Genomic DNA, 144,179 nt, shown 5'->3' with positions numbered 1-144,179 from the left:
AACATCCTGACATTACAACTTGCACACTTTGGGAAACAGTAAAAGTTGTGATTAGAAGAAAAATAATTGCATAGGAAGGAAGATCTAGCAAAAGAACAAAAGCTGCAGGATGAGGTGAACAGATTGGACCTTCTGGCCTCTCAGACACCTGCTGATCAGATCATTAAAGAACTAATAAAAAATAAATACGAACTCAATAATATACTACAAAAGAAGACCGAACAGGCTGTGCTTAAACTTAGACAACCGCAATTTGAATTTGGAAATAAAACTGGAAAATCTTTAGCACATCAATTAAAACAAGAAACAGAGAAATCAATAATAACAGCAATCTCAGATCCCTCTGGTAGGATCATTCAGGACCCCCATGCTATCAATGATGTATTTAGGTCTTTTTACTCTAATCTCTATACTTCTGATAAGAAAGCCTCAACGAAAGACATTGAATCATTCCTGAGAAGTGCCTCCCTTCTCCACCTTCTGCCTCAGTCTCAACAAATAGACATATATCCAGACCCTTTCAGCTACAAAGAGAATGTCGACAAGGATGTGCTTTATCACCTTTATTGTTTTGTCTTTTTATTGAACCTTTGGCTGCCTCTATCAGACGATAAAATCTCAGGTGTACAGTCAAAGTCATACCTCCATAAAATCAGTCTATATGCAGATGATGTTTTACATTATATTACTAACCCTTCACTGTCTCTTCTGTCAGTTCATGATCTGATTACTTAAGTATAGCAGGGTGTCTGGCTATTCCATTCATTGGTCCAAATCTGAGTTTCTGCCTTGAAGTAAATTCAACTGGGATGACAAGGTCTATGATATATCATCTTAACATATCACACAGTCTACTAAATATCTTGGTATTCATATCTCTTCTAACAAACGATTTGTATAAACGTAACTACATATCTTTAATTCAAGAAATAGGAAAATCTAAAAAGGTGGAATGAACTACCATTAACTTTAATATGAATAGCAGCAGTGAAAATGAATATCTGTTTTCTATGACCCCACCATCAGGCTGGTTCTCCTCTCTTGACAATGTAGTTACTAAGTTCTATTGGAAGCACCAAAAGCCTTGAATTAAGTTAGCTACCCTCCAGAAACCTAAACATCTTAGAGGACTTGGAGCCCCAAATTGCTACTACTACTTTCTATCACATCAATTGCTTTACATTAGACATTGGACAAGTGGCTCAAACCAACCCTGGCAAGACACTGAGGAAAGTTTAATTCAAGAACTGGACATTAATAGTATTCCATTCATAGACAAAACTACAAAAAAAACTAAATTTTATAAATGCAGTAGAATAAGCACCACCCTGAATGCATGGTGGAATTCTTAACTACAGCCACTCTCCCTCCGGTCATGCTCCTCTATGGAATAATCCCATGTTTTTAATAAATAACAAACTTTTATATTCTCACCCTGGAAACAGAGAGGAATGACCGGCCTGGGACAGTTGTTCTCTGATAGCTTGCCTATGACCTTTGATGACATCAAAGAAAAATACAATATACCAGATAATTGTCACTTTCAGTATATACAACTCAAAGATGTTCTAAGGAAAACAGTTAATAGTGGAAATTTCTGCAGTCACACTCCCCCTCTCTACTTAAAACTACACTCCCTTAAACCTCAGAAAATGTTATCACAAATATATGAGCTTATAGCCTCAAAGGACAACACTATCTCACTCCCAACTGAAAAATGGACCCCAGATATAAGAGAAAAATGCAATGTCAACTGGCAAAATATATACAGTGACATCTTCTCTATGTCCAGCAATTCAAAACTCCAGCTAATTCAATATAAAACCCTTCACAGAACATATATTACAGCCTCAGTGATAAATGCCAGCATCGTCCAGCTTTAACAGACAAATACTATCATGCTTTCTGGAATTGTCATCCGATCCAGCAGTTTTGGTCAGAGGTCACGGACAGGCTATCCGAGATTTTGAGACTTGTCATCCCTTTATGTCCCATTGTAGCGCTACTTAATGACCTTTCTTCACTTTCATCACCCATTCACCTCAAATCCTTTATATTCATATCACTTACCATTGCCAAAAAAGTTATACTGCTGAACTGGAAGGACAGAACCAAAACTTCAGTAAAGCTTTGGCTTAACCTCCTCACGAATCACTGCAACTTGGAAAGACTTACAGCAAATTTCAAAAATAACACAAAATCAATCGAGGAAACCTGGTCACAATTTTTACAATATATTGAGAGTTGACTGCTCTCTCCAAACTCATCAGGAAAAAGGTTAAAACCCCTACATAGGATTTGATAACTACCCACGTTATGATTACATATAAAAAAATTTAAATAAGGGAAAGGGGCATTACTGCTTTGTTTATTGTTTTGTTAAGTGTTTGCATTTGTCTGTCCTGTATGTCCAGTTTGTCCATTGTTAAGTGTTATTGTTATATTGGGGTGGTGTGGCCAAGGAATGTTGGCCCGGGAATAAAAAAATAAATAAAAAATAAAAATAAAAAAAAACAGAGGGCTAAGAAAAACCATGGACGATAAGAACTTGAAAGGTGTGTAGTAAAAAAGAATGCTAACCAAATACAAACTAAAATTATTTTTAATAAAAACTCAACTCAAGAAATTACATTTGAGTACATACATGTGCATGTGGAAATAAAGTGCAATTTGCTATGTATTTTACATACACAGACATTTTATACAGTTTTTACCACTAAAATCTAATGATAATATGGAAGTTATTTTTATATACAGCACTGAACATTACCTGTCTTGACGCACGCACAACAAGCACAGTATTGTCAGGCGTCATTGTGAAACTAGGAGTAAAACAAGTTCATATTTAACCACATAAATCTCTTCAAACTCAACCTTTATACCTTTTAGTTCATTGACATGGCAGCAGATAAGATATTCCGTGCATTCAACAGGATGGCAGCTCTTCAGTTTCCCTCGTAATCCTTTAGCAATGATCAGAGGAATCACAGAGTTCATCTGATCCAGATTAGCATGCTTTACAGAAAATGGTCTTGTGTTGAATCTGGAACCTGTAAGAAAATCATTTCTTGTATCAACATCTCTTAAGCCTGTGGAAACCTGTTTCCCTTTAATAACAAGTTATTAAGTAAACCAAAAAATAAGTCATTATTTCTAGACAACAAGTCATAATTTTGAAATGCTAAGTCAGTATTTTACAAAAAAACTTTGGTCAGTTCAGGAGTTTGTCTAAAGAGCGTATGAAATTCTGCATATTTGTAATTTGCTTTACTATCTTGAGTTGCATTTAGTCCGAGATCATAGTAAGATGCAGTTGTATCTGAAAACTGAGGCCGTCAGTATCTGGGGCTCTAAATTATAGAATATACACCCAATAACCTGAAAGTGACTCTCTTAGCATGTTTAAAATATTTAAACACACCTATGTAATTCAAATAGCATCAGTGCATTTGTTTATTTTCAGTTCAGTTATATTGTTTTTTATTTCTCTTTTCTCCTTTTTCTTTCTTTTTATTTTGGTAATCTGTTTGTTTGCCAAGATATTTAGCATTTTTACAAAATGTAACTTTCACTTGTCATTTTTTTAATTTGCTTTGCATTTTGGTCTGTCCTCTGTTAAAAAAAAAACATTTGTAAAATGTGTCACGATTGGCCCCTCCCAGTCCAGTCCATGTGCTTTTGTTTGGGTCTAGTCCACATGCTCTTTGTTTTGGTTTCCCAGTCCGGCCCCTTGTTTTGTGACTCTGCCCCGATTGTCGCCACCTGTTTTCCGCCTGTCCCTCATTATCCCTGTGTTTTATAAGCCCCGTGTTTGCCCTTTGTTTTCGATGGACTTTGTATTGTTTGATTGTGTTTGTGTTTATCATGTCTAACTATCAATCTGTTTGTGTTGGCTATTTGAACCTGGACCGTCTTGACTATGACCCTGGATTTGCCCACAATAAAAGTCGCTTATCTCAGCACATGCATCCGCCTCCTCGCTCCCTGGCAAAATGCTATATACAAAATGTTAAAGTAAATCAAATAAGGTGCTATCCAAATAAAAATATCAGCAGAATAAACTAAAGTTGTTGTTGTTGTTGTTGTTGTTGTTGTTGTTATAATACTATATATACTATATATATAGTATGCATAGAAACAGATGAGCTACAGTCTGTAATTGTAGAACTACCAAGTGCCTATGTGGTAAGTGGAGCTGATAAAATGGACGTGTGAGTTTAGATACAAACAAGGAGGTGGACCTAGAAATAGTGTAGAGTCTTAAATATTTACTCTTGACATTGATTATAAATGTATTCATAAATTTTCTTTGTTTACATTTTTTTTATTGTAAAACAGATTTTTTTATTTTCTGATTTTCTGGATTTTATAATGTGGGTGTGTGTTTACTCACCTGTATGCTGTGTGAGATTAGGGCTGGGTTGACTGTCAGGCCGCTCTTTCTCAGTGTTTCATAGCCTCCTCTCTCGACAACCAGCAGCCTCAGAGGAGTGCCTCCTTTCTTAATCACCCTCAGCACCTCTTCAAAGTGCTCCTCCTCAACATTCTGCCCGTTCACCTCCATGACCACGTCCCCCTGCCGCAAGCCTGCTCTCTCTCCAGCACGCCCAGCTGCCACCTACCGGACACAAGCAGGAGGTCTCAATCTCTTCCAGCACGTGGACAGCAGCAGTAATTGACTTTACAAATCAAACGGAATTGGGAATTATGTCATTTATAGGTTACGCAGTACAGTACACTGCTTATAAAGTGCTAAAGAAGAAACACACACCTGGCTGATGTAGGTCTTGTTCTGGACACAAGCCAAGTTGAAGCCAAATCCCGTGCCCTCCTTGTGAAGGACACACAGCCGAGGACACTGCAGATTAATGTGCATGTCTTTGCGTGGCAGAGTGAGCTCGGGAAATCGCTCCGTTTTGGAAATGGTTGGTTCATAAAACAACAGCGGTGAGAAACCAAGCTGTGGAGGACACAAATAGGGCGATACGGTAATTCAAGCATATTACAATGCAGCCGCATCTCACCTACAAAATTTTAGAACAGATATTCTTTATACTGTAGGTTAGCTTCACTGGGTAGGCTGTACAGATGTTGCTTCAGCAGCAACCAGGTAAAGGAACTGAATATTAATGACACTGAAGCACAATTTCTAGCATAGCAGTTGGAAGTACAGTGCCTTATATGTATAGGCATACAGAATGTTTGCCCCCAAGCACTGACACTGTATAGAAAAAAGTGTGTGAGAGCACACCTGTGTGTAGTAGTCTCTGCCTTGGATGGAGATGGTGGTCAGTGTGACCTGCTGACCGCTTTGCCGTATTCTGCTGACGATGTCTTCATGCGCCGTGTTCTCCACCTGCTCTCCGTTGACTGCCAACAGCAGATCCCCATCCTCCATTCCTGCCAGCTCAGCTGGGCTGTGGGGGTCCACCTCCCGCAGCAGGTGAGCTACAAAACATAATACAATTCATCACAACCTCGAGTACGTCACAAAAGCGGGGAGAGAATCCACACTGGCCAATACAGTGAATCTTCAGTACTGTCATCACGTGATTACCGAAACATGTTTGAGCATTGATTAACATCATACTGACTCAAATTACTGGAAAGCCCCACCTTATTAGCATCAATATACTCCAGCAGGTGTGTAAAAAAAGCAACAGTCCATCCGTGGATGCATCTCAAGGTGGCATTTCAACAGATTCAGTTTTGCAATGTTAGAATCACTCATGAATACATAGATACAAGTTCAGACAATAGCAATAACATGGCATCAGTCTCATTCTGTGTCTACTATTTGCTCCATGTCTCATCATTTAGGCCTTGAAACAGCCCTGTTTTAATAGGCAAATGTCTGTCACTATATTATAGTCAACCATGACAATCATCTGTCAAGAGGAATCATAAGTTTCCTTCTGTACTGTGCCATGTTTCTGAGCGAAACAAAGGTGCTATGGTGTCCGTAGTGGTTGCTAGGCAGTTGCTATGGTGTCTGTAGTGGTTGCTAAGCAAGTGCTAGGCGGGTGCTATGGTGTCTGTTGTGGTTTCCATATGGTTGCTAAGGTGTCCTTAGTGGTTGCTAAGTGGTTGCTTTTATGTCCATAGTGATTACTAAGCGGTTGCTATGGTGTGGGGGTGGTGGGAGTCAGAGGTGAAACATTGGTTAATATTATTTTTTTCCACACCTGCTGTTGCATGGTAACAATCAAAATTCAGAAAACATCAATAGACGTTACATTACAAAAATCACAGTACACCATGCTGATGACACTACAGTCATGGGGATCATCTTCAATAACGAGACAGCTGAATTGTGGTGCAAGAACAGCGATCTCTCTCTGAATGTGCCCAAGATGAAAGAGCTGTTTGTGCACAGCTTCATGTTCCTTGGACTGCACAATACTAACAATATCTCCTGATCCCTGAACACCTCCTCCTTAGTGACAAAAGCACAACAGCACCTCTGCATCCTAAGGAGACTGAAGAGGACTGGCCTGCACACATCCATCCCTGACTGAAGCATCGCTGAGAGCATCCTGACCTCCAGCATTACTGTCTCAGACAGGAAAGCACGGTAGTGGGTAGTCAAGACTGCCACTTGCCTGCCGCTAAGGACATCTACACCAAACAGTGTAAAAGAACAGAGTGCAGCATTAAGAAGGATCCCTCTCGTCCATCACACAGACTGCTTACACCACTCCCATCTGGAGTCCTCCAGACTCATGAACAGTTTCTTCCCGCAGGCAGACGAATTGATGTACCTCATGGATCTTTAAACATTCTCATTGAGCTGCTACCTGAGCCGTACTAGTCGCTGTCATCTGTTGCACTTTACCTCCTGCAGTAATCCACTTTAACCTCACTTCCTTCATGTGACCAGGCAATTTTATCTATACACTGTCATCTTTATGGTTATATTACTACAGGCTATTGCTGATTATCAGAGCACTGATAAAAACACGCACGACTATAGTTGCTGCTGTGGACCAACAGCTGGGCTTTGGTTGTGTAGTTTCTCTGTTACACAGAAGAGTTTATTGCATTGTGTTTGTATAGTTTGTCTGATGTGAATAAACAGCAGTACAACTGAATTGCACTTAACCAGAAACATGAGCAAACAACATAGAAAAGGTCGAGTTGATGATATCAAGTTGACTTTAAAAATAAGAGTTTTTAATCACTCTTGGCCTGGATGTAGGGTCCAAGAAAACAAACCTTAATTGGTATAGATCCATTGTATAAAGGTTCTTTAAACTTTAGAACTTTTTAAAGATTCTTTGTTGCTCAAGCTCTGAAAGTCCATAGATCTGCATATATTTTTTTGCTTTTTTCTATCGTGATTTAATATAATTATGTGTGTTTTCAAGATCTTACGTTATTAAAGTCATTATCATTATGTAACATATGTGATTTTCCCGAGATAATGGAAACATCTTCATGAGAAAACAAAGTTTGCCAAGTTTGCAAAATTTGTTTGAGATCTTGGGACATCTGTCAGTAAAAGCAATACAATGGCATGCATTTTCTATGTGAGATACATTTCAAATACATTCTTTCATTCCAAAATGTATTGTTAACTCTTCTTCTTCTTCTTTCGGCTGCTCCCATTAGGGGTCGCCACAGCAGATCATCTGCCTCCATCTTGCCCTATCCATTGCCTCCTCTACTTTCACACCAACCATCTCCATGTCCACCTTCACTACATCCATAAACCTTCTCTGAGGTCTACCTCTTCTCCTTCTATCCGGCAGCTCCATCTCCAACATTGTTTGCCCAATATATCCACTATTCCTCCTCAACACATGTCCAAACCATCTCAACCTGGCCTCAATGGCTTTATCTCCAAACTGCTCCACCTTCACTGTCCCGCTGATATGCTCATTTCTAATCTTGCCCAGCCTTGTCACTCCCAATGAAAATCTCAGCATCTTCATCTCCTCCACCTCCACTTCAGCCTGGTCCTTCAAGTGTTCTTTATTAAAGAAAATATAACTAAAGAACCACAAATACTTAAAGAACACTTTTGTGTAATCAAAGAGTTCTTTTGACAGTGTTCTTCAGAATGTGTTGTAGATGAAATGTGTTTTCAAAAGGGTTTTATATAGTGCCAAAAAAAAGTTACCATGTCAAGCTAGTAACAATAGAACAGTTTTAAATAAGGTTCTATAGAGAACCATCTACAGCACATTCTCTATCAATCTGAAGTATCCTTTCATGATGCAAAGAATCCTTTAATCATACAGATATTTTTGGTTGTGTTTATGGTTCTTCATAGAATATTTTCTCTTACTAAAGAACCCCTGAAGAACCACCATATATATAAAATAAGAAAAAGTTCTTTATGGAACTAAAATTGGTTCTTCTATGGCATTGCTTCAAAGAAGCCTTACTGCCACCATAGTACACTTACGTGAGCTACAGCCGTCTCACCTATTTGTCCTGAAGACAGCTTCTCCTGTCTTAACAGAAAGCCGTAGCCCTGAGGTGTCTGAACGAGATTCAGGGTTTTTGGTCTGTGAGGGAGATTGTGAACACTGGCAAACGCAGGGAGAATGGGGAGCCTTCTGCGAACGTAGCTCTCTTCACTTCTGCTGTCTATGACCATGATGGTCATGAATTCACTACTCCTCTTAACCTGAGAGCAAAAAACACAAGTTAGACATAAAAAGAATCATCAGGAGAGGTTTTACGCACTGACAGTGCCAACCAACCATTTTAGCCAGCGCCGAATGTGTGAGAGTGGAGACCATGACCCCATTGACCCAGAGCAGACGATCTCCCGGCTGAACGCCTGCTTTCTCTGACGGACCTTCACTCACAGGATTCAGATAATACTTCCCTCTCTCCCCTGCACGCAGATATGAAGCAAAAAGAATCTAAATACTCAATGTCTGCATACATACACATACCGTCAATGTATCTCCATTTTTATTACATTATTTGAACACAGCAGTTGTCCTTTTAAATTATGTGAAAATGTCTCGATGAATGGAGCAATAGGAAAGCTCCAGAATCACGTGGAATAAAATCTCTTGACATAAACTTACATTAAAAGTTGAAGGTGCAGTGTATAAAATTTTGTGACATCCAGTGGTGAGGTTGCAGATTGCAACCAACTCAATCCCTGTCACCCCTCCCTTTAAAGGTGTGCAGTAGAACTTACAGTGGTCGTCAGGTTTAGTTCCATTTACTCAGTACCTTTTTGTATGTTTAGATGGATTTGTGCTTCTCAGAGGCTTTTTAAATGACATTTTTTACCTCTGCTCAAGAATAACTGAGTAAAATGACTTTTGCTCTTAATGTGTGTACCATGAAAAGATGTTACCTTCAACAGGGATGATGCTGACTCCCAGACCACAGCCTGGCTCTCTGATGATGTGGCACAAACGTGGGCGAGCACAGCCTTCTCCTCTGTAGGCTCTGGCCAGAGCCATGAGGTCCATTCCCTCCGACACAGCCAGCTCATAGTCCTCAGCCCTCAACACCAGCAGACACAGCTGCAGCCCCGAGGCCTGCACCTTCAGCACCACCTGCCAAACAGACCACAGCTCAGAGACAGGCTCCAACACCACCAGCAAACAACATAGGCAGAGAGGATCCCAAGCCAAGATAGTTGCTGGAAGGAGTTTATGCACGCATCTTCACAAAACCTCCAAATCTCCAAAATGGTGACTTTATAAGAGAAGAACTTCATGCTGGTAATAATCTGGATGACCCAGAGAAAACAACATCCACTATTGCAATAAAAAATCTGAAAGGTGGACTCCACAATACATGTTTTCACTAGTAGTGAAAGTATCAATCAATTTTAGATGAGCTCAGGCCCAGAGAAATCGTGGCGTTTCCGATTTCGTGGATGTCATGACGGATAGTGTTTATTGTCTGTATTTCTGAACCCATGTGGTGATATCCATCATAGCAGCATGCTGATTTTTAATACAGTGCTGTCTGAGAGACTGAAGGTCACAGTCATTCAGTTGTGGTATTTGGAATTGCCCTTCACAACATTCCTACTCTTAAACTGCACCTCTTTCAACTTTCTTGGAATAGAGGTTTGTATGTGTATTGTACTGTTTATGTCTCTTTATAGGAGCGGCACTGTCTGTGTCCAAATCATATCTTCCTTGTGGACAATAAGGTTTATCCACTTGAAATCTAATCTAATCTTGAAAATTGTTTGTGAGCACAACCTGAAAAGGTTCTTCATGTGGTAACAAGCAATTAAACTGTAGCAGATTTTTAGTTTTAGTTTTAATTTATAACGACAGCAATTGTGTACATCATTTCAAACCTCAAAACAATTTTGCCAAAACACTTTCACTTTATACAGTGTAGAATTTCATGCAAATGGTTCACAATTAAAAGGCACAGATTCTGTGTTTTATCCATTCACAGCAGTGAACATGCACCATTTACCTCAGAGATTACTGTGTTACTTTAACATCAGTGACTTTGCTGTGAAGGATGTGGTGATGAGGGAATGTAGGCCACCTTGAGATCATTGAGAGCATACAGGTAACAGTCCTTGTCCTTCGTGGTTCTATTAGGAAGTAGGTCTGTACCTTTTCATACTCTTGATTGTCCACAAAGTTCTCATTGACCTCCAGAACGCGGTCTCCATCCCTCAGGCCACTGCGCTCCGCTGCACTCCAGGGGGCCACCTGCTGCACCACATGGCCCCTGCAGCCTGTCTCCTTCCTCAGATAGAAACCAAAGCCTTCACCCTCCTCTCGCTTCAGCAGACACAACCGCGGACACAGAGCGGGCTCTAAGAACAATTCAGCCAGTGCTCATCCAAATGAGTCTTCAATAAATTTTGTAGAAAAATTTATTTTTTCTGCTTCTGTCATTTATATCAGTAAAGCTATATGTCCAAAAGTGTATAGACACCTGCTTATACAATGTTTCTTCTGAAATCAATGGTATTAATAGGGAGTCAGTTCCTCTTTGCTGCATTAACAGTCTCCTCTTTCAGGAAGGCTTTACATTAGGTATTGTAACATTGCTGTGAGTATTTGATTGCATTCAGATACAAGAGCATTAGTGGGGTCAGGTACGGATGCTGGATGATTAATTCTGGATCACAAACACCACTCCAACTCATCCCAAAGGTACTCAGTGGTTCTTCATCACTCCACAGAATGCAATTCTGCTGCTTCACAGCCCAGTGATAGGGGCATCATACCCCTGTTGGGTTGGGTTGCTCAGGTGTGGCTGCTCCGGAGCATCCCTTTACATTGCCAATGCTTTTCTATGGAGATTATACAAGCTTTGCAGGCACAATAGAATGCCTGTGTCAGCAATGACTGCACCTGAACTCACTGCTTGGGTGTCTGGACACTTTTGAACATATACAGTACTTTCCTAAAGTCAGAGACCACCTTTCATTTATTTAATTTCTTTTAAAAACTTTTTTTACATATTCAGTGCCAGGAAAAAAAGTAGAAAACATGTATTTAGCCGAAAATGACACAAACGCCCCAGGAACTAAATAAACATTGTTTCCGCATTTAGTGTGTCCACTCTTTGCCTTACTGCTTCCATACTTTTCAGAAGACTTGCTTCCAGTTTTTCAAAGGAGACTGCAGGGATATTTTCCCACACCTTCAAAGTTCAGTCTTAGAAGTTGGTTGGATGTTCTGCTTCTAATGATTAAAATAATCCCAAACACATTCAGTGATGGAAGGATGGACAGAAACTTGTGGATTTTTTCAGACCTGAAGCAAGAACGGAGCTCAGTTTTCTCCTCTCTCTCATAAGATGAAAGCTTTAAGTGCTATTTATCTGAAGGTGACAGTTTAGGTGGCCCATTTTCTCCACATCTTTCAATCAGTTTTTGAACTACAGTTTTGGAAACTCGTTTTTTTCCACTTATTTTCTTTCTACCTTCCCTCTTCCTTATGAAAGTGGATTATCCTGCATCTTATGTCCGCAGGAATATTGCAAAATAAATAACCTTTCATTTTGAACGGAAATGACATAAACAAAGGGTGGTCTCTGACTTTTGCACTGTACAACAGTGTATTTTTTGCTTTTAGAGTCATGAAGATACCTGTGTCATCTGAGATAACCAAGGTTGGATTGTCAATCCCTTCTTTTGGGTTGAAAGTGAACCTTCTAAGAACATCAAAATGGACATATTTGGTCATGAAGTCAAAATGAAACGGGAATTTTGTGAAACGTGACAAAAGGAAATGTGACAGTTTATTTACCATGTATTAACAATACCAATAATTCTGCAGAGAATGATTATTAATAGTCTTATCCACAGAAAGCCAGTGTGGCTGCAGATTTTCATTACAACCAAGTAAGAGCACACACCATGAAACGAACTAGCTGTCTGAAACCAACTGCAGCTAAACTGACCATCTGTGGATAAGAATAGTGGACCCTTGCTCTACAGCATACACACGGTTTATTTACCTGCTTGTGAATTGATATTAAACTGCTCAAGGACACTTACTGTGGCAAATCTGTTGCATCACCTGGCCCTAAAAAACATAAAAACATCATCATACTGCTAAAACACTGCATACACACCTTCATCAACGCTGTAACTTTCCTCTTTAACATTCAATGCTGCCCACTGAGGTGTGGCTTTGGTTTAACTTTAACTCAAAAGCACTTTCTTTCAAATATTTTGGACACACTAGAGTGATCAGAAATGAATGGGAAACTTATTCTAGCTTATGTACGTATCACCATAACAGCAATCTGTTTATAATATACTGACATTCTTGACAAGGACGAAGTACGGAAGACAATTCAGCATTTAAGTAAAGTATATTACATCAGATATTATCAGTTCTTGCTATTTTAAAGTATGCCTTGTGTGTATGTCTGGGCAGGGTTTGGTTTGCTGAGGCCTTCAGTATACCTGTCAAAGCGGGCATTAATCAGTCTAAGCTAATAGCTGACAACTACAATTATTATCACAGGTCGTCCTCTGAACATGTGATGACTTTTCTTTGCTGTAGTTGATAGACGCTGGCCCGTCAGACATCTGAGACTAGGTACATCTCTACAGTCTACAACGGAAACAAATGACCATCTAAATACACTGTTTTGTTCTTTGAGACTTTTAACAGTGAGTTGTTTTTGAAGGTTAACCACACTCTCAAAAAAGGGTTCTCCTGCTGTTACGAGGTTGTCACAATAGAAGGACCTCCTTGAAAAAGGTTCTGTATAGATCCATCTATAGCACACCCTCTATCAATCTGAAGAAACATTCCATGATGCAAAGACCCCTCTAATCATGCAAAGGATTCTTTGAGTGTTCATGGTTCTACACAGAACTGTTTTCTTTACTAAAGAACCCTGGAAGAGCCATCATTTTTAAGCGTGCATGCTTCATTTCCATCATGTATTCACTCACTTTTAAGAAAATTATGTAATAACAGCAAACAGCAGCTAATTAGATCAACACAGCCCTATAATAAACATATACTGAAGCGTTCATATAAATCTTGATCATACATTCATTACATAGTACACAGTATTGCTAGATTGCTTTATAACTATTTTTAACTGAAAAATGAGTGAAATAGGAAAGAACCATCAAGGTTACCTGTGGTGTATCTCATGGTGCTGCTTGCCCGTGTCCTGGCTGGATGAGAGGTCCAAGGTGCAGATCAAAACACAAGGTCTGTTCAGTCAACAGAACTCCTTCTTTCTCCTCCACACGAACGCACTGGAGTTTAATGTGTAAGCTGAGGTTTATGAGGCAATATCCCAGACAACAGCCCCAGGTGCTTTTATTACATAATACCATCTGAGGATCTGAAGAACCAAAGTGAACACCTTGATGACAAAACTACTGGATTGAATCGAAATAAAAAGATAAAAATCTCAGGCTTCAAATCAAATAAAGAGTCAGACAGAGAGGAATTCACATTATATTTTATTTCATTTTTCTGGATTTACTTGCACATCCACATAATTGAAATAGAGCCATTTTTAGCAAACTGGGATCAAAGGCACAAAATCTGGATTTGACACAATTCAAGAACTTTTATAAAACATCTTGCAGGTTAGCACTGAAGGGACGGCTTTTAAAGCTCATTAAATAAGCCAATTTAGAACGGTTACACTGCATCCAGTGAAGACAAAGGAAACACTTGTATGGGTCAGTAGACGCCTATGGCTTATAAGAAAGCTTATGTTGAGTATTGCTTAATACCACTTGGCAATAGTTTTAACAACTTAATTCTTTATGTGCTATGGTGACAAATGTAACGTTCTGCGAAAGAACACACTAATGTACAAAGGTCAGGGACCCCCCTTCATTTATTCAGTTTCCAGTCAAAACAGCCATTATGTACAAGTTATTCATTTTTCAGGAGATAATTATGAGATTAGATATGAGATAATCCACTTGTGTAAGGAAGTGGAAAGTGAAAGGAAAATTAGTGAGATAAAAAAACAACTAAAAAAATCATTAAAAGATACAAGGAAAATGGCAGACCACCAAAACGGTCACCATTAGATAAACAGGACTTTCCTCTTTGAGAGAGAGGAGAAAATCAAGCTCCAATCTTACTTCAGATCTGAAAGATCCACAGGTGTTGCTGTCCATCCTTCCACTGTGAGACGATAATGGACTGACCACCATCAAACCTCAACACCACTGAATGTGTTTGGGATTACTTCAATCGTGAGAAGCAGAAAATGCAATCAACTTCTAAGACTGAACTTTGGAAGTGAGGAAAAAAATCCCTGCATATTTCTTTGAAAAACTGGAAGCAAGCCTCCTGAAAAGAATGGAAGCTGTAATGGCAAAAAGGTGGACAGACTAAATCCTGAATAATATATATTATATTCCATTATTGAGACTTCTGTGTAATTTCCTGTTAAATATATGTTTTCTGGCTTCCAAGTGGCGCAACCGCCTAAGCGTTGGCCCTGTCATCAGGAGATTGTGAGTTCGATCCCTGGTGATGCTACAGCCATACGTAGCCAGGAGTCCAAGAGAGCACAATTGGCCTTGCTCTCTCTGGGTAATTAGGATGTCCCCCCCCATCCCCCCATCACTCAACGCGATACCAGTCAACGCAGGCGTCTGTTAACTGATGTAACAGATCTGGAGTTTGGCGTTTTCCTCTGAGCATGTTCGGCTGTCCTGTGACGCCGCGCGAGCGGCAGTTTGAAAAGAAGCGGTGGCTGGTTTCACAGGTCTCGGAGTAAGCCTGTGCTAGCCTTCACCCTCATAGCATTGGTAGTGTTGTGTGATTGGGGGAGCCCTAAGTAGCGGGTGGATTTGTAAACGACTAAATTGGGGAGAAAATCGGGTAAAAAAAAAAAAAAAAAAAAGGTTTTCTGCCATTTCCTGATGCTGAAAAATACTTATGACTGGAAATAAAATAAACTAAGTTTAGTCTCTAACTTCTGCACAGTACTGACTGTACATTTACAAGCATGTCAAGTTTTCTTCCGTCTTATTGCATATGAATGTATAGTGATGGAGATGCATTACATTACATTACATTAACAGCATTTGGCTGACGCTCTTATCCAGAGCGACTTTTTAATCATTTTACACAATTGGCCTAACTGCATGTCTTTTGGACTGGAGGAAACCGGAGAACCCGGAGGAAACCCACACAGACACGGGGAGAACATGCAAACTCCACACAGAGAGGACCCCAGTCGCCCGGCCGGGGAATCGAACCCAGGCCCTCCTTGCTGTGAGGCGACAGCGCTACCCACCGCGCCACCGTGCCGCATGCTAATGCATGCTAATGTTAATAAACAAAAGTTATTAATGCAAAGGAAGACCACTCTTATACAGTATTTGCAAACAGTATGTCAATTATTCCCTTAAAAGCACCTCTGTACAGTAAAGCAGTCCCTTGTCACTTGGAAGCAGGTTTGGTGCCTGTGGCACTGCCTTTGTCCAGCATGCGCAGGGTCTGCCTCACTACACTCTCCACTCTGCGGAAGTGCAGCTTCTTCCAAAAGCTCAGGTGCTGCTTGCGGCCCCACTCCAGATCCTTCAGAAAGACCAGCAGCTGTTCCCGTACACGTTCCCTCTCCCAGGAGAGCGAGTTCTTTGTGATCACACTCAGGATGGGATGCCAGTCCTCTGAGATATCAGAGCCCTCGGTCACTGAAGCCAGCACCTTCACCCGTCTCCCACCTTTCTCCTGAGGAACCCCACGGACATGCAGTGACTGCTTCCCCACATCAGTCAGCTGGTTTAGATACAGACTGGAAAATTGGCAAAAGGAAAAGAACTCATCAATAATACATGACTATGCCATTAGAAGGGCCCATTACAAAGAAAGAAAAATAAAAGAAAAAAATGTAATAAAAATTTTTCTATTTAAAAAGAACTTTAAAAACAACAAAAAACTACATCTTATTCTTTTTCTGAATTGAACTATCAACGTGTTTTAGTGGCTTTTCAGTTGATTTCAGTAAAGTTCGCAAAATTATGACATTGTTTAGGGATGAATTTTTTTGTTTTACCCTGTTAGGACTAGTCCTCAATAGTATTACAGTCATGTACAGAGATTAGACTGGTGATGTGACAGCATGGCACTCAAAATGTTTTGAGGATCACTGGAGAATCCAGTTGTGACTAAATGTATACAATCCTCGCCCTTAAAACATGTGTAAACTAATGACAGTTAAACTAATGAAACATTCAAACTGTGGAATAAAAATGACAGTACAGTCATACTCACTGAACCGTGTGAATACTGGGGTGCTCTCGGCAGGCGTCGACCAGTGCAATTGCTGCATTATCGCCAATGTTGTTGTAAGCCACGTTCAGCTCCTGTAGTCCAGTATGCTGGCCCAGCCTTGCAGCTAACTCGAGGGCAGCTCTATCCCCAAGGCCAGAGTGCATCAAAGATAGCTTCTGCAAAGACTGGTTACCAGGCAGAGCATCCAGCAGATGGGTAGCTCCTCTGTCCAACAAGGAGTTATCACACAACCTGTAGCCAGAGTATTTGGATTAAAGACTAAATACAAATAACAACAGAACCTGTAATATTTGATTTTACATTCTTTATGAGCAGCAGGCTTTTTTTTTCCTACAGTGTGCACTGGATTGCTTTTTCAATGGAGCTTTCCATTCACTGCACTAGAGCCGGCAAACCCAGAAAACCATTCACCTACATTTTAACAAAGTTTAATGCTTATAATTTACCTCTTAAACCAGGACATGGCAAAACAAACAAATTGCAGATAAAATCCACCTTACTGTAATGTTTTAACTGTACAGTTGGATTCAAGTAGCAGATCTCGCAGCAATATGCAGGATTCGGGATCCAGGCTGTTAAACTGCAGGCTGAAGACAGTACAAAGAGATACATTCACAGCTATCAAAAACATCCACACGCATGCCATTAGTTTCTCCACTTCCTCTGAGAAAGAATTAAAAACCTATGAGGTTAATCTGCTTATGCAGTATGCACTGATTAGATTCTGCTTCCTAAGGCCCCAACCAAGCCCATTTATTAAAACAATAAAAAATAACTTATTAGTTGTAGTAACTCTGCAGGGTTTAAACAAGATGCAGTACATTCTCATACAATGTACAGCTAAGAACTTACCTTTAGTAGTCTCAGAGAACACACTGTTTACATTTCTAGTGATTGATAAACTTCTAAAGGCCTCAATTTGTCCAACTACAAACAACTGTTAGGCTAAACCATGCATAAATTAATACAAAGCATTTTCACACAGAGCTTTATGCAAATTCACAAAACCATTTGGGCTATTCATAAAATGAGCTGGGTTACAATAGAAATGCAAAGTGTAAATGTAAAGGACTACCAAGTATGTCCCATTTCTCATCCAATCAACTCAAAAAACAGCAAACATTTTCTGAATAAACCCAAATGTTCCAAGCTTATAAAAACAGTTTGCTCTGCTTAACAAACAGAAATTCATTCTCACTTGAGGCAATGTGTGTTATGGAAGGTGGGCCACAGCATGTGCAGCAATTCCGGAGTGATATGGCAAGAGGAGAGGTTGAGCTCATCCAGCAGGAAGCTGGAAGGTGTGCAGTCCAGCAACGAACTCAGCACAAAGCACTTGAGAGGGGTCATACGCACAGTGGACAAGTTGATGACTTTGACAGACTGCAGCACTTCAGCTGTGAGCCGAGGGTTCTGGAACTCGTAAAGCAGAACCAGCAGATCCATCAGTTCTGCAGGAGGCAGCTGCTTGTGGCTCTCCCTGACCAGCTGCTTCTTCAGCGATCGGGTGATCTGGACCACAGTGGTGCTCTTGATGTCACAGCCAAGTTGGTCCAGCAGCCTTCTGTTGCCATAATGAAGGAGCCCTCCCATGAAGATTGGGTACAACTCAAAGGACCTTGTGTCAGCTTCTTGCTCAGGCTGCGGGCCTTGTACTCCCAGCAGATTTTGCTCCACCTGATCTAGAACGTCTTCGTTGAAACTGTCTTCTGAGCGGAACATTTCCGCAGCCATGGTGCTGGCGATGCGACCCTTGCTAAGGTTACTGACCCGCTCAGAAAGTTTCGGAAACAATTTCAATAAGTTGAAAATAGCAAAGATCCTCAAAGGTATGAGCTTAGATAGAATGCTCATAATGCTTGTGATGTCCTCGCTAGCTTGTCCAACGACCTCTGACACCTGCTTAGTCACCTTCTCCAGAGCATTCTTGTTCTCACCAAGAACGACATACAGGGCAGCCAGATACTCCTGCATGGCAGGTATAGCAAAGACATAACGTTTCTCACCTGACTCTGTAACCTTTCGACTATGCTCAACACAAGGCACAAGGAAGAAATCCAACACGTCTGTGCGGAATACTGCCAGCTGCTGAAGCTCTTCATCGGTTTTGGTCTTTCCGCCTATCCACTGTTCTAGGTCCTTCTCAGTAAAGTATGTACGCTTATTGGTCACTCCGTCAAAAGCCAGTTTTCCAACGGTGCGGACCACGTAAAGCATTAATGAGGTCTGATACTCCTGCGAAGACATGTCTCCTGAGGCCAGCACCTCTCCTCCAAAGTTGAGCCTCAGGAAGCTTGTGTAGATACCAGTAAGAGTGCGAATAGGTGCCTTGGCATCAGTAAAGTGCAGGAAGTGAAGGGTCGCACAGGTGAGCCAGCAGTATGAGGGTAAAAAGCAGGCAGCTGCTAACTGACTCTCCCGCTGCAAATTGAGGTACAGCATCTCTATTAAAGATTCTGCATCCTTGCCTGGCTTCTCTCCACTCTGTAGTAACAGTCTGCTTGTGAAGTAAGCTCTCTGACGGTCAGGATCGTTGAAACCACAGATTTGAGCATATCGGCTCACATACTTCTTAGGGATACGATCTACAGCAGACAGCCTGGTGGTCACCAAAATGCTAGCCTGAAAAATATTTAATCTGAGTTAAAACCATTGATTGCTTGCACTGATACTGAATTACATTCAATGAGATCTGCTGTGATGACCAATTACACACCATGTGAAAAATTTGAATAACCTCACACACTTTGGTGAACTTAGACACACAAACTTGTGTCTTCAACCAGTAGCGCTACTGCTATGGGCTGTGGTGACTTACGAAGAAGTAGCCCTCTTTTATAGCAGCACTGAATATGGAGGAAGCGCTAATTTAACCAGTGTCTAAGCACAAAACTTTTAAAAATTTCTTCCCCACTCACTATATAGATAAACACATGAAAGAGAGACTGCATGATGCAAGTCTGGAGACTGCGTTATCTTTACTTTTGTGATTTTACTGTTAGTGGCAGGACTAGACACTGGATCACTGGCCCCCAAAGCTAAAGCTGGAATTCAGATCATTTTTCAATTACACAGGGCTAATGTAATTGATTTCCCAATTTTGTCCATTATAAAATCTGCTAATAATATTAGAAGAGACAACAGGAGTACAAGTTTATAAGCACTGCATTAGTAAATAACAGAACGTAATCAAAGTTGACTAAAATTTCTTTTGAATCACTCAGTTTTCCCACTGTTGCGATGGATATGATGTTTTTCCAGTTCCTGCAGCCATCCCTAATGCTGTCAAAGCTAAAGTGCTTCGACAGTCAAGATGGAGCTTTGTAGTCAAGATGGAAAGCTAACATTATGCTGTTTATTAGAGTAAAGACGCACAGCACTTAGACCAGCGAAGGTTAGCAAGGTTACCAAGACTGAACCTGAACTGGTGCTCCAAGTTCAGTGGGCAATTCTTCCCCAGTAGGCAAGTATACATACCAATTCTAACATGGTCATCCATGATTCCTGCTCACACGTTCACATCCCTTCCCAAAAACCAAACAAATCATTTTAGAACGGCACCAGTTATCTGCACACTTTGCTACAGATCAGTGTGCAGCCCTATACTCTCTTGAGTATATAATACTATAATTATGTTCACATTTGTCTTTTAACTGTTTACGGGTTGCAAGTTAGCCAGCTTGCTAACTTAACCGACCAGCATTGGTCTCAGATACTTCGCAAGATCACACAAACTTTAAACGTCTAAAGTGACTGCTTTGTGGGAAGTATGCATATGTACAAGGAAAATGACTTCAATATCAGAACCTTACACTCACCTCTGGTAGAAGGTACTTCCTCAGCAGGTTCACAACAACAGCTCCTGATGAAAGAGCTTCATTAGGATCACTACACAGTTCACTGGAGCCAATCCTAAAGTCTAACTTCATCTTCTCCATGCCGTTGAAGATGAACAAGACCTCCCTAGCCTGATCACTGTCTCCACTGAGAAATGGTGTCTTGCGAAGGTGCATGTACTTTCTACCCACAAGGTCTCTGAGTGAGGTAGGCTTGGACAAATGACAGAGATCTTCACAAGAGAAGGGCACCATCAACTTGAACTGGGACAGTGTTGACCCAGCACACCAGTCCAAAACAAGCTTGCGGACAACTGTACTCTTCCCGGTACCAACGGCCCCATAGAGCAGCACATTGAGTCCTCGACCCTGATTTCCATTCTGACTTGAGTCAAAGATTTGTTCAATTGCAAGAGAATTGCTCTTTGATATATTTTCCTTAAAGGGACTAATTGAAAGGCCTCTTCCCTCCTCTGGGTTCTTCTCCAGAATGAGTGGGTCTACATGCATGGTCTCAGGAGAAAAGTAACCCCCAAATTGCTTCTCTTCCTGGGGCAAGTGACTGAACCACAACATTAACCTGTGCTTGTGGATCTCTATGGGATCTGTGGGTCAAACATAAGGACATCATTGAAACAAGACAATGTGTAACGTCACTGAACACACATATCAAGCTTTCATTAATTAAAAGTGGTGGAGAAGTCATTCTCAAATTAAAATAAGATTAAGTCCTGGACTACACAACATTCCGAATGGACATCCTCCCTTAAAAGCAAAATTAATTCCAAATCTATCTAGACTTATAGACCCTTTTCACACCTGTGCATTTAGTGCATTGGATATGTTTACATTCTCATTAAGGATTTCACTCATGTTTTTCACAATAGATGTTCATTTGATGGAACAGATTTCATTTTCAGAGATCAGCAAGCTTGACAAAGTCTACAATAAAAGTAGGTACTGACACTACAGTTTCTACGGTTGATAATTGAGCGGAACTGATTTAAAAAAGCCAAAAATAGAAAATTTGACAATATGAATGTATATAATATGAACAAATGGTGACCACCAAGCAGGTGGCTCTTAAAGGAAAATTTGTAGCTCTTGAAAAGCTCGCTCCTCTCCGATGAATGAAAACGTCTCCACCAAATAAACATCTTTCATAGAAAAAGTAGATAAAATCCTTGTTCAGGAATTTGACCCAAAGTGTCAGTTTTCCAGACATGGATTAAGCCTAATCTTGGGTTAAAATTCAGTGTCAATGAAGAATTACCACTGGAAATTAGAGTGTAGGTTTAATTTGGGTCTGGGAAATTGACCCTATTATATATCAGACATTTCAGCTTGTTACAGTTAATACTGTAGTATTAGCTCACCTTTGTTAGATGTACCAGAACAAAACAACCTCATATTGAAACAAGCGGATGATGAACTCTGTGCACTTCCATGATTGCTTATCCACCTGCTGAGGACAACAGATTTATTAAACAGAAATCAAACACTATAAAGATATGAACAACGCACTGTGCAAATATGAAAACATGGGATCGTTTTAAATCTTGTTATCTTACTCAGGAAATAAGAAGGGTCCTGTCTTTCTGACACCACTGAAGTCACCCGGTGGAAGGCTGAAATGAACCTCTGATAAAAAGATGACGATGATTAGAATTCAAATCAGTAAAATAGAGCTTGCATGCAAATCAGCAGTGAACTCATTTGAGTAAGTAAAGATAAATGTACTTTTCTGCGCAACGGCTGGGCGAAGTTTGTGGTACACATCTTTTTGTGCTCCACAGGATCTCCTCCTTATCACTCCTGTTCCAGTCTTCCTTCCAAATCGCCACATTGTGTTGCTCTTCAAGACTCCACCTCAAAAAATAACAACACTTTTTAACGTAAGATAACAACAGTCTTTAAAATGCACTGGACTCTGCAGTTTTCAACCCACAAATTCAGCACAAAAAATAAAGATTTCTCTACATTTAAGAATCCACTGCACCTCACAATGAACTGCACTGTTTGCAAAATACATGCCAGATTGAATTAACAGTAAAGAAACAAGCAAAACCATAAACTGTTATTTGTTTCGTACACACATTGGACACTTTATCAAGTACAACGGCAATTCCAATGAAGTTGGGATGTTGTGTAAAACATAAATAATATAACAAATATTCATCCATCCATCCATCCATCCATCCATCCATCCATCCATCCATCCATCCATCCATCCATTTTCTAAGCCGCTTCTCCATCAGGGTCGCGGGGGGGTGCTGGAGCCTATCCCAGCAGTCTTCGGGCGAAAGGCTGCATATATTCACTCATTTTTAATTTGATGCCTGCAACACGCTCCAAAGAAGTTGGGACAGGGGCAACAAAAGACTAGGAAAGTTGAGGAATGCTCGAAAAACACCTGTTTGGAACATTCCACAGGTGAACAGGTTAATTGGAAACAGGTGTCATGATTGAGTGTAAAGGGAGCATCCCTGAAATGCATTATTAAATGTGGACTTTTTGTGCATGCAGTTACCAAGCGTAGCCCACGTGTAACAGCCACCCTACTATTAATAAAGAGAGACCACCAGAGAACCAAAAGATTGTATTTGGATAGTAGGTCATTCTCAGGACTGCACTGACAGTGACAAGTGTATCATGCGTAGCTGTGTTGTTGAAACACTGTGTACACATACTGTCAACTATTAGACACACTTAACCTTGTTGGTTCACATTTTAAAGGTGACTAAGCAGGTGTACAGGTAGAGACGATAGTTCACCTTATTCTATGTGTAATTTGTGACAGTCTTCTCACCCTTCATTGATGGTTTGTTTCTGGACGCAGGACCACACATGGGTATTTTTCTGGTGGTTGATTATTCTCAACCTGTACCAGCACAACATCTACTACCATGCCACCACCATGGCAAGAACAGTCCATTATCCCAGTAACATCTGCTCAGTAGTGGTCCTGTAGTAGTTTTGTTACTGAGGTTTGAGGGTATTTGAAACAGATGGGCTACAATCAGTAACTAAACCTCCAAGGGTGCACCTTTCTGCTGGAAAAAAAGACCATTAGAGACACAACCAATCAGGAAGACTCAGTACACCTGCAGTAACTCCTGCAAACCACCAGAAGCCAACAGAAACTTTTAATGACACCTGTGTTTCTAATGAAGTGAGTCCCAGCTCGGAGGCGGGTGTAGCCCTACCCAGCAAACTGGCAGAGGGATTTTAGGTTGCTCCTGTTCATTTTAACGATGTGCGAGTGCAGTGTGACCCATGAGTAGTTTTAAAACGTTATCGGGGCAACCAGAGAGAGCTACCCCGGTACCCTTACATTTAAGAGAAGGTTCATACAGTAAACGGAACCAGCGCAGCTGCCAGCGTTTGTTTACCGTTCACAGAGGACCCGAGCTTCAGCTACTGGAACAGATAATTCTGCTCATTTCAGACACAGACCTCACATATCTGAATAGAAAGTACCTAACCGTGAATGTTAACGCTAGTGTACTACCCCAAAACAGCAACTACAACCACTGAGGACGGAGTAAGTCAATGGAGCTACGTTAGCTTGGGTTGCTAAGCTACGCTTAGCATAAGCAGTCACTACCTTACTGTACTATAATGCCGTTGCTAACGACCAAGCCTGCTAATGCCAATAATAAGCGATAATGGTTTTTATGTCAGTAAACTCCGAGTCTCTGTCGCCAAGCAGGAGGAGGCGACCTGTGTTTAACTTTAAGCCCACCGATTTAGGCTGAGGGCTCTTGACAGACCATGGATCAGAGCAGCAGCGACCTTGTACTGCGAAAGCTTTAGACGGGTAATAGCTAAAGGAGAGAGATAACGTTAGCCTGCCAACGCTTGAGCGGTTTTCCACTGTAACTTACCTCCAGAGTCATGGTGTAAATAAATAACCAACTGTCTGCCACCCTGAAGTGCGGTTAGAACTGCACGGTCACCAACTCAGACTGACTTCCTGTTCATACAGAGAGAAACCCTCTCTCTACTTACTGCTTCATGCCTTCACTTGTTCTGGCTCCTTCATTAACTGCTCAAAGTCAGACATGTAGTTACAAGACACTTCCCAAGAACAGCCCCATTTATGTCCCATTGTCTTTTTAAAAGCAGTCAGAGGTGGACGAGGTACACAAATCATGTACTTGAGTTAAAGTAGAGACACCCAAGGTCAAATATTACTCCAGTAAAAGTACAAGTTCCTCCCTTTAGACCTCCACTTGAGTAAAAGTACTAAAGTATTTACCTTCGAATGTACTTAAGTATAAAGTAAAAGTACTAAAAGAGTAATTCTGGCTCTGATGTCCTGTTATCATTTTTATAACCAGACTGGCTTCATGAACTCATTTCAGGTGAAAGTCCTCCAGCGTCTCTCTTGGTAAACCAGTCTTTTAATAGAACGTCATTAATTAGTGACGCTGACGTCTATTAAAATGATCAGAAGCACAAAACACTGAAGGTAAACAGGTTCCATCAGGGAGAACCGAGTGGCTCTGAAATCACTTTTACACACAAGCAAAGTTTCAGTTTCAGATTTATTTACTACTTAGTTCCAAGTTTATGTTTAATAAAAACTGGCTTTAAACTCAGGATCACAGATGAGCTCTTTTACTGTGTTGATCTGTAGGCCTCTGTTCATAAACATAAACTAACCCAAACTAATTTACTATAAAATGAAAGTGTTTGTATGAATTCAGAAAAAAAGAAACGCGCCAATCTCGACTGCATATGTGGACATATTTCTATATTGTGCTCTATTTACACAGTTTTTTACGCTGCTGCGCTGATGTTGAACCGTGTGCTTGCACTGGGTTGGTATGACCAACAGGTCAGAACAAGCTCAGAACAAAGTGACCACTGGGCCCTGATTGGTGCTCTTGCTTTGCGCTTCTTTTGTTTTGACATGTTACGTTTTTATACTCACAGAAACCAAAAGGAACGACAGATTTCTCAAAATGTAGCAGAGGAAAAAGTCAGATATTAGACTCTGAAATGTAGTGGAGTGAAAGGAAAAAGTCGCCCAAATTGGAAAAACTTAAGTAAAGTACAGATACACAAAAAACTACTTAAGTACAGAAATGAATTACATTTACTTAGTTACTGTCCACCACTGAAAGCAATAAAGTAATATTTCATATTTCTGTGAAAAACAAATTGATCTGTATACCTTAAATAGTCAAAACTATAAATGATCACAAAACAATATACAATGTCTGCATCCACCTGTTTGTGGTGATTTTGGGCTGACATTTCATTTCTCTGTGAGACATTTAAATATTTATTACACTGTTATTTGGTTCATGTCCAAGCAATTCAATGCTATTTTTTTCCTGTTAATTTATTTAATTTAACAATAATAATAATAAAAAAAACACATTTGTGCAACCCTGTTCCCCAAACTTGCTCCTCCTGTAAAAAAAAAAAATGAAACATTCCTTTTATTATGATATTAACAGGAATTTCCATGTGGTCTAGTTTTCTGCAGAATCACCTGGAGGCAGGGCAGCTTTGAGCACCCTCTTTCTGTTTTCTCAGTTTACACACAAAAAGAGATATGGCTGCATGGGTGAAGCTTGACCATTCAACCCAGATTCCAAAATTATTGTTGGAAAAAAGGATATATATTTTCTCAGTGCATTTAAACTATAAAGTTATTAGTAGTTGGTGTGCATCCTGTCAAGCTAACCGCTCCTCAGTGCTGATTATTTTAGACTAAATTGGCTTCTGTTAGAAAATGAATGAAGATTTTTTTGTAAAATCACATATATCATGAAAGTGTACACAAAATCATACATATTGTTTGGCGTGAAATGCTCCATTCTGGAGGAACTTGCCAAGTTGCTAGTGAGCATTGTTTACAGTGGTAGTGATAGGAACCAGACATCTCAAGAGATGAATGCCTCCAAAAGCTTCCTCACACAAACCTAGTCCATAAAATGAATAGGGATATGCTGCCTGATGCCTGAGATATTGTTTTAAAGTTAGTATTGAGAAACATTGTAGCCTAAAACCTTTTTTTTAAATCCATTCACGGTAGGGAAGCAAAATAGTTCCCAAAGAAAGCTTGTTTTATTCAGATTTGCCATTATATATATATATATTATCAAGCATTGCACATTAACACTAAGAAGACACATGTAAGCTCACTCCTCGTTTTGGGTAGTGAATAAAATGTCTGTATTTGTGTTACAAGCATCATGATTCCTGGTTCCTATCACCACAAGTTTCTCTATACACCATTTCACATCAATCCGCTGTTCCTTCAGAAATGCCATATTTTCATACTAGGCCATATAGCCTCCGTGGCACAAGCTGAGAGGTTACTTTACAACCCAAAAAAATCAAGAGACTAATGACTAGGGAGCTGATGAATCTCATAATTTTATTGTTTATCACAAGAGATATAACTGCACGTTTAAACACGTTTTGGAAACAAAAAGGTGATTCAGCAGAGGTCAAACTGAACAGCCATATGAATACGAACCTTGTACAAAAACATGTTGAATAAAACATTTTGTAAATCATACTTTGGTTTCAAAGAGGCACAGAGTTATAAAAACATGCACCTTCAAGTCAAACCTATATCTAAGTGATAACTTAAAGAAGCTAAGATTAAGAAGGACAAGAGACTGGAAAAATGTCTACAGGAACATGATATGTCATGGAAACACCGGCACTGTGTGGGTCATCCACAGTCTTCTATTTTTAACCCTCCTTTAGTTACACTGTAACAGCAGTCTTTGCAGGAGTATATGTAGGCCACTGTAAACGCCCTTTTGTGTGACGTTCTCATTGACTTCATTCCTCAGGAATCGTCCCTCCAAGGTTTTCAAGCTTTTGATTGTTGCCATGAACTTTGTACACAAAGACAAGGTGTATAAAGAGAGCAATACAGTCACTGTACTATGATGAAATGAGAACTACTGAGGTGCAACATACCGCAATATAACATATACCATAATGATCGTGAATTTCCTGAGCAGGCACTCTCTGAACTGATCTTATACTACAGTTTGGAGATACGTCACAGGACATGGAAACCATTCAGGGTCTTGGCACGGAAGAGAGGAATGACCTTAAATAAATACTATCGCTCAATCTTGACTTTGTACCGCAGAACCAGGTATGTAGCCAGCCTGAACACGAGGAAGAAAATGGCCAGAATGATGAAGTCCATGTAGAGCTTGGCGTCCTCTACATCCAGCAACTGCAGAACTTCCTCAGGCTTCTGGAACTTGCAGACCTTTCCTGGACATTCTAATTCTGTACGGTTCATCCCGTAAATGGACAGAATGACACCCTCAAAGCCATATCTGTCAAAGAAACAATCAGCCTCCCATGTGAAAAGGTCTTTGCTTATAGCATTGCTAGATTGTGAAAGCAATAGGACATACCTAACGTAGGAGACATAAGAACTCCATTGCAGGTACTTCGGAATGGTGTCAAAGTTGACAAAGAAGCCGGAGAAGAGGAGGACTGGGATGGCTGTGACGGGACCAACAAATGTGGCCACCTGCAAGGAAGGAGAACAGATTACAAATTGCTATGCTCAAATGTATCAGATTCTGCCATAGTTAGGGTTGGGCACAATACCTAAAAACGTACTAATGACTGAGTACTTAATACACTGTCCTGAATGTATTCACTAACATATTCCATTACAGTACAACTTACTCATCACTGGCCTAAAAAATCAAGTTATTGGCCCTTAGGCACAGATATCTGGTGGGCCCCTCTATGGCTACCTTGTTCAGCAAACAAAGCCTATACAGCACCATGATGGCACCATACTAAACGCAGTGGTGAGCACACCACAGCTATAATTTTCTTTCCAATCGAGAAAATGCAAAAGCAACATTAGACATTAACACGAGCGTGGGTTAATCCATCCATCCATCCATCCATCCATCCATCCATCCATCCATCCATCCATCCATCCATCCATTTTCTAAGCCGCTTCTCCGTCAGGGTCGCGGGGGGGTGCTGGAGCCTATCCCAGCCTGGGTTAATATGAACCCAAAAACCAATGCAAACATTCACGACTATGAAGACAAGTAAAAGTCTGACAGTCGAAATGTGCGCAAGGATGAAAAAAATGCAGCAAATTTAAACCCAACTAAAGCACACTGCCATGGCGGACCTGAAAGTTTAACTGAAGTGCTGGTGGATAGTGGAACGGTTGCTAAGCAGGGATTGGAGGAGGAAATGAAGCAGACTTTTAGAAAAGCCATGGAGAGTGTCAGAATTATCATCGTCTGTAATGCAGTGACAAACTAGTTAATTGTTTAGTTATGTTGCCGGTAAAATTCCTACCTCAACGTTTTCTCAAAATTGCTTGTGGAGGCCCCCTAGTGGCGTGGACCCTTGGGCACACACCCATAAAAATCAATGGACGATCCAGGCCTGCTTATCACATTGATTTATCAGTTGACTCAGGCTTTAGCACAAAGTTTAGTGTTTGTAAAGAACCAGTAACTGAGGTCCTCTTTAAAGTTTGTCTGACAAGCATGTTTGCCAAATGCCATGCATTGTTTTACAATTTTTATAAATAAGCATTGAAATAATTGAATAAGAGTGTGTGCTTCTTTATTATTTACTGAGTAAGTATCTCACTAATTAACTCTGTATACACATTCCCAATACTTGTATTCTGTTACTTACCAACCTTGTTTATAGTTCTATGTCCAGTAGATAGAAGGTTTCAAAAGGGTTTATTAGCTATAGATAAAATGCTGTCATAAAGTTGGTGATTCATTTACATCAAACTTGTATTTGTGTACAAATGTATATATATACAATTATATATATATATATATATACATATATACATATACACACACATTGATTATGGCAGTGTATATATGTAAATTTGGGTTATATATACAACCCCCTAAAATCCTTGATGTGTTTTTAATTTTATATATGTTTCACTACAGGATTGCAATCTTTTCTAATTGGTCCTGGTCTATAATCTCTAGATATGATAGTTTTGTGGCTGATACCAATAGCCAATGTCAGTTGATATAATTTATAATTGTATTTTATATTTCTAATTTATATTCCAACAGTTTAAGATAAACAGTGCTTTACTAATTGATATAATCAACTAGCGAGTTCTAAAATAAACAGCCAAAACTCTCATCACTATCTCACCATAGGGACAAAACCTCATGTCTCCATAATGGTAACTTAACATGAAAAGGCACAAACCTTCTTAACATCTTAACACAATATGAAGTGGAACCAGCATTTTTTAATTCTCTGTATTTCAAAAATGGAGGTATGAGGTTTTGTCCTGACAATGACAATAAGCATTGGAGCAGTGGGGCAGAGCTACTCACAATTCTATGTGGTTTTGCTTTCTACTAATTAAGTCTTTTGCTTTAGTTGTTTCATTATTCCTTTTGTAATAACATGGTATTCTGATGCTAGAGGGTACGTCGGAATGCATTTTGCATGTTTGCCTAATGGGTTGGCCAGCGGCTCAACAATCCAAGTTTTCACGTTTATTTACATCAAGGGGATGCTGAAACAAAAAAGTTGGATATTATCAGCTACATTTTTGCTTACATTGATAAAACTTAATATCCTTAATATCTTAATGTCCTTCATATCTGCTGATATTATCAGCCAACCATTCTACCAGGCTCTAGTCTAGACTACCTTCAGAAAGTACCTGAAGAGAGGTAGAAGCAGCACCAACGAGGAGTCCCAGAGACTGCGCTACCAGGGCAGTGCAGATGGACAAGGCCAGAAAGAGTAAGTAGCGACTCGCCTCTGGAGGCTGCTCAGTCATCCAGTACACAATGCTACAGTACATAAGAGGACAGATGACCTGGGAAAGAGATTACAAAATCCATGAGAAAAAAATAAGCAGCCACATACTATCAAAGTTGAGAACTTTTTTTTTATTTTCAAGATCACAAGAGCCTCAAACTCCTTTTGTCTTCCATTTTAACAAGCCTCTAGAGCAATTAGGCTGTGCTGAAATGCCAGTGCCACCTTTCTGTTCAAAAAGGTTCCCAGCGTCGGCTCGTATCTAACACATGGGCGAATCACGGAGGCTCAGACAGCCACTCACCTGGAACGGAATGTCGGCCATTGTCTTGGCCAGATAGTAGGCCTTCAGACTGTACCAGTAGTTCAAATGTTCCCTCAGAAAGACAGCCATCTCCAGAGGAACTGAAAGCAAGCAAAGAAACGCTCTGACTTCCTGTACTTCCCCACTAAGGTGGCAACTAGTTCCATTTACCCACTTACATGTAGTAACATGTACCTTTTAAATGACAACACTCAAGTGTATTTGAAATTTATTAAAAAAAAAAAAATTCTGTTGCTGATGGCTCTCAGTAAGTGTGTTTACATGCTCTTAATAATCCGATAACTGCAGAAAATCAAATTTTGTCAGTTATCTGATCAGTGCATTTACATGCATTTGAGTAATCAGATAATGGGAAACTCTGGGTCTACACGAGTCGGGTAGTAATCACATTTCTGCTTTGAAACCGGCCAATAAACTCACAGAAAAAGACATGATGTAAGTGTAAAACTCTGTTTTCTTTTTAAACATTGCACTAATTTAGTTGAAAATATGAACATACATCATCCAGAGGATGAAGAATATTTAAATAATTAATTTTGTCAAGAATGTAGTTGGTTTCAGCATAGCTCCAAAAGTTTTTTGCTGCCATCTCGTGGCAACATTACTTGCGTATTTCCAGTACCGTGGTCTGTTTTCGCACATGCACAGACTGAGAAATCCGAAAGAAATCAGATTTAAAATACACATGCACTAAGAAATCTTATTACTGAGCTAAAATCTGGCTCCACTGGATTTCTTAAATTGGAGTACACTGTTTAGATGATCATGTAAATAATCAGATAACTGCAGAAATCTGATTATGATCGGATTATTGAGAGCATCACACTCATTGTGAAGCCTTAGCATTTTATTTTACCTGTTACATTCTTCAAGGGTTCTTTAGTAAAGAAAATGGGTCTATATAGAACTACAAACAATCAAACAGCCCTTTGAGGAACGAAGGACGAAAGAGATCAAAAAGGTCTTCAAATCAAAATTCAAAACTGAGAATTGTCTAGGCTATGTTCTTTTCTATGGTTCTTTATGGGTGTGAAAGTTGGACAATAAACAAGTGAGACAGGAAACATATAGATGTCTTTGAACTTTGTTGTTGGTGAAGTCTTCTGAGGGTACCTTAGACACTCTCCACCCTCACTCAAAGCCCCCATAACTGAACTGAAGTGTGCTTATTTTAGACATATCATGAATAGAATAGATTCACTGGAAAAGACCATTATGCTTGGAAAATGTAAAAAATCAAAGATGACAAGCAGCTGCAAGATGGACAGATACTATCAGAGGAATCATAAGCCAGACATTAAGAAGCCCAAAGACCCAAACAAAAGACAGGATTCTTGGATTCTGGAGAAATACTATCCATATGGTCACCAGGAGTTAGAATGGACTTGTCAGCACTTAAAAATAATGATCACATTTACTTTTACTAATTATTTATTATCATTTTAGATTATGCTTTAACTAATTATGTTATTGAAGCAGTTACGTTTTAACCGCCTGTGTCATTGGAGGAATCATGTTTAGGCTACTCTACCACCTCTGAATACACGTCAACAAAAGAACTAATCTAAATGAATAATGATCATTGCTATGTTGCTCTTTCCTTGTTCCCTACTCACATGTGAGCACTGTAGGCATGAGGGCTCCGAACATGAGGAAGAGCATGGAGAAGAATAGGAATCCGGTGTTGTTGAACACTTTGCTGGCGTCGTTGCCAATGTTGAGGTAAAGCAGGCCTATCAACACTCCAATGCTGATATGGGACATTAGCCGCAAGTGTGTCAAAACCTAAAAAACATAAAAATACAGTGCAATAGCATCACAAAGATCATATTGGTTATAGTTATAACAGAGTAAATGACATTGGATTGCTATAGTGTCAGACATGCAGTTCTGTGCAAAAGTTCAGGCACCCCTGCTTAAATGACAAGTTAACTCATCCTCTACAGCGAAAAATACTTCTGCACATTTTAATGCACAATTACTGTTTATTAGGAACACGTTCTTTGTTTCTATACTCATTGTCCATTTTATCAGCTCCACTTATCACAGAGGAGCTCTTTGTTGTTCATTTACAGACTGTAGTCCGTCTGTTTCTCTGCATACTTTCACTCTGTTCTTCAGTGGTCAGGATGCCCACAGAGCAGGCATTACTTGGGTGGTGCATCTTTCTCAGCTCTGCAGTGAAACTGACGTGTTGGTGGTGTGTTAGTGTGTGTTATGCTGGCACGAGTGGATCAGTCACAACAGTGCTGCTGGAGTTTTTAAACACCTCAGTGTCACTGCTGAACTGAGAATAGTCCACCAACCACAACTATTCAGTCAACAGCGTCCTGTGGTGACTGATGAGGGACTAAAAGAGGAACAGAAACTGTGCAGCAGCAAATGAGCTACTGTCTCTGACTTTACATCTACAAGGTGGACCAAGAAGTTAGGTGTCTCCACTAGAGTGGACAGTGGGTAGACACAGTGTTTAAAAACTCCAGCAGCACTGCTGTGTCTGATCCCCTCATACCAGTGCAACACACACTAACACACTACCACTGTGTCCTATATGGTGAGTGAAACTGATACAATGGATGATGAATACTGTCCTTTACAAGTAAGTGTTCCTAATAAAGTGCTCAGTGAGTGTATATAAATATATGTACACACATACACACGCATATCGCTGCTGTTGGAAGAAAATCTTGTATCTCCATTTTTCACTTTTTGACACAGTTTAAAATTACTTGTTGCCCTTTACATTGTGTGTAAATTTCATGAAGAATGGACCAAAAGAAATGGTCTAAAATTACTTGGAAATACCTGTGGTACCACTGACTTACGCTGACAAAGTATATGTTTGAAGTATTACTCTTTTCAGATTCTTTTATTCCATGCTTATGTCATGAATTCCTGTAGGTATCCTTCTAATAATGTGCTACCAAAATTGTCATGTATATACCTGGTCTCTGCATATTGTTATGAATGTTCTTTTGAAGAGGATGTAGAACTGAGTCAAACTGCTTGTTGCAAATGTATGGCTCTCAACAATTGCAGAGTCCTGCAAAATAATAAAGAATGGAACATAACATCACATTAGCTCGTCATTCAGAAATAAAATGAAATCACACATCATTACGAAACATTAAGAAAGATGCAATATATTTTGCAAACTATTTAGACTTGACTTGTATAGTGGGTTTGAATATTCTAGACTGATACAATATTCACGAAACAATAGACATACATCAGATTTCACTGACGTAAACAATTTTTCTCCTCTTGAAAAACGTACTGATTTTACATAATAGATTTGATTGCAGTAACATTAGCTCTGCAAATCCCTGTCTATTCATCATCCAGCTTTGATCCATCATCCAGTCTAAAACATCTTTACATAAAGTTTGTTTCTTCATATTAACATTGTATTCAAATGGCATCATTAACTATCATTACCTCAAATTCAGTGTCGTGCATTCCTGTTTCTTTCCTTAATGCATTTACACTTGACTGATATAATATGCTTAAACTATTAATGCTGACCAAATTTCGCCTTTAAAGAGCTTCTCGCCACAGTCGCCCCTCTGTATATGAGTCATATTATGTTTTTCTCACTTGGGGACAATTTGCAGGACAGGGGCTTGAGGTGTCCTTTTTGCCGCAGCAATTCTTCTTCTCCTCTAGAACGCACATTCCACCTTGGACAGCTTCAAATAGAACTGGGTTTAAGTCCCCATACTCTCCTGACGCCACCTCGATGACTGGACGTGAGAAAAAGAGTGCGCAAAAGGCACTGGACTGAAATCATGTGAAATCTTAACATATTTTTCTACTGGTTGAAGCACTGTAAAATGTACAATTGCATGATGTAAAGCAACCTTAACCAAAGAAATAAGCAATGATAGGCCATGTGTTACAATAATTTGCCTATAAATAAGGTGTGTTGTTAGGCATAATGCAGTAATATAGTGCGTACATCCCACAACATTATGAAATACATCAATGTACAATAAAAGAGCTTAATATGATTAAAGGGCTCAAATCATGGAAAACTGATTTTGCCTCACTTTTCTTTAGATAAAAGAGTTATATATAAACATTAATACAGTTACAAATTGTACTATTCACTCCCCAGTCCATACAGTACATATATGAAATTTAAGCTGCAAAAACAGCCTTTTCTGAATTCAGTTTTAGTGATATCAAAAAACAATGCATTCACATATATATACATTCAGTCCTTAGTGATTTAGCCCTGCCCTGTCATGGTTATAAGGTCAGCCAACCACAACAGAGGTCATTTACATATATCTGTTTTAAAGGCATTTCAACAAAAACAGCCTGTTTAATTCTAGGAGATCAAGAAGGGTTGGGAAATGTAATGTCATGTAAACCAATATATTTTGTTAACAGTAAGCTTTAATTGCTGAGCAAAGATTACTTCAGAGTTTACAAAAGCTTTTAAGAGCAGTAGTTTTTAATAACTTGGCGTATTAATGCATTCATTTACTTGATGTCTGTGTTCTATGTGTATATATCATGTGTTTTACAGTGGTTTCAAACATAGCTCGTCAATCTGGAACTGTCTGTTTTAGAAAAGTATTCAGTATTCAAAGAAGACTCACTGAAGTCTGCAGGGTTGTGGTATGTAGGGCAGTGCAGTCCTAGGTTTCTCAAATAAGGGATGAGGTATGGCACAGTGCCTTTGTATATGCACTGTCCCTGGCTCAAAATGTACAGCTGAAGAGGTCAAGAGAACAGCAGTCAGATGGTGGTCAATCAAGAGTGCACACAATCCTTCTTTGTGAAAATGAAACAGATGCAGCACCTTATCAAACATCTCAAACAGTTTGGCACTGGGCTGGTGAATGGTGCAGATGATGGTGCGTCCGCCCTGGGCCAGAGACTTCATTAATGAGACGACTTGAAAACTTGAGGCACTGTCCAGACCACTGTCACCACGGAGGAGAGGAAAGAGCCAAGAAAGTGGCAGATACAGAATAAACAGAAAGCAAAACTTAATCTGAAACATTTAAACATCATCTAATGTACCCTAAAGGCCACAGCCCAAGATCTCACTAGTGTTTTAGGTAGTACTTGCTATAAGTATGAATGATGTTAGTGGTCATACAGCTATGTTTATGGAGAAGAGTCTGTGCCACATCTTAACAGAAACATAGATGCGACATCATCGCATTCAATACACAAATGACATTACTTTTCATCAGTGATGTGTGAAAAAGGACTAATCCAAAAAGCATAACTTCAAACTTTGTTTCATTCTGATGATACTTTTTTCCTCGGGGCTGAAGTTGCGTGGCTGTGATGGGTCTCGGCAGCAGAGAGCTGTGACTAGACGGTAATTAGATTTCAATGAGACACAATTCCCGCACACCTCTAATGGAGCAGGTTGGAGCAGGTTCACTTGCAAAACTGATACTTTTTCCAAAAAACTAGCAAAGGACAGAGAAAGGGAAATGATGTGTACATGATGATGTGCATTACAGATTAAAATAGTCACACACTATTACGATATTGACGTATATATATATAAAAATCTGGTTAGAACATTAATAACATTTAAGCTGTTTCAACTTCCTTTGCTTCTGGCTGCCACTTTAAGGAGCCTTGGACAGAAAGCAAGGGCTACGAGTCACCATAATTATTACATAATCATCTAATCGCAATTCTTTTAGATAACTGCAATTATTTTCCTTGTTGAGAGTGCAGCGCTGTTTATTTGTCAGCTAGATAGCTAATTTTTATCATGTATGCTGGAAGAATGAGTGCTTTTCTTCTAATATACATGATGAAAACCTGGAGTTAAGCAAGGCTTAGGCCTATATTTTAATAGCTGCAATCACTAATCGCAATTATTTATATGGTAATTAACCACCAGCTAAAATTTTTAAAACATAATTGTGACAGTCTTACTGTGAGGCTGTGAAAAAATGCGATGGTGTGATGCTTTCTCTTCTTAAAAAGTCCTATTTGGATTCACATTTATTTATAACCCAAAAATGTTCAGTAAGTTGATCAAGCACTACCAGAACTACATAATGGAAGTTTTATTTCAGTTTGGCAGGTTTATCGCATGCCACTACTGAAAAATAATAGCTACAGTGTGTCCTATTCACTATATAATGCAATAAGGTTCCATCACTGTGTAGTGGTGTCCAAAAACACAGTGCAGAAGATCCAGTGCACTCAAACAATCCAACAATGCACAGCAACAAGTAGCGTAAACCGATGTACTCTAGGGGATAGGGGATACTCATAATGCACTATGCTGTTTGTTTTGAAGATCCACACACCACTTCTCGGAGCAGGATTACTGAGCACAGCTACAATGGCAGCATTTCCACAAACCTGCTACAGATGTTTCCACAAACCTGCTACAGATGTTTCATTGTGTTCAGTCAAACTCAGTGGTTATAGTGGACCAGTGCCGCGACTTTGATAGGTTTATATGACTGAATCTGCTGTAATGAGCAAACTCATATGACACTCGTACTACCATCACCAATTCATAGTGCTCTATATAGTGATCCAGATTTTCCAATGTAGGATATAGTAATTCCAGGACATTTCGGAGTCTGCAAATATAATTTGTTTCAGGGGTGCTTCGGCCAGAGTCCTCTCCATTCTTGCCATTCTTAAAATATTCCTTTTACATCAATTCCAAGCCATGTTGGGGAAGTATGTTGAAAACAGCATGTTTACCTGGTAGGCTCATCAAAGAACATGACTGGAGGGTTGTTCACCAGCTCGAGGGCAATGGCCAGCCTCTTACACTGTCCTCCAGAGAGCGAGATAGTGCGAGTGTGGGCGCACGCATGGAGCCCCAGGGCTGTAAGAATTTCTTTCACCTTTCACACACAGAGCAGCAAGTAAGACAGCGAGAGTGAGGAAGACAAAAAGAGCAAAGCATAAATGTTTGGCAAGCTAAAGCTATACTAAGTGTTACCCACCAGTTCTTTTTTCACCTCGATACTTTCATTGAGCTTCAGGTTGGCAGACACCTAAAACAGCAGGAAGTCAGTACAGAAAGGTGCAGCTACGTTACATTGTCTTTAATTAGCTCAGTGCTCAGCCTTGGAGCCTAATCACACCCGAGGCTTAACTAAACCTGTGACCTCCTATGCTTGTACAATATGTGTACTAGCATAGAGTGAGCAGTAGAGGGCATCTTAAACTACTTCACATGTTCACAGCATCTCACCATCATGGCCTCCTGAGCTGTGAGGTGGGGCAGCAGCTTGTCTTCTTGCATGATATAACATGACATTTTGCGGAAGGTGCGGAGATCTCTGGGCCTGCCATTGACCAGGATCTGCCCTGTCATTCCTGTTTCCCTATGAAAGATTTGGCATAAACCATGAAAATGTTAGTTTTCACTTTTAACATATGTATAGAGGAGCTGCTACTTTCTTAGGTACACCTTATTTGCATCTTCACTCATTAGCCTTTTAATCAGAAGCTCCTGTCATGCTGGTGCACTTCGTAGTTTTACAATTACAAACTGTTGCCCATCTGTTGCTATACAGTGTATCAGCCACCCTCTACTATGGCCAGTATTAAATTTTGTGCCAGTACTATTATCAGTTACCAAAACCTGATAATATCAGCTTAAATAATTGAATAATTATATTTTAGATTTTAATTTTAATCTTAAACAGTGCTTTAATGACTGATATGATGTGTCAATTCTGTCACGCTTTTTAAATATGGTAGCACTGGGGATGAAGCTACTAGGGATGAGTCAGAATGTTTGAATATGCAAAGTCATGAAAGTTAAAAAATCAACCAATATTTTTTTTTTTTATATGCAAATGAGCTTTTCTCTAACATACACTTATATAAGAACCATGAGAACTCTGAACTCTATACTGCACCAGTGTAGAGGCTGCATCTTACATTCTGGTCAGAGTTTCTTATCTGTTTGCTCCAAAGAAGGAAGCACAGTGTAGCCAGCTAAAGGCTACTGCACACCAGCCATGCCTCACCAGCAGAGGGTCTCCGGCGCTGGGTAGCATAAATTACACATTGGAGCTATGCACATAGGAAGTGTCACAGAAAAGCAAGTTCCTTTTACACCTCATTTAGGAATCTTTTTAGGTTTAATATCAGCTAACTAATTCTTCACAGAGTCAATGAGTTTGAGCTATAAGGAGCTATAATTTTAGCTAAGGCAAAAACAGATGTTTAGCATTTATTTGTTTATCGTTAAGATTTTAGATTCACACTTTTCAAGCCGCTGGGTTTAATATAGTAAAGTAATAGTAAGTGGCATCGATGACTCCTGACACTTCTGGTGCAGTAGCCTGTAGCCAAGAGCCTACATTTTTATCTGAATTTGGGTATTATTTGAATATTTTTTTAATAATATCTTAAAAATTTGCATATACAGATTTGACTGAACTGTGAATTCATTCTGAACTGTGAATCGGTTAATTTAACTTTTTATCCTTTTCTTTAAATCACACATCAATGCTTTAACTATGGGGAGAACCAAAAGCATCAAGTTCCTTGGTGTGTTGAGCACTATTGACCTCACCTGGACCCTCAACACCACCTGCCTAACCAAGAAGGCCCAGCAGCAACTTTGCTTCCTTAAGGTTGAAGAGATTCCATCCTCACTTTATTTTACAGGAAGACAACAGAGGGCATCCTGACCAGCTGTCTCACTGTCTGATATGGGAACCGCTTTGTGTTGGACTGCAGGACCCTTCAGTTGAGTGTGACGACAGAAGATCATCAGGGTGTCTTTTCCCACCATAGACTCCTGCATCCACAAGGCGGCCAGCGTTGTAGGCGACCCCTCCAAGCAATGTGTTAAGATTACTAAACACATTGATGCTCTCCAGAATATACCTGGACTAATCTAGAGCCTCTGCAACATTCACCTTACACTGATCATACACTTCTTTACCGTCATTGCACACCTGCATTATTTGAATGCTGCTATGATACCTCAATTTTTAATTTTTCTGCCAATCCATGCATATATATATGCATATATATATATGCATATATATATATATATATATATATATATATATATATATATGCATATATATATATATATATATGCATATATATATATATATATATATATATACATGACTCTGTCATGTATCTGTACTCTGTGTAGTCCTGACCACTTGACTTGACCTGATTTGATAATACCTGGACAGCATGGTGGTCCGATGGTGATCCTTTCCTTTTTGTGGATTGTGTAGATGGCAGCCAGTCAACTGTTTATCTACAAAGACTCCTACAAAATATATGGTGAAACTTAAATAGCCAATGAGTGTAGATGCAGGGCAGGTGTACCTGACTAGGAACTCAGTTTAGATACACTTTTATACAAAGGCTCATATTCTTTCCTTCACCTGTAACCAGCCAGGATGTTCATCAGTGTGGACTTGCCAGCTCCTGAGGGTCCCATGATCCCAATAAGCTCCCGGCTGCAGAACTTCCCAGAAAGACACTTGAGTAGGGCCTTATAGCCTGCAAGCATACAGAGAACAGGCCCAGTGTCACACTGTTCTCATTTGGCATAAATGGAACACGTCTAGCTAATCCCTTCAAATACAAAGAAAAGAGGTATGGTTTAATCCGTGAACCCCATGACTGTGCTACATATTTTCTGTAAAGCTGAGAATGTGTGTGTGAGTGTGTGTGTGTGTGCATGTGCATGTGAGAGAGAGAAAGAGCTCAAAATGATGAGAGAAAAATTATGGTCATACAAAACCTTTAACTACAGTGCACCTAACATGAGTTGGCTGCTGCACAGAGCTGACTGATATGTAAAACTAAGAATTTTTGTCTGAGCCTGGTGGGACTCATGTTTCTCATGTTCTGTTGGGTTTAGGGTCTTACAGATTTCACCCTGCATTTCCCCTGCTTTAGTTTCACTCTATACTTTATTTTAAACTAATAACAAGCTATGCCAAGACGTTGTTTTAGCATAAAGTATTCTTTACATTCTTTTTGTGGTTCGTTGACGTTTTAGGTTGACGTTAAAGGTTGTAAGGGAATTATAATACCCACGATTACATAATCAGTCTCAACATAAAGCCTATCCCAGTGTCGGCAGAATCTGACCCTCTTTCAAAGCACTAGGCCTCTAATTAGCCGCCTGTTAGGCTTCCAGTGCCTTGTTCTCACAGCTGAGTTTCTGTAAAGCCTTCATGAGCGAGTTCATGGGGTGTGACTCCTGTACTCTGCACTTTTGATTACTTTTATTCCCACACATCAGCACGGCTTCTAGGTGAAGACTCAAGCCTCATGTTTATCCATCTCAGGTGGTCTTATCCCTTCATGTTATGGTCAGAACCTGCCACAAGATTAACTTGAGATGTGTGGGTTCATCCAGGTTGTCCTTTCTTTTCCTCACCTCATTACTCACACATCATAGTTGGAAGAACAGACACAGTCACGACTGTATCTTAAAGGGAAGAGTGGCGTCCTGCTAATGGGGTCAAACTGCAAGAGGGACCACTGTATCTCTGAATGAATCACTATTTGTGATGTAAGCAGCAAAGCCAGCAGGGGAAAAATCATTTTCCCCTAGTGAGACTGGAAAAAGCACTGACCTCAGCAGACACATAATGCATTCCAAATACAATATTGTACAATACAATACAATACTATACATTACAAAATATTAAATGGCCCATATTCTATATTTTCTGACATCTGTGTGGTTTTAAATACAAAAACAGTCCATTTAAATGTAATGTAAATGTAATGTAACCCATTTTCCAACTGCTCTTTATTCCTTTATGATTAATTGTATTTGTTACTGTGTCTTCAAGACCTCATTCGTAAAGCAGTCTGGTTTGAAAGATTCCTTATGAGCTCAACATGAGTGGACGGAGCCAGACTGCTATAGTCTGAATGGGTGGATGTATGTGAATGATTTTGTTTTCATGACATCACAGATATTATACATTTAAAATGTGCAGTTTTTGCAGCTTAGTTTCTGTATATGGACTGTATTAATGGGGCAGTGAACATTATTACAAAAAATGGTTTACATGATATGGGCCCTTGATCATACTCAGTTTCAGTATTTCTTTTTGGTGTGTGCATCATCTGTTTATGACCTTTGTGTGGGTTTTATGTATGAAAGGAACTCATAATTTATAATATATGCCCTTTTTTCCAATCTCTCTTCATTAGACTTAAAAAGCTGTTGTTTTTTTAACTCTTTAAGACTACTATATGAAAACAACCTTTGTTCTGATGGGCTGCCCTAAAATGTGCTTTGTTAAAAAAGCTTTCTAGGCTGAAACACTCCTTATAGCTTCAGTGTTAGTAGGTGGGGCTAAACTGCTGCAGGCTGAATCAATGGACAGAGGTAAATGCATTGACATCATAGAAACAATGAATTCCAAACAGCTATTTTTGAAGCTTAGTTTACATATATGGACTGTGTAGTGAGAAGTATATTAAGTTAAGTGATACTTTTTTAATCCCACAACCAGGGAAATGCCACCTCCGCATTTAACCCATCCGTGAAGTGAAACATCACATACACACTAGTGAATACACACACACTAGGGGGCAGTGAGCACACTTGCCCAGAGCGGTGGGCAGCCCTATCCATGGTGCCTGGGGAGCAATTGGGGGTTAGGTGTCTTGTTCAAGGACACCTCAGTCATGGACTGTCGGTGCTGGGGATCGAACCGGCAACCTTCCGGTCACAGGGCCAGTTCCCTAACCTCCAGCCCACGACTGCCCCCCAAAATTATGAAAGTGTAGCAAAGTTTACATACATCTTAAAACCATTTAATTTTTCCAACCATTTAATTTTAACAAGAAACTTTGGCCTGTATTATTTCGAGGAACAACTTCAGGAACACTCTCCAAAACTTTAGCTGTTTCAAAACTTGCTGAGTTGCATTAATCCCTTCCATTGAATTAGAAACATCTGATGTTGTTGTTCAGGGTGCTCACAACATACCTCACAACAGTAAATTAGTGCTTTACTAAAAGGCTCAATTGCATGATGCAGTCTTTTCTGAGTATGAGCATGGCAAAAGCCAATATTGCAATAATAATTAACAAGCATTACATTGTGCAGTTCTATCTTGCAGTCACACCATCTAGTTTCTCAGTATGAAAGAGAAATGTGCTCTTAACATTGGCAAGTCCATCAAATGACTATTATAACTGCATTTGCACTCATGTAATTGTATGCAATCTCCTTCCAGAGCTATAAACTCTATTCATTATTCAACCATTAAGCCAGCGTGTGCTGCCGTCAGTCCTCATGACTTCAGAGAGCATGACTCATCTCTGAGTAAAACAACAGAGGAGATGAGGTTGAAACATCAGCAGGGCTGACAAGACCTGCAGGGAGACAAAGACAGCTCGTAGTATTTAATCTGGAACTAGGCAGATGACACGTCAGTCCTAATGTAATTCTTTCACAGTGTCTATTTATCTATAAAACACTTACACCTTAACAAGCTTTTCTTTCCAACCTGGTCTCACCATACCAACAGCATCAGCATGAACTGCTTTTGTTAGTAATTGACATTGAGAACCTGCTCTTGAAGCTTTCAGGCACATCACTACACACAGCGGTGATGTTCAAAATAACCCAAATGCAGCAGAGATTCCAGTACAAAAGAATAGTATAGACTTACTAGGTGATGTGAGGCAAACTACACTGTTAGAAATAAAGGTTCTGTGCAGGTACATTTTTGTTCATCAGGCACAAACAATGTGAATGTTCGCTCAAAGGTACAACAGTGGTTTTAAGGTCCAATTGGGCACCTTAAAGAACTTTTTTTTCCAGGTGAAAAGTACATATTTGTACCTGTTCTGTAAAACAGAACAATAAAATAAAATGCCTGGAGATGAGCCGGGGTGTGTGGAGTCAATACAACTTAGAAAATATTATTTGGTACAATTGTGTTCCCTAAAGGTACTGAGATGTACCTTTGAGGGAACCACTCCACTGACAAAGGGGCTCTGCCCCAGTGACAGTTTCATACCTTTTTTTCTGAAGGTGTATGGACGTATATTAACTTATATCTTGAGCAGTTTCAATACTTTGCTCTGATGGGGTATTTACATTTCTTACATGTAATATACACAAGGTTTGGTTTAAGATTTCTCCTCAACATCCCCAGACATCACATAGATTAGTTCAATTTCATCACCGGCTCTTGATTTGATGATATATTGATAAGCCACACCAAGTACTGTATGTACATATATGGATAACATCCGTCAAAGCTTCATCTACAGAGGTGACTGTTTATTCTATATGGGACAGCCCAGAGGTGTTCTATAATTCAGAGTATGTCTCTGGAGATACTCTAGAGAGTATCTAATTGGTGCGCTTGTGTGACAGATGTTAGTAGAGTGTTTTTTTATTTGCTGAAGAAGACTTTCTGACCTTGTTTCTTCCAGCAGGGTCCCTCGCTGATAGTGTAGGACAGGTCAGAAAATTCCAGGTCCACTGCAGAGCGTTTGGGGAGGTGAGAGAAGCGCTGCGCTTCAGTGATGTGGTTCTCCACCTTCTTCAGATGGGTCAGTAGTGGAGCCTCCTGTGGCTGTGACTGTGTGCCTCCATTACACAGACTGTCTTCCATGGCAATATTAACAGAGCCCATGTCACACAACTTCTCTGCCATAACAACAACCTGAACAACAGAGAAAGGCTTACAGCCCAAGGGTTACCACACTAGGGACTGTGACCACACGTGCGGTCACATGATTTACAAATGGACTCATGGAACAAACCATTTTCACGTTTATATACATTTCCTTTGGTCCATCTGTTTTCTGAATCCAGCAAAAACTGGAGAAAGGTTTTAAAGTGAGTTTTTGTCTCTTAACTTGACTTATTCAATTCAGTCTGTTGGTCACATGGGATGACCATATGTAAGCCACAGGTCAAGCCGATTTTGGAATGTGCTGTTATGATCATCTCATCTGCTTGAGCAAGGTACTACCTCTACCATCTTTAAATGATCTACAGGGAAACTGACATTAGCACCATTCTAAACATTTCAACATTCAAATTCGCTTTTGCTCTCATATAATAAATCTCTGAATAAATCCCACAGAAAGCGTATCTGATGTAATATCAAAGCCATGTCAATGCAAATTGGTTCTACAGTTCACTGTTCACGCAAAAGGGGATGCAGCTTCAGATTGATCTTATTTAGATTTTGCTGCTTTCTAAAAGGCCTGGGATCTGGTTTCCTCAGAGAGCCAGCATTGTGCTGATGCATTAAAATGACTCGCTTGCAGCAAATCCCCGGAGCCCGACTGAAAGAAGCAGCAGTATCAGAATCACGGAGGAAATGTGAGCCGCCTGTTCGGAGCCAGACCCCATTGATTCAGCTCCACAGGATACACCAGCTAGGAGGGGATCTCTCAAAACAAATGAGAACCATTTAGCCTTAAGCCTTACTTGTGAAATCCAGGCGTATACTTAGCAAAGCTGCCTAGAACTGCTTAATATATGCACAGCATTTAAAAGAGATGGTATAGTAAACTAATAGTGCTGGACACAATTGAAAGACCAGGTTGGAGAACAGAAATCAGTCAATAAGTCTTGAGGGGAAAACAGCATCACTGTAAATAATTAAACGGTGCTCCTGTTTGTCGTATTGCATCGTCACATATCTGCCTTCACTGCATGTCAATGAGGTATAGCACATAACCAGTGCTTTGGCTTTTGGTTACTCTGAGTATGTAGGCTAATCCATGCGCATTATAGTTTCACTTGCACTGTAATGCCAGTCACATAAAATGAAGCAAAAGGCGATTAAGCCTAAATTTGCTTTCTACTGTAAATGTTTCTTTGTATTTCATGTTAAATCTTTGTAGCTATTGGTAAGGTTTATGGCAGATGCTGTAGGCCTGAGAAATTATTTAAATTAAATTAAATCATTAAGGAGTAAACAAAGTCATTCAGATTGGTTTAAGGTGAATCGTTCCATTCTACAGAAACTTACCCAGTCCGCAGTGTTCAGCCATGGCGTTAGGAACCAAACCTCTGCAGTGTCTTAAGGCACCTCTCAGAAAGTCATCACAAGAAACTGTGATGAACATGCTCTGTAATCCATCTGAAACATTGCTTTACAGCAGTTCTGTGATAAGACCTTTGGCTTAAAGCATTTTAATGCAGGGTGGAGGGGTGCATTCAGGGTGTTGCAAGGCGAAATAGTCCCAGAAGAAAACTTACTTTTTTAGATTTACCAATAATTTTCCATTACCAACACCACTTCTGAAAACTCAGAAGACATGTAAATCCACTGCTTGTTTTGGATAGTGAATGAAATGGCTAGGTTTGCTTTGTAGACATCGAGAGTGTTGGTTATTATCTCCAGCTCTACAGAAAAATCTGGGTGGGTAAGTTTCTCTACAGTGAGCCATTTCACATCAAACCACTCGAAATGACTTTACATCCAAATGATTGAATTGAAAGAAATGTTTAAAATTGGTGGGAATCACAATTACATTGTAATATAGAGTCCAGCCTTTGTTAAGGTTGACAGCCTTAATATAACAATTAACATAATATAACAATTACCTACCCAAAGTTTTACAGGCTTTACATAAACTCATACCCAAAATCTTAGAAATTAAAGGTATTAAACTGGACTGTCTGTGTATAGGTGCTGTCACTGTGCGGCGCTTTCAAAGATGTGTCTTCAGTACCTTTAATTAGGGAACATTATGTGCATCATTTAAAAACTGAAGTTATTAAAAGGTATAAATATTCAAAGTGAACACAGTGCACCTTTAAACTTATTTAAGGCACACGATTGAGCCTTAATGACCATGTTGTACCTTCATATTTACATCAGGGGACAAAAATTTACCTGTACAGTTCACTGTTTTTCTGACAGTGTATCATGAGCCATTCTATACGGGCTTGAGTCACTCATTTAGCTAAAACTGGAAGATAAATCAGTTCAGTTCAATTCAGGGTCCTTCACTGTCAGGACAAACAGCGGCACATTTGAACTACCAAAGCTCCAGTTACCAGCTTTGGGTATATTTAAAAAAATATGAAATGAAGCATTTTAGCAGGAAGGGGAAAAATAAGATGGTCTAATTTAAACAAATAGGGTTTGGTACTCTTGTCCAGTAGTGTACTGTTAAAAAGATAGTCATTCAAACGTTCTTTGGTAAAAAAAAAAAAAGAAGAAAAAAAGGTTCTATGTAGAACCACAAACACTCAATAGTTGTAGATGGTTCTATACAAAACTTTTATGACAATGGCTCTACATAGAGCCAAAGAAGGTTCTTCTGTTGTTACAAGCTTAACATCGTACACAATAGCAGAACACTTTTTGGCGCTATATAGAACCATTTTCAAACAGGCTCCTTATAGAACCATCTACAACACATTCTCCATAACTCTAACCCATTTAAGCATGAAATGGTTCTACATAGAACTCTGTGAACTAAATAGAACCATTCTAAACCATACTAAAGAGCCCTTAAAGAACCATCTTTGTCAAGAGTGATAGTTATGCTGCCTTTTACCTCAGACTGAAGCAAAAGCAGAAGCAAACCAACGAGTTTGAGATCCAGGCCAGCCGGCAGAGCTGAAAGCCTCTTGACCTCAGCTGTGGTTTAAAGAGTTCAGTTTACCTCAGAGTGGCTCTCAGTGTCCTCACGCTGATGAGGCTGAGGTGAATCCAGGGGCCGGTGTGGAGCAGCTTCACAGATCAGAGCATCTGAGCCATTCTTGTTCTTTCAACGCGAACTCTCACTCACTCACTGGAGACAGAGAGGAGGAGACCACCGGAGACCCGTTTTGAGGTGTGACGAGAGTGAGAGAGAGTGAGAGAGAGAGAGAGAGAGAGAGAGAGAGAGAGAAAGAGAGAGAGAGAGAGTGAGAGAGCAGTAACGCTTTTTAGCTTCGTCAAAGCAAAACTCCATTCAAAACAATGTTTTAAAGCCTTCATTCATCGCATCCGCTGCGTATTTGTAATGCAGCATCTTCTTGATAGGAGGAACCCCGCTGCATAAGGATCTTTAGAAACCATTAAACCCTAATGGTATTGCTTTCTAATGGCTCAATGATTTCCAATAGAGACCACCAATTTCCTGTAGAATACTTTGTGATATCAACCCATTTAAAAAGCCAAAACACACTGCAAAACTATTAGGAACTAACAGAAACACTTAAAGGGTAACTCCTTCGATTTTTCAAAAATTCTGCATAATTAAATGGTTAAGATGTAAACAAAGTCATTCAGAGTAGTTTGGCGCAAAATACTTAATTCTAGAAAAACTTAATAACTCAGAACTGTTCATAGCACTTGTGATAGGAACCAGACGTCTGAAGAGTTTAAGGCTCTTAATGTTAAATGGTTATGAATACTCAGCCGTTTTACTCAGAGGTTTTGGCCTAAAACGTATTTTAATCAACTTATTCTAATCAGTTCATGGTGCAGGGATACATCAAGGTTGTTCTGAGGCAAAATAGTCCCCATAGAAAACTCTTACCACGATTTCACCATCATCAACATTACATATAAAAGACTTGTGTACGTTGGTGGTTTTGGATATTACATAAAAGGGCTACATTTGCATTGTGGACATCAGGACCCCTGGTTCCCATCACCCCTACTGTAAATTCATCAATGTCAGTAGCTACGTTTCTCTACAAATGAACCATTTCACATCAAACCACTTTGAATCACATTGTTTACATTTCAAACACTGGATTATGCAGACATTTAGAAAAGCTGGCAGATTTCCCCTTTAATGGTTTCTATGGGTTTCTTCAGCAGGGAAAGCTTTCACAGCCAGGTTACTTTCAGTCTGATGAGTTTTTGGCATAACTGCTTTACATGCAGTATTGCCAAAGCATTTGTAAGATGGCAGATTACCCTGCTGAAAAACAAAAAACAGTACAGACAAGATCTAAGCTGGTTCATGCTTGTCTAGTGCTGGTCTGGCATTGGTTTAGCCGGTCACCATGCATAGTCATGCTGGTTACCAGCATCCAAATCACAGAATAGCATCATAGCATCATTACAGTCCAAAAAAAATGTATCTTCTTCTTCAAAACATGTATCTTCTTGATGATTGGACCAATAGAAATGCTCCAAATTTGTAATTTTAATTTGACCTCTTTTGTAAACTTGCCATTTTGTTTTCCTTTGGACAGCGACAATATGCTGGTTTTGCTGGTGACCAGCTATGCTGGTCAGTGCCAGTTGTTTTAGCAGGGAATGCAAGAGCAGGTCAGCTAACAGTAATATTAAAACGTAACAAGAGAATCTTGCAGCATTGGCACTTGTCAATTGTCACCAGCACCATATTGCTGATATACCAGCAGTGACAGTGATGCTTGTACAGCCACCGTTTGTACAGCATGAGTTAAAGCATCTTGACGTTACATATATAGCCATGGAGTGCTGTGTGGTTCATGGTTGTGGTAAGAGCAGTTACAAAAGACAAGCTTTTATTGTATCCTGACTGTCTCACATGATGAGGGAAAAGAGGCTGAAGAGCTGAGCCAGCGAAGGAGAAAACTTCAAATGATTACAATAAACAAGAAAAGCTTGCAACCATCTCCCCGTATCATTTACATTCACAGTACTTGGCAGACGCTCTTATCCAGAGCGACTTACAATTTGATTACTGTTACACAGGTAGGCAAAGGCGGTGTTAGGAGTCTTGCCCAAGGACCCTTATTGGTATAGTGTAGGGTGTTTGCCCAGGTGGGGATTGAACCCCAGTCTATAGTATAGAAGGCAGAGATGTTACCCACTACACTAACCAACCACCATCAGAGTTTGTGCTCATCATTTTGCCACAGGTAGACAGTCACATGAAGGATCAATTTGAGTGTTGAGAATTATTCACAATTAAAAAGTGACAGTGACTGACTGATGCATTCTATCTATGTCAAAATATTGAATTCTTTGCCTTTGACTCATCAACAAACCAAATAATTATATGATTCTAGCGATTAGCAGCGCTGTAACTGTACACCAGTACACTGGAACTGTGAATTGATTGGTGTTCAGGGCTCTCATTACAGATGTCATCTAAAATAGTAAATAAGTTTACTATATACTCACTCAATGTTCACTTTCTTATAGACACCTACCCTGTAGCCTGAACAGTGGACACTGTATGAGCTCCACCTGTTTTATAGATCCACTTTATAGGTGTACAATTACTCTTCTCTTGTTCCCCATTCATGGTAGATCAGATTCCAAAATTCTGTGGGCAGAAACTAACAACTGATGAAGTGAGTTCACAGGACTCCCTGGTCTGAAGTACAGGATGGCTACCACCAATTGCGCATACCACTGTAATTGTACACCAGCAAACTGGAACTGTGAGTTAAAGCACTTGTAGAGCGCAGGGCCTCAATACAGAGCCCGTATTGCATGTACATAGCAGTGATTGGTTGTTAAACACATTGTTAAAGAGGACATTACAGGCAAAAAAGGAAGAACACAGTAAATACTGGACAGGCTATGGGTGGGTACAATATTACTTCAGCAAGACCAGATTGAATAATATTTTAGATTTATTACGTTACAATCTAATGAATATCCTCATTTCATTAAGCAAATTCTGTCATGTTAATCACCAATGTGTGGGTGTGTAAGTGAGTGTGGTGTGTCAGTAACAAGCCACTGCTCTCAGACTACTACACAGTGTGGAACAGAATTCCTGAGGTGGTGACCTGACAGGAAGCAGTGGGCCAGCTGCTGGAGCACACTGGAACAAGTCTAAGCTTGAAGTCGTGAGAAGATGACAGGATGTGTTTTGTGTTCTGTTTAGATGCTGTGGTTTGTGCCTCTGCTGCTGAATGTGAGGAATGTGAGAACAAACCTGACTCAAAAGCATCGAGATACGGAAGACAAACAGCACAGCTTCATTTAATTGAAATCAGCATAAAGAAGAGATGTTTAATATTATATCCTTATCAACTTTTTATTTTTTATTTTTGTCAATGTACACTAATTTCAGATTTGAAATCTGCAACACATTCTGAAAACAGTTGGAAGGGGCGATGAAATACAAGGAAGTGAATGGAATGATCAAAAACACATATTTTGGAACTTTTAAGAAGTAAATGGTAAGAGGTGATGCTATCATGACAGAAGCATTCACGAATGGCTCAGTCGCCACGCCATTAAAAACCATGTGAGCAAATGGTCCAACAATTTAAGAACAATTCTCCAATATCCTCCGACTGTTGCATGCAGTTTTTACAAAGATTTTGACATTCCCCTGTGTTTTCTTATTTTGGATTTGTTCTTAGGTTAGAACAGAATCCACACACACTCAAGAGCACAAAGGTGCCAATTCTGAGGTTTGAGAACACGTCATGAATCTGACATCGAATTTTCTTAGGACCTTTCTCAAGAACACTTGTAAGGAAAAACAGAATATTGTTTACATGTTTTTTTTTCTCTCTCCTCTTTAGCACAAGCTTCCGCTCTCCTGTCTATCATTGACTGCAGGTGTTGCTGCTGAGGGAGGTGTAATGGCACGTGCTGATTGACTGTACTGAGATCGGGGCAAGAGCTTATAAGCCTGGTGGCCGCATTCCTAATGGCTCTTCCTCCTTCCCTTGACGTTGTTGCCAAACCAGCAATTTCTAACACAGAGCAGTTGGACCTACTCTCTGTGTAGTTGCTAGTCTGTGTTGTGCTAAACTGTCCACTGTGGTGGTATGTGAAGCCTTTTCTTAAAAGACATCTACACTGGAAGCCATAGGGGGTGTAGCTTAGTTTTCTTTGGGGTTTGTCTTTGTTTTTTGTTGTTTTTTGAAGGAGTTAGGTTATGTTTTGTATTTTTGTTTCTTTTGTTTTGTTCAGGTAAGTTAGCTGATTTGGGGAACTGTACGTTTCTTTGTTCTTTTGGCTGAGACCATTCCTGAAGCCCTCATATTCCATAATAAAACTAATGAGACTAGTAATACATGTTAGAGTGTGATTGGTCTGGCAGGTTGGTAATGGAAAGTTGGGGGAGACGCTTTTATGTTGCAGCCTACCCTAGACGGGTCATGACAGCTCTTGAGGAATGTCCTAAGAAAGAGTCTGTCAGATTCATGATGTGTTCTTAAACAGAATCGTTTGCACCTTTGTGCTGTTGAGTGTGAGGATTCTGTTCTTGCCTAATAATAAAACTCTGGTGAATGTAAGAATCTTCGTGAAAACTGTGTAAGTGGGTTTTAGGTAGAAATTTCTTTCTACCCAATGTTTCTCAACACACAGTTGCAAGGAATTTAGGAATTTCCCCATCTAGACTCCATAACGTTATGAAAAGATTCAGAGAATCTGCGGAGAATGGGCAAAGGCCGAAAACCAATATTGAATGTCTGTGACCTTCAATGCTTCAGATAGCACTGCATTAAAAACCAACATGCTTCTGTAATGAATGTAATCGCTTGGACTCAGTATTGTGGAAAACCCTTGTCAGTAAACACAGTTCATTGCTGCATCTACAAATGCAATTTAGGACTCAGCAAAAGAGAAACCATATTTCAACAACATCCAGAAATGGTGTCAAGTTCTATGTTTAAAAGCTTATCCGAGATGGACTGATACAAAGTAGAAGCTTGCTGTGATCTGATGAGTCCTCCTTCCAAACTGTTGGAAATAATGGAGGAAAAAGAGGAAAAGGATCATCCTGATTGTTGACGGCACAAAGTTCAAAAGCCAGCATCCAGGGGCTGTTAGTGGGTGATTTGCACATCTGTGAATGCACCATTAATGCTGAAGGGTACCTACACATTTTGGAGCAACATTCTGCCATCTAGACAATGTCTTTTTCAGGGATGTGCCTACAAGACAGTGTCAAGCCATATGCGTTACAACAATGTGGCTTCGTAGTTGGAAAGTGTGGGTGCTAGACTGGCCAGCCTGCAGTCCAGACCTGTCTCTAATTGAAAACATGTTGTACACTATTAAGCACATTATGCGACAACAGAGACCCCTGAGCTGCTTAAGTATTATATCAAACAAGAATGGGAGAAAATCCACTTTCACAGCAATCAGTGTCCTCAGCTCCCAAATGATTACTGAATGCTGTTTAATGAAAGGTGATGTAACACACTGGTAAACATGCCTCTGTCCCAACTTTGCTGGAAACAACTAATTTAAAGAAAAATAAGTAAATTAGTTGAGACATTAAAAATCTTGTCCTTGTACTGGTTTCAACTGAACACAGGTTTGTAGGTGTAGGAACAATTTTCAATGTAATGTAACTATTCTGCACTGTGATAAATAGACATAATAGTATATCATCCCCCTGAAATAGTAACTTTATACAAGAATACAACATTCTTAACCCCTTACAATCTCAGGCTTTTAACATACTGAGGCTTATGATTCAGTAGCTATATAGACAACAGTGCAAACTGGCTGACTTACTCTTAGGTTAAAGAAGTGTATAGAAAAACTTTGGACCTGCTGGCGAGCCCTGGCCATTTAAGGGGTTAACTTTAAAGGACCAGACCTTAATATGTTATTGTTTTTGGTATTGCAGTATTTTGTAGCTAACCATTATATCCATCTAGCCTCATCAGCTTGACAGAGTTCACAATTTGAAATCATTTCCCTGTTTTCTTTCATCCGTGTTTTTTCTCACTGCACTATGCATGTACATCACACAACCACTGGGAATACCTATGGTGTCAACCACAATGGACAAATAGAACCATATTTTTAAAAGGCAATAAAAAATGTAAAAACGGACTATTCAAGAACAGTAATATGATCATGTAATAATTATGTAATAGACCGGCATCTTATCTTGCAGGGCTACTTGCTGCAAACTCTACTTTAACTTTTCATACACTGTTAGAAATAAAGGTCCCGTGCAGGTACATGATTCGTCCATCAAGGTACAAACAGTGTAAACGTTCCCTCAAAGGTACAACAGTGGTTTTAAGGTCCAATTGTGTAGCTTAAATAAGTATTTCCCAGTGGAAAAGTTGACATTTCGATCTTTTTATAAACTTATTTTTAAAAATGGAACCATCTAATAAAAAGCCTGGCGATGAGACGGGGTGTGTAGAGTCAATACATCTTAGAAAATATCATTTCAGTGGGTTATGGTATGGTTATGTTCCACGACTAAAGGTACTGAGATGTACCCCTGAGGGCACCTCAGTGACAGGAAGGGTACTGCCCCAGTGACAGTATCGTACCTTTTTTTCTGAGAGTGTATCTTGTTACGTTATGTGCATCTTTTTTTTGGCATATCATCGCTGTTACTAGATGTTCTTTACTTTCAATGTAAGTTAATATAAACAGATTTTATTCCAAGCAATTATGGAGCATTTCTATTGGCCAAATTACCATGAAATGTTCACACAATGTAAAGAACAGCAGCTGTAAATGAAGAACACACTATGTGAAACAATGAACTCACAGAAAATTGCATGATTAAATGGTACTGTGTGTGCTGTTGATGGTTCTATACAGAAACTTTTTTGAAAAAGATTCTTTATAGCACCAACCATAACAATAGAATAACCCTTTTCGGTGCTATATGGAACCTAAAAAAAGTTCTATATAGAACCATCTACAGCATATTCTCCATCAACCTGAAGAATGATTTCATGCACTTATATGAGTGGATGAGACACAGCAGTGCTGCTGGAGTTTTTAACCACTGTGTCCACTCACTGTCCACTCTATTAGACACTCCTACCTTGCCAGTCCTTGTTGTAGATGTAAAGTCAGAGACGACAGCTCATCTGCTGCTGCAGTTTGTGTTGGTCGCATCCTCGTCACCAGTGCCCGCAGGACGCTGTTGGTGGGATATTTCTGGTTGGTGGACTATTCTCAGTCCAGCAGTGAGACTGAGGTGTTTAAAAACTCTGATCTGATCCACTCATACCAGCGCAACACACACTAACCACCACACCACACACACCACCACACCAGCATCACTGCAGGGCTGCGAATGATACCAATAATAGTACCTGCTCTGCAGTGGTCCAGTGGAGGTCCTGACCATTGAAGAACATGGGGTTACAAAGTATTTAGAGTTTTAGACAAACAGCCTCAGCCAGGCTTTGGTATGCTTATTACCTGGACAGCCTGCCTCTCTACAGCTATGGGTAGAACTGAAAGACTGAAGATGTGCAATAGCAGTGTTAAGTTAGAAATCCTTGTGCTCAGTAGACATTCAGTACCAAATACCAAACAGACTCATCGCCATCTTCACTGCTGGAAAGACAAGAGAAAACTGCACCAGCGTGCCCATTTAAAGGGAAGAGCGTGAGGGAAGCTGGCAGATTAAGCCCTTTGTTTTCACACACACGGTAACAGAATACACCTGAGAACTGCTAATCTGTGTGGGGTAAAAGGCGTCACTTCAGATCACATCCAGTAGAGGGCGATATCAAAGGACTTTCACAAGTACAACATACAATCAGGTATTACTACATATTTTCATTTGTACAGTAATACAGTTGGTTTTACACCAGATGAAAGCCTTAAAAAGTGATTTTCCATCTTTTGTGGCTGAAGTGGATCAAATTATCACACAAGATAATTTTGTCTGAATGGAAATATCCAGTGAAGTCCCATGAGGTATTTTTTATGTATTTGGCAAAGATGACGATGGAATTGTTGATAATGCTCTGGAGTTGGAGAGCCTGCTTTCTGATTTGATATGTAAATGATGTAAAAATACATTTACTACTACTTTTATTACCTTCGCTTTTCTGTACTTCTGTCCTGAACTGGACGCTTTGTATCATTGTATACTGCGCTTTTGAGCAGTCCAGCACTTTTTAATCATTTTTCCGTGCTCTCATTGTGCAAATGGAAGTCTGATACGGAAACCGGTTTTATTCAGCACACACAACCAACATGTTATTTTTCCACCTGTTGCACAAGGCCTCATCTCCAGTTCTTCAATTTGAGGTTTCTCCTCATTCAGCCTATCAGCTAATTATGAAAGTCTTCATAATGAAGTTCTGGCGAGTAGATTGATGGAAAATTGATGCGAAATAATCTGAAAATTTAGTGAGAATTGGAATCAAGTGAGCGACACACACAGGGATGGACAAACACATCAAAACACATGTCAATCCAGCACAGGTTCAGGCATTTCAACTCTACATAATGAAGCCCTTAGTCAGCTGAATAAGGTCTAGTCGTGGTGAACTAACTTGACGAAGAAGCTGCAGCTGAGAATCTGCTGCTAACACAAAAAGTCCACCAAGTACACTATCATCATTCCATCAGACATTAGAGGCATTGAAGTTTGTTTTTTTTTGTAAAGATGCCAGGTTTTAGATGTTCTGCACAGCTTTAAAAATGTTTTAAATACCATCATAATTAGAGACATGATGTGCTTTAAATACATTGGTCAGCTCACTACTTAGCTCAATCTTACAAAGAGAAATCAGAATTGGCCAAGGTCGGAATCAGCCGATTTTCGTTCCCAGCGTTCAGCAAATGCGCACTTGCTGTAGTAGAAACTCAAATGCTGATTTTTACATTGAAAAAGCTAATAATGTTTATACCTTGACTTTGACTAATAGAAAGTACTGGATGTGTTGTGCAGGAGCATTTGGGCTCATTTATTTACCCTAGTGGGAGCTCTGGGTTTGGGGAAAAAAAAAAAGAAGATCAATTTGGCTGCAAAGAATCCAGAATCAGTCATAAACATTCAACCTGTACATCCCTAGTTGGTACCGTTTTCCATGTGAAAACACTGATAACACTGATGTGTGGAGCCTCAGCCTACTAATAAGAACATACACCTACAGATTAAAGATCATTTATGTTCCAAAGGGCAGGAGTATCTATTTATTTCATATGTAAACTGTATTATACAATACAGAATGCTTGTGCACATTACCATAAAAAGCAGTTATTTTGTTATTAATGGAAGTAATGAACCCTCCAGTAGGAAGTATAGCCCATGCAAGAGTAAGTACTTCAGGTTAAAAATTAACAGTTTTCATGTTTTGTGCATCTGAGTGAACTGCAGTAACTTTATCAATACATAAAAGCAAAGGCATAATTAGAACAAGTAAAAAAAACATGTACAAAACAAATATATACAGAGTAATGCACCGTCCAGTAAGAAGAACCTCACTGGTATTACAGACAAATAAATCCTGCAATAAAACTGTCCATGATTGCCGTTTGTATCGACCAGTGGGACGTTCTGATTCAAGTCTTATGTCTAATAACACTTCTTATTTTCACTCCTCAATTTGTCTTGACACTAACATTCACAACGGACGTTCAATGACGGCTCACGGGCAGCATTTCACCAGCCCCTACATCCCTCTTCACTGGGGGTCAGCACTTGCTGCAGCCACAATACCATGTTGCCTGAGCTGGTTCCTCAAAATCTGATTCTTGGATTTCCAGTCTTCCACCTTTGGCAGAAAACAATAACTTAAAATCAGCTGGACTTTAACTTGCAAAAATCCACATTTGTTATCCTATATAACTCCAAAGTAACTGTCGCGTAACATGCAGACTATGTGTATGACAGAAGACTGTTATGCAAAGATCTTGCAAATTTACAAACAAAATTTGCAAACGTTCACATTCTTAATCCCAAAAACTTCATTAAAACCTCTCAGGTTTTATGTCATATTTATAAAATAAAATAAAAAAAACACAAGGAAATTTGAATCCATCCTGCATGAACGCCATATCATATTGCAACAAACTGAAATTGTGATATATTATTTAGACCAAACTATTCAGAATGCTGGACCGTGTGAATACCTTAATTCATTAAAACACTCATACTGGTCAATATACTAACATAATGCAATAAATAATTTTGTGATCAAGTAGAGGGTTCATCTGCATGCTAGAGATGGAATATCAGTATCAGCTGATATCAGCAGACAGGAGAGTTTTTGCCTTAGATTTTTAAAGGCTCGTCTTAAGCGATGAGCTTCAATTTAAAACACAGCATTTTAAAGATGAATAGTTTTTCTACCAAAAACAAAAATCCTTCCATATCAGTACAGAAAACAAAAAAATGATATTATGCCATCTTCATCACTTCAATATTACAAAGTCTAATATTGTGATAACATTGAAACAATAGATGATGCAGTAATAGGTTAAAAAAGGATTTTTTTTCCCCAAACAGCATTAAAAGAAACGAGCTTACTTCTTGCCGTAAAAGCTGGTTGTCCATCCTCAATCTTTCGAGTGTGCCGAGGTCCTCTGCCAATCGATTATTATTCTGTCGCAGCTCCTGAATGTAATCACAAGCCTTTGAGAGGATCCCGCCTTTACTCTGTGGAAAATTACAAAGCATTTGCAAGTTTTATGGCTAAATCCGAAAGGGCACCCTGTGTATCATAATCTGCATCAGTATATACTGAATACTGCATGCTACTTCTTTTCAGTGTGTACGTTTATATTCTTGTCAAGAGATGAACCTGTGCGACTTTTATAAGTACACCACATTCAGTGTCAGAAAGCAGGAGATAATTTTACTCATCTCCAAAGATAAAAATAAACTTTAGGAATTTGCTTTGGATTGGTCAGTGTGGCAAACTTGCATGGTTTTCAAACACACCTGTTTTCCTCTGTTAGGGAGAGATTTTGTTTTCATTACACTCATAGTTGAGGTAATATGAGCTAGTTTGACTAAGTAATTAGCAGCGTGACTCCACACAGGAGCCTGAGCAGCGGATGCTGAGCAGACTTTCTGGCTGAGAACAACTTTATTAAATTAATGTTTTAACCATGTTATCTATGTGGTAAGTAATACTGTACATATTCATTTTATTAAATAGATGTCAGCAAATACACTTCAAGATCAGCAGAGACAGGTGGACATATGAAATGCTAAATTCAGGACTATTAAAATATCCAAGCTGCATTTTTGGGATACAGTATATCACAGACATAACTCTGCTATCTGGATCTGTGGAGTGTGTCATTCAGGTATATTTGATGCATTGGGAAGATTCATATTGGTAACATACTGAAAACTACTTACTACTTTTTCAAACCCAGCCTATATCACATCGTATCACAACAAATACTAACCTGCCCTGTCTTGGTGGAGTCCAAAGTACAGTCAGGAATAGTCTTGGAAAGCTGAACGATCCAGTTATTGATCTTATCTCTGCGCCGTCGCTCAACTGTCAAACAAGAAACAAAAAATGTTATTATATTTTGCCTCCACAAGGACAATTTCTGCATCAAACGTGTAGACAAAGCTCACCTTCATTATGTTGGGCTCGTCGTTTCTCGTCTCGCGAAGTCCTTGGTGCTTCTGACTTACTGGGAAATGCACAAAAACAGACCCTCTCAAACAAAAACGTTAAGACACCACAATAATCTATCAGCTCACAGTTTGACTAACAGCAATACTGATTTTGATATGCAGATATTGCATCGCATTTATAAATTAGCAGAAACAAGTAAGCACATAAAAAAACTATCAAATCTAGAGAGCTGATTTCCAAGAATACGAAGCTATTAAGACTGTAACTATTTAATATTCTAAATGAGAAGGTAAGATTACGTGTTAAAAGTTTGTGTGCGAGGTGCAATAGACCTCTGGTTTGTTCCCGTCAGAACTTCCTGGGGGGACATCATCACGTATAATTGACCTACAAAACAGACAAAGAAAAACTACAAATGATTGTTCAGTTAGCTGCCATTACTTTCATGCAACTGATGCGCCATTATAGAAAGCAACTACTGCCAAGACAGCTTAATGTCTGCTGAAAATGAAGGATTTACTCATTACCTGTAGGTGCGCTCTGACTGAGGATAGTGTCAGGTGCCTGGACACTAGTGACCATAGCGCCTGTTCCGCCATCTGAAATAGTGGCTGGGTAATACGTGTAATGGGTTTCTGTGCCATCTCCCTCTAAGCCTTCTGACTGGGAGAATACAGCCTGTTTGGACCAACAACCGTATGAATTAGACTGAGCAACACTGACAGAAATAGGCTGTTATAAATACAGCAACTTTCTTCACAGAGCATTTACCTGTGTAACAGGCTGCGTTGTAGCAGGAAAACCTGCCACTACGCTGACAGCCGTGGTGCCATCCGTTTGAGCTTCCAGCTGTCCATCTGACACCTGAATTACCCGATATGTGACCTGGAAAAGGTGAGCATCAACCATCTCAATATGGCAACACCATCCTTCACGTCCTTATTTCTCAATAGACAAAAATGATTCACTCCAACTTCAGAACACATTTGGAGGATTATTAAAAGTACTTTGGGTTTCAAGTTTACAAGCCTATCTCCTGTATTCCTCTCCTACCTGTCCGGTGGGAGGGTACAGTTCCCCTACCTGCCCCCCAGCTCCTTCTGTCTTGAAGAGGTATTTAATCGGCTGATCAGAGGAGAAGGTGGCAGCTGACTGAATGGTTGCAATTGCTGATGGGTCCTCTGCAGTAGCAACTGCACCTGAAGGAATATGAGCAAAAAGGAGTGCCAAATCAAAATCAGAGACATTAGGTTTTCTATTATTCAAGATCACTAGGATTCACTTTATTCCTGCTATTATGTATTATTTTATGGTACCTTCTTCAATTACAGGAACATTGCAGTCAGGGTCTGAACTTTTCTGTTGCCTGAAAGTTAAATAATGTTGCAAAATTACGAAAAGCAGTTATAAAAAAATAGTTAAAGCATACTTTCACTTAATGCAAAAAGTAGGCATCCCAATATTCAGGGTAACGTTTTAGGATCTTACCCTTTCATATCTGCCGGCAGGGTCAAGCAGCACGTCAGTCACTCGTTCAGGTTATTCCAGCCCACTGCTTCAAAATAAAAAGACACAGTGCAATTCAGATGCTTCGTTTTAGGTAAGAGCACACGAACAAACGTAGAAACTCTGCAGTTTATATAGCTAACGCCAAGTCGTGTGGAGTAGTTTTATCAAGCTAACGGCTAACACAGAGCAACATTAGCGTTAGCTTGTTAATTAATAATAACACCCGGTTACTAATAGCTTAGATCCCTACTGCACCAAACAATTTCATATTTAAATGCTACTTTATATTTTGCATTTAGCTAACCCAACAAACCATGGTAAATATGATACGCGTACAAAAGCAAGAGTTTAGCCCAGTTAGCTAATGCTAGCTAGCTAACTATGTTGTTGACTTTCAACGCTAATATGAGCAGAACAAACAACAGCCTACATTGATACACTATTCATTCACCGTATTATAGCGATATTGGTGTGCAGTCTTAGAACAATATTTTTAAAACTTACCGCTCGCCGTTTAATATGCCTGTATTGTATTGTTTACATGCGCGGAATCTAATGCGAGGGTTACGGCTTCGTCTACGGTAGTTTGATTCAGTTCATCGAACCGATTCTTTCGCAACGGCCTGCTTAATGAATCGAATATCCGAATACCTGACGCGATGATTCACTGATTCACGCGTGAAGTGAGTCTGTTTCAATACTTTCTAGGAAAGGCTGCGCATGCGCACATGGGAAGTGTGACTTCTAGCGTTTTTATTGTTAGTTCAGCCTTACTTAGAGTGCATTATGTAGACTTACTGTAATGTTATATCTCTAATAAGATGATTTAGACCATTAGAACATCGTTTAGGTTTACTGCTGGTAGGATTTTCTGATGAGGTCACTCAGGCTATCAAAATATCCTGCCTAGTTTTGTGTACCGCACTGCTAATGAACATGTGCCATTGAGCGGCTGAAAAAACATAGACTCCATGAAGTGCTTTTGTTGATTGCTGGTGGTTTTGTAAAGTAGGCTGCTTTGTATTTTAGTGATGGGTAGATATCCTCATGGTTTAGCCGGTGACCTGTGTCTGCTTCCAGTTGCATCTGATGGTCTTCTAAAGGGATATTAAAGTGTCACACAGGAAACTAGTGGACTGGTTCAGAAACATGACACAGTGTCATTGATGAGATCCAGACAAGGATACTGGCTGTGTTCAAAATAGCATGCTGTTGCACTGCATTGTGCATCAGTGTGTGTACTGTATACCGCATGTGCTGCTACAGTACAGTCAACAGTATGTAACCCAAGCCATGTGCTTGGGTTATGGATGGGGGGGCGTCTAGCCTGCCAACATCAGGCACTGAGCCCATCAGACCATCTCAACACCCACCCCATCTTCTTCAGCCCCCAATCACTGCTTAGCAACCTGTGCCAGCCACTTTTAAGTTTGTTTACATCCTTGTTGAGAGATGGGCTATAAGTTTAAGTATATTGTGATTTCCAAAAACAGCTGTTTTCATCCAGAACACTTATAACTGGAGTAATATGAGCTAGTTTGACTGAATAATAATCAGTGTGACTTTGCACGAGAGCTTGATGGTTGAGTGGTTTGTTCTGCTGAGAGCAACTTAATTAAGTTAATGTTTTAATCATGTTATATTTGCAGTAAGTATTACTGTAAAGTACTGCCACTTTAATGTATAGAAAGGCTGAATCCAGGGCTATTAAAGATATCCAAGTGGTTACATCAGTGGTCATGTTCTGCTGAAATGACCATGTTGCATTTTTGGATGCAGTCCATCATGGAGATATTCCTGCTGGATTATTTTGCCAGAGCAGTATGATCTGGGTAATTTCGGCATACTAGAACATTCATGTTGGTCACATACTGCATACTTATTACTTTTGGGATCGATCAGTACACAAGCAGTATATAGTAGACTATTTCAAACACAGCCATTGTCCATTGTGTGCATCCTAATGATGTCCGTAGGTGTCTGTCTCAGTCAGGCTTAAAGCCCAAACGGTCACCTTTCACCCAGTCATACAACTATGTAAAACCCAGTTCCAACTCCTGTACCTCAGGCTGCCACCATGTCTGGTAGGATAGCCTGGAGATGGGTCCTAATCTTAGGTCATGGTGTCCTTCTCAAGGAATGTACATACTAAAAAATCTTTAATATTTTAAAACTATAACTTTCAAGTTGTTATCTTCAAACTCATTCACTTGCTGGTACTTCACTCTGCTAGCGGGCAAGTTAGTAAGATGAAAAGCTACACAGAAATAAATGTAATATTACATGCATTACAATGTCTGTATACCCAGTTAGCTCACCGAGGCTCACCTATCCGAGGGTGGTCTGACTGAAATCTGCTCCTCATTTGACTTTAGGTGATGATTTTGGATATGTTTTAGAGAAGAAAGGAACAGAGAATAGCATTTACATTTACATTTAGAGCATTTAGCAGATGCTCTTATCCAGAGCGACTTACAAGAAGTGCTTTGTCTATCTAGAGAACGTATCTTTGCTAGTTACCAATAGCTTAGAGAAAAGAGACCTGAGCTCAGATACTGCTAGAAACAAAATGTCACTGCAGACACTGAGAGAAAAAGGAAGAGTTGAACGCAGAACTCTGTGCCACTCAATGTGATTCCAAGGTTGGTGAGGATGTCCAGAAGGATCGTGTGTTTGACTGTGTCAAAAGCTGCTGAGAGATCAAGAAGGATCAGGACAGATGACAATTTGGCTGATCTTGCTGATTGGAGGTTCTCGGTCACTGCGATGAGAGCAGTTTCTGTAGAGTGTGCTGGTTTGAACCCAGACTGGTTGGGGTCCAGGAGCTGGTTCTGTGTGAGAAAAAGAGACAGTTGATTATAGATTGCTCATTCAAGATAATAAGTCAAGTTTAATAACTCATATACAATGCTATGTTTGACTATGACTATCATACAATAATCAATAACGTTCTAGGCTAAATATTACTTAATGTTATAATTTACAAAATATACACTACAGCTCAAACGTTTAGAACCACTTCTCATGATAATAGTTTTAATAACCCTAGCAAACTCTATAACTCCTCCCTCAGTGTGTGATTCACAAAGTGTGCTTCATCTGTGCAATACTCAATACCAAACTGTTCATATGTGTAATAATAATAATTGTGTTTGCAAAAACTCAGAGGGACAATAATTTAAATAATTTGAACTGTTTATACTAGATGTTTCATATTTATTATCACAGTCACTGTCACTTTACTATATTCATAAGAACTTAAATCTTGTGTACATATTGCAAATTTCTCTTTATCTTTGTTTTAAGTTATTAAAGTGTTTATTATTTTACATAAATGGTTGCAACTGTAACAACTGCAATTTCCCTCTGGGATCAATAAAGGATTCTGATTCAGATTCTTATACACAGTGTAGTTTCAAGTGTTGTAAACTAGACACCAAAACTTTGGTTAAAGTGACACTTTATGCACTGTTTGAAGTATTTTGGGAACAATATAAAGTTAGGACATGATAAAAAAAAATGGAGATAATAATTGGTAGGCTATGATTTTCAATTTATTGGAATTTGTTGTTTCAAGAATACAATGAAAACTGTCAGGTTAGTGAGATTTGGTTACTGATTTTTAAATATGAGCCTTTGTATGAATCCGTTTATTTTTAAATTCATTTTCAACGTTGTACAGATTTGTTAATCACCATTAAATCACCTACAGCTCCGTTTTTCCTTTAAAATGTCTTCATTTTTACAGGTTCCTACAAACTGTTCGAAACTTATAATGAATTAATTTCATAATTTTGAATACGTATCTTCAAAGAAATGGCTTTATACTGAAATAAGCGACCAAACTAATTACAATGAATGTTCAACTAATGAATGACGAGGACTCGTTGAAACTGAACACTGAAACGGTGAAGAGTTTCGGTTCAGCGAGTGATTCCCCAAGTTTAGTAGACCCTACGAAAACCTTTGATTCAGCTGAATCGGATGACCGATTCATGGAAAAGAACCGTTCAGAAAAGAACCGATTCATTCATGAATCAGTAGTATTGCGAAAATTCGTGCTGTCGCCAGTAGGAGGCGATAGAGGAGACCTACGTTTCCAGCTTCAGAGAAAATACCCGTTCCTGCAGTAAGAGGACTATTTTGGACAGAAAGCTGAATGACCGTTATGCATTGCTGCTACTGGGCTCTGATTGGAGAGCCAGCTGTTTGCATTCGCAGACGTCATGAACATACATGGGGTGCCCTAAACTCGAGTTCAAAAGCTATTAAAAACATAACGGCAGCGTTAAAATATTCGATGGTTATGTGTTCAGGAAATAAATGTATTCTTTTACATTAAAAATGTTTAAGCATTTATTAATTATTTTCCTTATATGCTCCTTCTTATCCCATTCATTTGGACTCTTTTGAGCATTGAGGGGTCCGAAGAACTAACGTTACAAAATATTCTTCTGCAATTAAGCATTTCCACCATAGAGGTCTCCAAATCCCCAAACTGCATGTAGTGCAGCTTTAAACTAGTGAAGTGGAGATTTCCAACAGTACGCTATATGTGGGCACTGTATATTGTACTGTCTACACCCCATCTACAGAGACATCTGTATTACCTGTCCATTCCAACAGTGTATACTATCTTGAGTACACTATCTTGCAGCCTGATAGATGAATCTGGGTTTGGTGGATACCAGAAAAATAATGCCTACAGGAATGCATAGAGCCAACAGTAAAGTTTGGTGGAGGAGGGATAATGGTCTGGGCCTATTTTTTAGGGTTAGGGCCCCGTAGTTCTAATGAAGGTTAATATTAATGCTACAGTACACAAAGACATTTTAGACAATTATATGCTTGGGGAAGACCCTTTCCTGTTTTACCATGAATGTGCCCCTGTGCACAAAGTGAGCTCCATTAAGACATGCTTTGACAAGTTTGGAGTGGAAGAACTCCAGTAGCCTGAGTCCTGACCTCAACCTCACTAAACAGCTTTGAGATGAGTTGCAAATGGTGAAAACTCTTTCCCCATTCCACAAAACATGCGTTTCTAATGAAAAGGTCCTACGTAAAACGTTAACTTATTCAGTGCAACACCAATGATACTTTTCCCATTGTTTAAAGGTTTTGGAACTTCTGACATCTTTAATAACGATAAGCTAAAAGAGTGAACTTTACTTTTATTAGGTCAAAGATCTCTTAGCAAGTCCATGCTTCTCTGTTGTAATAAATACCAAGTGACAAATTCACAAATACACTCACTCGTCTATCAAGTTTGAGAATGTCAGAGGATCAAATGAATGAATGAAGATGAAATGGCTACAAGAAATATGAACATGCTTGAAAAGTCAAATCTCCTAAAAAAGTGCAAGAATTAAGCAGTAAAGTGAGAAAAATGGTTCCACAGGGAAAAAAAAACATCAGAAGAATCTCAGTTGGAGAACATTTTGGGAATACAAAACAGGCATTACATCTTTGACAAGAACAGGTACTTGGATGGGTGCCAGAAAAAACTAAACCAAGCAAAGAAAACTCAACAGCAGTTTTAGAAAACAGGAGAAATGTAAAAAACGGTGAACTTCTGGTTAGAAGAGAATCTTTAGCGTAGTTGGTAGGGCCATCAGCCACAGAAGTCCTGATGCTTCATGGAGCAGCACTGCTGCTGAAGGACATGGTTTTGGTATCCCTATGAATAAAACGACAGACATTTTTTAGACATATTAATGATGAATGCAGCTATTGGTCCAGTAATTTCAGTAAACTAGTCCTGATGCTTTGGAATTTGATAAAAACTCCCCCCTCCCATATCAAAGGCCTAATTCCTTCTTGTTTCGGGTCTATATAAAGCAAAATGTTACTGTTTTATTGTTCTTTTGTAAGCAGACCACTGTGAGTGCTGTAAATCCATAAGATTTTGTTTGGTGGGATGTCAGTCATCCACATACCAAGGATATTTTTGAAGTTATAGACATCAAAAAGCTTAATTCAACATTTACCTCTTCCGTCCATGTACTCCAGAGTCACATTCTTCACCTCTCTTCTTCTTCGCCGAGTCAGTGTACATGTATAGTTGGTGGGCTTAACCAACGTGGTCCAGTTTATATTGACATACAGCTGGCACAGTCTGTTTTTATCTTCAAAGAAGGCGTCATTTCTGAAGACAAGCTGAGTTGAGCTGCCAAGCAAGTCTCCATCTTCATTCGTGAAGTCACACTGAAAAGGTGTGCTGTCGTCACATGGAGGATAGGAGCAATCAAACCTGAGTCTTCCATCTTTCATGGAGCAGGATGTGAGTATGCCAAAATCCCCCTGCTTCTTTCCAAAGTGCGTCGCTGGGAATAAAATGAACGTTTCTTGTAAAAAAGGCCACACGTTCACATTTGTTTTGCTTTCATAGAGAAATAACAATCTATACCCTTCTATCTTCTCATATTACATAACAACATTGAACTAATCTTGCTCTACATCAGAAACATGAGAAAGCATGAGTGCTACATGTTAATGCTGGGAGTTTTGACTATCGATCTTTTTGCAGAGATCAAGAGCTTCTCCCACTTTGCAGACCTGCCAAGCTTGGGAAAATATTTTGCATAGCACAACAGGGTAATGCTTAAAAAACAAACAAACAAACAAACAAACAAACAAACAAACAAACAAACAAACAAACAAACAAAAACACACACTTTACCCCCATACAACACCATTTCACCAACTTTGCTTATTCAACAGGGTCTGCTGCTCTCTCTCCCCCTGTCAGTGTCCTCATCTTACATCATGTATATTTTAACTGTGCTATTAATATTTATTTGATCTTTTTTGATTGTGTCTCGTGCTTTTAGGACTGCTGTCTTGATTTTTCATTTTCATGATTTAAAAAATACTGGTATATATTTACACACATAAATAAAGATTTTTGGGTCAAGGTAAGTTTATCTCTTAGAATGGCTCGCTTGACTGAGGTGTAATGTCTTAGACAGTCTTGGTGATGCATCCTGGCCACTGACATCATCACAGTTGCAAGCTTTTGAAAATGTAGTTGAAAGGTTCTGAATGCAAGTGAATATCTTGCAGTTAGTATGTAAATGGTGGTGAATTGAGGTCTTTATTAGGGATATTAGAAAATCAGGGCCTCTTTTTTCATATGGTAAAATCACTATAAGCAAGCCACCCTAAAAAAGCCAGCATGGTTGTTGTGAGACTGGAGCTGAGCATTCATGTCATTGTGTAGCAAGTTCAGTCATGAGATAGTCTTACCAAACAACAGAGACAGGAAAAGAATGGGGATGTGAATGCTCCCAGGGTTCTGGAGAAGCCCTGTGTGAGAGAACACAGCTTTCATGAATGGTGAAGGAGATCCAGGGATGCTCTGCATGTGGATCTCTTGTTTGTAATGACAAGGAACTTTGAATGATTGTGAAGAACATAAATTGTGAAAATAAAACTTAAGTCCCAGGGAACACTGTGTAGGACAAGGGTGTCCAAACTTATCCATAAAGGGCCGGTGTGCCTGCAGGTTTCCACTTCAAACAAGCTGGAGCACACCTGACTCCACTTGTTTAATCAGTTGGTCTTTGTCTTCATATGTTTCATCAGGTGACCTGCGTTGTTGGAGTGAAAACCTGCAGCTACACCAGCCTCTGTGGATCATTTTGAACACCCCTGGGGTAAAATATTAAAATATTTGTACTAAAATGATGTGTTGTATTAAATATCCAGCCAAGTTTGAATGAAAAAAGCTGGAAGTATAAACAACTACTGCTTATCAGCCCTATCTCGCAACTGTGTGGGTGCGGCTTAATATTCTAACAAGCATGTTATTGATAGTCCTAAAAACATTGTCCATATTTTAAATGGCAACATCCTAAAGTTAAGGTCCTTATCAACAGCAAACTGTGACTATTAGAAGTGGACCTTCAATTCAGGCCATAAATATCAAAACACTAAACATGTGATTGGGTGTTGGGGTGGGACACGACACACCTATTGATGCTAACTTCTGCAAGCATTCCTGGTGGATTGTAGTAGTTTGTTAGTGGTAACCTAATAGTGATTAATATTAACATTATTTGGCAGTTCCACATTAAACACAGACATTTAAAGTTCTAAAAGACACCCCATGTTTTATCTCAAGCTCATGAACTTTTTAGACTGTGTTTTATTTTGTAGGAGCTGTACAGTGAGTATTGTACTGCCACCGCTGTTTTCAATTTGTAATAACCATTTTATTAGGCTGCTGCTCGTAATCAGTCTGTGACACATCTGGGACTTCAAGAAAGCAAAGAGTAACATTTTTTTTCTCCAGAAAGTGGAACTGTGTACTGTTTAAATATAAGTGCTTCTACTGAATAAAAAGGAACTAAAGTTACAGGCATGTGTTTTTTTAAGTTCACAGAAATCATTATTTGAAGGCCTAGAAGGCCCTTAAGTTCATCCATGAGTTCTCATTCACTTTACTGCTGGGTGTGCATCTGGGGAATGCTGGCAAGGCCAGTTGAATAAATGAACGTATGAACAGATGAGCAAAGAAACAAAACAATGGGCACAGATAAATGAACAAATGAATGAGAAGCAGACCAACAGATGAGGTAGCTTGCTGTCTCTTATGTTTGCTGGATTAGCTTTTGCTTGGTCTTTAGCTTTCACTCAGTAAGTTTCTCTGACTCAAACACAGAGACTGAAGGAAGACGTGGTTTTATTAAAGCTGAGCAGACGGGCACAGACACATCAGCCTTCTGATATAGCACAGCATCCAAAAATTCAAAGCCATTGTTTTTGGTGGAGATCCAAACACTGGCTCTGACACAGTGCGCCAATGCATGCCGGCGCTCCATGGCTGCAACATGTCCGGTGTGCGTCGGCCTTTATTCACAGCACATGCTTTCTATATGTACATTGTGTGCCAACAAGAGCGAGATTAATGTGAAAAAAACATATTTTGGTTCCCTGGGGCTTTAAGATGTTGTTAATAAGGAAAAATTGTGTTGGCAAAATGAAATTAATAATACATATTTGAGAAAATTGAAGACTCCAGCATTCCATTTCATTGAGTTCATATTTGTACATTTAGAACTAACATAAAAGGCTTTACCTCTTTAGTATATCTCCTAATTGCAAATGCTTAAATTCAACATGAATCTGATATCAAAACTCATTTTCCTTCCCTACTGTGATTTTCTGAGTGAAACATATCAGGGAGGGTCTCGGAGCTAACAGTGTTTTCACTCAATAATAGCTGGGTTTGGTCTCGCTGTTGTGTATGTAAATGTAATCAAACTCAGAAGACATTTTAAATGTGGGCAAAAATCATTACATTACTAGAGAAGATTACAAGAAAACCATAATTTTGTGTTTTAAATGTTATATCATGAACCATGCTTAATATGACCAGGAACGTGGACTAACAAGGTAAAAATTTGTATTTTGATTTTAAATGAACCATTTGCTTCAGACTTGGCATAAGACTCTACATGGCTAGATAAACAGGGAGAAAACTGTTAGCTCTACTGAGAGATAGCCAAGTCCCCTTAAAAACAGGATGGGTGGAGTCATTACAACTTATAACAATAAAACTGCAAGAGATTATGGTACAATTATGTTCCCTAACCCAAGATACTGAGGACATACCCTTGAAAGTACCATCGCAGTGACTTTTTAAAATTTTTTATTTTTTAACTCTAGTACCTTTTTTTGATTGTAAAAAAAAGATTAGCTAAAAAAAGGATGTCCAACAGCTTTTAAAAAAGAATTCCAATGATTTTTCTGACTGTACACATAATTATTGCATATTGTTATGGTGTAGAACAAAATAAGAGTGGTCTAATTTGAAGAGAAACTATAAAAATCAGAATTGTTCACAATGGTGGTGATATGAACCAGAGTTTTGAATCATTTAATGACTCAAAAGCTAAAACAAATGCATAAAAAGATTAAAAATATCCTTCCTTACATCAGAGATGCCTTGGTTTACAGTAGTTTTTAGGTTTTGGCCCAAAAGTTATTTTTGGAGATTTTCCATTATTTTACATATCTCTCTGTGTGTGTGTGTGTGTGTGTGTGTGTGTATAAATACTCAAACGTATGTAGGGTGACTGATCATTTTGGATAGTAAATAAAAGGATATGTGTTGTAAAAATTGAGGTTCCCATTACCACCTCTGTAAAGAAGCCGGAATTAGTAAGTTTCTCTCGAATGGAGCATCAAACCACTCCAAATGACTGTTTATTTCTCAACTCATGAATTAAGCAGAGATTTTGCAAAATCAATGGCATTCCTCCTTAATCAGTGGGTCACGCCCAGCCTGTTCCCATTTATCACTCTCTATTCTCAGGAAGTCAGAAAATCTAATATTAAAAATGATTTCTTTTTACTAACACATTAAATGAAATAAGAATATAATTAAGCATATAGTATATTAAGCATGCAGGCTTCAGAAATGCAACATTAATATTTTAAGCAGCTTTAGCTTCCTGTGCTCAACAGGTTATTGACTAAGAAATAAAATGTAGGAAACTTACCTAGTACCATTGTTTTCTGTACTGGTACACAACGACTGGAATCGATGAGTCTGCTTTCAGGATGCTAAGAGCGGTAAGACAGGATGATTTCATAGAAACATCTTGTGGGCAGGGCACAGATGAGTTAAACGGATTAGGGTCCTGTGAGCTAAGGGGAAGGGGAGGGGAGGTAACAAATAATGGCATGGTGTGTGGCTGGACGGGTGGGGTGACTTAAAGGGCAATTACACATTTTGTGGATGCAAATGCATCAGGATGAACAAGCCAGAATATGGACAAACATTGTTTCTGAAATCTTTCATCCTGTTTCCAAGCTTGGGTTCATCGGGGGATGACCGTATGGGGCTGTGTGTAGTGTTGGTTGTGTTGTACCATATGATTAACACTGTGTGTGTGTGTGTGTGTGTGTGTGTGCGCGTTCTCAAACACCTGACAGGTACAATATACCAGTGTGTCTGCACAACAGTGTAGTGGCGTGACCTTTTAAAGGTCTTTTGCTGCTCAGGATGTTGACTACAACTTTGTTTTAAAGGCATTTAGTAGTTGTAACAATTGAATATATTAAAACACATTTTAAAATAATGTTCAACTTGATTAACATCTTCCTACCTTCTTTCATGTCAAGCTGTCATGGTGTTTATATTAAAGGCGAATTCCAGTAATTCAGAGTGTTTTGATGCGAATACCCTTCTAGAAAGCCTGGAACAGTGATAGGATGCCACCTTTTTTTCAGGATTTTTATTTATTTTTTCCCCCGTCCGACTATTCTACAATGAACTGTTAGAGGTTTTAAGTGTTTAAGACCTACAGCAACTCAATACTGAAGAGCTCCAAACCTCCTCTGGCATTAATATCAGCACAAGAACTGTGCACCTGGAGTTTCATAGCATGGGTTTCCATGGCCGAACAGCTGCATGCAAACCTTACATCACCAAGCAACAGATGAAGTGGTGTAAAGCACACCGCCACTGGAGTCTGGCAGTCTGATGGGTGAGTCTGGGTGTGGTGCATGCCAGGAGAACACTACCTGTCTGACTGTATTGTGGCAACTGTAAAGTTTGCTGGAGGAGGGATAGTGATATGAGGTTGTTTTTCAGGAGTTAGTTGCAACGAAGGGAAATCTTAATGCTTCAGCAGACCAAGACATTTTGAACAATTGTGTGTCAAACTTTGTGGGATCAGTTTGGGAAAGCTTTTTCTGTTCCAGCATTATTGCGTCCCAGTACACAAAGCAAGGTCCATAAAGGCATGGCTAGCTGAGTTTGGTATGGAAGAACTTCATTGGCCCGCACAGAACCCTGACCTCAACTCCATTGACCACCTTTGCGATTAACTAGAATAGAGATTGTGAGCGAGGCCCTCTCGTCTTCTACTTCTGTCTGTATCCTAGCAACATGTGTGTTAGAGATGCAGTGAGAAGGACACTGTTTATGTCTGCTTATTCTGGCTTTGTTGATATTTAATAATGATAAAGCTTGTTACGTTAGACCGGGACAGCGGACACGGCTTGTATCGACAACAATTTCTGAATCCATGTTACCATGAGCAAAGACTCAGGGTAACATGGATTCATGGAGCAAAGAGTCCTAATGGCTATGTTTACGCTAATCTGGTTAAATACATTTCAATTATAAATGAAGGCTGAAGTATTTATATGCACACTCGGCAATCTGATGGAAAATCTCTGTTTACATGCAAACTACATGTAATCCGATCCAAAATTACGCATATGCATAGAGTACCACCATGTTTTTAATTACTTAAATTTTAAAGCAAAATTTTAAGTATGAAAAAGACCAAGAACATGTACTTCACAAGTACTTATTAAAGAAAGGCAAGAGGAAAATTTCATGTTCTGAGATACAAAAGCTGGACGCCCATCCCACTGCCAACTTTTACAGATCAAAGCATAAAGTTAAGCTCCTCCTGCCATGTTAAATGTTATAAACTTTCGCTATGATGCCTGTCGGATACAGGCATTTACGCTCACTCACACTAAAGTTCCAGACAGTTTTTAAAAAGTATACACAATTAATAAACTGCATTACTTAATAATGCAGCCAAAATTTGAATAGGCCTTACTTCTCCTCTTATCCAATTATTGATCAAGTTTGACATTCATTTTATTCTTTCTTGTTGAGGAGGCCATTGCCCTGCGCATCTGCACATTTCCAATAAACATCAGCATAACGTTCTGCAAACTAAAAAAAAAAGTTGATACTCTTTTGATGAATTTATGTGAGTACTGCAGGCTATGAAAATAAGATGGACATGTAAATTAAATAATGTAATTATTTTATTGAAATTACTTTGTTTGAATTTGATGCCTGCAACACGTTCCAAAGAAGTTGGGACAGGGTCAACAAAAGACTGGGAAAGTTGAGGAATGCTCAAAAAACACCTGTTTGGAACATTCCACAGGTGAACAGGTTAATTGGAAACAGGTGAGTGTCATGATTGGGTATAAAGGGAGCATCCCTGAAAGACTCGTTCACAAGCAAAGACGGGGCGAGGGTCACCACTTTGAACAACTTCGTGAGCAAATAGTCCAACAGTTCAAGAACAACGTTTCTCAACATGTAATTGCAAGGAATTTAGGGATTTCATCATCTACAGTCCATAATATCATCAAAAGATTCAGAGAATCTGGAGAAATCTCTGCAAGTAAGCAGCAAGGCAGAAAACCAACATTGAATGCCCATGACCTTCGATCCCTCAGGCGGCTCTGCATTAAAACACGACATCATTCTGTGACGGATATTCCCACATGGGCTCAGGAACACTTCAGAAAACCACTGTCAGTGAACACAGTTCGTCGCTCCATCTACAAGTGCAAGTTAAAACTCTGCCATGCAAAGCGAAAGCCATATATCAACAACACCCAGAAACGCTGCCGGCTTCTCTGGGCCTGAGCTCATCTGAGATGGACTGACGCAAAGTGGAAAAGTGTCCTGTGGTCTGACGAGTCCACATTTCAAACTGTTTTTGGAAATCATGGACGTCGTGTCAAAGAGGAAAAGGACTGTCCGGATTGTTTTCAGCGCAAAGTTAAAAAGCTAGCATCTCTGATGGTGTGGGGGTGTGTTAGTGCCCATGGCAGGGGTAACTTGCACATCTGTGAAGGTTCCATTAATGCTGAAAGGTACATACAGGTTTTGGAGCAACATATGCTGCCATCCAAGCAACGTCTTTTTCAGGGACGTCCTGCTTATTTCAGCAAGACAACGCCAAGCCACATTCTGCACATGTTACAACAGCGTGGCTTCATAGTAAAAGAGTACGGGTACTAGACTGGCCTACCTGCAGTCCAGACCTGTCTCCCACTGAAAATGTGTGGCGCATTATGAAGCACAAACTACGACAACGGAGACCCCGGACTGTTGAGTAACTGAAGTTATACATCAAGCAAGAATGGGAAAGAATTCCACCTACAAAGCTTCAACAATTAGTGTCCTCAGTTCCCAAACGCTTATTGAGTGTTGTTAAAAGGAAAGGTGATGTAACACAGTGGTAAACACGCCCCTGTCCCAACTTCTTTGGAACGTGTTGCAGGCATCAAATTCAAAAGGAGTGAATATTTGCAAAAAACAAAAGTTTATCCGTTTGAACATTAAATATCTTGTCTTTGTAGTGTCCTCAATTGAATATAGGTTGAAAAGGATTTGCAAATCATCGTATTCTGTTTTTATTTGTTTTACACAACGTCCCAACTTCATTGGAATTGGGGTTGTAGCTTCACTGATTGGACTGCAGATATAACCTCATAAAACAGACTTTTTCAAGAAGGAGCTTTCTTTATTTTTGAAAAAATACAGATTCTATCTGTGCATAATTCATTTTGACTAAAATTGTAGTGTTATATCTGGTTTTGTGTTCCTTGTTTAAGCCATGTGCTTTTTGTTTATGCTTTTCCATGTGCTTTTGCTATTACTGTGGTTTGGTCTCCTCCCTGGCCCTGCCCCGTAGTAAAAGTCCTTACCTGTCTGTAGCTCTGCCGTCTCGTTTTTCCCAGGTGTTGCTTGTCTTCCCTCTGTGTATTTTTCCCCTGTGTTTGGTTTAGTATTTTAGTTTTTGCATTTTCTCTGTTTTCTGGTTTCTCTGTCATCTTTCCTGGTTTCTGGCTTTGTAACTTTATGGATTTGTTTCTTTTGTTATTCTGTTTAATTGAACTTAAATTTTTATTTTGTAATAAAAGCAACTCACACATGCGTTCATCCTCTATGCCTCCAGTGTGGTGGGTAGATTTAACCTTCTAATGCTAAGATGGCTGTAATCGATAAATGATTTGGTGTTTTATAGGAAATATGCAGCTGGTCATAAACTCAATCCACAAGATCATGAGGAGAAATTAATATGCATTATTTAGTAGCCATTTGACTGAAACCTTGTCATATGATCTGAAACATTAATGCTGCAGACCTACAATATATCAGGCAGTTCATCACTGCCCATTCAAAGTGCAGAGATGTTTCTCTGAAGTTTGTACAGATGAAACAGGTCAGTGACTGCACTTTAAGTAAACAGTAAAGGAGGGAGATTTCCCGTAACGAGTGAGAGGTAAAGGTCAAATTTGACAAAATGTAATTGATCATAAGTGATCTGCATTCATTTTAGCCCACAGAGAGAGCATTTTTCAAACAGCATCTACTTAAAGATTGTATATTTAAACAGATGTTTATATAATCATATGTTAGTTCTGCAAGACTGTACAGGTGGAGATTTTCTTATTAATTAAATACAAGTGTGTGTGTGTGTGTGTGTGTATACAAACCCAAGTAGGTAAAATGTAAATGAACAAAAAATGGTAATTTGTCATCTTCTTTGAGCTGTATTTGACCAACAGTATAAAAACAAGATATTCAATATTTGATCTTCATTGTTTTTGTAAATAATCAGTCAGCCTGAAATTGATGTCTGCAACATGCTCTGAAAAAAATTAGAGGTGCATTTTAAGACTAGAAATATTGTACAATGTTCAAAAAACCTCTTAAATAGGATATATAGCACTGTGCAAAAGTTTTAGGCATCTAAGCAAATTTTAAACAGTTTACCTCAGCAGTGAGTTTATTACAATATACATTAGAATAAAGTCATATTCATAATTCAAATAAACATAAAAACAATAAAAAAATAACAAGAAATTCTTGGGTCCATATTTTTCCTTGATACCTTCACAGCCACCATAGAGACTTAATTTTTTTTTAAATTGCACCATCACCCCCCCCCCCCCCCTCTTCGGAGGACTAATTTTTCTTTATTACTGGTATAGCAAATTTCTTTTAGTACATGCTGCCACCGTGTAGAGGGAGGACAGCAAATTGCAAACATACAAGCAAACAAAAATTACAAGGGGGAATAAAGGAGGGAAAACGTAGTAGAAATTGGGAGAATAAAAAAAAAACTACAAAACAAAAATAATAATAAGTAATAAAAGAACATACAAAACATGTAAAACAACAACAAAAATTAGAATAAAAGGAAAAGAGAAAAAAAATATTTGTACTGAGCTTTTTTTGTATTGAGCTGTAGCTATTTACAATACTTACCATATATATTTAGTTGTGTGTGTGTGTTTGTGTGTGTGTGTGTGTGTGTGTGTGTGTGAGACCTCGAACATTCGGGTAGGAGCAACATAGGTAGGTCTAAAAGCCATTGGAAGTTAAGGTGTTAAAGTGTTGACCATGTTTTTTCGTATTCGTGAGATTTGTTTCGGAGAGACGCTGAGATTTTTTCTATCGCTATGTGTTCTATCAGAAAGTTTTTCCATTGATTGATGATCTTTTTTCTTGTTTTCCAGTTTGTCAAGATAGTCTTTTTAGCGATCGTTAGCGCCACCAAAAGTGTTCTGTTTTCTTCCTTGTTTAGATGCACTGATGATGTGTCACCTACCAGACAGAGTGATGGGGAGATGGGCTGTTTTGACAATAGAGTTAGATGATTTATAACAAGTTGCCAGAAGTTATTGACTGACAGTGGTTGGTTAGTGTAGTGGTTAACACCTCTGCCTTCTATGCTGTAGACTATGGTTCAATCCCCCACCTGGGTAAGCACCCTACACTATACCAATAAGAGTCCTTGGGTAAGACTCCTAACACCACCTTGGCCTACCTGTGTAAAATGATCAAATTGTAAGTCGCTCTGGATAAGAGCATCAGCCAAATGCCGTAAATGTAAATGACTGGTGTGCAATACCACAAAGCATGTATGTAACTGGAGTGTTTAGTGAACAGTGTCTACAGATTTCAGAGTCTATTATTCCCATATTATAGAGCCTTTGCCCAGTGTAGTGTACTCTGTGAATGACTTTATATTGTATGAGGTGGAGGTTAGTATTGTTAGTCATGTGTTTGTCATGTAAATGTGTTTTCCAGAATGTTTGTCCAGAGGTTGGTAGAGGGAGTTAGCAAGAGATCTTCTTCCCACTTTTACTTTGGTACATAAATTGTTTGGTCTAACTCAGATAGGAATTTATAAATTTTAGATATTTTTTTGAGGAGGAGATATTTAGGAATTCTGAGATTAGTGGATTAAGTTCTATCATATCTTTTTTGTTTTTTAATGTGAGTTTAATATGGATCTAAGCTGATGATATTCCAGAAACTGGTTACTCTCTGGTTACCTGGGTTAGATGTGAAATGGTCACAAAGCTTTTATTCTGTAGAATGTGATGTAAGTGTATAATACCTTTTGACCTTTGGTGGCAGGAAAGTCAGGGTTCTACCATATGGGTGAGTGTTTGGAGGGTGAAATTATAGTGTCAGTGATCTTGTGCAGTTTCCACCAAGCCGTCACTGTTAAGGCTATCATTGGATTTTTGAAACAGGAGTGGCGTTTGACTTTGTACTGATGAATGGTAAGTCTGAGAGTTATATTTCATTACTTGAAGCTTGTTCTGCTTCTCTCCATAATTCATCTGTTTGATTAGGTTTTATCCATTTTATTATGTGTTGTTTATTATGTCTTATTTTGCTAGGAAATATTGTTGGAAATTGGGGGCTTTGAGGCCTCCCTGGGTTCTGTGCTTCTCTAATGTATCTAATTGGTCCTAGGTGGTTTATTTTTCCAGTAAAATTTGGAGATAATGGAGTCGAAGGTATTGAACCAGGTAGAGTGAGGCTGAATTGGAATCATTGAGAAAACATAGTTTACTTTGGGTAATACGATCATTTTGATTGTAGATATTCTGCCAATAAGGGATAGTGGAAAGTTCATCCAGCATTTGAGGTCATTGTTTATAGTTGAGAGTAATGGGTTAAAATGAGTTTAGGCAACTCTGGCAGCTGGGAGGAAATTTTGATGCCCAGATATGTGACGTATTGGGTGCTCAAGGGGATAGGAAGAGACTGTGCTGCTGTATCTGATAAGTTCATATTGATGATTGTAGTATGCTACATGTAGTCCAGTTAATAGAGTAATTGGAGATTTTGGAGTATTTTTCAATAATTTGTATGGTTTGAGGAATTGATGTGTAGGGAATCTGCAAAAACAGTAGTATGTCACCTGCATGTAAACTGATTTTGTGTTCTGCCGTTTGTGCTTGGATACCTTTTATGTTTGTGCTTTGTCGTATAGCTGCTGCCAACAGTTCTATAAAAATTGAGAATAGGAGGGGTGAGAGAGGGCATCCTTGCCTAGTACCTCTGTGCAGTGTGAAATTTGCTGATATTAGTCCATCAGTATTAACTGTGGCCTTGGGTGCAGTGTAAAGAATTTTTATCCAGTTAATAAATAATTCTCTGAACCCTATTTTGTGCAAAGTTGTGTACAAGAATTTCCAATTGACGTTATCAAAAGCTTTCTCTGCATCTAATGTGACTATTGCGGTTTCTGATTTGTGAATTGATGTGTGATGTATCAGGTTAAGGAGTCTGTGCATGTTTGTGGTTGAATGTCTTCCTTTGATGAAGCCGTTCTGATCAGGATGTATAAGTGATGGGATAACTGTTTCTAATTTAGTCGCCAAGATCTTGCTTATCATTTTTATGTCAGTGTTAATGAGTAATAGTGGATGGTAGCTGGAGGGTAGGGTGGGGTCTTTGTTAGGTTTGAGATGAAGTGAAATTATAGTGGTGTTCATTTCAGATGGTAAAATATTGTTAGGTTTCATTTCAGCAGTCATTCTATTGAATAGTCAGGCGAGTATTGTCCAGAAGTGTTCAGCGTGAAAGCCGTCAGGACCAGGTGCTTTATTATTAGACATGTGGTGAAGGACATTATAAAAGTTCTTCTGACGTTATTGGATTTTCCAGCATTTGTGTTTGTTCTTTGGTCAGTCTTGGGAGGTTTATGTTATCAAGAAAAGTGTAAATGTCTTCTGTTTCTGGATCGTGTTCCAGTGAGTATAGATTTTGATAAAATGTTCTGAATACTTGATTAATTTCTTCTGGTGTTTGTATAGTATTTCCTATCTCATCCTGGATTACTGGTATTGTTGTTTTTTCTTTGTTTTACTAGATTAGCCAGGAGTTTTCCAGATTTGTTGCTGTGTTCAAAATCTTTGTATCTTAATTGTTGTATTAGGAATTGTGTCGTCTTATTTATGAGTTCGTTGTATTGTGTTACATTTTCTTAGCTCATTTTCAGTTTTATCTGTGGGGTTGTTTAACATCTTATTTGATACTTCCTTAATTTTTTGTTGCAGATTCGTTTCGTTTTCTGTATCTTTCTTTTTCTTATAGGAGGAGTAGGATGTTATGTTGCCTCTTATTACGGCTTTCCCAGTTTCACAAAAAAGTTGGTGAAGTTTCTGGAGAATCATTTATTTCTATCAAATTCTAAATCTTTTAGGAGAGAAGTATTAAGGCGCCATCTTAAAGATTTATGTACGTAATTTATATTCCACTTGAGTGAAACAGGGGTATGGTCACTAATAGGGTGGTATAATATGTCTGAGATGTTAGATGTGATAGAGTTACTGGTTAGAAAGAAATCAATGCGAGAACAAGAGCCGTGAACTGGTAAATAGAAAGAGAATTCTTTGGTCATTGGATGTTTGAGGCGCCGACCATTGCTGAGCCCCAAATCGGTCATAAAGTATTTAATGGTATCTGTTGATTGGCTACGGGTGGAGTGTGCACTGGTTTTTCTGTCTATATATGGGTCCATGATGGTATTGAAGTCACCTCCAATTCTAATTGCGGAATCTGAGATGAAATAAAGATGAGTGAAAACTCCTGAAAAAGTGTGGGTCATCAGTAATTGGGCCATATATATTTGTGGTAGTTAAGGAGATATTGGAGATGCTAATGCTGATTATGATATACCTTCCCTCTGGGTCAGATGTAGTGTTCTGTTTGAAAGCGATCTTTTGATTTATTAGGATGGAAACACCTCTTTGTTTGGAGTTGTAGTAAGCTGAGAATGTGTGACTGAACTGTGCGGACTTCAATTTGTGATGATTTGTTTCTGATAGATGTGTTTCTTGTAATAAACATATATGTGCCTTTAAAGAAGATAGAAGGTGTAGTACTTTGGTCTGTTTAGCCTGTGTGCCAATACCACGAATGTTCCAGGTAACAAACTGAAGTGACGACATGTCTGGTGAAGAATTCGATTGTGTGTATTAAAGCTGTTAAATGAGTGTAAGGATGTTTGTGCTTGTCTTCTGGTGTGTGTGGTGTAAAGTGTTGTGTATGTAGACAGAGATACATGCTTGATATCTGTAGTATATGGCAGTAATAAGAGAGGTTTTGTTTAGTTTTAGTTTTTTCAGAAAAAGAGAGAATATGGGAAGAGAGAAAAAAAAGGAAAAATTACAATGGAGAGCAAATAGAGACTTTACTGAAGCACTGATTGGTCAAACAAAATTTTTTTTGTTTATTCAAATATTAACACTTTTCTCAGCAAATAAACACATACTACATAAATAAATAGATTTATTTATCACAGTACCACAGTACTGGGTATGAAAGTATATATTCGTTAAATATGAAAGGGGCATCCAGGAAAGGCTTTATGGGCAAGGGGTGAGGCTCATTGGAAAATAATGTTCCTTAATGAGTGGATGTAATGACTTTGGGTATTTCACCCTCTACAATGCATACTATCAAAAGATTCAGAGAGTCTGGAGAAATCTGTGTGAAGGACAAGAAGGACAATGAATGTGACCTATACCTCAGATGGTACTGCATTAAAAACCAGCATGCATCTGTGGTGGATATCACTGCATGGAGTCTGGAAAATTTTGACAAACTGTTGTCAGTATACATTGTGTGTACTGTGGTATGATGAGTTAACCTTTCAGACTATTTACAGAAATAGTGGACATCGTGTTTTGTGTGCTAGACTAGCCTTTCTGCAGTCCAGAAATGTCTCCCTTCGGAAAAACATGAGTTTTCCACCACATCTTACACTTCTTATTCTCTGACTCCTGATTATGGAGGGTGGTGGCATCACTGTCATTCGTACTCAAGACCTGCTGATCAGCTAGTTAGACACCCACTATGTGGGACTCCCCCAATCACATGATACCATCAGCTCTAGGAGGGCATTAGCTAGCACATTCTTTCTCTGAGACCTGTGAAGCACCACTGCATCTGTTTGAACTGTCATTGGACGGTTGAATGCGCTCTGATGAACCGACAGCTGTAGCATCACCAGGGATTGTGATCTCCTGAGGATGGGGTCAAGGCTTAGATGGCTGCAGCACTCATGAGCCCCAAGTCTTTATACTGTATGTTAAGAACTGAATTCTGTTGTGTTTAAACATTTAATTCAGCCATAGTTTAACATTCTGTTCATGCTTAACTCACTATGAATAGTATTGAATGTTTACACTTCTTTGATTGTCACTAACATTAATCAACTTATGTATTATTAAAAGGAAGAAAAGATGATATCAGTAACATTATAAAGGAGGTCACTGGTTGAAAAATTGAATATGAAAGCCCACAACATTCAACATGGGGTCTGTTTATGGGGATAGCATTGACCTTCAATAAAAAGAGCTAGTCTGCTTGATGATTAAGCTACAAGTGCAAAAAGCTCTGTCCTTGTGGACGTATGTGCATTTGTAGTGGTTTTTGTGTGTTATTTGAGCCAAATTTGGCAAATTTCACCAGCGATTTAAAATGTTTTTAAAACATTAATGTGGCATTTAGCTTTGGGTTTATAGGTCTCTCCCCATTAAAAGTGATATGAGCCTGATTTGCCTGCCCATTGAGTGGAGTGATCTTCCTATAAAGAGTTTGAGTACACTTTGTTTTCACTCTGAAAGCTCACTTTGTATAACAGGGATAAACAGTACCTGAACAAAATAGAACTTTTGAACCAGTGACAGAGCTATGATTGTACACGAGGCAGGGAAAGAGAATAACAACAATGATATTTAAGTAATTGTTTGTAATAAAATCATACAATCATTTCTAGCCTATAGTTTGACAAATTAGGAATGCAGACAGTGGTCTACCTGGATAATAGATAGGTGGAGGACCACATTGGTCGCAGCACAGGGTGCATAAAACCACAAGCTGTTGTTCGCAAAAACTTAAACAAAACACTGGAAACAAATTTAACTGAAGATATAATTTGTGAATTTTCAGCTCTCTCATTATTTCCTCCCATCCTGTTCAGCCGTTCAGTCACAAACAGTGGTGGACAGTAACTAAGTAAATGTAATTCGTTACTGTACTTAAGTAGTCTAATATCTGACTTTTTACTCAATGTCAAACATGTCAAAACAAAAGAAGCACAAAGCAAGAGGACCAATCAGGGCACAGTGGTAACTTGTGGTCATACCAACCCAGGGCAAGCACACAGTTCAATGTGCAGCAGCATAAAAATACATAAATCTACCTACATGATGAACTAACCTAACTTTGTGTAAATAGAGCACAATATAGAAATATGTACACATAAGCAGTCGTGACTGACACGTTTCTTTTTTTCTGAATTCATACAAACACTTTCATTTTATAGTAAATTAGTTTGGGCTGGTTTATGTTTATGAACAGAGGCCTACAGATCAACATAGTAAAGGAAACTCATTTGTGATCCTGAGTTTAAAGCCAGTTTTTATTCAACTTGGAACTAATTTACAAAGTAATCTTAAACTGAAACTTTGCTTGTGTGTAAAAAGTGATTTCAGAGCCACTCGGTTCTCCCTGATGGAAACTGTTTACCTCCAGTGTTTTGTGCTTATGATCATTTTAATAGATGTCAGCGTCACTAATTAATTAATTAATTAAATATTTAAAATATACTAATACATAAATATACTAATTAAATATTTTCACCTGAAATGAGTTCATGAAGCCAGTCTTGTTATAAAAATGATAACAGGACATCAGAGCCAGAATTACTCTTTTAGTACTTTTACTTTATACTTAAATACATTTGAAGGCAAATACTTTTATACTTTTACTCAAGTTGAGGTCTAGAGTAAGGACTTCTACTTTTACTGAAGTAGTATTTTGCCTTGGGTATCTCTACTTTAATTCCACCTCTGGTCACAAATACAGTAACTTGATGGTCAGTTTTGTTGGTCGGAAGAGTTTGAAGCTGAAGATAAAAATGAGTGAATCAAAGATAAAAGATGCCTCCTGGACGCCTCCCTTGGGAGGTGTCACAGGCAAGTCCACCGGGGAGGAGACCCCGGGGAAGACCCAGGACACGCTGGCATGACTATATCGCGCAGCTGGCCTGGGAGTGCCTCGGAATCCCTCCCAGGGAGCTAGTGGAAGTGGCTGGGGAAAGGGAGGTCTGGGCCTCATTGCTCAGGATGCTGCCCCCGCGACCCGAACCCCGGAGAAGCGGAAGATGATGGATGGATGGATGGATGGATGGATCAAAGATAAAAATGACGGAATAAAAAGAATGATGAGCTAAAGTGAGCACTTTCTTTTGTTTTTCCTCTTCAGTGCTATGCTTGACCATTTCTTTCTGGTCTGTGTGTGCCGTAGCACGACAGTCTGGTGTCCTCTTTACCCAGTTTTTTGTTATCACACTCTCCACCCTGTCACTATGCTGGCTCAGTATTTGATTACACCAATGTTCAGTGTAGCCAAAAAATGTTAATCATTTATGAGATGAGGGATCTAAATATTTACAGAGAACCTTCTGTGGGTTGATTGACCTTTTTAAAAAGGCAGTCAAGCTCCTTACTCTAGTGTTGGTGATCAGACATCATGGCTGCAAGTGACTTTCTCAGACAGGAGGGGCTACTGTTAGCCTGCTTCCTCTTTCTCTCTGTGTATGGACGAGCTTCAGAACCGTGAGTAATCCAAAAAGAGCACCCTATTCTGTGACGTACTGTAACATTTGTTGTGATTACGTAGTTATGATTTATGTGGTAGAGATGATCATAAATTTGACTTGATTTTAGCGTTGAATTAGACATTTGATTCAGAAAAATTGACAGCAAAAAACTGCCCCTCCTCAAGTGTAACAGCTTAATGTCATTGGGTCACCATGCCAATTATATTCTTGTTATCTAAAGTTTAGTCATTAAAGTCAGTTTGAGAAATGTTCTCTGGTGGTTGGTATAGTGTAATTGGTACACTTCTGTCATCCATACTGCAGATTGGAGCTCTATTCTCTGCCTGAACTAACAACCTCTCTTATATAGGAGTCAATATAGGAGTCCTTGGGCAAGATTCCTAAACACTACTATCCTTGCTTACCTCTGTTTAAAAATAAAAAAAGTCATTGACTCTCTGCCTCAGCTTTGCCGCAACCAGTTTTACGTGTCCCATCTCCAATCTCCAGCTTTTCCTTAAAAATTGAGAATGCAGGCTTCCTGTGTTGGAGCAAGAACTCGTGCCCTTGGCTTTCACGTTGACTCAGCCATTGATGATGGACAATCATTGCTGCACAATTGGCAGCTGTGGGGCGAGATGGTGCCTCTTCCTGCAGGTCTGCACACCAGTTCTTCCACTGCCTCTCATTCATTGTTTTGGCAGAAGATCCATGAGTACATGTAGTGCTTTCCTCTCCAGTGACAGACACTGGTGCATGTTGCTATTCAGCCATGATGCCAGGTGACCACTTGCAGCTGCGCAAAGTACAGCACCCAGGTACCTTCACTGTTAAAGGTGGTAAGCAGATGAGTGGCATCTCCTTCTTATGGAGCCCCGGAGGGGATGGAGGTAAAAAAAATAATTCAAGCAAACGTTTGGCAGTTCATACGCTTGTTTTCTTTTATTCATGGTCACGATTTCTTAAATTGTTCCCTTTTCTTTGTGGGTAAGTTTTTGCTTATTCGTGATCATGATTTTCTAATTCGTTCTCTTGTTTTCTTTTAATCGTTGTCATGTTATTTTTAACTGAACGCACATTGTTTGTATTTGGTAATAGCTCCTAAGACTATCTGACGGGTTTTGATGTGTTACATTGATCACCATGAACAGAGATGCTCATCAGGTCTGAGTTTGATTTGGGGGGTTATGAGGAAACTGCAGCTCGGCCCAGTGCTTCTGCTCCCCATCAAATGATGGTGTTGGAGACCATCACACAATTACAAGAAGAAATGATCAGCGTTTCAACTTCCTCATATGAATATATCTACATCTAATAGATCTATTATGTTCTCTTGCCATTTTGCCTCATCCCACACAAATGTGTCTGTGTGTGTTTAATTTGAGGTTGTTGAAACATTGACACTGATCATTTCTTCTTGTAATTGTGTGATGATCTCTAACACCGCAGCTTGTCACGGGAGCAGAAAGCGGCCAGGCCACGTCTGTATCTCTTAAATATGATCAATAGATCATCACAGTAGGCACCTGATAAAGGCAGATGAAACACCAGTGTCAGACTGCACAGGATGGGCAGGTGTTCAGCTCAGAAACACACACAGTTCCGTTAGGAGTGAAGGATTACAGTATACAGTGTAAGAGTGCAGCAGAGACTCTGGCCGGTGTAGTTATTACAGCCTAACTAAAAGAGAGCTAGAAGGTAATAGATATTAGGACTTCCTGAGATGACTCTGTCCCTCCACTCCACAGTCAATAAACTTGAGTGAGCGCGTGAGAGCAGTGGGATGACAGCACCAACACTCCCAGTTTACCATAATAATCTGTCCATGAACCCCCAGATCTGCACATTATATCCAGTAACTAAAAACTAATAACCAAAGGCTTGACTAAGTAGGTTTTTAGCCTAGACTGAGGCTGTGTCTGAGTACCGAACACTGACTTGAGGATTATTCCAAAGCTGGGGGGCTTGGCTCTACCCCGAGGTAACTCTTAATATTACCATTAATAAGCCACCTTGTAGTCTAAGTAGATGTGATGGTTCATAATAAGAGATACAAAGAACAACCTAAGTTTTGAGCTGAGTAGGAGGAAGTCACTCAACACTAAGTCCAGAAAGATACATTTCCTTGGTCAGAGAATAAATGTTTACAACTGTCACTAGTGCTGTCCCTGTACTATAATGAGGCCTAAATCCAGAGAGAACTTTTTCATGCATGTAATTCCTATGCAAATAGGACCTTGGTTGTTGTGCCACTGATTTTTCCAAAATCTTTGATTATGATGGGAAGATTTGGGGAGATTTGAGCTCTATAATTTGGGGGCTGACAAGGATCAAGATTAGGATTCTTAATCAGAGGTCTGGTTACTGCAAGCAAGATTTATTAAGGGCAAATTCAGGGTCATAGTCGTAACGGTCCAGGTTCAAGTAGCCAATACGTAGAGATCGGGGGCAGACATGACAGACACCAGAATCCAACAGAACAAACAACAGTACAAAGACTAATACAAACACCACAGCAGAAAACAACCAACCAACACAGAAGATAACAACTACAAAGCTCAGTTTGTTGAAGTAAGGTAAACAATTCCACCTTCTCTGCACTTACAACATACACCAGATCTGGATTAGCTTTGAAGGGCAACACATTTGTTTCATTTCATTGTTTTTGCCTGTTAGTTATTGAATTATTTTATGAATATTTTATTGTACTGTAGGCTGATGGCATCTGGGCTTCAGTAGCTGTTTAGTTCTTAGTCAATTTAGAAACTGTGCTAAATAATAATCTAGGATTATTCTTATTTTCAATCAGAAAAGAGAGATTGAGCGTGCTGCAGTAAGGACCCTCTATAGTCTAAAGGCCATCCTTCCAGGCAGACTGGAATACTTCTACTTTAGTTAGATACTATTTTTGCTTGAATTGTCTGTTTTAAAGCTCCAGCATGATCATTGTACCATGTGGCAAGTTTTTTTGCTTTATTCTTTTACTTCTTAATGGAGCCACATTATCTAGAGCAGATTGAAAAGTATTCTCCAAGCGCTCAGTCATAATATTTAATTCAGGAGGTTCAGACCCACAGCAGATAGATCTGGCAGGTTTCTGATGGTCTGCTTAACATAGTGTTGTGATGAACATATGTTATGACTAAAGTGAATTTCATATGAGATTAGGTAATGAGCTGGGACTGCCGTGCTTTGGGGGAGCATTGGGAATTGATCTATTTGTACAAAAAAGGTCAAAATTAAGTCGAGTGTGGTTACAATAATCAGTAGGCATCTTCACATATTGAGGGAAATCAAGAAAGCATTAGTGTATTCGGTGGTTTGTCAAAGTGGATATTAAAATCTCTGAGAATTATTACTTTATTTGAGTGTTGCTGAACTTGATAGAAAGTCAGCAAATTCCTGCTATGTACATCATTGTAGCCTGTGGGGGTGGCTTCATTTGCAACACGTATTTCAAAGTATTCAAAGTATTCATCAGGTCTAATCCACATTTCTTTGAGGTACAGAGCAATAAATTCTTTGTGAGTAAAAATTTTATTTACATCAAACTGGGCTGGGGCCAGAGCATATGGTCTTTAGATAGTTCTGAATGCCACAGATGAACAGCATTAGTACCTATGTGAATGACTATCCTCAAATACCTATGGCCTGCTCGCAGCTTCAGGTTTCCTTTCATGTCCGGCACCCTGGCTCACCAGAGCTTTCAGAAGGTGTCTCACTGAGTAGGGCAAAACTGTTGGACATGTTAATGGGAGAGGAGTGGAATGCTTTAGCATTAGCTTAAGCTTTGCGACTATGCTGCCGAGACATCCATTCACCCTGCTGTAAGGACAGTGATCAAGTGCTGCTGGAGTCAAGTGCTAACTGTCACTGAGGCACCCTGAGCTTCTAATATTGAGTCTTAACCCTGAAAATCAGCCCTGCTCTTTTCTAATTTCCTGATGCACATGTCTTACTATATAATTCTCTCTCTCAAGCAAGAAACTAACTTAAAGCTCTCTCAAATCAAGCTGGTGTCACTGTTGATGGAGAAAGAGGCATAGTTAAACATGCTGCACTTAGAGCAAAGGAACAGTTTGTGATCTGCCGTCCTGATACTTATGCATACTTTCTTAAATGAGTCCTTGAGTGACCTCTAAAAGTCAGTGGTTGTAATTTATTGCGAGTCATGTTTTTATTTGTTTACTGATTTAGCATGTGTATTAACATACCGCATATTTATTTACAGAATGACAGCTTTGTACCATTGTATCAACTTTTAAAGGTTTTGTGTGAAATATATTCAGATACAGCTTTAATATGGCCAGATGCATCTATCAGCTGGCTGCATACCAAGTAAAAACATCACATAAAAATACTTTGTTTAATTAATTTTATTACTATGCATGACTTACTGGATTAATAGATTACATTAACAAGTACTAAAATGAGTTGGTGCAGTTCATGTGGAGGGGTTACTTCAAAGTATAATCTTGCCTAGTGCCTATTATAATACATAACAGGCGTGTCAAACTGGGGACCTTCTATGCCAAAGTGTTGTGGAGATTAATGTTTACCCTCATCTAACAGTCTGAATTCAGTTCACGAAAGCCTTGCTAATTCACTGATGTGCTGAATCAGGTGTGTTAAATGAGGCAGCGTGCTGAAGTCTGTAGTGATTTGGCCCACGAGGACTGGAGTCTGACACAAGTGTTCTAGAGTCAGCCTTGATCACATGTGTATTGAAACCTGCATGTTTTAAAACCCTCAGTGTGCAGTTTTGCTATAGGTGAATGATTGCATCATTTAGATGATCAGTCAGTTTGGCTCTGATTTTTGTACGTTGGTTTCATTTATATAACTCACTGTTTCAGTATTGCTTAATTTTATATCTTTTAATTGTCAGTTGCTGCTTTTTGCCTTTAGGTATTTCATGGTGATGTTTCCTGCAGTGATAGAGTCTGGATCTGAGGCTACACTGTGTGCGAGTCTAATGAGGCCTAATGAAACTCTGCAAATGACCGTTTATCTGGTTCACTTCCACCAGAACAAAACACTTCTACAGGAGACAGTGAAGGAAGACTTTCACCGCTGCTCTCAGTTTAAGGTCAGAAACAATCAGTAATTTTTCAGGTGTTATCACCATTTGATATGTCTGTAAATGGAAAATAGCTCAACATATACTGTGATCTCTACAGGCTCCACAGGTTGTGGGTGATTCGATGCAGTATATCAGAGTACATGTCAAAGGTGAACGTTTTCAGATGACAGAGAAAAGAAAAGTTATGTTAAAATCCTACAAACCACTGACATTCATTCAGACTGATAAACCAATCTACAACCCCGGCCAAACAGGTACTCCATCATTTCGGATTTCTACAGTACCTCACCACTTCCAGTGCACTATTAAATGAAAATTACAGCATTTTCCAGCTTAATGTTTATCTGCTACAGCTGTGTCATAAGGAAATATGCTTAATATGTTTAATTTGCTAATCATTGTTATTTTTCCAATGCTGTCGTAGGTAAACGTTTGGGTGCCACAATGTTATCTCTCTGAAAAACTAGACATATGTTTCACTGAAGAATTCATGAAAGCGTAAACCTTTACTGATAAAACTCAACAACTGCCCAAAGGCTTCTACAACCCCATTTCCAAAAAAGTTTGGAGGCTATGCAGAGTGTAATTAAAAAATAAAATGCAATTATTTGCAAATCATATAAACCCTGTATTTAATAAAAAATGCAAACCTATACCATAATGGATACTTTTGAACTGTGTGCTAATAAGAAGCTGGGCGGTCTTTAGCCCAGCAGACACAGTGCCCTTGATTTCCAAAAAGAATTTCAAACTTTGATTTGTTGGATCACAGGACACTTTTCCACTTTCCCTCAGTCCATTTTAAATGAGCTTGGGCCCAGAGAAGGTGGCAGTGTTTCTGGATCCTGTTTGTGTAAGGTTTCTTCTTTTGTGTTCTAGAGGTTTAACTTGCATCTTCTGGATGAAGTGATGAACTGTGTTCACAGGCAGTGGTTTTCAGAAGCGTTCCTGAGCACATGCAGTGATTTCCACTACAAGATATTTGTTTTTAATGCAATACTGCCTGAGGGCCCAAAGATCACAGCCAGTATTGGTTTTCAGTCTTGTCTGGGTTCTGAGAATCTTTTAATGATACGTTTCATAGATGATGAAATCCTCAAGCTCTCTGCTATTTTATGTTGAACAACATCATTCTTGATTTGTTGAACTACTTTCCTGCACTTTCACAGAGTGGTCCACCTCTCCTCATCTTTACTCCGTTTATTCCCAATCATGTTACCGACCTGTTGCCAATTAACCATTTTTTAAGCATTACACAACTTTACCAGCCTTTTGTTGCACCTGTCGCAACTTTTCTCAAATGCGTTGGCATAAAATTCAAAATGGACATATACTTTTCAAAAAACAATAACATTTCTCTGTTTAAATGATTGTACAAAATATAAGTAACAATGCAATGATGTGCAAGTGTCCCAACTTTTTTTGAAATGGGGTTGTGTTATAAGTATTTAATGTCAGCAAGCTCTCTACAGGCAGACAGAATGAAATTGTCTGTGGTAGCTGACTGCATGTAACAATTGCAACAGAAGGACTAGAGTTTCATAGTGTAGTAACGTTGTGTTACTCAGTGTGCAGTCTAAAATCTGATATTTCTTTATCTTTTACAGTAAACTTCAGAGTTGTCACTGTGGATACACATTTTGTCCCACTTAAACAACAGGTGAGAATATTTTTGTGACTTTGAATCAAATTATATATGAAAAAAGGCAGCTTATTGGTTTTTAGTTCAATAAATTCTGTCTTAAAAATTTCCTTTTAAACACTTGTGTTGTACAATGTTATTTTCATAAAAATGTACCTTTAGTCCAAAAAAAAACAACAAATTTTTTAGTTAGTTATTCTGCACACACCCATCTGTTGAAGGCATTCTGTTAATTTTGTGTTTCATGGTTTTGGGGGTCTTTCTTTATCACAATAATGAAAAAAACTGACTTTTTACAGTTCAGCATACTCACGCTTGAGGTAAGATGGATCCAGACATATTTCCTAACTAATTTTAACATCTGAAGCAATCTTCAGTGCAAGTTAATCAAATGTAAATATTTTTTATGGAACCAAACAGGATAATAAAGGTAACAGGATTGGTCAGTGGACGAATGTGTCTTCCCAAAGTCTGATAGTGCAGCTTTCACACAAGCTGAATCCTGAGGCTCCTGAGGGCCAGTATAAACTGAAGGTTAGGTCAGTCACACATCATTTTAAAGTGAAGAAGAACGGTAAGTGCCAGCATTACATTAGTTTTTCTACTGATAATAAATTAGCTGTGTAATGTGATGCCATAACAAGGCAAATTGGACTTTTAGTTCTACCCAGGTTTGAGATTACAGTGAAAGTGCCTCAAAAACAGAGCCTTCATGACGAGGAAATGAAGATCGAGGTTTGTGCAAAGTGAGTGATGGTTTCAAGAGTGAATGTCAAACATAAAACAGAAAATAAGACTGTTTTATTCAGTCTTTGCAGACTGGAGATATAAATGATGGAGATTTTGTGAAAATTAATGTAATGGCACCAGCGAAATCTACCTTTAACATAACCTTGTGACATAACATGCAGGTATCCAAGCTTTATATCAAAGCATCTGTCATGTATGGTATGCGCAGGCAGGCTGGATTTAAGTGCAAGCAGACTTTAGTAACAAAAACAAACTAGCAAAGTGCAAAGTAACAAACTACAGGGCTTAAACAAAGAAGCACAAACAAAACGCAAGGCAGGGAAATAACAACTGCATAAGACAAAGTCACGAGTGATGAGTGAAGAGTAGACCAGACAACCATTGGCTAAAACAAAGGACTAGATAAAGGTTACAAGAAATGGGGAACACCTGGGAGAGGGAGGAGACAGATTACACACAGGTGAAAAGGAGGAGCACAAGAACCAAAAACAAGCACATGGCTACAACACAGAGCAAGAAACAAACCCAAGAACAAGGGGAAACCGTGACAGCAGCAATCACTACTAAAACAATTGGTAAAGTTTCAGTAGTGTTATGATTGACGTGACAAAATGGAATCAGTTTTTTTTTTAATAAAATAAATGTTATTAAGATACTGTAAACAACCCCATTTCCAAAAACACTGGGTCACTGTGCAGAATGTGAATTAAAATAGAATGCAATGATATGCAAATCAAGTAAACTATATTTTTGAAAAACATATGCCCATTTTTTAATTTGATGCCAACAACACAATCCAAAAAAATTGGGACGGGGGCATGTTTACCGCTGTGTTTCATCACCTCTTCTTTTAACAATACAGTGTTTAGGAACTGAGGAGACCATTTGCTGTAGTTTTGAAAGTTTTGTTTGGTACAGGATTTTTCTTGCAGTATTTTTCATTTCATAGTGCATCAAATGATATTAGTGGATGACTGATCTGGACTGCAGGCAGGCTCTTTTAACATGGAGCAATGCTGTTGGTTTGTCATTGTCTTGCTAAAGTAATCAAGGTCTTCCCTAAAGAAGACGTCTCCGAAACATGTATATGTTGTTCAGCTTTAATGGTGCCTCTATAGATGTGCATGTCACCCATGCCATACACATAGCCCGGAGGATACAGTGTCCATGATATCCAAAAACAACTTTAAATCGGGCCATGACACTTTTCCACTTTCCCTCAGTCCATATTAAATGTGCTTGGGATGTGGCAGCGAATCTGGATCCTGTTTAAATGGGGTGTCTTCTTTGCCTTTGAGTTTTAACTTGCGTTAGTGGATGCAGAGATGAATTTTCAGACAATGGCTTTCATGCAGTGATTTCCTCTATAGAATCATATCTGTTTTTAATGCAGTGCTCTTGGAGGACCCAGAGATTACAGGCAGCAGATACTGTTTTTTGGCCTTGCCCCTTGCATACAGAGATTTCTCCAGATTCCCTGAATCTTTTAAAGATATTTACCATAGATGATGAAATCCCGAAGTGCTATTTTATGTTGAGAAATGTTGAAATCTTGCACTATTTGCTCAGGCAGTCTTTCACAGAGGGGAAGATCATCACACTGACCTGTTGCCAATTAAACACTAGCCATTGCCAAATAACCACTAGGTGTATTTTACCAGCCTTTTGTTGCCCTGTCCTAACTCTATTGTAACCCGTCCCAACTCTGTTGGCATGAAATTCAAAATGGGCATATCTTTTTCAAAAAACAATAAAATTTTTCAGTTTCAACATTTTAATAGGTTGTCTTTTGTACTTTCAAAGAATGATTGAGCATTGAATAATTTGCAAATCATTGCATTTTGTTTTATTTACATTTTGCGCAGCACCACAACTTTTTTTGGAAATGGGATTTTAAAAGGGTCAGTCAAAGTAATAAGATTTGAGTCTAAAGTTTGTCAGTTTAAAGTCTAAAATGTATTTCTAACTCTGAAGTTGAACAGTTTCAGTAAAATGTGGCATATATGAATAAAATGTCAATAAAAAACAAACTATACAGTGTGTTTATACTCTCTGCCTAATTTTTAAAAAAAAAGAAAGTGTATTTTTGAAGGTACACTTATGGACTGCCGGTACCTGGTAAAGCACTTGTGCAAGTGTGCTGGGCAAGCTATTTCCGTCGGTTTACTTCATTATGCATGGTTGAAACTGCGGAGGTGTGTACTGTATCTAATACTATATTAGATGGATACAGTTTCTTTACTAATGAGACATTCTCACAATGTATTTTCTTTTTTCTTTTTTCCTGTAGATAAAAGAGAATGGATGTGCCTCTCCAGTATTCAACATGTCACATTTCACTGTCAAAAATCATGAATGGTATTTAAATTATCTTGATGCTAATGTTACAGTCACAGAGGAAGGAACAGGTGATTTTTACACCTACATACAGTAGGTATGACATACAGAACACTGTTAGAAATAACGGTACTGTGCAGGTACATTTCCGTTCATGAAGGTACACACAATGTAAATGTTCCCTAAAAGTGGCTTTAAGATCTAGTTGTATCCCTTTGAGTAAGTTTTCCTAGGTGAGAGTTACATATTTGTACCTTTTCAGACCCTAATGTTTTAAAATGGACCAATAAAATAAAAAGCCTGGAGATAGGATGAGGTGTGTGGAATCAGTACAGCTAAGAAAATATAGGATGGATTATGGTACAATTATGTTTCCGTGACTAAAGGTAGTGAGATGTACCCTTGAGCGAACCACCAAAGTGACAAGAGGGGGACTGCCCCAGTGATAGTTTCATAACTTTTATTTCTGGAAGTTTACAGATGATATAATTGAGAGAGAAATGCACTTGTGGCAAATCATAATAATGAAACAATGTGCATTTCATTTTTAGATGTTTAGTAACATGTTTGTTTTTGTTCTAGACTTTTCCATGGAAAAATATGAATCTATAGAGATTACTGATGACATTGGTGAAGTTGAGTTTCTTGATGTACCTGAAACTTTAGAATTGGACACAGTTATAGAGGGAAAGGTGAGTGTTTTACATGCAGTCTTTCTTTAGTACTTTTACTTGTTTTGCTTCTCAGTTTTTTTTAATTCACAGTTTGACAAAAAATGTTGTTTTCCCCCTGATCAACAGATCAAAGTCACAAAGTTCACTGGAAAACCAATTCCTAACAAGAACGTTTATCTTATGAAAGGTGATGCTTGGTCTCCAAAACTACTTCAAAATCTCACTACAGATATCAATGGATTGGCCAGATTCTCAGTTAATGCATCACGATCCTGGTTTGCACTGATGGTATGGTATGATTATCAAATGTTTTCAGAGAGTTTGTGTTCACTGTCTTTTATTAAAGCAAATTCTTGTTTCATTGTTTTCTAGGGAAGTTTGTACCCACCTAGCAAATTAAAGGAATTTGATATGCCTTTTTCTAAAATAAGTTTTGCATTTTTTGAACGACACCGACCTGCTGAACCTTACAAGCCAGTGCACAGTGAACTATCAGTAGAGAGCTTGGAGGAACCACTTCGATGTGGTTCTGAATTTTCTATAAATATTAAGTACTACATTATTGGAGAAACTGCTGAGAATTACAGCACTGATATTATATACATGGTGAGTACATTAAGTTTGTTTTAAAGTGAGCACTTGTATTTCATTTCCTCTATTTAGACAGCTTTAAGTAAAAACACAGCTGGTTGTATTTTCAATATGATGTTTTTTGGTTCTTTGGTGCAGGTCATGTCTAAAGGAGCCATAGTCCATCATGGATATGAGAAAGTTGAAGTGAAAGAATCCAAAAAGCTCATAGAGGGAAAAGTCTCATTCAGACTGTCTGTTGATGCTCGTCTGGCTCCTGTAGTGCAGGTTCTGGTGTACTGTGTGCTGCCCAGTGAGAAGATCATCACTGCTACCAAGAAATTTAATGTGGAAAAATGCTTCAGAAACAAGGTAATATTGACATGTGGTTTTTTTAATCTATGTTTTTGTATTTTAAGGTAGATGGTGGCTTTAAATCAATCATTATTAATATGAAAAAAACTGTCTAAACCTGTTTCCATCATGATCTTCAGGTCTCACTGCAGTTCTCTCCCACTGAGGCAGTTCCTGGTGAGGAAAACACTCTCCAGCTCTCAGCTCAGCCTGGTTCACTGTGTGGACTCAGTGCTGTGGATCAGAGTGTGTTCAGCATGGAGCAAGGAAAACGCCTGAATGCTGACGAGGTGATGTTCAGGTTTAATGAATATTGATTCTGGTCCTTGAGGCCCTCAACTGTTCATTTCAATGCTTTACTTTGTCCCAACACACCTGATCTAAATAACAAATTCTCATCTGATTATCAACCTCTTATGAGTTGATGTGCATGTATTAAAGCATAGGACGTACTGTGTAAAGAGGATTAGGACAGGCCGGTGGGCATCCAGGGAAATGGCTAGCAAACACTCTGTTAGGGGTGGCATAAACCATTTGACCATTTGGTGAGGTTTAGTCTTTCTATGTTTTTTGACAAAGGGTTCATCCAACCTTCTATATTATTTGAATTTTAAATATTATCATGATTAGACAGTTTGACAGATTGATTGTCTTATATTTTAAACTGTAATGTTTAATTCTACAAAGACTCAAAAGCATCCCTGAATATTCTGTAATAACTCTCGCTAGGACAAAGCAATCAGAATGAAACAACGTGCCCTGAATATTCTGTTGTAACTCATGTTAAGATGAACCATTCTAAGACATGTGATGCTGAAAGTGATCTCCGTTTTCTGCCAGATACATTAAGAGGTGCGGGGGTATGCAACCGGAAATGATTGGCTGTGAGTTACATAGCTTGCTAAATGCACCAATATTAAGGATTTTATTTATCACCATTTCTCTGTTCCAGGTTTAGCGGCACCTATTTTATAAGAGGACATGAACTGCATATACATTATGTGACTCAACCATACAAAGCAAGTAGCGTTGCCACCTGGTAGCAACCCACTAACAAAATACTCTTTGTTGATGTCCAGTCAAACAGTATGCTAAATTCAAGCATAAACAGAAAGCAGAGAGTAGTAAATCACTTCCTTGACCTGTATTTTTAAATGAAAACAGTGCAAAGATAACATTTTCAATGTATACCTCATTAACATTTCTTTGTAAATATATGCTCATTCTGAAAATTTGCCTGTTTCCACCGCTGAGAAAAATGTAAACATTTTGTCAGTCATAATAATGAGAACTTTTCACACAGTTATGACTTGGGGCAGGTTGCAACAACCAGGATTAAATTAAATAGGAGCTAGGAGCTATTCAAGGATTTGATAATGTGGATTTAGATCATGTTGCATTGCCAAGTCATTGTCGTTAACCGCTCAGTCCAGATAGGATCGCAGTGGCAGCTGAAATAGCAAAGAATCAGAGACGTACCCCGCAACTTTGTCCAGCTTATTCCTGGGGACCCCAAGCCGCTCCCAGGCCAAATTGGAGATATAATCCCTCCAGCGGGTTTTAGGATGATGCCGGGGTCTTGTCCCAGTAGGCCGTGCCTGGTACACCACCACCGGGAGGCGTCCAGGGGGGCATCCGGATCAGATGCCCGAACCACCTCAGCTGCCTCCTTTCAATGCGGAGGAGTAGCGACTCTTACAAGCCAGTCCTCCCGGATGACCGGATGTCCTCATTCTATAAAATAGAGTGTAGCCTGCCACCCTACAAAGAAAGCTAATTTCTGCCCGCTTATATTCGCGATCTCACTCTTTCAGTCATTGCCCACAGCTCATAACCATAGGTGAGGGTTGGGATGTAGACTGACTGGTAAACAGAGAGCTTCGCCTTATGGCTCAGCTCCCTCTTCACCACTACAGTCCGGTAGAGTGACCACATTACTGCTGCCACCAGTCCCAGCCTGCGGCCTATCTCATGGTCCTTCTTCCCAACACTTGTGAGCAAGACCTCAAGATACTTAAACCAAGTCCATTGCCCTTACCTGGAATGGGCATGCTATCATTTTCTGGTCTAAGACCATGGACTCAGGTTTGGAGGTGTTGATCTGCATACCAACCACTTCACACTCAGCTGCAAACCACTCCAGTAAGCGTTGGAGGCATCCATATGATTCAGCCTGAAGAACATCATCTGCAAATAGCACAAACACCACCCTCTGGCCTCCACACATAATGCGCTCCTGAACCAGACTACGCCCTGACATGTGGAGACAGGGTACAACCCTGGCAAAGTCCAATGCTAGCACTGAAAGAGTCTGACTTAATGCAGAGTATACGAACACAGCTCTCACTCCAGGAGTACAGAGATTGAATGGCCCAGAGTAGTAGTCCCGGCACCTCTCTTCACCCGAGTGTCCAGAACATATGGTCCCAAGTCAGATGAAACAACAATAAAGTTGATCAATGACCTTTGACCAAGGAGCTCTGGTACCATGTACACTTATGAACATTTTTTGTTTGACCTTGGTGTTCGTTATGGACAGTCCATGCTTGGCATAGAAGTCCAATAACAATTCACCAGTTGGGTTTAGATCGGGCAGGCCATTCTTCTCAATCACGCCTCTTCAGGTCTCCCAGTTATTGCCAACGTGAGCATTGAAGTCTCCCAGTAAGTCTGTGGAGTTTGGCACTACGGACCCTTTCCAGAACCCCACCCACTTGCTCCAAAAAGGCAGAATATTTTGTGATTTTAATTCACATTGAGGCGACCCTCTCGTCCACCAGGAAAAACTCCGACTGCACAGTCACCAAAGTCCACTTTGTAGATGCAAAATCAGAGACGGTAGCTCATCTGTTGCACAGTTTGTTTTGGTCCTCCTCTACTCCTTCGTCAGTGGTCACAGGATTCTGCTCACAGTATGCTTTTGACTGGATGTGTTTGGTTGGTGGACGATTCTTAGTCTAGCAGTGACACTGAGGTGTCTGATCCACTTGTACCAGTGCAACACGCTACCATACCACCACCATGTCAGTGGCAGTGTTGAGAATGACCCTCCGTTTATAAGTGTGTGTGTATGTGTGTTCATTGTTGCTGTCATGACAAAACCTCATATCTCCAAAATGTTTACTTAGAGGAGATTTTTAACTTCAAATGAAAGTCAATAGAGCAAGAATTTTATTCAAGTAATTTTGGAACATTTTCCATTGCTCCTATTATACTGAAACACCTATAAATCTCAACTGGCCTTTTCCGATTCTTTAAAAAAAGTAAAAAAGTGATAAAAATGGACAGTTTTGTTCCAACAGGAGCTTTATATTCTTTAGCATGTTCAATAAATATTCTGCTTGTTTATTCTGGGTTTCTGTAGCTTTATTCTCTGGGTTTGTCCTTATGGGATGGGAATGGGGTGAGCCACTTTGTTCTGTGTTTATTCCTGTAGAACAGGTAGAACTGTGTCATTTACATGCACTCAATCTGATCCTATTGGTAACAGGATAATCTGATCCTCCGATTATTCAAATGGTCATATAAACACCTTACAAGAAAGAGCTGAGCCATAAGGCAAGGCTCTCGATTTACTGGTCGATCTACGTTCCCACCCTCACCTATGGTCATGAGCTTTGGGTAATGACCGAAAGAATAAGATCGCGAATACAAACGGCCGAAATGAGTTTCCTCCGCAGGGTGTCTGGACTCTCCCTTAGAGATAGGGTGAGAAGTTTGGTCATCCGGGATGGACTCGGAGTAGAGCTGCTGCTTCTTCATGTCGGGCATCTGGTTAGGATGCCTCCTGGCAAGTCCACCTGGGAGGAGACCCTGGGGAAAACCCAGGACACGCTGGCGTGACTATATCACCCAGCTGGCCTGGGAGCGCCTCGGAATCCCCCTTGGAGAGCTGGTGGAAATGGCTGGGGAAAGGGAGGTCTGGGCTTCATTGCTTAGGATGCTGCCCCCGCGACCCGAACCCCGGAGAAGCGGAAGATAATGGGTGGATGGATGGATGGATGGATGGATGGATGTAAACACACTCAGTGAAAGCTTGAATGCAAGTGATTGCAGACCTGAGCTAATGATAGAGCTAGCTGTTAGCTTAAAGCCTTACTCTCTGTTTGGCATGGCTGGGGCTGATTACAGCCTTTAACAAGCTCATCGTCTTGTGCAGAAGTTTTCTTTCTGGAGTAGTGTAAATGTGATTTTTGGGTGAACTATTAATTAAAATAGCTGTTACGCGTCCCTCTGGCTCAGTCGGCTCAGAGGTTGATCTCCCAGAAAAATCCACTTCCCAGGATGCATCCACAGATCACATGACTTATACGTCAAAACTATCAGCCAGTCATTACTGTTCCAGATACCCAGCTCTCCTGAATATTGACAAGCGCCAGCAAAGTAATAGTGATCTAATTCAAGTGTTTTTACTCTTAACCTCATGTTTACACATTACTGGATTTTTGGTATCGACCCTGACCGGTTTCAATGGTGTGAATTTGGTTCTTATTAAAAGCCCTTCTCTTTGCGCCTGGTGTATTCATCCCAGCCTGATTCATCACAATAGCACAGTATTGCACTAATACAGCAGCAATAGAATAAAATAGAATCTTTCATATGCTTATTCAATACACATACATTTAGAGCAACAGAGGAAGTGGAAAATCCTTTTTTCCCCCACGTTAATAATACACACAGTGTTTGTATGTGTTATTTTGCAAGAAATAATAATAATGATAATGATAATTTAATTATTAAGTTCATTTATGTCTGTCTTAGGTCTTCAACTTGTTGCCAGTGACATCAGTGTCTGGTTATACCTTTGAACTTTTTGATGGTCAGAAGTGTCTGCATTTTAGCTACAAGACACAAGCCCATGTTGACAATATTCTAAAGGTAACTGACTGTTTGTCAAATACAGTGTAAATGCTTGTATAAATAACTTGGTACAAATATTTTGACGCTATATAATTAAATCTAAAGAGAAAAGAGAATTTGCATGTATTATTTGAAAGTGAATTGGTCTCTTTTTCATCTTCGTACAGGGTGTGGGGATTAAGGTGGCAACCAATTTGGCTCGGAGAAATGAGGAATGTTTCAGACACACAGATATTCCGCCTCGACGCTATGGTGAACGTATGTTGGAGGTTCTGTTTGTACATCGATTTCCTCTGCTTGCTATTTGCAAGAATGTTTAACAGGTTGTGCAGTAATATATTGTATACTGTAATATATACAGTATACGCTCTGCTAATTCTTTGTGGATTTTAAGGTGGGTTCATTGCAGATCATGGTCGTTCAAGACACAGCACGAATGCAGAGTCTGGACCCGTTTCCCCAGAAACTTGGATATGGCAACTTGCTGAAGTGGGGTTAGTGAATCAGCAAATTACTTCTCAAAGTTATTTGGGGCAGTCGTGGGCTGGAGGTTAGGGAGCTGGCCCTGTGACCGGAAGGTTGCCGGTTTGATCCCCAGGGCAACAGTCCATGACTGAGGTGTCCTTGAGCAAGACACCTAACCCCCAACTGCTCCCTGGTCGCCGTGGATAGGGCTGCCCACCGCTCTGGGTTAGAGCCGCTAGAGTTAATTGGATTAGGTGGGTATTACGGCTGAATGAATAGGGCAGAATATCTGCTAAGGATGGACCGTGTCAGGGGGTATTTGGGAGCACACAGATTGAAGGAATTTTTGGAGAAAAGCATTTTTTCAAATTCCAGTATAAATATATTAAAACTTAAATATTCTTTACTTAGATACAAAAATGACTGAAACAAACAACACAAAAAAATAAAGCAATGCATTGCAAAAGAAATACTATTATACAACCAAAAATAAACCAATACGATAAGGAAAGCAGGTGAAAGCAAACCGTTTGAAACTCCCTCAACAAATTCACTATTGCATGGAAATGTGCTTTCCTGAAAAATGAACAGTGAGCTCTAAACAGTAGCTCTGTTATTTTAAACTTTTGTTTAATATAAATGTAAACCACTCAGCACTTATTCAGCAGTATGTCAATTAGATGAGCTCCTTCTCACCTTGATGCTAATCCAACACCCCTTCAAGTTCCATTAAAGAAAACCAAGCACAAACTAGGCACATGCACTCATCTCAGTTACTTGGCCGTGCATGCTGTAAGCAGGATTAAAGGTTTTCACATGATTGCTTTTAAATGGCTGACTGTTTGTTATGGCCATACCAACAGTGATTGCACAATTCAAATTGGAGCAATATTTTTTTCTGACCATTATTGTGACTCTGAATTCATTTGATATTTTATTTCTATAAATTATGAATCAGGCCTGTGTTTTTCGCCAAGAAGACCAACATGGCTTGAGGCTTGAATGCTGAAGCTAGCCTGTCAGCCTGTTAGTTGTAGTGTTTTAATGTATACAGTCTGAGTGTCTGTTTGCTTCTGTTTGGTCCAAAGCTCGCTTTACTTAGTGAAACTTTGTATGTTTTTAGTCGCCTGCAACAAAGTTTTATACGACTTGACAGTTACGCAAAGATATTTTTAAAAAATGCAAATAAAACCTGTTTCACTAGTGCACTAATTAACCAAAGTAGCTGTTTGTACTTTTGGCAACTACAATTTACACTGTGAACACATCAAGGTGTGTTTACATATGTGCAGCATTTATATGTCTTCATATATTTTTCCAGTGGTCCTTGCTGTTTTTTTTTCCCTTATTTTTGTACGCTATTTCTGTTAACTATTTTCTAGGGTTATTAATATGAAAGTAAAGCCAGCGTAACTCAGATACAGGCAGTTCAAGAGCTCTGTGTTAAGTTAAATTGCCCCATTTTGTGAGTTCAACATATGAATTTAGAAACATTGTCATTGTGTAATTAAATCCTCTGCATTTAACCCATCCGTGCAGTGAAACACCCACAAACATGCACACTAGTGAACACACACACTAGGGGGCAGTGAGCACACTTGCCCAGAGCACTGGGCAGCCCTATCCACAGCACCCGGGGAGCAACTGGGGGTTAGGTGCCTTGTTCAAGGGCACTTCAGTCATGCACTGTCAGCTGAGGGGATCAAACCAGCAACCTTCCGGTCACAGGGCTGGTTCCCTAACCTCCAGCCCACGGTGGGAAGAACGAGGGAGGAGAGTAGGAATAGGAAATGCAGCTCTTATAAAAATGTCATGCTTTTTGACAAACGTTTTCGTAATAGTAATTTTTTTTCTTAATTTTCTTTGCTGTTATAGTGACATGCTTTTTGTACTTAATGCAAATGTCATAAACAGAAAAAAATGATAATTTCTTTTGATTCTTGAAATGTCAATGCTTTTTAACAGAGACTCTGGATCAGCACAGGTTCCTGTCACTGTTCATGATACTATGACCACTTGGGAGGCAGATGCCTTCTGTCTGTCCTCTAAAGGTCTGGGTCTGGCTCCTCCTGTTCAGCTTCGTGTCTCCCAGCCCTTCTTCCTGGAGCTCTCCCTGCCCTACTCCATCATCCGGGGAGAGGAGTTTGAGCTGAAGGCCACTGTCTTTAACTATCTCTCCAAGTGCATTATGGTACTGTAAGATCAACATTTTATGTCTTCACCAGTCTCTCATCACTTCACATCCACAGTAAGCTGATCTTCTTTGCTTCACGGACAGGTTAAAGTGACTCCAGCTCCTTCCTCACTCTACACTCTGAAAGCCTCCTCTGATGGAGAGTATTCATCCTGTCTGTGTGCCAGTAGTAAAAAGATCTTCAAATGGACTCTTGTTCCCTCTGTGCTTGGTGAGTTCTAAACCTCTCGAGTTCAGACATAACCTCTCATTTCTGCTGAATTGTTTTTAGTGCTAATAAACTCCTCTCTGCATCTTTTGATGTGTTTTAGGGGTCCTGAATGTGACGGTCAGTGCTGAGGCAGAACAGTCACAGACTGTGTGTGACAATGAGATTGTGAGTGTGCCTGAGAGAGGCCGCATTGACACAGTCACACGAAGCCTGCTTGTACAGGTAGGACTAAAAATGTTGAGTTTGATGATGATGATGATGATGATTTTTAATTATAATAATATCGAACAACTTAAATCCCGATTATTGTCACATCACATGCGTGCGGAGGTGATTAAAAATGTTAGGTATGAGGCCCCCTTGTGGTACTTGAATGCAAAGTTATAAAAAATATATTTAAAAAATACACACTAACCTCTAAATATACATATTACTGTACACCAGTATTGTGCTGAATAATATTCTGTAACCTTCTTCTTCTTCTTTTTTTCTTTTTCTTCTTTGTTATTATTATTATTATTAATATTAATTAATAATTAATAATTATTAATATTAATAATTCCCTACGTAGCCTGAAGGTACAGAAAAGACCAAGAGCCAGAGTTGGTTGCTGTGTCCACGAGGTTCGTTCTACACATTTTACCATTTCAACTTAAATGATTTATATCTGACTAACATGTTTATTCTTCACAGTGAGGGTGAACATCAGACTGTACTGCACAGTAAACTGCCTGTTTCACTCACAGGAAACAGTGTTTCAGAGGAGATGGAGCTGGTTCTTCCTGAAGATGTGATCGAGGGATCAGCACGAGCTTCTGTTTCAGTGCTTGGTAGGAAAGGAAACATTTAGTATGAAGACTTTTGTGTTTAGGTGGTATTATTTCAGCCGTCATTTCTGGACACAAAATAACCACAAATCATCAATCACTTAGTCCAGATAGGGATGTGGTGGCAGTTGGGAGAGCAGAGAATCCCAGACGACCCTGTGCGCAATTTCCTCCAGCTCATTCCCGGGGACCTCATCAAGTAGAATGTAGCCTGTCACCCTGTGAAGAGAGCTCATTTCCGCAGAACATGGTTGTAAGCCTGCTCCAAGTCCACAAAACACTTATAGAATGGGTTGGTAAACTCCCATGCCCCTTCAAGAATCCATGAGAGGGTGAAAAGCTGGTCCAAGCCAGGTCTCGGAGAAAGCCTGTGCTAGTCTAGTCTTCACCCTCTTAGTGTTGGTACCATCGTGTGATTGGGGGAGTCCTAACTAGCGGGTGGAATTGGAAACATCTAAAGCGGGGAGAAAATTGGGTAAAAATAATTTAAAAAAAAAGAAAGAAAAATTAGTGTCATTCTTAAAGCGTGGTGTTTAGACATACACACAAGAATGTAGAATCTGAACATTTTATTCCAAATCACTGAAAATCTTATGAGGCTGCAGCGAAAACCCTAGGGCTGTGCTGGAGGGTAACCGCATTTAAACATTATCTTTTCATATTTTGAATTTTTAAAAGTTTAGTTTACTTATTTTTGGAGTTCACTTACCCAAAGAAAAAAATTAAGCTGCCGTGTCCTTCACGGATCACGGCTGCAGGGTGTCCTATCTTGTTTAAACCTCTTTCACGTCCTCACATGCTCCTTCTCCATCGCCCAGTTTTATTCACCAAATGTAAACAAGCTAAAGAGACCATAAGCACACCTCATGCTGTATGCTTATGTTGTGCATTCCTCAAAAGAAACCACAAAAAAAAACCCTAATAGGTGTAGCCTTCTAAACAACATGACACATTCAATACAATTTGAGACTAAACATATCTAGAAGAACAGAAACACCATGATTCTTAATTGGCTGTACTCTGGCAGGGTGGTTGTGTGGTCTTGAATGTTCATGAACAACATATGTATTTTTCTAGGTCCAAAAGGATATTTTCTCTGAATACTTAACTAGCATTCTTGTTGTGTAGGAGACATACTGGGCCGTGCACTAAAGAATATTGATGGACTGCTGAAGATGCCACATGGCTGTCAAGAACAAAACATTGCTCTCCTCGCCCCCAACATCTACATTCTTCAGTACCTGGAGAACACTGGACAGCTCACTGCAGCCATCCGTGAGAGAGCTACTGGTTTCCTTAAGAGCGGTGAGAGATCTTATCTTCATGAAGAATCTTGAAACATATTTTCCACAAAGACGCAAACACAGATGCTTCGAGCTACGCAGATGGAGTTTCACATGTAGTATTCCAATGCAAGCGTTAGCTGTATTCTGAGTATTACAGTGGAATAAGCAAAAGAAGAACTCATGGCGAGTTTCTACAGAGAGACTGAGTGTTTGCAGTGTGTTTGCTGAGTGCTGTCATTTGCGCTCGTGTACTTGCATTGAATATGTTTCCGATCTTAGCCATCATGAGTAGACTGTGAACGTCTGAACTGACCAGGATAAAAAATCTTTTACACAGAATATCAGAGGCAACTGAACTACAAGCATGTCGATGGTGCCTACAGCACATTTGGCAGCGGAGAGGGGAATACATGGTGAGAAAATGATCACGTGCAGCTGGAAGATTTTTTTTAAACTGCCATAAATTATATATATATTATACACAAAAATATGCAAAATATTTGTTAAAAAGTATCATTACCCCCAGGTTAACTGCTTTTGTCCTGAAGACTTTTGGCAAAGCACAGCATTACATCTTTATTGATCCACAAAACATTGACCGTGCAAAGAAATGGCTGATAAGTAATCAGAGACCAGACGGCTGTTTTATAAGACGAGGACAAATGTTAAAATACACAAACGTGAGTTTTTGGAAACAATTTTTTTTCCCAGTAAATTAAATGGACTGGTATCTGTATTCAATGTAATGTTCTACTGTCTGCTAGGGTGGAATAAATGATGACATGACCATCACTGCTTACATCACTGCATCATTTCTTGAGCTGGGAGAAGAAGTGCAGGTGAGGACACTGATCAGTCTGTGTCAATTATGACCTTTACATGCACTACGTAAATTTCTTTATGAAGGACAGACAAAAAGCATCATAAGAATTTGGCAGCGTGCTCAATTTGATGCTTGCTCTACAATCATGTGACCTTTACACCTTCAGCAAGCAACATGAACAAGTGACAACAATAAAACCAAAACACTCCTATTATAATCAATGGATCTGCCTACAACTGCTGCAAGTGGTGGAGCACAATGTGATGAGATGTTACGTGTTGTTTTTAATGACCACGTTTCTGTTTTTGATGTGTTGCACTGGCATTCCACCTCAAAATGGAAGAGGAGAAACTCTTCCATGGGGTAGAGAAAAAGAGGGATCTCTGTGACTTTTCCAGCAAACAATTTAAAGAAAAATCGACTACGTGCTCAAAGTTTGTTTTGTGTCATTGATTGACACAGACTTAGCAGATGCAACTGAACTGCTCAACACCAGGTCGCACATGAGTCCATAAAGCACTACATTCTTTAAATGGTCCATATGGATTACAAAGTTGGGAAGTGATTTTTCACTCTGTTATTGTACAGTGTGTCTTAACACCTGAGCCATGGAAAGACTTTCAAACCACTGAGTTTTCTTCTGCACTCTAATTTACATTTTGATTGTAGGATCCTGTTGTGAGTAAAGGATTATCATGCCTGAAGTCCTCAATTGGAAACCTAACAAACACCTATGCCACTGCACTGCTGGCTTACACTTTCAGCCTGGCTGGAGAGCATGATGCTTGGGAGCAGCTGCTGAAGAAGTTGGATAGTGTTGCCATTTCAGGAGGTATGAAATCATTAGAAGAAATAGTCATTGAGTGCACTTACATGCACTTAATCATCTGATAAGTACAGAAACTCATATTTTGTCAGTAATTCACTCATTTAGATACAAATGCACTTGGGCAGTCAGCTAAAGGGAAAATTGATTGCTAGACTGACTGTTAATGAAAGGGTAGTCATGCACTGAAAACCTTATTACTTAGCTCTTTTGCCTTAGTCCGATCTATTGAAATCAGACTATGCTGTTTACACAATGCACTTGCTATCACTGTAATCACCTGGTCTTGGGCTCACAGGCTTATGGTTCATCTATTATTATCTCTAGATTGAGCTTATTTGAGTTATATCTTGTTCTTTTATACAGATGGTCGCCTTCACTGGTCTCAGTCAGCATCAGATGACTCTGACTCCTTGTCAGTGGAGATCAGCTCCTATGTTCTGCTAGCTGTTCTCACTACATCTGAAGTCACTGCTGCTGATTTGGGCTATGCTAACAGGATTGTCAGCTGGCTGGTGAGGCAGCAGAATCCCTATGGAGGCTACGCCTCCATCCAGGTATTCAAATTTGAGTCCTTTTAGTAACTCTTTCTTTTCTGATCACATAATACATCATTGTAGAAATCAGAGCTGTAAATGTGTAATTCCTTTTTGTTTTTGTGTTTGGATCAGGACACAGTGGTGGCCCTCCAGGCTCTGGCTCTGTACTCCACCAAAGTGTTCAGCTCAGATGGCTCCAGCACAGTAACTGTACAGTCAGATAAAGAGAGTCATGACTTTGATGTGAACCAGAGCAACAAGCTATTGTACCAGGAGAGACCACTACAGGTTGTTCCTGGCAAATACAGCATTTCAGTGAAAGGCTCCACCTGCGTGTCTGTGCAGGTCAGTGTGTCTAGTATGCAGTGGTGAAGAGGGGGAATTAGGGTGGGACAGGCTACCTAAAAATTTTTGGCCAACCTGGGTTTCATGTAACTGGTAATGAAAATAAGTTATTATTATTATTTTTTAAAGCGGTGTATGTTTTGTGTGTGTTTGTAGCCATTAGTAGCCCTTCTGAGGACACTCTGGCCATATTGAGGGCCTGATTCACCACATTGGGCGGAAAAAGCGTTTTGCCACACAAAATGTGTGGCATAGGAAATCAAAGCTATTTATAATGTCATTGTGACAGTGATTAGCACATTGATGTCCTTTTTTAAAAGTACAGTATTGACACCTGTGTTCTTGGCATGAACCAATCAAAATCCACATGCAAATGAGAACACATGTTGGCAGCTAAAATTGTTGTAATGAAAAACAAAAACAACAACAAAAAAAAAATAGATATGAATTTTATGGAAAGGAAGAAGTCTTAGAATTCACTTTTTAATTTTAGAAAAATTACATTAAGAATTTGCACCATTTTCCAGTACGTTACAGTTACTATTTTTACTAATATGAATTATAAGTTTATCAAGTAGTCATCTCTTTTATCCTCAAATGCAGGTGGCTCTTTTCTACAATATCCGCACAAATAGTGAACCCAGAACATTGAGCATCGAGGCTAAAACTGATGGAAATTGCACAAAATCATTTGGATACACCCTGGCTATCAACTTCACAGTCACGTAAGAGTGGATTTTCTATTAATACACAAATATAATTTATACCTAACCATAAGACAAGTGGCGATGATGCATGTAGATGATACAATGCTTGTAGAGAAGTAAAATAATAATGAATAACTACACTTTAGTTGATCACTGCAAATTTCTAGAAGGCAGCGCCAATCTCCAGTACTGCCTGTATCAACCTGTCATCTGAGCTTAATTTGATAACTGCAGAATTCTTTGACTAACTAAATATGCTCATATTATATTATAATAACAGTAGTTTCAATATCTGTTGCCTAGTCTCTAACTCATGATGTTCATTTATTTTTACAGTTATAATGAAGAATTAAACAGCACTAACATGGTCATAGTGGATATAAAAATGTTATCAGGATTCACAGCAAATTCCAGTACTGTAAGTAGTGTTGAAAGATTAATAAACACATATGCAGTAATTGTTCATTTAGATCTGCCAACTGATGTCTCTATTCAAATATTTAATAAATCATTTCTGAGATGTAATTATCTTGTTTCTTCAGCTAAAAAACAGCCCACTTGTGGAACGGGTCGATTCCATAGATGGCCATGTTTACATGTTTATAAGAAAGGTGAGAGATAAACAGTGAAATACTCCTCAGTTATTGTGGACATTGATATAGAGTAATCAGCAATTAATAAATACTGTACATTCATTCAGTACTTAATTATTGTGTTTAATTATTGTGGGTCTGTAATACAGATACTACTTATGGTTTGTCCTAAGTTACGATCTGAGAGGTCAAGATAAGATTTTTCACAAACTCATATTTGCAAACCTTAATTTAGTAATTCTCATTTTACAGCATCTTACAGCTTCTTCAAGTATTATTCAACCCCCTCCAGATTTAGCAAGTTCAACAGGTTAGAACCTCAAACTGTGAACAAGTGGCATTTATTAACAGATGCCTAAACATTACAATTTGTTCAATTACATTATCATACATAATATACACTCACGGGCCACTTTATGTTCAGTTGCTTGTTAACACAAATAGCTAATCAGCCAATCACACGGCTGCAGCTCAATGCATTTAGGCATGTAGAGGTGGTCAAGACAACTTGCTGAAGTGCAGACCGAGCATCAGAACGGGGAAGAAAGGTGATTTAAGTGCCTTTGAACGTGGTGTGGTTGTTGGTGCCAGACGGGCTGGTCTGAGTATTTCAGAAACTGCTGATCTACTTGGATTTTCATGCACAACCATCTCTAGGGTTTACAGAGAACGGTCCGAAAAAGAGGAAATATCCAGTGAGCGGTCAGTTGTGTGGATGAAAATGCCTTGTTGATGTGAGAGGTCAGAGGAGAAGGGGCAGACTGGTTCCAGATGATAGAAAGGCAACAGTAACTCAAATAACCAAACAAAATCTCTGAGGAATGTTTCGAACACCTTGTTGAAAGTGTGCCATGAAGAATTAGGGCAGTTCTGAAGGCAAAAGGGGGTCCAACCTTTTACTAGCAAGGTGTACTTAATAAAGTAGCCGGTGAGTGTATAATAATGCTTGTTTGCGATTTCAGCTATTAATCGTTTTTTATAGGACTTGATCATGCCGGCCCAGGTCTCTGGAGTAATATTGGCTCACTCCTCCATGCAGATCTTCTCCAAGTTGTCTAGGTTCTTTAGGAATCTCTTGTGGATTTTGATCTTGAGCTCCTTCCACAAGTTTTCAATTGGGTTAAGCTCAGGAGACTTCCTCGGCCACTGCAACGCCTTGATTTTCTCCCTTTTAAACCAGGCCTTTGTTTTCTTGGCCGTGTCCTGTTGGAAGATGAAATGACAACCCATCTTAAGATCTTTGATGGAGGGACAGAGGTTTTGGGCCAAAATCTCCGGGTAGGCTGTGCAATCCATCTTCCTGTGGATGCTCACCCCTTGGCTAAGAAACAGCCCCATAGCATGATGCTTCTACCACCATGCTTGACTGTAGGGATGGTATTCTTGGGGTCATATGCAGTTCCATCCTCTCTCCCTGGGTGTGGTTGGCACCAAATACCTCGATCTTGGTCTCATCATACCTTGAACCTTGAACCAGTCTGCCTCAGAGTCCTCCAGGTGATCATAAGCAAAGTTTTGACGGACCTTGACTTTGAAAGTAAAGGTAGCTTACAGGCTTGACAGGAATGGAAACCATTGCAGTGGAATATGTTACTTATGGTATTTGTTGAAACCAATGTCCCCACCGCCACGAGATCTTTCTGGAACTCCCTCCTTGTTGCCCCTGGGTCAGCCTTGACCATTTGGACAAGCCTGGCCTCAGCATAGGAGGAAACTTTGAAAGGGTGTCCAGGCTGTGGAAGGTTAACAGTGGTTCCATAAGCCTTCCACTGCTAGATGATGCTCCCAGTGTTGGAGACAGGTAGGCCCAACTCCTTGGAAAGGGTTTTGTACCCCTTGCCAGCCTTGTGACCCTCGACAATTTTGTCTCTGATGTCCTTGGAATGCTTGGAATTGACCATGTATGAGTGCTGTTCACTTGATTGGGGAGGGGCTTTTATAGTCAGAAAAGGCAGGAAAACACTAATAATTAATCCAAGAATGTGAAGCTCATTGTTCTTCAATTACCTCAATTACCTGACCAAACAGAATTTTGGTGGTTTGAGGGGTTGAATAATAATTGAATAATAAACTTTTGAAAATTAAAAAAAAATAATAAAATAAATAGAGGAATAACCTTATTTTTTGCTACAGTGCATTTCACATGTCCAGGCTCATCTATAGTCCAAATTTTACAATGCTAAGTTAACTCCAAATGTGTAAACCTGCAAAATCTGCAGGGGGTTGAGTTGGTGGCACTATATATGAAATTAAGAAATTCTAAAGCACTCAAAGTTGATATTGAACTGTTATATTTGTTACCAACCAACAATACATGCAGGACTGGGAGGGGCCAATCGTGACAGACATGCAAGTGTATTCTCTACATTTTCCTATCCTAGCCTCTCCTCCCTTGTTCATGTTCATGAAACCTCATCACATAAAATGAATTGAAACTGAAACTGCAGAGTGGTGGTTAAACAGAACAGAGGTTTTGTCACAGTATACTTAGCTTCAAATTTGTCGCACTTTAGTTTTGTTTTGAAACTTTTTACATTGGTAACGGCAGCTGTCGAACTAACATTTAATATTATTTTGATTATGTATTTACATTTCAGCTGGCTATGTAGTGTCCGGTGACTGAAAACATGTATCAGTTGATTATTGACCATTTGAGTAGATTTCCTAACTTTAGATAAGATTCAATGAGTTAAGATATAATTCCTAAATTAAGATAAGTTTTACTTTTGCAATACAAACTTGTGCAAAATTTTATCTTGACCTGTCAGATCTAAATCTAGTAATAAGGATAAGAAATTTCAGTAATACAGCCCCCACTAGGCTTTGAAAGGCATTTTTAAAACAATGTAAGACATACAAACATTAAGGACGACAGATTAAAAACCTTCTTGCATGTCCATAATAACCCAAAAACACACAAAGGCTAATTTCACAACAAACTGGACCAGAAACTGTCCAAACAACAAGAGATATGAAGGAGTGTTTTTACAGGGGGTCTGGTTTGTGCTCAACAGGTCCCAAGGAATTCTCCTATGAATTATCAGCTACTTATTAAACAGGTGCTTCCAGTCAAGAACCTCAAACCAGCTGTGATCAAAGTCTATGATTACTACCAAACAGGTAAGATTTTCCTAGGCTACGTGATTCTTACACTATGACTGTGGTTGTATTGCTTCTGAAATTTAATACATCTTTCATTCAGGTGACCCGTCTGAGACGGAGTACTCCTCCCCCTGTGTGTGAGCTCTCAGACCTGCAGCTTCACAGCACGAGACACAGAGAAGACTTGTTTTATCCTGATATTATTTTATCTTTGATCAGATGTTTTCCTGTTACATTGAAATTATTATGAACCTCAAGCAAGACGTGATGTTGTTATAAACATTTTTAAAGGCCAATGTTTGTGCTAAAATATGTAACATGCCCTAAAAATGTGAGTGTTCATTCAGCTCAAGGCTTTCTAACACAACAGAGATGAAATTTCCAAAAGTGGAACTGTGCAGTGATTTCACAGAATGGCAGAACAAATCAAGGGCCTGTAATCAGACTAACAATGAAAGCATTTACAGAAAACTAAATAAACGTTAATTTCACTGAAAGCTTAGTATTTGTTTTGATAATAATAATAATAATAATATAAAAAGTGATAATTTTCTCATTGTCTGAAAGTGTTTTTTTTCTTAGCGGTTACAAAATCTGTGATATGAGTGACACACACACACACACACACACACACACACACACACACACACACACACACACACACACACACACACACATATATATATATGGGTAAAACATTCACAAAGTTCAATAATAAAGCAGTTGTTAAGTGAAATGCAGGCTGTACAGAGCGCAGCCATAACATTAATACTACCTCCTTGTCTCATTGTCCATTTTATCAGCTCCACTTACTGTATATGTGTACATTTACAGATAGTTGTCCCCTCTACATGGACCCTCACAGTGCAGGTACTATTTGGGTGGTGGATCATTCTCAGCACTGCAGTAACACTGACTAACACTGGTGGTGTGTTGGTGTGTGTTGTGCTGGTCTGAGTGAATAAGAGTGTTTTTTAAAACATTCCACTGTCCATTCACTATCCACTCTATTAAGTATTCCTACCTTGTTGTTCCATCTTGTAGGTGTAAAGTCAGAGACGGTAGGTCACCTGTTGATGCACAGTTTGTGTTGGTCATCCTCTAATTATAGGTCACAGGACACTGTCGGCTGGATATCTTTGGTAGGTGGACTGTTCTCAGTCCAGCAGTGAGACAGATGTTTAAAAACCGAAGAAAGCACTACTATGTCTGATCCACTCAGACCAGTGCAAAACACACTAACTCACCTCCACCACATCAGTGTTACTGCAGTGCTGAGAATGATCCATCACCAAAACAATTCCTGCTCTATGATGGTCCTGTGGGGGTTTTGACCTTTGGGGAATAGAGTGAACTCAAAAATAAGGCCATGAAGTTCATAAAAAACAATGGTGTGTTTTAAAGGTTTGAAAAAGTGTGTATTTAAGTGATTTAAGCAATAGCTGCAATATTATTGCTATCTATCTACTTTTCTCATTTCATGGGATCACTGTACAGTATACAATATGTTTTGTTTAAGAGACCCTTTGTAGTCCCACAAACAGGGAAATTTCACCTCCGCATTTAACCCATCCGTGAAGTGAAACACCACATACACACACTAGGGGGCAGTGAGCACACTTGCCCAGAGCGGTGGGCAGCCCTATCCACAGCGCCCGGGGAACAATTGGGGGTTAGGTGTCTTGCTCAAGGATACCTCAGTCATGGACTGTCGGCGCTGCGGATTGAACTGGCAACCTTCTGGTCACAGGGCCAGTTCCCTAACCTCCAGCCCATGACTGCCCCAATATAGTACTATGTTAATACTATGAAATAAATATGAATCACATTTTTTGACCAGGTGTTTGGACTGGAAATGGATACTAAAATGACATAGCCAAGCCTCTAAGCCATCAAAGCAACTAAAGGGGAATTTAAAATTTTCCTGAAATTTATTAGCTTCACTGTGTAATGGTGAAAAAAGAGGGGGGGGGGGGGGGGGGGGGGGCGAGTGGTAGAAGAGATGGCAAGGATTCCTGGCTTCTTTGGAGGCACACAAACAGGAATACACTCCATGCGGGGTAGAAGACTTATTTAATGATAGGTCACCCACTTATCTCACCATCACTGTCCAGATAACTCAGAAGATAGTTACAGCAGACCGGCGGCTGTGCTACAGCAGCTCACCATCTTGCACGGAGGGGCTACAACTCCCTCGCGCATGCGCAGTAGTACAATACCTGTAGGCAATCGGTACAACTGACTTGACTGCAGATATAACAAACTGGTGTTTCCTGGGATAAATGCAGCCAGTGATAAACTCGACCCACATGTTCATATGTAAAATCTGAAATACATTATTTAGTGGGCATTTAACTGAAGCTACTCATATGTATTGAAGCATTAATGCTGCAGGCCTACAATATACCTGTTCTTTTTTTTGGAGGCAGTTGATCTCTGCACGCTCTAAAGTGCCAGAGAGGGATGTTTGTTTGAATAACGGAAACAGGTCAGTGACCTTATGAAAGTAATCAGTCTAAGCAGGAGATTTCCAGTAGATTGTGAGAGTAAAAGGGCAAATTTGACGTTCTCAAAAAAAACTCAAATAATGACCCGCGTTCATTTCAGCCCTTACCGTTGGCATGGTCATTTAGTGTGTATTAATCATTAACATCGTTAAATGGTCTTTCAGATTGATGGAGAATGTGCTGTAGAAAAGGGTTCTATATAGCACGAAAAGGGTTCTTTTGTTGTGACAATGAAAAAAAAACAAAAACAAACATTTTGGTGCTATATAGAACCGTTTCCAAAAAGTGACTGTATAGGTGCATTAACAGCACATTCTCCGTCAATCTGAAGTACCATTTCATCATGCAAATAGTTCTTTTAGTGCTCATGGTTCCACATAGTTTTTCTTTTTTAAGGAACCCTTGAAGAACCATCTTTTTAAAGAAACAGATACTATAATAATCTTACTTTATAAATAAAGCTTCAGGTGTATGATTTATATAGAAACATATTTAAAAAAAACTTTTTATTTTTAAAAGGAGGAATCAGTACTGATCAGTACCCACTAACAACAGGCTCAGGGAAAGCAATGCCACAATTCCAATTGCAAATGACAGAAATCCACTGAGCATAAGGCCAAAAGGAGATCAAGAGAGATTCTCCATGATTTTCTGTTTTGTATGAGTTTGCTCATTATGCAGTCACTCCCCCGTCTTGGCATCTGATAAAGGCCTCTGATTTGGACACTACTTTTTGCTAAGGTTATCGGTTTTCAGTGCAGCCAAAATGTATTTGCTCAGAAGAGTTAATCATTGACGAGGTGATGAGTCCAAATGTTTGCAGAGAACCTCTTGTGGGCTGAACATCCTTTTAAAAAGGCAGTTAAGCTTCTCAACCTGGTGTTGGTGCCTAGTCTTCATTATGGTGGTCCGGGGGTTTCTCATACAGGAAGGGCTGTTAGCCTGCTTCCTCTTTCTTTCTGTGTATGGACAAGCTTCTGGACCGTGAGTAATCCAAACAGATGTCTGCTGGTAAAACATTTTAATAGCCTGTTCTGTGGCATATTGTAATGTGTTGTATGTTGTGCTTATATAACTGCCAGGTTTAGTGGGTGTGTTTGAGTAGAGGAGCTACCAAAACCCAGCACTGGAGTTGTGCACCCTTGTTTTATGTGATAGTGTCTTGATGGGCAGGGCCCCATTCCCCATATTTTGGGGGGCCTGAAAATCTTCTCTGCTTCTTGTGTTATCAATGTATAAGTGACCAACTCTAAACCCTCATGTTCTTACCTATGTTCTCCATCCACTACAACCAACCAAGTGAGTTTTACCACTTGCATGTTGTGAGGTGTGGCCATGCATTTACATGTGGCAGCAGCAGTATGTGACTGTGACTCTTAAACCTCGGCCCTCAGCAGGCACGGTGGCCTGTAAGATTTTAAATAACTTACCCTTTGATCAGAGCATTACTTGAGATTGTAGTTGTAACATAGCGAAGTCCATCCTGCTGTCCTGTTGGATGAAGTGGTCGATGGCGGGGATCATGCAAATGATCCTTTGCTTTAAAATTTATCATCAATTGTTTCTTAAGCATGCTGATGGCGATGGGCTGGCATGAATAAACTTTCTAAATCACAAAATCCATCTTTGGCCCAAGACCCACTCTCCGCACCCATTGGCAAGCCGTTCCATGCAGTATAGCTTCTGCTCCTTGGTTCATCCTGTCATCCAGGGGTTGTGTGGTGTAATCGCTGCAGTTGAAATGCCTCTCACAGGCATTTTTTGGACCAAATTAAGCTCTGGTGTCAGCAGTCTTCTGTCAATTTACTTCAACTTATCATTAAAAGTTAATCTAGAAAACTGTATGGATAATAAACTTGCAGCAATGTCCTCCTCACTAGTGGTAACCCTACTCTTGGCTTGTGTCACAAACCAACAAGCCAGCTATCAGCTGGCTGTACATGACACATTGCAACATAAATGAATGCATTCAGTTGTTCACTCAGCATTGCTGATTTTTATACAGCAGTTTTCTTTCATGTAACTCACTTTAAATATCTTAATTTTTAATTGTCTTTAGGTATTTCATGGTGACGTTTCCTGCAGTGATAGAGTCTGGATCTGAGGCTACACTGTGTACGAGTCTTCTGAAGCCTAATGAGACTCTGCAAATGACCGTTTATCTGGTTCATGACAACCAGAACAGAACACTTCTACAGGAGACAGTGGAGGAAGAATTTCACCGCTGCTCTAAGTTTAAGGCCAGAAACAATCAGTAATTTTTCAGGTGTTATCACCATTTGATATGTCTGAAAATGGAAAATAGCTCAACATATACTGTGATCTCTACAGGCTCCACAGGTTGAGGGTGATTCAGTGCAGGAGATCAGAGTAGAAGTCAAAGGTGAAAGTTTTGAGATGACAGAGAAAAGAAAAGTTATGTTTAAATCCTACAACCCACTGACATTCATTCAGACTGATAAACCAATCTACAACCCCGGCCAAACAGGTACTCCATCATTTCTCATTTCTCCAGTCAGTCACCACATCCAGTGCACTATTAAATGAATAAACCAGCATTGTTAAGGTTTATTTCTGTCTGCTGCAGCTGTGTCATAAGGTAACCTATTTTATGCTCAGCATTGTGATGAGTTTTCCTATATCATATTAGTCATATGCGAAAGATTGAAAGCACCTGGTCAAATGACATGTTCTGTTCATTCTCTAAGTGAAAATAAACTCACTTTTTCTGCAGAGGACACACTTCTGCACAATCTTTGCTAATTTAATTTTGCTAATATAATATAGCATACTGGGGAGACCTTTGAACCCTGGATTGTCACACTAAATAGCAGCTGAGGTTATCTTCTTCCTCCTTAATGTTTCTGGTATTGATGCTAAATAATGCAGGAGCCTGTAAAAACTCCTCCCACATCAACACACTAATACTGTATAGACACAACGTCATCCCTCTGAAAAACTAGTCCTATTTTTAAAAAAATTAATTACACAGATTTCCAGATTAATTTTAATTTTGACTAAAGAATAAACATTTACTAATAAATCACAGCAACTGCCCAAAGGATTCTATTATAAGTGTATTTAATGTCAGCAGCCTTTCTACAAGCAGACACAATGGCATTATTGTCTGCATGTAATGGATGCAACAGATGGAGTAGATGCAGTGAACCGAGTTGTCCACTTCTGATATAGACAATATGTTGAAAAAGGCTGGAGTATTCTTTTCATAATAAAGTATTTCTTACTCCAAGTGCAGTATTAAATCTGATATTTACCACTTACAGTGAATTTCAGAGTGGTCACTCTGGATGCAAATTTTGTCCCACTTACACAAGAGGTAAGGGAAGAATTTTTGTGACTTTTAATTAAATCAAGCAATAAATTCAGAAAGAGGGTATTATATGATTGTAGTCCTTTCTTATGTACTCCATTTCATTGTTTCTAAGGATCAGGCAGTGTACTTAGTAAAGTTAAACCCACTCATTTTAATTGATGACATTCTATTCATTTTTACTGAGCTTTTATTCAATGCTTTTATTTATTTATTTTTAACTGATTGTCCTTTACAGTACAGCTTACTGGCTCTTGAGGTAAGACATATCTATGTACCTTATTTCCACATTTCCTGAATCTTACTGGTTTGTATTTCAATTCTCCCTTACTACTGTCATTGCAATTAAATTGTAAGTATTTTTTATGGAACCAAACAGGATAATAAAGGTAACAGGATCGGTCAGTGGACGAATGTGTCCTCACCAGGTCTGATAGTGCAGCTTTCACACAAGCTGAATCCTGAGGCTCCTGAGGGCCAGTATATACTGAAGGCCAACATTGGAGATAAGTCAATCACACGTCATTTTAAAGTGAAGAAGTATGGTAAGTGACAGCCTTACATTACTTTTTCTACTGTTAATGAGGTAGGCTGTGCAATGTAATACAATAACAAGGCTATTTGGACTTTTAGTTTTACCCAGGTTTGAGATTACAGTGAAAAGACCAGAAGAACAGAGTGTTGGGGAGGAGGAACTGAAGATCGAGGTTTGTGGAAAGTGAGTGATCATTTTAATAGTGAATCACAAACTTTAAAAGACAAAATAAGTACTTTTTTATCTTGGTCTCATCAGATTGCTGATTTCTTTTAGTTTCAGTGAAGTCTTTTGCTTGCAAAGCAGCAGTACAGCCCAAACTTTATACAGTCCAGTTCCTATGACACTGCCTTATAAAATCCGTGTCCCTTAATATATCATATGTGTTTTTGATGTGATGACAACACACCAGAGGTACTTAGTAATACTGAATAAATAAATAACGTTTGCGATGCTGGTAAGGTTTGATAAGTGTGGTGTACGTGGAGGAGCTGGTCAGACCACATGAATAAGGTGGAGGAAATAACTTTTATTTGTGGTCCCAAAGGCAGCAGCACAGGCATTGGTCAGTATGATTTATCTGAAATAAACTTGGCTTACAGCAGAATTAACTGCAGAAATAGGCACCATGCTTTGCTGTGACATTTAAGTAGGAACAAGGCAAGCCACAACTCAAAAGAACCACGTTCCTGGCAGGTAGAGGAGAAAATTATGGATGGTTTTCCCCTTTTCTGTTTCTATCCATTAACCCGTTATTGATTTTCAGAATAATTTTGTTTGTGACTTGCTGCAGGATGAGCCAGCTTGTAAAGTTGCCAGCTTGTAATGTCAACATTGAATACATATATTGATTTATAGTTGGCTGTGTGATCATGCATACTCTCTCTTGCATCCAACTAGTACTGAATACAATTACTTTTAAAGCATCGACCATTGTTGGCTTGAAATTATGATTGATTATAACTATTGAAATATTGTCTGCAACAGGACAATTCCATAGTGTTAAAGCAGTAAATGCAGGGCAAGTCTTCATCATTAAATCCCTCTTTCATTGAACACATGCATGTAAGAAAGATTCTAGCTTAATATTCGCTGAAACTGCAAGACGAACTTGAGTTGTGAAAGGCACTGTATAAGTCTGACTTATTATTATCATTATTATTATTATTATTATAATCCCTGTAAATCTTTTGATATTTACCATATTTTAACATCAGATGACACCTTTTATTAGATGCCCCATACATGCCTTAAAGGGGAAATGTCCTGTTTTTTTGTGTAATTAAATAATTGAGATGTAAACAAAGTCTGTCAGAGTGGTTTGATGTGTTCATGGTTCATTGTTCATTGTATGACACAAACATCAACATTTTATTTACTATCCAGAAACACTAGTAAACCTACACCAGTGAGATTTTTGTAATGTTGATAATTGTTAAAAAGTGACAAATTGAAAAAAAACTAAGTTTTCTTGGTGGACTTTTTATCTCAGAATGTGCTGCATGTACTCATCCACCATGAAAATGATTTAAAAAAATATATAGACAAAAATCATAAAACAAAACCAGAGCATTTCACATCAAACCACTCTGACTTTTACATCTTAATCATTTAATTTTGCAGGAATTTTGAAAAATCTGTGGGATTTCCCTGTAATTGATAAAAGATACACACTTTTTTCACACACGCAACAGAAGACAACAAAAGAGCAAAATGCCTCCAACGCAGCTTATTACACAAATAATAATAGATGTAGAGCAAAATACCTAAATATTAGAGCTGGAGTTTATCATGTGCTGTAAATTACAAATAACGCACTCACTCATCACTCAGGCGTCTATGTCATGTGTAAAGGTATTGTCATAAATATAGATACAGCCATTACTGTATCATTAGATGTACTGTTGCAAAGGGCATTAGCATTGTAATAGTGCGATTTGCCAGGATACAATATTCTACATGCAGTGCTTTCAAAACATCTGGCACTGAATTCTGATTCAGTTCAACATTCTAAGGTATGATCATAGATTTCATAGCTAAGGAGTTGGAGAGTGGAGTGCAGGAGTAACCCCTGGGTGCCAGCATCTTATGAGACCCCCCCCCCCCCCCCCCCCCCCCAAACTCTAACAGTAACATTATATAAATAAACAAACTGATATGTCAGTGATGCACAATGTCATCTTGTTTGTTTTAAATATAATATAATATAACAATATAAATATAAGTACCCTTATTAGCAGTTAACATGAACACACAACACATTTTTTGTTGTGTGTTTCATTTATTTTGTGATTTGTATACATTCAATGGCTATCTGCTCATCTAATGTTTATATCTGTAGTGGATTGCCCCAAGTATGTGGGGTCCCAACTCTGGCACCATTGGCCCGGTCAGTAATCCATCCCTGGAAATGTAACTGCATGACTGGATAAGAGAATGAAATTAAATCAGGATTAATGTCAGAACCTGTCCGTCTGGCACATCCATCCTGCTGAAGGATGTTTGAACAACAATGTATATATTTTAACTGAATATCTACACGGTGTATATGAATGGATATATGTGATATGATCATTACTGTACTGTATATATTCTCTCTGCCTGTATATTTTTGAAGGTACACTTACGGACAGCCAGTACCTGGTAAAGCTCTGGTGCAAGTTTGCCGGAAATTTAAACGTAATTTTGATCGGGGTGCTGCCATGATTTCACCGTGCCTGGTTGAAACTGTAGAGGTGTGTATGTATCTGATACTGTATTAGATGACAGCAGTTTTTCTGACTAATGAGACAGTTCTCACCAAGTTTGTCTCCTGTAGATGAAAGAGAACGGATGTGCCTCTCCTGTATTCAACATGACGCATTTCATCAGTTCTGAATTTGAACGACATTTGAAAGATTCTCTTGATGTTACTGTTACAGTGACAGAGGAAGGAACAGGTGAGTCTTCACACACACTGTAGAGAAAGTATACCTGAGGGAGAAACGCACTTATAGCAGATCACTGTAAAGAAACAATGTGCATTTGATTTTTATATATTTAGTAATATGCTTATGTTTGTTCCAGACATTTCCATGGAAAAATCTGAATCTATAAAGGTCACTTATGTAATTGGTAAAGTTGAGTTTCTTGATTTACCCAAAAACTTTGACCGGGACACACTTTTAGAGGGAAAGGTGCGTGGTTTACATACAGTCTTTCATTTGTACTTTCATTTGTTGTGTTTGTGTGGTGCTCACTTTTTTGGAATTGACAGTTTGATAAGATGTTCTTTCACTGATCAACAGATCAAAGTCACAAAGTTCAGTGGAAAACCAATTCCTAACAAGAAGGTTTATCTTCTGGAAGGTCATAGTTGGTCTCCAACACTACTTCAAAATCTTACTACAGATATTAATGGATTGGCCAGCTTCTCAATTAACATGTCTAATCACCACAAACCACAGATTTTACTGTTGGTATGGCAGCATGACCAATATTTTCAGAGTTTACACTCTTAAGAGAGTGCATCTTTCACTAAAGAAATTCCTATTTCTTTGTTTTCTAGGCAAGTGTCTATCTAGGCTACCAACACCGTAGATACAAAGAACCTTTCTTTACATTCAGTGAAGCACAAATAGCACTCCTCCAACCTGCTACAACTTACAGTCCAGTGTACAGTGAATTATCAGTAGAGAGCTTAAAGGAACCGATTCCATGTGGTTCTGAAATTTCCATAAACATTAAGTACTACATTGTTGGAGAAACTGCTGAGAATTACAGTACTGATATTATTTACATGGTAAGTACCTCCAGTTATATTTTAAAGTGAACACTTACAGTTTCTGTATTCAGACAGTAATTTAATTTATTTTGTCTGTTTTGTTTAGGTCATGTCTAAAGGAGCCATAGTCCATCATGGATATGAGAAAGTTGAAGTGAAAGAATCCAAAAAGCTCATAGAGGGAAAAGTCTCATTCAGACTGTCTGTTGATGTTGGTCTGGCTCCTGTAGTGCAGGTTCTGGTGTACTGTGTGCTGCCCAGTGAGAACGTCATCGCTGCTAGCAAGAATTTTAATGTGGAGAAATGCTTCAGAAACAAAGTAATGCTGACATATTTGGATCTTTATATCTTTGTTTTTGCATTTTACAATGTCATCATTACTGTGGAAAAAGTAATATAAATTTGTTACTATCATGATCTTCAGGTCTCACTGCAGTTCTCTCCCACTGAGGCAGTTCCTGGTGAGGAAAACACTCTCCAGCTCTCAGCTCAGCCTGGTTCACTGTGTGGACTCAGTGCTGTGGATCAGAGTGTGTTCATCATGGAGCCAGGAAAACGCCTGAATGCTGACGAGGTGATGTTCAGGTTTACTGAATATTCATCCTGTTGCTTTTAAAAGCCAAGTTAGCCTTTGTCCTGGTCCAAGTAATCAGCTCATTAACAACCCCTTCCTTAATTGGCATGGGTGTGTTAAAGCATGGAAAGCACTAAAATGTGCAGGACAGTGCACCTCCATGGCCAGGGATGTCAAATATTGTATTAGGGGTTGAATATACCAGTTTTTGCACAGGGTTCTTCCATTGTTTCATATCCATGCTTTTTAAATATTAGCACGATAAAATGTTTCAACAGATTGCTTGTCTTGATTTTTTAATTTGCATGTGAAATACACGTGAAAAGGATGTTTATGTGTTTGTGTCTTTTTGCAAAAGTCACTTAATGATTATAAGTGAACTTATGTCTGCCTTAGGTCTTTAACTTGTTGCCAGTAAAATCAATGTCAGGTTATTCCTATGAAGTTGAAGATAGGCAGGACTGTTTGTACATTAGACCACGCCGGAATGCAAGGATAGACCATGTTTACGATGCTATTAAGGTAACTGACTGTCAAATATAGTTTCAATGCTTGTTTACATATCTGTGTAAAAACACAACATAGATTTATAAAGCAAATATATAATGCACAATTCAATCTAAAGTACATGAAAATATTCATTTATTGCTTTAAAGTGAATTAATGTCATTTGAAACTAAATATTTTGGATTATGACCTTGATCTTTGCACAGGGTGTGGGGCTCAAGATGGCAACCAATTTGGCTGTGAGATTTCCTGAATGTTTGGTCTACAGAGATGTTCAGTTTCGTCGGCTGTATGGTCCTTATCTTTGTCATTATTTGGATGTTATGTCTGTACAATTTCCGACAACCTTTAAAGGGATACTTTATTGTGTACTGCAATATATACAGTATAGTTTATGTTGATTGTTCTTGTGTTTGTGGATTAAGGTGGGTTCAGTGCACATATTAGCTTCGACTCTCCGGCAAGACAAAGGTTGGATGTTGCAGGCCATGCAGCGTCTGGATCCATTGAGACTGTTCGCAAGTTCTTCCCTGAAACTTGGATATGGCAACTTGCAGAAGTGGGGTTAGTGAATCAGCAAATTACTTCATTGTCTTATTTGTTAGCACATTTCATAGTATTTAAATAGTTAACAGTTTAACCTATTGACAGACGTAATGATTGTTAAAAGAAACACAATTTACCCCCCTGTGCTTTAAAAGATCCTATTAGTTTCATAGTAGTTCCCAATTTATAGCAGCTACTGTATAATATGTCTAGAGTTGATCAGATTTGGTGGGCATCATGGCTGAAAGATTTGTGCCAAATATTTGTTAAGAAGGTACCATGTTAAGGGGTCTTTAGGGAGCACACAGATTGCAGAATGGTGTTTTGTAATGGGCCAGAATAATTCAGATGCTAATGATTAAAAACACGTTTTGAGACTTTAATGAAGGGACAATCCAAACTCTTTGGTCAAAACCACAAACAAGCAGTTAAAAACCAGTAGGGACATCCAGACAGCAGTCAAAATACAAGTCAAGTGCAAAAAAAAAAAAAACAGTAAGCACAAAAATAGCAGACTAAACACGAAGGGCAGTTACAAAAAAAAACAGAGTTGGGAAAAACAAACCAGGCCAAATCATAACAAACAGACAAGACAAGGTAGCGCTCAGTAAACTGGGGCCAAAAAGACTAGGAAAACCAAGCATGTAATAGAGCAGAGAACATCTGTGAAAAATCAGTATTCAGGTGAGGCAGCTCTGTGATAGGCTGATTGATGCCTGAGAGTTCAGAGTCACACAATCTCAGATTCTGGGATTTGAAAGGACAGCAGTGTCAGGAGAGGATGTGACAATTTTACATTTAATAGATTCAGTTCCCAAGTGCAATTTAAATGTATTCAAAATGATTTACATTGTACTCCAACATTCTTATTTACAAGAATGACAAACAAAAACTGACTTGGGTCAAAAGAAAGGGAGGGAAAAAAGAGAAAAAAATGCAATATATTGCAATAGAAATATTAGAAATAATTTGACATTCAGAGAAAATTAAATGAAGAATAAACAAATTAAAATGAGTATAAATGTGATAATGAAAACTTCAAGGAAAGCAGGTGAAACCACCACTTCTCTGCCATTGCCAAACAGCTTATTTTGCTGTTGTAACGGGGAGCGAGGTAATGGACGTATGTGCGGAGGTAAGCGACTTTTATTGAGGGCAAATCCAAAATCAGGGTCGTAATGGTCCAGGGTCATTGAGCCACTATGGAGAGATTGTGGGGCAGACGTGACATAAACAAGAAACAAATCAACTTACACAGAGATTCAAACAACGCAAACATCAAACAAAGACCAATATAGCAAACAAAGACCAATCAGGGCAAGGACAAAGACCAGCAAACACAAAGGGCAAACACAGGGCTGAAATACACACCAGGAAGACGAGGGACAGGTGAAAACAATCAGGGGTGGAGTTACAAAACAAGGGGCTGGACTAAACCAAAATGCACATGAATAGGCCTGGGAGGGGCCAATCGTGACAGCTGTTGCTATTGACACTTGTTTTGATCTTCTGGTACCCCCAGGTACTGCCAATCAGGTGCCTGATTGGCACCTGATTGGCAGCACCTGTGAGCATGGGCTCTGCTACAGTGGTCAGTAGGTGTCTGCTCCAAGAATCGGCATGCCATGTTTGACTGATCTGGTTAGGGCCCATGCGAAAGGGCGACTTCAAACTGGTTTTCCGTAAAACCAAGTTGCGGCATTATTTGGAACGAGCCCTGGCACCATCTCCAAATTGAAGGCCAAGTTCCATATAATGGGGGATGTCAGAGACATGCCGAGAAGTGGGCGTCCCAAGAAGATGACACCCCAAGAAGATCGTTTCCTCACCCTGTCAGTACTTAAGTACTGTAGACTGTCTTCTACAGATTTGTAGTGGTTTGCAGGACGATATGGCCGACGGCTGTCTGCCCAGACAATCCGGAACAGACTGCATGCAGCCAATCTCCGGTCTCATCGGGCTGCCAGGAGGCCTGCCACGACTGCCCTTCACCATCAGGCCCGTTTGCACTGGTGTCAGCAACACGTGCACTGGAACTTGAACATGTGGAGGAACGTTATGTTCAGCGATGAGTCCAGATTCTGCCTACGGCAGTTGAATCGTAGGGTCAAAGTGTGGAGAAGACGCAGAGAATGCTATGCTGATTTCTGCACTGATAGAGTAACATCTTTTGGTGGAGGCAGTGTGATGGTGTGGGGCGGCATCTCCCTCACTGGAAAAACGAGGCTTGTCATCATTGGAGGCAATCTCAATGCAGAGACATATCGAGATTAAATTCTGCAACCTATGGCAATCCCATATCTCCACAGTCTGGGGCCGAACTCTATCCCATTGAACACTTAACCCCATTGAACACTTGTGGGATCAGCTTGGGCGTGCTGTTTGTGCCAGAGTGACCAACACAACCACGTTGGCTGACTGCGACAAATGCTGGTTCAAGAATAAAATACAGTTATTGATTGCATTTGATGACCAGCAACAGGCAATGGTGTTTACAAACTGGAGCTCGGAAAAGATAACTGCGAAAATATGTTCATTTGCATGTGCACAAAATGAAACACAGCAGCTTCTATCGAGACAAATCCAGTCCAGACAATATATCAGCATGATGGCACACACCTTATATGTGCATATTTTTCATTTTTAACAAATTTTAGGACTAATGCAAAATGGAAAGCAATGGACTGAGATTGAATATTGATGAAATATTGAATTTAAATTGTTGCTGGGCAATAGGGATGCACATTGTTCAGTAAATCATAACCATCAGGTATTTAGCCAAGCCATAGTATAAATAGATTCTCATATTTAAAAACGTATTGTGACGTCTGGCAAAGAACGAGATGTGGCAGTGCTTTCAGGAAAGGCTCTTTTATTGAACTAGGAGCAGAGGAGAACAGCTGGTCACCACTGGTTGAGTGGCTGAGAAACAGGGTAACTCATAACATACAACTAGTTGCTTGAAAGTTTAGCCAGTTTAACTCATCTACAGGCTAGCTGTGTTATTAAGTCAAATTTCCCAACTTAAAACCGCTTCAGACAACATTGTTAATAATATAGACTGTAATAAAAATTGCAGCTCTTGTGTTTAAAAATTGCATTCTTTATGTCTCTATTGTGACATAAAAAACAAATGAATAAAATGCAAATTATGTTAGTTGGAAATTGTAAAGGTAGTAAGCTTTCAAACAGTGAAACTAGCTTACAGTGCTCAAAGAACTATTGTTCTCAACAATCCACTACCGTATATGATTGATTTGATAGTTATAAGATGGGAACGAACGTTTCCAGCTTCGGTCTAACATACAGTTTTTGCACTTTTTAGTGTGTCTCTCTCTTTGTGTGTGTGTTTTTGTGTGTATGTGTTTCGGTGCTTCAATACACCAACCTAACAGAGTGTTTGAGGAGAGATAGCAGTGGATTCGCAGGACAGAATCTCTGCTCCATCACGTGATATGATATGAGCAGGCTGTGTAGTGCAATTAAACAATGGCATTATTTTTATGTGTTTGATTGCGAAGATTGGCTGTTTGATTCATAACCAAATCAGTTAACAGACCTAAACAAATACAAAAATGTGCCTCATGACAGTTTTGGGAAGGTGATGAAAAAGTTCATTTTGAGCTCTTTGCTATAACTGCCGTAAATGTTTTCACAAATTTCCTCTGCCACCATCATCTTTTTTAAATGTTAACACCATTCTCCTGTCCCAAAAAGACAGCAAATCTCTTTTAAAACCATTAGTGTCTAGTCTTAAATATATATTAGTTTTTTGTTTACCTGTAATGATATTTTATTCTTTACAACTTAAAATAAGTGCACTGTAGACAGAGTGCAGATGTACTCAAGCGTACAAAGAAAATGCAGACAATAACATATTACTTTTCCACAGAGACTCTGGATCAGCACAGGTTCCTGTCACTGTTCCTGACACTATCACCACTTGGGAGATGGACACTTTCTGTCTGTCCTCTAAAGGTCTGGGAGTGGCTCCTCCTGCTCAGCTTCGTGTCTTCCAGCCCTTCTTCTTGGAGCTCTCCCTGCCGTACTCCATCATCCGGGGAGAGGAGTTTGAGCTGAAGGCCACTGTCTTCAACTATCTCTCCAAGTGCATTATGGTACTGTAAGATCAACATTTTGTGCCTTCACCAGTCTCTCATCACCTCACATCCACAGTAAGCTGATCTCCTGTGCTTCACGGACAGGTTAAAGTGACTCCAGCTCCTTCCTCACACTACATTCTGAAAGCCTCCTCTGATGGAAAGTATTCATCCTGTCTGTGTGCCAATGGTAGAAAGACCTTCAAATGGACTCTTGTTCCCTCTGTGCTTGGTGAGTTCTGAACCTCTCGAGTTCAGACATAACCTCACATTTCTGCTGAATTGTTTTTAGTGCTAATAAACTCCTCTCTGCATCTTTTGATGTGTTTTAGGGGTCCTGAATGTGACGGTCAGTGCTGAGGCAGAACAGTCACAAACTGTGTGTGACAATGAGATTGTGAGTGTGCCTGAGAGAGGCCGCATTGACACAGTCACACGAAGCCTGCTTGTACAGGTAGGAAATAAACTGTCAAGGTTATTGGTTGTTGTCATTGTTAATATTATCAATATTATTATTGTTATTGTTGTTATTACCTAAATATTCAATTTTCCCCTGTAGGCTGAAGGAACTGAAAAGACCAAGAGCCAGAGTTGGTTGCTGTGCCCACAAGGTTCATCCTACACATTTGAACTTTTTCATTTATACCTGGTTTATATGCTTACTCTTCACATTAATGGTGAACAAAACACTGTACCGCTCAGGAAAGATGGAGCTGCATGTTTGTTTCACAGGAAACAGTGTTTCAGAGGAGATGGAGCTGGTTCTTCCTGAAGATGTGATCGAGGGATCAGCACGAGCATCTTTTTCAGTGCTTGGTAAGAAAGGAAACATCACAGATGAAGAATTTTAAAACTTTTGAAACCAGCTCAGTTGTGGTGAAGGCAGTTTTTCATCTATCTGACTAATGTTCTGGTCTGCTTTCACCTCCTCCCCACTTCCTAGGTCCACTCACTAAATGAAAAATGAACCAAGAAGCCAAAGATTATGACTTACTCCATAGGTTTATGCATTGCCCAGAAGAAACCACATATAACTGTAGACTTTTAAACATGCTATGCTTAAAATAATTTGTGACCAAATGTCCTAATTCCTGGTCATCAGATGATTTCAAATCCCTGCTCTCCATCTATCTGCCTAAAGTTGGATGCAAAAGTTTGGGCTTTCTTGATGTAAACTGGGCAGTTCCAATGTTGAGTAGTGCATACATGAGCACTAATCACAAGGCTGATGTGGGTTGTCCCTCCCACACAGCTTTAACAAAACTCTGTTCACCTGTTCAAGTTGGAGAAGTTTACTGAAATGATTAACAAAAGCTGACCTAGCAACCGTAAATGATTAGCAAGAACATCTTTTTGTCCATTTGGTCAGTCAATGAGCCACAGCATCATTCTCTGGATGACTATTCAGCTGTAAAGTAATTGACATAGCCATATAAAAGCTGGGTGTTAGCCATGGAACTGCAGCATCTTCAGATTTCAGGATTGTTTTAACACAACTGATAAAAACAATAAGGGAAAAATAACTTAACTTTAATAAATATTGTAGCATCTTTGTGAAGAAAGACAAGAGGATATCATTTCTGCTCAAAATGTGTTCTTTTATTAAAGAACAAAGCAGAAAATCCACTGCTTTACAACCTGAACTGGGGAGGAGGTCACCTCCAGCCACACAACTTTTCTTTATGGTGAACACTTCCACACACACTTATTACTTTACAAAAAAGAGAAAACACAGTCCACACATAAACACATCTGAATCTACAAGCAATAATAACTTTTGGGGGGAGGCAAAGCGCACAGTGCGGTGAGTGCTGATGCACAGAGGTGAAACTCCTCAGCATACTCCATTCTAGAAATGCACTCCTCTTTTAACCGTGTCAGACACCTGAGAGCAAACTGGTCAACTCAGACCAGGAGCAAATGTTGTTCCCAATCGTGCCATCAGCAGCGTGGCATCAGCAATTGCCAGAAGTACTTTTTGAACTGCATGAGCCACATCAACGAGGCTCAACTGCCAGCTGTAGTACTCTTCACTGTGAGCCAGTGTAGTGGTGAGGCCATGTCTGCAAACCCACCCCATGAAGTACGTGTAGAACAAGGGTATGGTAAGGGTAAGGGTAAGCCAGAAAAGCTATGCAGCTCACTGACACTCTGTGGTGTGAAGCACTGCCCTACTGTGTCTACTTTACCCTGGTCTATTTCCACTTCTGCACTGCTCACTGCATGACCCAGGAGGCTTTTGGGCCACTAAAGAATGTTGCATTTCTTAGGGTGCAGCCAGGGGTTTGCAGACTTAATACCCTGGAAGACCTGCTTTCATCACAATCTGTTGCATAAGCCCACACATTGTTCGAGATGGTCAATGCACCAGTCATTGGGGAAGCTGGCAAGCATTTGCTCCATCAGCCACCCAAACGTAGCCAATGCATTTTGAAGGTTGAAGGCCATTACCATGAACTGCCAAACTCCATAATTCAGCATGATCACCATCTTTTCTCGATTTTGCCACCTCCTAATACCCACCCTGGCAGTCCAAATCATCATCATTGTGCATGAGCAGATGAATTAGAGTTCAGTTACATTATGTCCTGTAATTTTATTATTCGTTGGCCTCTTTCTTTACCAATGGGAACCATTGAGAAGTCGCATTACTGCTATACTGCACCACATTGGTCTACGCACTGTGTCTTCCTCTGTTGCCATGAAGGTGTCATTATAATGACTCAAAAGTTTCCACAACTGCTTTTTTTTGCCCTTCAGTAAACCTTCACCCACTCTGCTGCCATAACATATGCACCAATTCTACTCTGGCACAAACATCCACTGTACTCAAAACTGATGCCCTTCACACACACTATCCATCGCCTCTTTTTTCCATTGTGCTGCCCATTACCCTCAGGGATCCACCCACTAGTGCAGGCACGGCATGTTTAGCTCCTCCCACAATAGTGGTTTCACCCACAAAAAGTTGTGGTTTGAGTATACAATCTTCTTTCATGGGCACAAACTACAATTTGTGCACTCAGCTCAGACCTTCCAGTATGATGGGAAACTGCTCCTCCCTTCAACTTGGCTACTAGTAACGGAGGTGAGCTAGATGGCTGCCACTAGAAAGTTCACAAACACTTAAAGTGCTTTTTCTTCCAGGATCAGGTACACCTGATTCACAGTGACAAGCGCCATCCAGCTGCGAACACCTGCCGCATCTGCTCGAAATTGGGCTTGTAGGCACCTTTCCTGTTGTACCATGGTAGTCAAAAATAAGCTGGCTTTGCTCTGCCATGTCCTAGTTGGGTGCTGCCACCCACTTTGCAGCTTTCTCTTTCATCAGTTGCACTTTCATTGTATTGTCTTTCACCTTCTCTGCCGCCATGCCTCGCCATGCTGTCCCTGCTTTCAGGCTTCACCACAATGTTTTTTCCATCTGCTTCTCTACCACCATCTCTTTGTCTTATCCATTTCTGGTGCCTCTTCCTTGCTGCTCACCACCTATTATCACCAAGTTTTTTTTATGCACCACTGTGGTGCCATCCCACGACTGACACCAAATATAATGTCCTGGTGAAGAAGAATCAGAACAGGCCATTATTTCTGCACATATGTCCTTTCATTAAAGAATGAGGCAGAAAAGCCACTGCCAAACAGCTAGAACAGGGGAGAAGGACACCTCCAGCCGTACAACACTTGTTCAACACGTTAAACCTTCTATGCACACTCTTCACTTTACGAAAAATAAAATAAAATACAGTCTACACATAAACACATCTGAAACTACAAACAACAACCCTAACAACAAGGACAGCAACAACAATGCTGGGCAAACGGGTTTGTAAATCACCACTGCCAGAGATTAACCAACATATCAGTGCACTTTCCCAGTGTGTCCTTCCATCAGATGAAAATACATGCTGCTCCAAGACAATGTTTAAAAACGTGTGTGAGAATGAGAAAACAGGAAAAATGCCTGTTAGCATCAACTGCCTGGGATGGGAAAAGAAGTCTGCACAATATATTGTCTTCTTTGGGTCACAGGCAACACACAAAAACAAACAAAAAAATGAAAGAGCCTATATAGAGAATAGAGACTATAGTGGACTATATATATATATATATATATATATATATATATATATATATATATATATATATATATATATATATATATATATATATTTTTTTTTTTTTTTTTTTTTTTTTTTTTTTCTGTGTGTTTCATTTCTTTGAGTTCGTAATTAACATTGTTGTACTGTTTTTGTAGGAGACATACTGGGCCGTGCACTAAAGAATATTGATGGGCTGCTGAAGATGCCATATGGCTGTGGAGAACAAAACATTGCTATCCTTTCCCCCAACATCTACATTCTTCAGTACCTGGAGAACACTGGACAGCTCACTGCAGCCATCCGTGAGAGAGCTACTGGTTTCCTTAAGAGCGGTAAGAGATCTTGTCTTCATGAAGAATCTTAGACTTGAAACACATTTTCCACAAAGACGCAAACACAGATGCTTTGAGCTACGCAGATGGAGTTTCACATGTAGTATTCCAATGCAAGCGTTAGCTGCATTCTGAGTATTACAGTGGAATAAGCAAAAGAAGAACTCATGGCGAGTTTCTACAGAGAGACTGAGTGTTTGCAGTGTGTTTGCTGAGTGCTGTCATTTGCACTTGTGTACTTGCGTTGAATATGTTTCTGGCCTTAGCCATCGTGAGTAGACTGTGAACTGCTGAACTGACCGGGATAAAAATCATTTGCCCTGACAGGTTATCAGAGGCAACTAAACTACAAGCATTTCAATGGTGCATACAGCACTTTCGGCAGAGGAGAAGGGAATACATGGTGAGAAAGTCAAGCCAGTTTTCAGCTGGAAGATGTAACAAAAAATGATCATTTTCAGTTACCATTATATACACAAAGATATGAATATCAACACAGATCTGTTTTTACCACCAGGTTAAGTGCTTTTGTCCTGAGAACTTTTGGCAAAGCACAGAGTTACATCTTTATTGATCCACAAAACATCGAGACTACAAAGAAATGGCTGATAAGTAATCAGAGACCAGATGGCTGTTTCATAAGACAGGGAAGACTGTTCAACAACAGGATGAAGGTGGGTTTTTGGAGGTGAGGTTTTTTAAGGTACTCAGTAACTGAAATGATCTGAGATCTGTTTTGAGTAATGTTCTAATGCCTTACAGGGTGGTGTAAATGATGATGTGACCATGACTGCTTACATCACTGCATCGTTGCTTGAATTAGGCCATAAGGTGAAGGTGAGGACACTGATCAGTCTGTGTAAATGATGACCTTACATGCTCAGGATTAAATTCTATAGGGAGGACAGACTAACACATCATAATTATAGGCCAGTGTGTTCAATGTGATGCTTACATTACAATCATATGACCATTACTCTTGCCCTCAAAGCAAGCAACAGAAGAGAGTGGCAATGATAAAACCAAAACACTCCCAATATAATCATTAAAGCTGTCTATCCCAGCTGGGAGAGTGCGATGGGCTGGCGTATTTGACGACCTCCTCATTTCTATTGTCAATGCATCTCTGCCATGGAAGAGGAGAAAAGGAGGGATCTCGATGATCCTTCCAGGAAATAAATTGCAGAGAGTGTTTGACATTTTGATGCCACTGATTGATGAAGGTACTTAGCTAATTAGCTAAATAGACTTAGCACATACAACTGAGCTGCACAACACCAGAGCGCACAAGGGTCCGTAAATCAGAACATTCTTTAAATGGTCCATATGGATTACAAAGTTGGGAAGTGATTTTTCACTCTATTATTGTACAGTGTGTCTTAACACCTGAGCCATGGAAAGACTTTCAAACCACTGAGTTTTCTTCTGAACTCTAATTTACATTTTGATTGTAGGATCCTGTTGTGAGTAAAGGATTATCATGCCTGAAGTCCTCAATTGGAAACCTAACAAACACCTATGCCACTGCACTGCTGGCTTACACTTTCAGCCTGGCTGGAGAGCATGATGTTCGGGAGCAGCTGCTGAAGAAGTTGGATAGTGTTGCTATTTCAGGAGGTATGAAATCATTAGAAGAAATAATCATTGAGTAACTGTGTTTACATGCACTTAATCCGATAGGTGCAGAAAGTCAGATTTCGTCAGTAATTTGTTCAACGTGTTTACATGCACTTTGGTAATCAGATAACACTAAAACTTAAATACTACACACAGCATTGTAGCTCTTCCCTCAGTTTGCACAGATGCACAGACTAAGAATATTGAACATTGAAACCTGATTACTGAGTTTCTTTATTGCATTTCTTGAAATCTGAAACCAGCCTTAATCCGATCTAGGAAATTAGAGTATGCTGTTTAAACGACCACTCTAATCCGATAATGACCACCATAATTTTCACTATAATTGTCTTGAGCTCACAGTGTCACGATTGGCCCCTGCCAGTCCTGTCCATGTGTTCGTGTTGTGTTTTGGTTTAGTCCGCGTGTTCTTTGTTTTGGTTTTTTAGTCCAGCCCCCTCGTTTCGTGACTCCACCCCTGATTGTTTCCGCCTGTGTTCCCGCCTGTTCCTCATGTATTTAAAGCCTGCGTTTTCCCATGTCTGGTTGCTGGTCTATGTACTGTTGTTTGTTCTGTTTGTACTGTTTGATTCTGGTTTCTGTCATGTCTGCCCCCGGATCAACCCGTGTTGGCTCTATGACCCTGGACTGTTTAAGCAATGACCCTGGATTTGCCCACATTAAACGTTGCTTATGTCCGCATATGCGTCCGCCTCCTCGCTCCCCGTTACACACAGGCTTATGGTTCATCTATTATTATCTCTAGATTGAGCTTATTTGAGTTATATCTTGTTCTTTTATACAGATGGTCGCCTTCACTGGTCTCAGTCAGCATCAGATGACTCCGACTCCTTGTCAGTGGAGATCAGCTCCTATGTTCTTCTAGCTGTTCTCACTACAGCTGAAGTCACTGCTACTGATTTGGGCTATGCTAACAGGATTGTCAGCTGGCTGGTGAGGCAGCAGAATCCCTATGGAGGCTACTCCTCCACCCAGGTACTCAAATAAATTTCAGCCCTTCTCTAACTCTTTCTTTCCTACGTCTTTCTTTTTTTTAAATGTTTTGTCATCACATAATATGTAGACATAGAAATCAGAGCTGTAAATATATAATCTGTTTTTGTTCTTGTGTTTGGATCAGGACACGGTGGTGGCCCTCCAAGCTCTGGCTTTGTATTCCACCAAAGTGTTCAGCTCTGATGGCTCCAGCACAGTAACTGTGAAGTCAGATAAAGAGAGTCATGACTTTGATGTGAATCAGGACAACAAGCTATTGTACCAGGAGAGACCACTACAGGACGTTCCTGGCAAATACAGCATTTCAGTGAAAGGCTCCACCTGCGTTTCTGTGCAGGTCAGTGTCTCTAGTATGCAGTGGTGAACATGGGGAATCAGGGTGGGACTGGCTACCCCAGAAATCTAATTGGACACTCTGGGTTTCACGTAACTGGCTGATTAGAATAGTTACACTTTTTTGATTTTATATGTGTGTGTGTGTGTGTGTGTGTGTGTGTGTGTGTGTGTGTGTGTGTAGCCGTTAATAGCTCACTCTATTAAACAAGACTGCAAACCACACTGATTGACAGGCAAAATCGATACAATGAATGAAGAAAAAAAACACAAAAACTCAATTGCTGCATCTTTTAACTTAACACTTTTAACTGCAAAAAAAGTTAACAGAAAGTGTTGATAGTAGAAAAATCAAAATTTTAAATGTATTAAATTAATAAATTTTAAAAAATGTAATTACAGCATCTTGAAATAATTTTTTTGATTGCACAAATTATATTTTGGCATGTAAGATTTCTTTTCTTGTTGGTAAGAATTCAGGCTATTGTCCAAGTTATTTTTTGCAGTTTTTCCACACTTAATTAAAAATCAAATTGACAAGCTGAAAATCTAATGACTGTACAAGCCATTGTTGTTGTTATTTAATCACAGGAATTCAATTTAAGCATATGAAATTAAATTCAGATAGTAAATATTTAACTCTCATTAGAAATTTAGTTTACACATGACAAAATGTTCTATTAGTATTAAAAAAATCTAAATCTCATTCAACTAGTGCAAAATGAACAGGGTGCATAGTACAGCTTGGCACTGCTAGATTACATGTACCACCCCTGATGGTTAGTACGAATGAAAAGTGATAGTTATGAGGTGAACATGTTATGATTAAATTATGTAAACATCTGGCACAAACCCTCGATCCAAAATAGATGCAGACCAATTTAAATTAAATGTTTGCCGTGTCATTACCTTTGTAGGAGGCAACCATCTACAGACAAAGTGTAACTTGAATGGAAAATGACTTCTAGTTTCTTAGAGAGTAGCAAATATTGCAGTGACTGTTTTTAGAACTAATGCTTCTTTTGCAGGCCTTACAAGTATAAAACATGAGCTACATTATGCAGCTTTAACCCCTTAAAATCTCAGGCTTATTACATACTAAGGCTTGTTATTCAGTAGCTACAGGGATCTCAATGCAAACATGTTGAGCTATTCTTTGATTATAGAATTGTATAATGAAACTCAGTCTGCGAGTGGGGCCTGGCCATTAAAGGGGTTAAGAGACACTATGTTTATTCAGTGTTTTTGGTTTGGTCTCTTTTTGTTCTCAAATGCAGGCGGCACTTTTCTACAATATCCCCACACCTACTGAAAACAACACATTGAGCATCGAGGCTAAAACTGATGGAAATTGTACCAAATCATTTGGATACTCCCTGTCCATCAACTTCACAGTCACGTAAGAGTGCATTTTTTAATAAAAGACAAAAATGGTTTATACTTTATACTGGAGATGATAACTTTATTGGAAAGAAAATGTTTTAGTCAACGACAGAATAATTACAATCAATCAATAGTCAGCAAGCAAGCAAAGTTTATTTATATAGAGCTTTTTACAACAGGTGTTGTTACAAAGCAGCTTTACAGAACAATCAGTATTACAGAAAGAAAAAGAAAAGAAAATCCAAGCTCCCGTGAGCAAGCCAGTGGTGACAGTGGCGAGGAAAAACTCCCTAAGAGCAAGAGGAAGAAGCCTTGAGAGGAACCAAGACTAAGAAGGGGAACCCATCCTCCTCTTGTCGACACCGGATAGCAAACATTGTTACTATAAAGTATTATAGTACAAAGCAGGAAGAACAAGTGGGCACTGGTTAATTAGATTAGTTTATGGTTATGCAGTAGCGGCAGCATCTGAGGGTGAGGACTGCACAGCGTTGTACAGCAAGAAGCTCAATGGTGGTCAAGCCGGTCCAGAAGGCTGGCGAGCAGTGGCACCCGATCAAGGCAGAAGAGGCAACAGCATCAGACTGTTCAACTTGGCAAGGAAAGGAAAAAAACAACCACACAGAGTCAGTTATGTAATGAGTGACTGATCACAGATTACAGTGTTAACAGAGCAGCAGAGGCTCCGGCAGGTCTAGATCTGACAGGGAAGACTCATTACCAAAGGCTTGACTATACAAGTAAGTTGTTAGCCTAGACTTAAAGACGGAGGCTGAGTCCCGAGCATTAACAGGAAGATTATTCCAAAGCTAGGGGGCTTCGTATGAGAAAGCTCTTCCCCCCTAATGTAACTCATTAGAATCATTAATTCTAGGTACTAGTAGTAAGCCAGCACCCTGTGATCTAAGTGAGCGTGATGGTTCATAGTGGGAGAGAAGTTCACTCAGGTACTGAGGGGCGAGTCCGTTTAGAGCTTTATAGGTCAGTAATAGAATTTTATAATCAATGCGAAATTTAACTGGTAACCAGTGTAGAGCTGATAGAACTGGCCAGATATGGTCAAACTTTCTGTTCTTGTGAGGACTGCATTGTTCTGGACTAACTGAAGTTTGTTAAGGCTTTTGCTGGGACATCCAGAGAGCAGGGCATTACAGTAACCTAGCCTTGAGGTAATAAATGCGTGAACTAACTTTTTTGCGTACTGTAGAGATGATGCATTTCTTAATTTAGCAATATTGCGGAGATGCAGGAAAGCTGTTCTAGTAATATGAGTTATGTGTGTCAAAGGACAGATCACGGTCCATCACGACACCAAAATTTTTTACAGATGAGCTTCGTGCAACTGAGAAATTGATAAGTTAGAGAACCACTCACATATCCATGTTACTCAACATCCAGTCTTTTATGTTGTTTACACAGTCCTCATTCCTGCAAAGTTTAATTTTATCATCCAGTTAGCTTGATATATATGACTGAGTGTCATTGGCCTAGCCGTGGAAATTGCTGTGTTTACTGATAATGGTGCTGTAATGTGGGGGGAGCCAATGATGAGGCAGATGCATATGCAACAGTCCAGGGTCACAAAGCCAACATGGAGAGAACGAGAGACAGATATGACAAAAAGGAACACAGGATAAAAACACAACAGATACCAGGAAATATAATGGAGGCCAGAATATACAACATCAAATAATACAATACAATACAAAGACCAGCCATCTAACAGGGGAAAACACAGGGCTTAAATACAGGAACAGGTTAACAAGACACAGGTGGTTACCAAGAGGGTTAACAAGACACAGGTGGTTAACAAGAGGGTTAACAAGACACAGGTGAGAAAAATCAAGGGTAGGGTCTGGGAGTGGCCAATCGTCACAGGTGCCCAGTGGTAGCATATATATTGTGAATAATATAGGTCCTAAAACAGAGCCTTGTGGGTAATAAATAATTACAGTTCAGTTGAGCATGGCAACATGTCTAAAAGACAGCTCCAACCTCCAGTAATTGCCTGTAGCAGTCTGGCATCTGAGCTAAATTTGATATCTGCAGAATTCTTAGATCAATAACTGAATATGGTCTTATAATGTTTATATTGTAGAAACAGTAATAACAATATATAACAATAATGTAGCGAGTAACTAACCACCTAACAGTGTTTTATTTATGTATTTGTTTACAGATATAATGGGGCTCTAAACAGCACTAACATGGTCATAGTGGATATAAAAGTCTTATCAGGATTCACAGCAGATCCCAGTGATGTAAGCAGTCCTGGAAGTTTGTTAAACATATGCAGTAATTGTTACTTTAAATCTGCTATTCAAATGTTTAATAAATCATTGCAGAGAAGTAATTATTTTTATAAATATTATAGAAGTAATAATTATTTTGTTCTTTCAGCTAAAAAACCGCCTACTTGTGGAACGAGTCGATTCCAAAGATGACCATGTTATCATGTATATGAAAGAGGTGAGAAACTCCTCAGTTATTGTGGACATTCATACAGAGCAGGGGTGTAACAGTACACACAAGTCAAGGTTTGGGTCACATCACAGTTTGGACACCAGTGTCTGGTATAAGTTCAGTACAGGAAAAAAGCAACAACAACTCCCAGATGCACAAGGCTTTTTATTTATTTTGAAAAGACAGTAGTGATTAGTGCAGATTACAGTTTGTTCCACCTAGTGTTCTATACACACCCAGAGGTAGGTACAGTCTCTAGTGCAGGTCATTTGCTAACTAATGTGTACAGTGATATTTCCAGAGAGCTTGTAGGGAGGAGAATTACCCCTCTGCGATGTATTCCAGGTTTCTCAAACGCTAGAGGGAGCTCCCAAGTGAGTCCAGTTCATATAGAACATTTGATTAAAATCATAGTTTATAAATGTTTAAACATTTTGAATGTTAATCAATGTAATAATTTCCTGAACACAGAACAGCATAAGCATTTTAATATTGCTATAATTTTTTTGAAAGCTTTTGAACTCAAGTTCTAGCAGTTTAAAACAGCGCTTCATCTATGTAAATTAATGAACATGAACAGTCAATGGGTTGCTCTGCTTATCAGCATTCAGTAGCAGTAATGCTAGCATTTTACTGTCCAAAACCCATTTTCTGTAGAAAAAAGGAAACGTATGCATAAGTAGTCTTTGCATTTGTTAGTGAAATACATCCATGTACTTTCTAAAATTAAAGAAAAGGTCTGGGCAAATGATTAAAAACTATCTTAACTTTTTGTTTTTAGCCATTTAGCTTCATTCACCTCCATTTATTGAGGACTCGCTCACGGACGCCCTCTGCTGTTTTGCAATCATGTTTTTGATATAACAGGTGAAATAGGAAGTTGCCAGGCTCCTCATAAACCATAAAACTGCAATTGTGATTTTGTAGCTGGGAGCAGAGACAACAGAGAAAAGGCTTTGTGCTGAATCTCTTCACAGATGCAAAAATATCACAAGGTGTGGACAAAGCCACATCTTCTTTCATTCATTTAATTTCAGCTTGTGTTTTATTTAAAAATTCACTCTCTTTTTATTTACCTTGATAGCTGCCTTTCTCACTTCTCACTTACAGTTCAAACACCTCAAATTCAGCCTCACAGCTAGGACAGCTTCACTTGAAAGGCTGTTGCTAACTTGCTAATGGCTTACAGCTTAAGGCTTCCGGGTGGAACTCACGCTTGTCTTCGTACATATAGTGTAGGTCTTTTCTTTAAATGTAACATGTAACACTGATGGTTCAGGACAACGGCTAATACACAGTTATTTATAAGAACATTCATTCAGTACTTTTTATAATTTATTCGTCTGGGGCTGTAATACAGAAACTTCCTGTTTCTGATGGGTCAAGATTTTTCACAAATTCTTCAAATTTCTTCAAAATCAAATCTTCTCTCAATTTCAGAATTATATCTTACACAATCTTATCTTAAGTTACGAAATCCTAAAGTTCTCCATCGAGGTTGGTAATTAATTATGTCTGTTACACAACAACCAAAGATAAATGTGTATTAGTTTAGGAGACAGCTACTGATGGGGGAAAAAGGACTGAATTTAAGACAGTAGCTATTACCGAATAATAGCCCATGAGTTCATAATCTTATCCTAAATCCAGATAAATAAAAAACAGTAATACAGAAATATCCTAGCTAGAATACATTTCTAAAATAACTTAACTTTAGGATAAACCCCAGCAGTGGCTTAACTTTTGTTTTACCTTCAGTTTTTAATAATTTTAAGCAGCTGTGACAGGCAACATTTCAAGTTCATGATACCTAGCATCATGATGATATATTTATTTGTATTAAAACATGGAGGTTTCAATTAACTGTTCAAAAATCCTGGACATGCAGTCTCATTCTCTACCATTTACCTGGGTGTGTTAATGTTCACAAAAACTCATCATATAAAATATTTCAGTGATGAGGGTGAATAATGAGGAGACAGAACTGAACATGTGGCTGTTTTTTAGGAGGAATACCATTATGCATGGCAACTAAACATGGTGGAAATGGAAACTGAAACTGTGGAGAAGCAATACCCACTTAAACAGTACAGGGACCTTGTCAAAATATCCCAATATGTCAAAATATAATTCCTAAATTAAGACAAGATTTGCTTCTGTAATACGAATTTGTGAAAAATCTCATCTTGACCTGTTATAGGAAAGTTCTGTAACATGGGCCCTTCTAGGCTTTAAAAATGTCCTAATCATTAATAATCGCCAATGAAAAACCTTTTCTTGCTTATTCAGTGACACCATAACACAAAAAGACCAATTTTACAACAAACTGGAACAAAAACTGTGCCAAAAACATCAGATGATGGAACATTTTTGGCTTGTGTTCAACAGGTCCCGAGGAATTCTCCTATAAATTATCAGCTACTTATTAAACAGGTTCTTCCAGTCAAGAACCTCAAACCAGCTGTGATCAAAGTCTATGATTACTACCAAACAAGTAAGATTTTCCTAGGCTACGTGATTCTTACACTATGACTGTGGTTGTATTGCTTCTGAAATGTAATATATCTTTCATTCAGGTGACCAGTCTGAGACGGAGTACTCCTCCCCCTGTGTGTGAGCTCTCAGATCTGCAGTCTCACAGTGCGAGACAAAGTGAAGACTTGGTTCCTTGTTTTATCCTGAATTTATCTTAACTTTAATCAGATGTTTTCCTTTTCACCGAAATAAATATGATTTTCAAGCAACGTTTGCTGCTGTTATACAGTTTTAAAGGCTAAACTTTGTGATAAAATACCTAGCATGCCTTAAAAAGGTGAGTGACAGCCGGTTGAAAACTTTTTAAATCAACAGAGGTGAAATTTGTGCAACTGCATAGTGATTTCACAGCGTGGTAGAGCAAATCAAGGACCTGGAACCAGAGGAGAAGAATTGAAAGTGTTTAACATGAAAGCCAAATAAATTTTAAGCTCACTGTATGCTTAGTGTTTGTTTTAATAATATGAATATATGAATCATTTTCTCATTATCTAAAGCAAAAAATCTGAGTACTTTCTGTTAGAACATCTGTGAAATGAGTTATGCACACACACACGTGCACACACACACACCCACACCCACACCCACACACACACACACACACACACACACATACACAGTGTAACTGTAGTTACACATGAATAACATGCAACAATAAGTTTTGATGATTTAGTCACTTTTACAGATGGATTACAGAAGTACACCTTGTGTAAGTACAAATGTGTATCAACTTTAGTTTTCCCTAAAGTAATTGGTACACAAGTGTATCTTCTACACTGGAAATTTCCTGTAGTGTTAGAATTACACTTTAAAATAAGTGACAGTTCCTGTGTAGTTGTTATGTAAGTACTGTTTTATAATGGAGTGGTAATATACAAATTGTTTTGGGGTAATGCAACACATTTACTTAATGTCACAAAAGTTATATTTTAAGATGGAGACATCTGCTGTATTGTCACATATACATACAGAATGGTTACAATGTTACAGAACTAACAACATAAATGCAAATTAAATGTTAAGAAAGCTGGCAGATACCGTGTAAGTAATGTCTTAATGTATGTTAAGTCTTAACGTAAGTGGTTAACCTTGTATAATTACATGAGAGAGAATAGGCTGTTGCATCTATAAATATATACTTGTGTAATTACATAAAGTGTACTTTTGTAGTCCGTCTGTAATAGTGACTAAATTGTTAAGTTACATTGTTGTTGCATAAGTTGTTCACATGTAACTACACAGTTCTTAGAGACACTAATATAAAGTGGTGCCGGCAAACCATTCGCAAAGTTTAATACCAAAGCAGTTGTTAAAAATTGGAATGCAGGATGTACAGCAATCAGCCACAACACAACTACCTCCTTGTTTCTACACTCATTGTCCAATTTATCAGCTCCACTTACTGTGTATTTGTACATTTACAGACTGTAGTCCATTTATTATTATGAATACTTTCTTTGCACCTTTTCACCCTGTTCTTCAATGGCTGAACATGTTTGGTTGGTGGCACTGAGGTGTTTAAAGACTCCAGCAGCACTGCTGTGTCTACTACCCAGATAATACCTACTCTGTGGTGGTCTTGTAGAGGTCCTGACCATTTAAGAACAGGGTAAAAGGCTGCTAACAAAGTATGCAGAGAAACAGACTACAGCCTGTAATTGTAGAACTACAAAGTGCACCTATATAGTAAGTGGAGCTGATGAAATGGAGAGAGAGTGTAGAAACAAGGAGGTGGTTTTAATGTTATGGCTGATTCAAGTTAACCTAACTAAAAGAGTAAGCAGAACTCAAAAAAGTAGAGCACTGTCAGCTCAGTTGAAACTATTGAAAATGAATTAGCTGTTTGAGTTAACTTTATTTGCTGCATCATTGAAAAACAGAAAGTATCCATAACTCAAATGTATTTATTTAAGGCTGAACCTGTAAGTACCTTTACAGTCATCTAGCTTGCAGAGAAACACATTAAATCTGTGTTAAAAGTAAAGTAACTTATAATAAACAACAGATTTTTTAAATATCATAGAATTTGATAAATTAAAATTATAATAAAATTAAAATAGTACAAGTATTATAGGAATTAAACAGTAGTCTATTCCACAGTAAACACATCATATGCTACCCAAAAATTGACTGGCACCGGACTACACTTTAATAGTGTCACGGTTGGCTCCTCCCAGTCCTGTCCATGTGCTCGTGTTTTGGTTTTGTAACTCCGCCCCTGATTGTTTTCACCTGTCCCTCATTGTTAAGTGTATTTAAGCCCTGTGTTTGCCCCTTGCGTTTGCCAGT

General features: G+C 39.2%; 6 protein-coding genes across 13 annotated transcripts; 2 read left to right on the top strand and 4 right to left on the bottom strand.

Annotated features, from left to right (window-relative positions):
- Nucleotides 1–2,584: 2,584 nt before the first annotated feature.
- pdzd3a (PDZ domain containing 3a) lies at nucleotides 2,585–13,688 on the bottom strand. The gene is made up of 11 exons (XM_017718656.2): nucleotides 13,568–13,688; nucleotides 12,464–12,491; nucleotides 12,053–12,117; nucleotides 10,563–10,768; nucleotides 9,326–9,530; nucleotides 8,712–8,848; nucleotides 8,431–8,635; nucleotides 5,252–5,448; nucleotides 4,772–4,960; nucleotides 4,394–4,618; nucleotides 2,585–3,050 (listed from the first exon to the last, which is right to left on the bottom strand). The coding sequence occupies exons 1-11, from the start codon at nucleotides 13,581–13,583 to the stop codon at nucleotides 3,018–3,020; spliced, it is 1,506 nt and encodes a 501-aa protein (XP_017574145.2). The 5' UTR covers nucleotides 13,584–13,688; the 3' UTR covers nucleotides 2,585–3,017.
- A 1,907-nt stretch (nucleotides 13,689–15,595) lies between these two features.
- nlrx1 (NLR family member X1) lies at nucleotides 15,596–24,623 on the bottom strand. 4 transcript variants are annotated; one of them, XM_037546666.1, is made up of 9 exons: nucleotides 24,554–24,623; nucleotides 22,283–22,411; nucleotides 22,114–22,183; nucleotides 21,919–22,007; nucleotides 20,525–21,147; nucleotides 17,905–19,328; nucleotides 17,207–17,293; nucleotides 16,686–16,937; nucleotides 15,596–16,206 (listed from the first exon to the last, which is right to left on the bottom strand). In XM_037546666.1, exons 2-9 carry the CDS (start codon nucleotides 22,386–22,388, stop codon nucleotides 15,852–15,854), a joined length of 3,006 nt encoding a protein of 1,001 aa, XP_037402563.1. In that variant the 5' UTR covers nucleotides 22,389–22,411; nucleotides 24,554–24,623; the 3' UTR covers nucleotides 15,596–15,851. The 4 variants fall into 4 exon arrangements, with proteins under 4 accessions (XP_037402563.1, XP_017574148.1, XP_017574146.1 ...); XM_017718659.2 differs by having other exon boundaries at nucleotides 24,430–24,567; XM_017718657.2 differs by lacking the exon at nucleotides 24,554–24,623 and adding an exon at nucleotides 23,352–23,873.
- Nucleotides 24,624–26,957: 2,334 nt separating this feature from the next.
- On the bottom strand, nucleotides 26,958–47,337 carry abcg4b (ATP-binding cassette, sub-family G (WHITE), member 4b). The gene is made up of 15 exons (XM_017718661.2): nucleotides 47,280–47,337; nucleotides 44,062–44,308; nucleotides 40,037–40,154; nucleotides 37,864–37,996; nucleotides 37,613–37,663; nucleotides 37,365–37,510; nucleotides 35,470–35,593; nucleotides 35,267–35,381; nucleotides 34,257–34,402; nucleotides 33,604–33,702; nucleotides 32,276–32,444; nucleotides 30,639–30,739; nucleotides 30,234–30,392; nucleotides 27,952–28,070; nucleotides 26,958–27,870 (listed from the first exon to the last, which is right to left on the bottom strand). The coding sequence occupies exons 2-15, from the start codon at nucleotides 44,297–44,299 to the stop codon at nucleotides 27,645–27,647; spliced, it is 1,944 nt and encodes a 647-aa protein (XP_017574150.1). The 5' UTR covers nucleotides 44,300–44,308; nucleotides 47,280–47,337; the 3' UTR covers nucleotides 26,958–27,644.
- Nucleotides 47,338–56,408: 9,071 nt separating this feature from the next.
- Nucleotides 56,409–60,995, bottom strand: usf1 (upstream transcription factor 1). 5 transcript variants are annotated; one of them, XM_017718662.2, is made up of 11 exons: nucleotides 60,862–60,995; nucleotides 60,337–60,403; nucleotides 60,165–60,214; nucleotides 59,902–60,047; nucleotides 59,620–59,733; nucleotides 59,376–59,526; nucleotides 59,148–59,235; nucleotides 58,845–58,903; nucleotides 58,667–58,761; nucleotides 57,777–57,905; nucleotides 56,409–57,021 (listed from the first exon to the last, which is right to left on the bottom strand). In XM_017718662.2, exons 2-11 carry the CDS (start codon nucleotides 60,342–60,344, stop codon nucleotides 56,932–56,934), a joined length of 930 nt encoding a protein of 309 aa, XP_017574151.1. In that variant the 5' UTR covers nucleotides 60,345–60,403; nucleotides 60,862–60,995; the 3' UTR covers nucleotides 56,409–56,931. The 5 variants fall into 5 exon arrangements, with proteins under 5 accessions (XP_017574151.1, XP_017574154.1, XP_017574153.1 ...); XM_017718665.2 differs by having other exon boundaries at nucleotides 59,181–59,235; XM_017718664.2 differs by having other exon boundaries at nucleotides 59,932–60,047.
- Nucleotides 60,996–83,977: 22,982 nt separating this feature from the next.
- LOC108439978 (alpha-2-macroglobulin-like) lies at nucleotides 83,978–112,796 on the top strand. The gene is made up of 34 exons (XM_017718660.2): nucleotides 83,978–84,072; nucleotides 88,965–89,145; nucleotides 89,237–89,393; nucleotides 90,747–90,799; nucleotides 91,081–91,101; nucleotides 91,202–91,355; nucleotides 91,443–91,527; nucleotides 93,624–93,726; nucleotides 93,822–93,939; nucleotides 94,451–94,560; nucleotides 94,669–94,830; nucleotides 94,915–95,148; nucleotides 95,272–95,484; nucleotides 95,607–95,756; nucleotides 100,228–100,344; nucleotides 100,494–100,584; nucleotides 100,721–100,820; nucleotides 102,757–102,982; nucleotides 103,070–103,196; nucleotides 103,297–103,418; nucleotides 103,768–103,819; nucleotides 103,943–104,026; nucleotides 105,152–105,328; nucleotides 105,647–105,722; nucleotides 105,836–105,989; nucleotides 106,074–106,148; nucleotides 106,802–106,964; nucleotides 107,325–107,515; nucleotides 107,630–107,842; nucleotides 108,446–108,567; nucleotides 108,886–108,967; nucleotides 109,092–109,160; nucleotides 112,157–112,262; nucleotides 112,345–112,796. Exons 1-34 carry the CDS (start codon nucleotides 83,987–83,989, stop codon nucleotides 112,383–112,385), a joined length of 4,215 nt encoding a protein of 1,404 aa, XP_017574149.1. The 5' UTR covers nucleotides 83,978–83,986; the 3' UTR covers nucleotides 112,386–112,796.
- Nucleotides 112,797–115,618: 2,822 nt separating this feature from the next.
- On the top strand, nucleotides 115,619–142,330 carry LOC108439977 (alpha-2-macroglobulin-like). The gene is made up of 34 exons (XM_037546664.1): nucleotides 115,619–115,735; nucleotides 116,811–116,991; nucleotides 117,083–117,239; nucleotides 118,036–118,088; nucleotides 118,321–118,341; nucleotides 118,462–118,627; nucleotides 118,716–118,800; nucleotides 121,235–121,352; nucleotides 121,436–121,556; nucleotides 121,684–121,793; nucleotides 121,905–122,075; nucleotides 122,165–122,398; nucleotides 122,487–122,699; nucleotides 122,805–122,954; nucleotides 123,351–123,476; nucleotides 123,668–123,755; nucleotides 123,887–124,025; nucleotides 127,900–128,125; nucleotides 128,213–128,339; nucleotides 128,440–128,561; nucleotides 128,667–128,718; nucleotides 128,840–128,923; nucleotides 132,366–132,542; nucleotides 132,870–132,945; nucleotides 133,060–133,216; nucleotides 133,305–133,379; nucleotides 133,997–134,159; nucleotides 134,965–135,155; nucleotides 135,301–135,513; nucleotides 136,787–136,908; nucleotides 139,072–139,153; nucleotides 139,293–139,361; nucleotides 141,744–141,849; nucleotides 141,932–142,330. The coding sequence occupies exons 1-34, from the start codon at nucleotides 115,653–115,655 to the stop codon at nucleotides 141,970–141,972; spliced, it is 4,299 nt and encodes a 1,432-aa protein (XP_037402561.1). The 5' UTR covers nucleotides 115,619–115,652; the 3' UTR covers nucleotides 141,973–142,330.
- The last annotated feature ends 1,849 nt before the right edge of the window (nucleotides 142,331–144,179 follow it).

Source organism: Pygocentrus nattereri, chromosome 17, assembly GCF_015220715.1.
Source record: "Pygocentrus nattereri isolate fPygNat1 chromosome 17, fPygNat1.pri, whole genome shotgun sequence".
Taxonomy (NCBI): Eukaryota; Metazoa; Chordata; class Actinopteri; order Characiformes; family Serrasalmidae; genus Pygocentrus; species Pygocentrus nattereri.
This window is presented reverse-complemented; position numbering and strand designations above follow the sequence as displayed.

Excerpts from the sequence above, each read along its gene's own strand:
- usf1 (XM_017718662.2), bottom strand. Across the intron at positions 59,734-59,901 it reads TGTACCCTCCCACCGGACAG|GTCACATATCGGGTAATTCA; the intron begins GTAGGAGAGGAA and ends CACCTTTTCCAG. Across the intron at positions 57,022-57,776 it reads ACCAGCTTTTACGGCAAGAA|GTGGAAGACTGGAAATCCAA; the intron begins GTAAGCTCGTTT and ends TTTCTGCCAAAG.
- LOC108439977 (XM_037546664.1), top strand. The coding sequence starts at position 115,653 with ATGGTGGTCCGGGGGTTTCTCATACAGGAAGGGCTGTTAGCCTGCTTC. Across the intron at positions 117,240-118,035 it reads CTACAACCCCGGCCAAACAG|TGAATTTCAGAGTGGTCACT; the intron begins GTACTCCATCAT and ends TACCACTTACAG. Across the intron at positions 122,955-123,350 it reads AACGCCTGAATGCTGACGAG|GTCTTTAACTTGTTGCCAGT; the intron begins GTGATGTTCAGG and ends TGTCTGCCTTAG.
- pdzd3a (XM_017718656.2), bottom strand. Across the intron at positions 9,531-10,562 it reads ACAATCAAGAGTATGAAAAG|GTGGTGCTGAAGGTGCAGGC; the intron begins GTACAGACCTAC and ends TCTGTTTGGCAG. Across the intron at positions 5,449-8,430 it reads GCTGTCTTCAGGACAAATAG|CTCACCTGCTGCGGGAGGTG; the intron begins GTGAGACGGCTG and ends TATGTTTTGTAG.
- nlrx1 (XM_017718657.2), bottom strand. The coding sequence starts at position 23,391 with ATGTGTGGTCCTGCGTCCAGAAACAAACCATCAATGAAGG. Across the intron at positions 22,412-23,351 it reads AAACAAACCATCAATGAAGG|GTGGAGTCTTGAAGAGCAAC; the intron begins GTGAGAAGACTG and ends TTATTTTTTGAG. Across the intron at positions 19,329-20,524 it reads GGAAGTACCTTCTACCAGAG|GCTAGCATTTTGGTGACCAC; the intron begins GTGAGTGTAAGG and ends AATATTTTTCAG.
- abcg4b (XM_017718661.2), bottom strand. The coding sequence starts at position 44,299 with ATGGCAGAGAAGTTGTGTGACATGGGCTCTGTTAATATTGCCATGGAA. Across the intron at positions 37,511-37,612 it reads TCGAGGTGAAAAAAGAACTG|GTGAAAGAAATTCTTACAGC; the intron begins GTGGGTAACACT and ends TGTGTGTGAAAG. Across the intron at positions 30,740-32,275 it reads CATGCCTACAGTGCTCACAT|TTCCTCTGGAGATGGCTGTC; the intron begins GTGAGTAGGGAA and ends GCTTGCTTTCAG.
- LOC108439978 (XM_017718660.2), top strand. The coding sequence starts at position 83,987 with ATGGCTGCAAGTGACTTTCTCAGACAGGAGGGGCTACTGTTAGCCTGC. Across the intron at positions 93,940-94,450 it reads AGTCACAGAGGAAGGAACAG|ACTTTTCCATGGAAAAATAT; the intron begins GTGATTTTTACA and ends TTTTTGTTCTAG. Across the intron at positions 105,329-105,646 it reads TACTGGTTTCCTTAAGAGCG|AATATCAGAGGCAACTGAAC; the intron begins GTGAGAGATCTT and ends TCTTTTACACAG.